This window comes from Macaca nemestrina, chromosome 7 (genome assembly GCF_043159975.1).
Source record: "Macaca nemestrina isolate mMacNem1 chromosome 7, mMacNem.hap1, whole genome shotgun sequence".
NCBI lineage: Eukaryota > Metazoa > Chordata > Mammalia > Primates > Cercopithecidae > Macaca > Macaca nemestrina.
The window spans coordinates 142,491,936-142,596,622 of record NC_092131.1 but is presented as its reverse complement, the minus strand read 5'-3'; the positions used below and the strand labels follow the sequence as shown (position 1 = coordinate 142,596,622).

The following is a 104,687-nucleotide window of genomic DNA, read 5'->3' as shown; positions in this document are numbered from 1 at the left end:
CTTGTGTAAAAAAGAGAACCAGGTTTTCTATTTTTGCTTCCTCTCTAGGGTGGCCTTCCACACTGTCATTTCCTCCTTTCTAGGGGGATGAGGGAGACTTAAGCCCCTTAATGGTAGCAGGAGTATTCCTTCTGCACGATGGAAGTGAGTTTGTGATCTGACTTAGGCTTAGAGTTAGTGCTCCTGACACAGTACTAGGAGCCAAAGGAACTTAGACAATTCTTTTTTTCATGACAAAGCCTGGCTTTTAAGACTATCATCTCTCTGTGCTGTCCAGGTATCTATTCTGAGTTTCAAAACTGAATGTGGACTGCATCCTCTTTGAATTCCTGTTGTAACAGTCCTAGCTCCCTCTTGGGCAAGTGGATGCCTCTGCAGAAAACGGGGCGAGTTGGGGGGAGGACAAGGAAATGCAAGGGACACCAGTAAATTAGTAAATTTCAAAACTATTGTTTCCATTAACTACACACGGGTGTCTTCTCCCTAAACTGTGACCTACTTGAAGGCAGGAGCACATTTTCCCTAATATTTAAAAAATGTCTATGAGAAGTCAGGTGCTAATTGTGAAAGGACTTGCAGGTTGACTAAGGTCTCAGGTGTCCTTACGTTGTCTCACATTATGACAGCTCTTGATAGTGCATCCACACCCATCAGAGCACTTAACAATAGTTCCAGATGGGCTAAAGTCTTTGATTAATGAGAAATAGAGGCTGGGTGTGGTGGCTTATGCCTGTAATCCCAGCACTTTGGGAGGGCGGATCACTTGAGGTCAGGAGTTCACAACCAACCTGGCCAACAGGGTGAAACCCCATCTCTACTAAAAATACAAAAATTAGCTGGGTGTGGCGGAGGGCGCTGGTAATCCTAGCTACTTGGCAGGCTGAGGCAGGAAAATTGTTTGAACCTGAGAGGTAGAGGGTGCAGTGATCAGGGATCGTGCCACTGCACTCTAGCCTGCGTGACAGAGAGAGAGACTGTTTCAAAAAAAAAAAAAAAGAAAAAAGAAAGAAATAGAATAAATTGATTAATCGATTAATGCATTGTTATTAACTAATCTTTGTAAAACGTCTACGTTTGGGGGTAAAACACCAAAAAAAAAAAAAAAAAGGGGGAAGCGGGGGCAGGGTGTAGTGGCTCATGCCGGTAATCCCAGCACTTTGGGAGGCTGAGGTGGGAGGATTGCTTGAGGTAGGAGACCAGGCTAGGCAGCAAAGTGAGACCCTGTCTCTAAAAAAAGAAAGAAAGAAAAAAATCTCTGAAAAAGGAAAACAAAGAAACAAAAGAAAGGTAAAAATATGGGGACCACTGAATTAATCATTTATTGAGAATGTCTCCATGCACATTTTTCTTCCACATATCGTTTCTGGGCAATGTGAAAGATAAATTTTGTTGCAGACCTCTTTTTAAACAGGTGTTTCAAAAGCTAGAAGGTCTAGATATGCCTGACTTCATAAAACTCAGGAAGCAGACATCATTTCTGTTTCACTTCATTTCAGCTTTTTCTAAAACTAATCCAAAACTATAGTCTATCACTAGATGGCGCACTAAGCTAAATTTTTGAGAACCTACTCCCCAGCACCCTCTCTGCCAACCTCCCATGTCTTAAATAATGATGACTTGATACATATACAGGACTTTGTAATTGATAGACCACTTTACCTCCCTTATACTAACCCTGTGTTATCATTATTATTCTCATTCTCAGATGAAGAAACTGAAGTTATGAATTTTAATTGAATATCTTTTATGTGTCAGACACTTTCCTACCCACTGAGTAAGAAATTACTGTTTCTTAGCAGCCATCTTAGACCTTAGGGAAACAAAAATAAATTAAAGAAGAAAAGAGAAATTATGGTTTCCATTTTACAAATAGGAAAATGAAATATCAAGAAAGTTTGGTCAAGGTCACATAGCCAGTGAAACAAGGCTAAGCACCCAGCTCCTTTGGCTCCGGGTCTAGTGAGTTTCCTAGCACAGCCTCACTCTAGTGCTAACATTTCTGGGAAGGAAGTCCTGTGTCAAACCTTTGCTTTCTTTGCATAATTCTCTTAGGTCTGCATTTCATAGACCTTTAGAGCTGCAAAGAAGAAAGACAGTAAGAAGAGAATGGGAGTTAATATTATTGCATTTGTGTGTAAAGTCATTCATTTCAGATCGGGCCCAGTGGCTCACACCTGTAATCCCAGCACTTTAGGAGGCTGATGCAGGTGGATCACTTGAGGTCAGAAATTCAAGATAGGCCTGGCCAACATGGTGAAGCCCCATCTCTACTAAAAATACAAAAATTAACTGGACATGGTGGTGTGCACCTGTAATCCCAGCTACTCAGTAGGCTGAGGCAGGAGAATCACTTGAACCCAGGAGGCAGAGGTTGCAGGGAGCTGAGATCGGGCTACTGCACTCCAACCTGCACAACAGAGCAAGACTCTGTCTCAAAACAACAAAATAAAAAAACAACAAAAAAAGTCTTTCATTTCAGCCTGAAAATCCCTCCTCTCTTTTATCACCCCTCCCGCCTTGTTTCTAAGGTGTCTTTGTGACGCTTTTTTCTAGTAAATCCCCTCTGCCCACTGCCCATTTTAGTTGGAGGTACCTTGGCCCTTTGGATCAAGACTCCTCATTATTTTCAGATTTTCCTCATTGAAAATGCTTGGTGGTGGTAAGAAGTTCCCTCTTTACAACGTGATTTCCCCCACTCTGGGTCCTTAATCCTTCTTGGAATATAAACTGTATTCTAATATCTAGAAAGAAACCAATAGTTAATAGGAAATTAATAAATATTGTTGAAAAAATATTATTACTGAAAATGTATTGAAACACAGGAGTAGGTGATATTGTTTCTATTTGAGGTATTGTTTCTATTGTTTCTCTGTCTTTCTTTCTTTTTTTTTGAGACAGAGTTTTGCTCTTGTTGCCCAGGCTGAAGTGAATGGCGCGATCTTGGGTCACTGCAACCTCCGCCTCCTGGGGTCATGTGATTCTTCTGCCTCAGCCTCCCGAGTAGCTGGATTACAGGCGTGTGCCACCATGCCCAGCTAATTTTGTATTTTTAGTAGAGACAGGGGTTTCATCATGTTGGTCAGGCTGGTCTTGAACTCCTGACCTCAGGTGATCTGCCTGCCTGGGCTTCCCAAAAGGCTGGGATTACAGGCGTAAGCTATGGTGCCCGGCTGAGGGTGTTGTTTCAACTTGAAGCATCAGTGAGTCTGCAAATGATATGAAACTATATGGAACGCTAGTTATTATAATAAAATGTACTTTCAGCAGTCTTCTGGGACTTGACCACCTTGGGGAGTGTACTATAAAAGTTAGGGATGGTGACTGCTCTGCCCGCCACTCTCAATGAAACTGTTCCCCCCACAGTCTCTGTTGCTCAGGTGGCCTATGTCCCTGGTCACAACCGAATGGACCAAGGCAGATGTGCTATCAAGGACAGCCAATCACAAGTGAGCAGTAATCTCCAATATGCTTTGGTTTGGTGCAAAAAGCTGAGCTGAGTCAACAGTTACTTAAATTCGTGTGCAGTCACTTCCATTTGCTGGGGGATGGACTGGTGGAGGAAGATTGACATAAATTACCTCATGTCTGGTTTAGCTGGATATTTATCCTACAGTTGCTTAAAATACATTTCAGGATTCTTTAGTGTGAAGCATGCGTTTTGGAAAGGACAGGGAGAGGAAATTTAAGAGGTGGAGAGAAATCCAAGGACCCTTCACCTTCCAGAAAAAGTGACGGGGCTTTCTGGTGTCAAGCAGGTGACAGGCTCTGCATGGCTTTGCCCCTGAGGGTTCGACAGACAAAAGCAAGGCAGCTGTCGCAAAGGGGAAGGAACACAAGGCAAAGAGTTTGAGTCTTCACTCTGCCGATTAAGAGATGTCTGCCATTGGACAAAAATGTGTGTGTGTGTGTGTGTGTGTGTGTGTGTGTGTGTTTTAATTTGTGGAGATGGGGTCTCACTGTGTTGGCTAGGCTGGTCTCAAACTCCTGGCCTCAGTCAAGTGATCTTCCTGCTCCAGCCTCCCAAAGCATGGGTATTACAGGTGTAAGCCACTGCACCTGGCCAAAAATAAAAGTTTTCAAAGAGCTGTCTAAATATCTTTGTCAATTAGCAATAAATTGATAATACTAGGTTGGCACAAAAGTAATGGCAAAAACTGCAACTACTTTGTACCAACCTAATAATACCTCTAGGTGTCTGTTTTTTATGTTTTATTGTACAGAATAATTCTTAAGGAGCTTGTTCCAAATGTAGGTTTTGTTTAGAATCTACCGCATGAAGATTCTGCTTCAGTGGTTCTGGACATTCAGCTAGTCCTGGGGTGAGCCTGACTCAGGTGGTCCTTGGACCACATCTTGAAAAATTCTGCTCTGGATGAAGAAACTAGAAACAGGAGACAAACTCCATCCCAATGAATGAGCTGCTTTCTGGCTGCTCAACTGGACCATGGCCACGCTGCGGGATGCTAGAAGGTCTGCAGATTTGGGAGCCCTAGTCGCTTAAAGAAGCAAATGCCAGAGTGGGTCTTCTCCAAGATGGCAGGATCATCCTCCTTTAAGGCAAGAACTGGGCAGTATCTTCTCACCTGCTCGTTCTTAGGTGTGAGAGCATGAACCTAGGAAGGAGGAAGTCAATCAAGCAGGAGCGGTGTTGGGTATTTCTTGAGAAAGCAGACATGGTTTCTTCTACATGGATGTGTTCTGGAGGCTAGTTTGGGGACTAAGCTGGCAAATGTGAGAAAGAGATTCAGGTGGCTGAAAGAGCAGCTGCTTAAAGTGCAAAGTGGCTGTTGAACCAGTCCCTGGGCAGATGCTGATTAGAGAAAGCCCTGTAATGAAAGTGGGATTGGGGCTGGGCGGGGTGACTCACGCCTGTAATCTCAGCACTTTGGGAGGCTGAGACGGGTGGGTCACAAAGTCAGGAGTTCAAGACCAGCCTGGCCCAAGATGCTGAAACTGTATCCCTACTGAAAATACAAAAATTAGACCTGGCGTGGTGGTACATGCCTATAATCCCAGCTATTCAGGAGACTGAGGCAGGAAAATCGCTTGAATCCGGGAGGCGGAGGTTGCAGTGAACTGAGATCACGCCACTGTACTCCAGCCTGGGTGACAGAGCAAGATTCTGTCTCAAAAAAAAAAAAAAGAAAAAGAAAAGAAAGAGGGATTAGGTTAGAGCTATGAAGAGAAGACTCCATTCTGTGTGTGTGTGTGTGGGAGGGGGGTTTAAGACAGAATCTCACTCTGTCACTGAGGCAGGAGTGTAGTGGCACGAACATGGCTCACTGCTGCCTTGACCTCCTGGGCTCAAGAGATCCTCCAACCTCAGCCTCCCAAGTAGCTGGACTCACAAGCGTGTGCCACCTCGCCCAACTAATTTTTAATTTTTTTGTAGACACAGCGTCTCTCTATGTTGCCCAGGCTGGTCTCTAACTTCTGGGCTCAGGAGATCCTCCTGCCTCAGCCTCCCCAGCTGGGACCACAGGTGCATGGCACCGCACCCAGTTAATTAAAAAAATTTTTTTTTGTAGAGACAGGGTCTCACTGTGTTGCCCAGGCTGGCCTCAAACTCTTGGCCTTCAGCAATCCTTCCACCTCTGCCTCCCAAAATGCTGGAATTACAGACATGAGCCACTGTGTCTGGCCGATAACAAGTTTTGATGAAGATGTGAAGAAATTTGGAAACCTCATATATTGCCAGTGAAAATGCAAACTGGTGCAGCCCCTTCAGTTTCATTTACTTATTTTTGAGATAAGGTCTCACTTTGTTGCTCAGGTTAGAGTGCAATGATATAGCTCACTGTAGCCTCAACCTCCCGGGCTCAAGTGGTCCTACCCACTCGGACTCCCAAGTAGCTAGGAGTACAAGTGCATGCCACCACACCCAGCTATATGTGTGTGTGTGTGTGTGTGTATATATATATATATATATATATATTTTTTTTTTTTTTCTTAGTAGAGGCAGAGTCTTACTATGTTGCTCACGCTGATCTTGAACTCCTGACCTCAAGTGATCCTCCTGCCTTGGTCTCCCAAGGTGATGGGATTATAGACATGAGCCACTGTGCCACACCCTGAAAAAGAGTGTGGTAAACAGGTAGTTCCTGAAAATGTTACGTATAGAGTTACCATATGACCCAGTAGTTTTACCGCTAAGTTTATACACCAAAGAATTGAAAACCTAGGTCCACATAAAGACAAGAATATTCATAACATGGCAAAAAGGAATTTGAGGAAATCTAAAAAAAAAAAAAGAATATTCACAGTTTTCACAGTAACATTTTCATAGTAGATAAAAGGTAGAAACAACACAAATATTCATCAACTGATGAATGGATAAATAAAATGTGGCACATAAATACCTGGATCACCTGATGTCAGGGGTTCGAGACCAGCCTGGCTAGCATGGCAAACCCCGTCTCTATTAAAAATACAAAAATTAGCCAGGCGTGGTGGTGCATGCCTGTAGTCCCAGTTACTCGGAAGGCTGAAGCCTCAGAATCATTTGAACCCAGGTGGCGGAGGTTTTAGTGAGCCAAGATTGTGTCACTACACTCTGGCCTGGGGGACAGATTCTATCTCAAAGTAATGACAGTTAAAAAAAACAACAGCCACTAACCATCACTAAGCACTGTGCAGACAGGGCTGCAGCACTGTTCTACACACTGTATATGCTTTTCCTAATTTAATTCAACCCTTTCAGTAACTTTAAGAGATACTACTGCATCCTTCCTCCATTTTCCACATGACGGAACTGAGGCACAGAGAAATGCGGTAAATTTTCTGAGGTGACACGGTTAATAAATGCTAGAATTAAGATTCAGATCGAGGTCTGACTCCAGAATAGAACTCCTAACTGCTATTCTGTAATGCCTCAAGCTGATAATGTGGATGGCTGCCCAGAGTGGTTAGGACTTAAGCCTATGACTAGAGAAGCTTGAAGGAATAGACCATGTCCTGTCTTTCTAAGACCATGGTTTCAAAGGTAGAGCCTGCATGTGAAGGCTCTGCCGCAGCGCTCTCAGCCCTGGTTGCACACTGGAGTCACCTGGAGAGCTTTACAAGGCTGCCGACGCCTAGACCACACTTGCTGATGTAATTGGCCTGGGGTGCTGGTGGGCCTTGGGATGGTTTCCAGTTTTCCAGGTGATTCTAATGTGCGGCCGTGGTTGCCAACCTCTGCTCTAATTTTTCAAACATTAAAGAGTATACGGTGCATCTGTGGATCTTGTTGAACTGCAGAATCTCATGCAGGTGGTCTGGGCTAGGGCTTCTAACAAGCTCCAGGAGATTCCAAGTAAAAGGGCGATCCGAAGCGGAAGCTTTGCTACTCAGTGGCAGCAGACCTGCAGCATCGGCCTCACCTGGGAGCTGTCAGAAACTCAGACTGCCAGGCCCCACCCCAGACCTGAGGAATCCAAAAGTGAGTACTGATGAGAGCCCAGGTGATTTGAAGGCATGTTAAAGCCCGAGAAGCAGTGTGAGCCCAGCACATGATTAGAGAGGAGTGAGTAAGATAGTGAGGGGATTGAATGCGGATGTGTCTGAGCAGAGGTGAGAGGAACTGGACATGGTTAGTCTGGAGGAGACAGGAAACAACACAGTAGCTATGCCCAAGTGCCTTAACCCTGGAAGGGCTGTGCCGAGGAAGAGGCAGGGGACTGACTGCGGTTCCAAGGGCAGGACAGGAAGGTAAGGAGGACTCATTTCCGTGCCCAGGAGCTGTGGTGGGGTCTCCCTGGGCTGCAAGAGCTTCACCTCCTTTCTAGTCAGAAAGGACAGACTCCACTAACGGCGGCAAAGGGGATTCAAGCATTGTGAGGATTCAATGACAGGTATGCTCCCTGATGACTCTGAAATTCTGAGGGTATAAGGCTGCAGGGGGAGGATGATGGGGCCACTGGGGACACCGTCAACGGCTATGGAGCTGAGTAAGATGAAATGCAGCTGAACTTGGGTTTGAGGTCAGGAAAAGTGCAGTGTCTAGAGTTGAAACTGATAAAAACTGAATGTCGAGGAGACGCCCATAGAGGAGAGTCAAGTACCTTTCACAAACGTGCATGGGAGGAGACTCTGGACACGCTGAAGTTCGGCATATGTGACCCAAAAGACCCCTCAGCCATTGTGCTGTTATCTGATATCTACGGTAATGACTGAGCAGAACACCTTTGGGGCATAATGAGTGTGAAAAGAGAAGCCAGGAGGCCAAGAACGGGGTGGGGTATTCATCCTGCACAGGCAGAGGAGGTCAGGTGGCCTGGTGTTGGTCCTTCAGACGGAAACTGGAAACGAGAGGGTGAACTCACCCAGGGCTTTCTTGGGTGGAAGGACTAGAGTCAAGTTATTTCAAGCAATGCAGGATCATTATGAGGGAACCTTGAGGAGAGGTCTGGGCCCCAGGTGCCTCTACTGATGTCAGCGGCCTGACTTAAACATCTTTTCTTTTCTTTTCTTTTCTTTTCTTTTAAATACAGACAAAGTCTTGCTCTGTTGCCCAGGCTGATCTCAAATTCCTGGCCTCAAGTATCCTCCCTCCTCGGTCTCCCAAAGTGCTGGGATAATAGGCATGAGCCACTGTGCCTGGACAACAGCCTGACTTTCTAGATCCTTCTTGGCTTTGTCTTTCGTGTGACTCAGTTTTTCTTTGTGGCTCTCTGATCTCTGTCAGTTGGTTCCCCAGCCTCTTTCCAACTTCCACAGCCCTGGGAGGTGGCTGGGAGAGAGTGGGGGAATCAGCAAAGGACCCCCACAGCAGTGTGTCAAAATCCTCTTCGTACGGGGAAAGTGACCTATTCCCAGCTCTCCCAAACTAGATGGAGACCCCGGGCAAGTCACATTCTTTAAACCCAGAGGAATTGCCTGCATGTTAAACACCCAGGACAATTGTTCTCTTCCACAGAGGAATTTCCTCTTTATTTTTCTTGAAACATGAAGCACTCTTGGGAAACCACGCACTTTATTTGGTGGAGAGAGAAATTGAGAGAACTTTTACTAAGTTTCCAGGCACCTGTGTCCTCATGAGAGCTCAGCCAGGCCTGGGCCTCTTTCTGGAGCTTTCTCTGCCCTCCTGCCATGGAGGCTTCTCCGGGCTTTCTCCTTGGTCGGGGGTGTATTTGGGCAAGGGCCGGGCACTGAGGGGCGTCGGGGGCACGGATGCAGCTGACTTTCCTTAGAAACAAGTGAATGGAGCCGTGGAGTAGGTTTCACTGGCCTTGTTCATGGACAGAGACATTTTGGACTTCCTCAGGCAGTACCTTTGGACTGACAGGCAAGTCAGAAAGCACAGCAGTCAAGTGTGCTGGAGAGATGGCAGGCTGCCCTTGGTCAACTCGTATGGAGCAGGGCAAAGGACAACATGAATTGAGTCCCCATTATAAACTGGGCTGTGTTCCTCACTTCATAATTTCATTGACTCCTCATAAAATCCTCAACTGAAGGCCAGGCACGGTGGCTCACGCCTGTAATCCCAGCCTTTGGGTGGCCAAGGTGGGTGGATCACCTGAGGTCAGGAGGTCGAGACCACGCTGGCCAACATGGTGAAACCCCGTCTCTACTAAAAATACAAAAAATTAGCTGGGTGTGGTGGCACGCACCTGTAATCCCAGCTATTTGGGAGGCTGAAGCAAGAGAATTGCTTGAACCTGGGAGGTGGAGGTTGCAGTGAGGTGGTGTCTCGTGCCATTGCGCTCCAGCCTGGGCAACAAAGCGAGACTCTATCTCCAAAGCAAAGTAAAACCCTCAATTGAGAGATGAGTAACTGTGACTCCTAGAGGAATGACTTGCCCTGGGTTACCCGCCCAGTGGGTAGCAGCGCTGGGGTGCCTGGGGCCCTCTTCCATTCTATACCAGTCCTTCTTAGAGACTTGGGCCACCTGTTGAGGGCACTGCCTGTACAGGTGCCCTAATTGCTGGGACGAGTGGAAACACTTTCGGGCCAGTAAAAAAGGGCTATTGTTCTCCAGGGTCCCCTGGCTCTTAACCATTTTTTCAGTGGATTATGATAATCACAGGAATTGGTTTAGTTACTTTCCGGTGACTTCTGGAAATAGCCTTGCAGCTAATTTATCTTGGAGGGCTTACGAGGAAGTGGTTGCGCTCAGAGCTGTGTGTTCGGTGCGCAGCTAAAAAGGAATGGGATGACAGTTCTATACCTGCTGCTTGCATGTCTTCCGGCCAACAGTTGCTGTAGCCCTGCTCAGGGAATGCCCTGTTCAGGTTTTATGTATTTTTCTTATGTTCATTGCAACACTCTTCATGCCTTTGTTTATGTTTTAGAGAGGGCTAGGGGAGGGGTGACTGTGTCCTCAGGCACCGGTCGTGGCGCCTTCCTGAGCAGAAGTAAGTTGTAAAAGATTCCAAACAGGCATGCTTTCGACATGCCCTCCTGGTGGATGAAAGTTCCAGGGCAACTCCTAGAGGGTGGAAGTTCGGAGGCCATCCCCACAAGGTGAAAGTTCTGAGGCCTGGTCCTGGAGTCGAAAGTTCCGTGGCAGGTCTGCCTTGGTGGTCTGCCCATGGACTATCAGCTCTCAAGGAGAGATCTGTCTTGGAGCACAAGGTTAGAATAACTTGCTGCATAGGGAATCTTTGGTGAGGCTAGAGGTGAAAGTTTATATTTGCATTTCTGAAGGGCTTAGGTGGGAGACAGGGAGCCAGGGAAGCAAAAGAAGAGAGAGAAGAATAAACCACCTCTTAGATAAATGGGGGTACTCGGTTACAGTTCCCCAACCCCAAGTTCCCTCCCATTTCTATGGGATCTGGATGCCATATTCATTCTGGCTGCTTTCTGCTGAAAGGAGGGTGTAGCCATTGGACATCAGAATGGAACTGATCTACTTGGAGTTGGGAATATTCACAAGTACATGAACTTACAGATGATACTGTTAGGAGCATTATGGTGTGAGGTCTAGAACAGCGGTCCTCAGCCCTTGGGTCACAGACCAGTACCAGTCTGTGGGCTGTTAGAAACCAGGCTGCACGGCAGGAGGTGAGTGGTGGGCTAGCGAGCATCACCGTCTGAGCTCTGCCTTCTGTCAGATCAGCTGCAACATTAGATTCTCGCAGGAGCACAAAACCTACTGTGAACTGCGCATCCGAGGGATCTAGGCTGTCTGTTCCTTGTGATAATCTAATGCCTGATCTGAGGTGGAACATTTTCAACTCAAAACCATCCTCCCCTCCCCTTCACCCCATCCTATGGAAAAATTGTCTTTCATGAAACCGGTCCCTGGTTCCAAAAAGGTTGGGGACTGCTGGTCTAGAAGGTCTCTGAAAGAGCTTGCCTTGTTTTCCCATATAGAGGATGCAACAGCAGTAAGCTCCACAATGGAGGGATATGCCGATCCTTGCAATTGGGGCCACTGTTACAAGTAGCTTTACCACCAGAATGGTCCTGTCCTGAGTCAGGATGCTAATCCTTGGTCTAGCGCCAATGTGGGGTCAGACATAACTTTAATTTGTTTGTACATGTCTTTCAGGGCTGTCGGAGGCATTTCCCAAATTCCTAGTTGTCAGGTATGTTCCCCACTGCCAATCATAACCAGATACGACAGGCTGGCTAAGTATATATGTTTAACAGGCTACAGAAGGAGCTATGAGTACTCATGAAGGTGGTCATAGCCCTGTCCAGTTTTTGAGAATGGATCAGCTTAAACAGTAATAGCTGTGTCTCATTCAGGAGGTGGCATTGCAGATGGGCTAGACTTTTGCCTGTGATAAGCCTCAGCACCCCAGGTCTAGTGGGATGGGTTCCTCTCACCTCTGCAAGTTGCCAGTCAAACTGAATTGTTTCCAGCCAGAGGGAGCAAGGGGTGCCTGCTGCCCAGAAGAGTAACACTGTAAGTGACTGATAGTGTAAGTAAAGCTGATAATGTGAAAGGAAAGTATCTTGGGCCCCTTCAAGCTGGGAACTGCTCCAGGCAAATCTGTCCTCCATTCTATTCGAAGTCATCCCTCTGCTCGCTGAGGTAGATGCATATTCTGATTGCCTTCTTTGGAAAGGCTTATCAGAAACTCAAAAAATGCAGCCATTTGTCACAGGGACCCGAGACCTGGAAGCCCCCTCCCTGCCTTTCTGGATGGAACCAATGTACTTCTTACATATATTGATTGATGCCTCACGTCTCCCTAAAATGTATAAAACCAAGCTGTGCCCCGACCATCCTGGGGACATGTTGTCAGGACTTCCTGAGGCTGTGTCATGGGCCTGTGTCCTAATCTTTGGCAAATAAATCTCCTAAAATGATTGAGACTTGTCTCATTTTTCTTGAATGGCAGTAATTAGAAGGGTGAAGTTGAAGATAGAAAAGAAATCGGGGCCCATACACAAAGCCATACATTCACACAAACAAATGGTGCACTTCAAAACAAAATCCCTGGCTGGGTGAGAGCCTGAATCCTCCAGTCCATTTCCAAAATGGCTCCATGGACATCTGAGTCCCATCTGAGCAGAGCTTCTATGGTGCTACATGATAGAGCAGGAGCATCACCATCTTGGACAAACACTGCCATTTTAAGTTCCCCTTGATTAAAAACCACCTAAATCGAGACCCCAAAAATCAACCTAATGGCTCATGCCGGCAAGATCATAAACCACAGATGATACCTCTGACCAGAAACATTCTAAACCCGAAATAAACCCCCCTAAAACTGGAAATATGCCAACCCTGCAATAAAACTTTCTTCCACCCAGAAACATTCTGAACCTGTGACAAGCTCTCCCTCACTAAACCCTTAAATACCCTTAGTCTGTAAGAGAACGCCCTGACCTACATTGGCCAGAAGCCCCTCTCAGGTTTATTCTCCATGATAAACCTGTCTTTGACTGTTGAGCCACTTTTTGTTTGTCTCCTTTCTTTAACCCTTACTCTGTATATACAAACAAAAATGTTCAAATGGTATCACTAGCAGCCAGGTCCTAAGCATGTCAGGGTTTCAGTGACATCCCAAAAGAGGCAGAGGGTGGTCGGGGGCACTCCTGACCGAAAAAGAGGCAGAGGGTGGTCGGGGGCACTCCTGACCGACTTAGTTCTGAAGTTTACCAGCTTTTTGTTTTTCTTTTTTGGAGTTCACTTGCTTTGTATCAGCAAAGTGTTGAAGGCAGCAAATATCATGCAGGGAGGCAATAAGGAGGTGCCCCCAAAACAAAAGCATTTTTGGTAGGTGCTGGGAAATTCCCTAATGTTCCCATCTTGGGGTTCACTAGCCACCAGCAGCTGGTACTCCCAGGTAACCTCATACCTTGCCCAGTAGCTCAGGAACAGGCCGACCTGTAGTGCACAGTGCTTCCCTGTACAGGCTACCAACATCATAACTGAAAGGTGGGTTAGTTGTAGACATGCAGAGTCCAGTTAACAAGAACGAGGCCTGATACAAAACAAATGAATTTATTCTGAAGCTACTATAGCTTGGGGGAAACGTACAGATGTCCTGCTCTGTGGCTTCACTTGTGGAGCAGAAAGCAGGCATTTTTAAAAGGTAAGGAAAGAAATGGGCAAGGGTGGGGTTTCCCTGCTAGCTTGGTGTTTTAGCCATGGGGCAGTTGAGTTGGCGCTTTCCTAGGCAGAAGTAAGTTGTAAAAGTGGCCACAGCAGATACGCTTTCAAATGCCTGCTTGGAGGGTGGAAGTTCCCTGGTGAGCATGCTTTGGTTTGCAAATCTGTCAGCTCTCCAGGAGAGATCTGTCTTGGAACATAAAGTTGGAAGAACTTGCCCTGTAGGGAATGTCTGGTGGGACAGGAGGTGAAAGGTTATATTTGTACTTCTGAAGTACTAATTAGGAAACAGGGAGCCAGAGAAAGGGTGGGGGAGGGGAAGTAATGAAAGCTTTGTGAACCATTGTGAAGTCAATGAGACAGATCTCAATTTAGCAAGTTTACTTTGTCAAGGTTAAAGATGTACTGTGACAGCCTCAGGAGATTCTGATGACAGGTGCCCAAGGTGGTCAGAGTACAGTTTGCTTTTACACATTTTAGGGAGACATAATACATCAGTCAATATGTGTAAGATCTACGCTGGCTGGATCCGAAAGGGTCATAGGTAGATTGGTAGTTGGTTGAAAGAGTTACCAGTAGAAAGGAATGTCTGGGTTCCTATGAGGGATTGTGAAGACCTAGGTTTTATGCAGATGAGCCTCTGAGTATCAGGCTTAGTGAGAATAGACTGTAAATGTTTCTTGTCAGACTTAAGGTCCGTGTTGGTGTTAATGCTGGAGGGATATAATGAGGCATATCCTGCCCCCTCTTCCATCATGGCCTGAACTAGATTTCCAGGTTAACTCTAGAATGCCTTTGGCTGAGAGGAAGGGTCCATTCAAATGTTTGGAGGGGGGCAGCCTTAGAATTTGTTTTTGGTTTATACTCTAGAAAAATGGGGGTACTTGGAGACAGGGCACAGTGACTAATGCCTATAATCCCAGCACTCTGGGAGGATCACCTGAGGTCAGGAGTTGAAAACCAGCCTGGCCAACATGGTAAAACCCTGTCTCTACTAACAATACAAAAATTAGCCGGGCATGGTGGCGTGCGCCTGTAATCCCAATGACTTGGGAGGCTGAGGCAGGAGAATCGCTTGAACCCAGGAGGCGGAGGTTGCAGTGAGCCAAGATCGTGCCATTGCACTGTAGCCTGGGCAACAGGAGGAAAACTCTGTCTCAAAAAAAAAAAAAAACAAACAAAGTGGGGGTGCTTGGTCACACTCTGAAGTACCTACAGTGACCCTATAGGGTCCATGTGATTTGTCTTGCCCGTCTACCATTTCCTCTTTCTCTTAGCACTTCACTCCTCCTTGCTGTTTTGCTCCGGGCAAGTTAACTCCTGTGCTGTTCTTCCAGCAAGGCAAACCACTCCTTACGCCAGCGCCTCTGCTCTTGCTCTTTCTTCAGATAGCTACAGTTCCCTGACCTTTCAGGTCATTACTCAAATGTGACCTCAGTGAGGACTTCACTGGCTCCATAAAAATTTCCTTCATCTAGCACTCTCTTGCCTTTTCTTGCTTTATTTTCTGTAATACTTACCGATCTGATATACCATATAATTTTACTTATCTATTGCCAGTTTCATTCCCCTAGAATTTAAGCTCCTGAAGTAGGATGTGTTGTTCGTTTATGTAGAAGAGTGCAATAAAAGGTGCTCAAAAATATCCGTTGAATAAATAGATGAGTGTCTCGGGTCTCCAGGGCAATGCCTTTAGGACCCAGTTATGTAACATTAATGTAGGAAGCCACAGTATTAAAAACAATAGAGGAGGAGGAATGGAGGCATGCTGACCCCTCCTAAGTGTATTGACTTTAAAATAACAGCAGTGGCAAAATTGCAAACACAGTCCCAGCTAAACAAACCTTGCCTATGAGTTACAAGTTTGCATAGGATATGCCAGAGCAGCAGATGTCTGGGGCCTGGACTTCCATAGAATTGCTGATGATAAATGGCTCTGGCAAGATGTGGTGCCTCATGCCTGTAATCCTAGCACTTTGGGAGGCCGAGGTGGGAAGATGACTTGAGCCGAGGAGTTCAAGCCCAGCCTGGGCAATAAAGTGAGACCCTATCTCTATAGAAAATAAAAAATTAGCCAGGCCTGGTGGCATGTGCCTGAAGACCCAGCTCTCCAGAGGCTGAGGCAGGAGGATCGTTTGAGGCCAGAAAGTTGAAGCTGCAGTGAGTTATGATCATCATGCCACTGTACTCCTGCCTGGGCAACAGAGCAAGACTCTGTCTCAAAATAAAAGGCTCTATGGAGGTAAGCCTATGGTTTTCCTTGAGGAATCTTCGAAGTTCTGTGACACCTGTCACTTTACCCATTCTAAAGACATTGTTAATTGTTGAGATATTGTTTATTTTATCTAAAAAAAAAATCTATCTTGGGTTGGCATCAGGTCACGTATGTGTTTCTCAGTTTTTTTAATCAGACCCTGAGATGTATGTTTTCATAGTTTTAAGCTACAAAATTTATAGTTCAATTTGTGGCCTGCTTTCTTAACCCATTTATGCTGGAGGTTGCGATTTTTTGAATTGCAGATGTGAAAAATCAGAGCTTGGTGGTGACCTTGAGCAGTAGGATATCAACAACTCCCACATGCTTAGTGTTCCAATAATGGAACACCAGGCATAGATGGGTTAAGGGAACACCACTTCTTGGTATGTGTTTTTGCATTAGCCACATTTTTTATTCTGTTTTGTATTCTGTCCCTGTTGATAAAAACTTCAGCTGAATTTAAAGGAGTTTAACTGATCAATGAACACTTCGTGAATCGAGCAGTCCCCGGAATCACAGCAGATTCACAGAGACCCCAGCGCTGCCACGTGGTGGAAGATTCATAGACAAAGAGAAATGGCGTACAGAAAGTGGAAGTGAGGTACAGAATGGCTGGATTGGTTACAGTTCGGCGTATGCCTTATTTGAACACATTTTGAACCCTCAGCAGCGTATGAATGGTTGAAGTATGGCCGCTTCTTGTCACACTTGGATTGGCCAAGACATAGCTATTGTTACAGGCTCAGACTCCTAAGTTAGGTTTTCAATTCTGTCTGTTAAGCTAGGTTACAGTTTATCCACAAGGACTCAAATATAGAAGTACGGTGTCCTTGGGCCATATTTAGTTTGCTTTAACACTTTTGTTCCTTTGTTTCATCTTTCCTCTGGGTTTTGTTGCCTTAGTGTATTTTATGTATATTTTAGTTAAATCTTCTTTTTAGATAAGCTTGGATGTAAGTAAATTAATTAACTAAATGAATACTAATTTGTTCAGACTCCAGAAATGGAAGACGCCCAGAGGAAATAGTTTCCTTCCTTCTTCTGCTTTCCCTCTCTTGCCCTACGTCCCTCCCTCCCTTCCCCCTCCTTCTCTTCTCTCTCTTTTAACTAATGTTTCCAACTCAAATGTGTCGCATGCTGTGATCGTCGCTGGAAATGGAGAGAGAATTAGAAGTGAGAGAGGAATATGACTGGACCTGAGAGGGAGGAGAGGAGATGGAAGAGGCCAAAGAGGAAGGGGTGGACATAATGGTGAGAAAGGGGGAATGCATGACAGATTTTTCTTTCTTTTTTTTTTTTTTTTTTTGAGTTGGAGTCTTGCTCTGTTGCTCAGGCTGGAGTGCAGAGTGCAATGGCGTGATCTTGGCTCACTGCAACCTCCACCTCCCAGGTTCAAGTGATTCTCCTTTCCCAGCCTCCCGAGTAGCTGGGATTACAGGCACCCACCACCACACCCAGCTAATTTTTGTATTTTTAGTGGAGGCGGGGTTTCGCAATGTTAGCCAGGCTGGTCTTGAACTCCTGACCTCAAGTGATTCATCCTTCTCGGCCTCCAAAAGTGTTGGGATTATAGGCGTGAGCCACCACACCTGGCCAGACACAGCTTTTTCCAAAGCAGACCCCAAGCAATACAAAAACTATTCCCACAGTGACCTGGCTGTGACCATAGGTGCCGTGTGCGCATGTGTTGAAGGAAGGGTAGCTTCCTATTGGGTTGTTTAGGAGTGTCTGATGTGCCTTTCCTCATAATGCACATGGGTGGGGGGCCTGCACAGTGGTGACCGACTACACCATTCCAGGAAGACACTCACTCATTAATGACTGCCATAGGCCCTCCCATTGTTCATTTCTCAGGAACTTCTCAGGGACTTCACTGGACTCCCATTGTTACTTTCTCAGGTACTTTATATTTGTGGTCAGAGCAGATTCAACTGTGTGTCCTGCCATGAGCTAGGCAAACAGAGTTGTGAAACTGAAGGCAACCCTGACACCAGGGATAGAGTCCAGTGGAGTTAACAGAGGAGAGGCAATAATTGCTCGTAATCTGTAATCTGTGTGTACACAGCAAAATCCCTAGTGTCTCCCCAACTTCTGTGCTCTGCTAATGCATGTATTGTGAGCACAAGGTAAATATTTAATCTTGCCTTCTTTATCCTCCTCTATATCTGTGTTTATTCTAATACCTATATTGATTCCGGGATGACTGAAATCAACAAATGTTCCTCCATTCACGGATTTAGCTCCTGAACTTTCCTGACAGCTGGAAGGCCCCTCCTCTTTTTTTTTTTTTTTTGAGACAGTGTCTTGCTTTGTCACCCAGGCTGGAGTGCAATGACGCGATCTCGGCTCACTGCAACCTCTGTCTCCCGGGTTTGAGCAATTCTCCTGCCTCAGCCTCCTGAGTAGCTGGCGCCACCACACCTGACTAATTTTTGTAGTTTTAGTAGAAACGGGGTTTCACCATGTTGGCCAGGCTGGTCACAAATTCCTGGCCTCAAGTGATCCACCTGCCTTGGCTTCCCAAAGTGCTGGGATCATAGGCATGAGCCACCACGCCAGGACGATTATAGGCGTGAGCCACGATGCCAGGCCTGGAAGCCCTTTTTCACACTTAGTGGCAATTGTCTGGCTCACATCTGCCTACAAACTCTTCTCAGCTTAGGTAAATGATTATATTACCTTTTCTGTCTAGTTTCTCTTCCTGTTTTCGTTAAACATGTGTGTGCGGACAAATGCACCCCTCTGATTTCAAACAGCAGCCCCCAAAGTGTGGTGTCACACCAACCTACTCAAGTTCTTACTCTCTTTCCTTTGTGCAGGTAGTTAAGTAAACTAGTTCAGTTATGTTATTCAATTTCCTTGTGGGTAGAATTTAGTTAAAAAAAATACTTTTTTTGAGACAGAGTCTCACACCGTCACCCAGGCTAGAGTGCAGTGGCACGATCATGGCTCACTGCAGCCTCAGTCTTCCAGGTTCAAGTGATTATCCCACCCCAGTCTCCCAAATATCTGGGATTAGAGGTGTGGGACCCCATCATCTGGCTATTTTTAAACATTTTTTTTTTTTTTTTAGTAGAGATGGGGTCTTGCTATGTTGCCCAGGCTGGTCTCGAACTTCTGACCTCAAGTGATCCTCCTGCTTCCATCTCCCAAAGTACTAGGATTACAGGGGAGTAATCTGCACCCAGCCCAGTAACAAATAATTGTCAAGTACCTACTATGTGCTACATACTGTTCTAGGGACTGGGGATACAGCAGCAAACAAAACCGACCATCCCTGCCCTCATGGAGCACATTTTGCAGTGAAGCAAGACAGGCAATAAACAAGGAAAATATAAGTGTTATGGAGGTAAATGGGGCAAAGGGGATAAGGGGTGTTTGTGTGTGTGTGTGTGTGTAGGGAGGTAATTTTAAAGTGAGTAATCAGGCGAGGCACAGTGGTTCACGCCTGTAATCCCAGAACTTTGGGAGGACAAGGTGGGTTGATCACTCTGAGCTCAAGAGTTCAAGACCAGCCTGGGCAATATAGCTAAACCCCGTCTCTACTAAAAACACGAAAAAATTACCTGGATGTGGTGGTGCACGCCTGCAATCCCAGCTATTTGAGTGGCTGAGGCACAAGAATAACTTGAAGTCAGGAGGCAGAGGTCACAATGAGTCAAGATTGTGCCACTGCACTCCTGGGTGACAGGGCTGGACTGTCTTATAAATAAACAAAATTACAGTGAGTAATCAGAGCTGGGTGTGGTGGTACAATGCACCAGTGGTCCCAGCTACTCTGAAGGCTGAGGTGGGAGGATTACTGGAGCCCGAGAGTTCAAGGCTGCAGGGAGCTGATCGTGCCATTGCGCTCTAGCCTGGGGAACAGAGCAAGACCCTATCTTAAAAACAACAAAAATGGTGAGTGGCTCAAGCCTGTGATTCCAGCACTTTGGGAGGCCGAGACGGGCGGATCACGAGGTCAGGAGATCGAGACCATCCTGGCTAACACAGTGAAACCCCATCTCTACTAAAAAATACAAAAAACTAGCCGGGCGAGGTGGCGGGCGCCTGTAGTCCCAGCTACTCGGGAGGCTGAGGCAGGAGAATGGCGTGAACCCGGGAGGCGGAGCTTGCAGCGAGCCAAGATCCGGCCACTGCACTCCAGCCTGGGCGACAGAGCGAGACTCTGTCTCAAAAAAAAAAAAAAAAAAAAAAAAAAAAAGGTGAGTGATCAGTGAAGGCTCTCCTGTGAAGGTGACATTTGAGTAATGATGTGAAGGAGCCATTTGATAACTGAGGAAGACTGTTCAGGTAATGGGAGCACTTGTGTGTGCAGAGGCCTGAAGAAGGTGCTGGTGTAGCAAGAATAGTCAAGAGACCCATCACTGGACCCAATAGGGAGAGGAATAGAAGAAAATGTCTGAGAATTGGAAGAGATGGAGGGCAGGTCATGTAGGGCAGGTCATGTAGGCCCTATAAACAATTTGACTTTGGCTGAGGTGGGAGCCATTAGAAGGTCCTGAGCAGAGGAGCAATGTGATCTGAGCTCTTTTAGCTTGTTCCCTGTAGCTGCCTTGTGGGGAACAGCCAGAGACAAGGCTAGAAGCAGGGAGCCCAGTTAAATGGTGGCAAGGCCTCAGGGCAGTGAGGTTTGATAGTAGTGGTAATATCTTCAGTGTCAAGAGAAGAAACTTGAATTTGACTTGGTCCAAAGGAATGAGAAGTCATGGAAGATGAGGGTTGGTTTGGAAATTTAAATAATCAGAAACACCTGTTCTGTTTCAGGTGGTAATGGGGGGTGTGTGTGTGTTTGCAAATTTGCCTTAATATTTTAGGATATTGCCTGAAAGGCACATAGAGCCCATGTTGTCCAACCCTTTAAGTTTGATAAGGAATCCAGAGCTGGGCGCAGTGGCTCATGCCTATAATCCCAGCACTTTGGGAGGCCGAGGTGGGTGGATCACCTGAGGTCAGGAGTTCAAGACCAGCCTGGCCAAAATGGTGAAACCCTGTCTGTACTAAAAGTACAAAAATTAGCCAGGAGTGATGGCAGACACCTGTAATCCCAGCTACTTGGGAAGCTAAGGCATAAGAATCGCTTGAACCTGGGAGGTGGAGGTTGTAGTGAGCCAAGATTATACCACTGTACTCCAGCCTGGGTGACAGAGCAAGACTGCCATCTAAAAAAAAAATGGAAACCAGGGCCCAGAGGGAGGAGAGGGACCTTCTTGCCTTAGGTTACATCGGTGGCACACAGAGCTGTGGACTGGACCTCTTGTCTGAGCCCAACTGGGGCATGGGCCATGCCATATCAGTGACTGTCTGAGCAATGCTCTTGCCTCACTGTCAGCTTCCCAATGGCCTCTAACATTGGAAAGCTGGGGAAGAGCAGTGAATTCTGCATCAGGAGGTCAGAGTTCTAATTCCATCCTGCCCCTGCCTGAGGCTCTCAGACTGGCAGTTTTCATATAGTGAAATGAAGACATTCGCTTAGAACCTTTGTGTTTCTCCCCTACCTTGACAATCTGACAATCTGAATCGTATTTTCGTATATTTTTGAAAAGCCCTCTTGTACATATTAACTCATTGAATCCTAAACAGTGAGTGTAGATGGATGAGATGTTCCTTGATGTTCTAGATAAGGGAACTCATTTGAAAAAGAATTGAGTGACTTTTTCTGGTGTGTTCAATGAGTAAAAAGCGGAACCCAAGTTTTCAAATTCTTCCAGTGCCTTTACACTATCCTATACCACTGAAAGAAAATGATTTCTCTTTAGCTGTCTGTTTATTAATTGAAAATTCTTCCAAATGAGATCCACCTACACCTGAATAGGGGTTAGCATGGGCTTGACCCATAGGAGGGACTCAGCAATGGGGTTAAATAAAAGAGGAAGTGAAAAATACCTTTTGGAGAAAATTAGCTACTTGGCTCTCTGGCTTTACGATTGATGTTCTTCCTGCGTTCCTTTCCAGTCTGTGCATCTGACCCTGTTTATGTGCCATTGTTTGTTACTCTGCTTGTGTCCATTAAATTCAATGGAAAAATATATTTGTAGTGTCGTCACAACCTTGTTTAATAATATGTCTCTCTCGTTGAAATACACTTTCATTGCCTTTGGATGGGGCAAAGTAATACAGTGGGGGAAAAATACAACACAAGAATAAACTGAAGGCTGGGTGCGGTGGCTCACGCCTGTAATCCCAGCACTTTGGGAGGCCGAGGCAGGTGGATCACCTGAGGTCAGGAGTTTGAGACCAGCCTGGCCAACATTGTGAAACCTGGTCTCTACTGAAAATACAGAAATTACCTGGGTGTGGTGGTGCGTGCCTGTAGTCCCAGCTACTCGGGAGGCTGAGGCAGGAGAATCGCTTGAACCCGGGAGGCAGAGGTTGCAGTGAGCCAAGATCATGCCACTGCCCTCCAGCCTGGGTGACAGAGTGAGACTCAGTTTCAAAAAAATAAATAAATAAATAAATTGAAAGTGTTATTAGGTATTACTTGCAAACCAACTTCTTGGTTCAACTAATTTTAGAATTTAGTGGAACTTCATAACCAGCACTTTTTGGTACAAGAAACATGCATCTTTAGTTGACTAATCTGAAAACCAAAGAACACAGTACTGACCTGGGGCCTCTTAGAGATTCGAGGCTGGTCTGTGACTTGGGTTACACATTTCCTGTTCTTCAGCAGAGGAATCAGGCTCTCCTTACTTTCACTGAGGGCAGAATGCATTGCAGAAAGAGAAATACTGTTTATCAGGACACAGAATGAGGTTAGCTTGAAATAATCTCCTCTGGGCAATAAATTATTAACCTTGCTGTTGGAAAATTCGAATTGAAATGCAAAGCAAAACTAGCAGGTAACCAACAAGAGACTATCAAATAAATGGTCAGGAAACTGGGTTATGCTCAGGGAGAGTATTAAGTTGGATCCACATCTTACGTTATTGACCAAGATAAATTCCAAATGGATTGATGATTTCAGTGTAAAAACTGAAGTTGTAAAAGTACTAGAAGACATGGGAGACTATCTTCCTCCCACTCCCCCTTCTTTCCTACAGAGTTACCTGCCAAGGGAGAATTCCTGTATATGCTTAGAATGGGGAAGACCTTTCTAGCTATGACTCAAAAGCTAGAATCTGAAAGTGAAAGTTTGTAAATTTGACCACATTGCAAAAAAAACCAAAATCCCTCCGCTTGGCAAAACAAAATATATACCATAAGGTAAAAAGCAAATGGCATAGCTGGGTACAGTGGCTCACACCTGTGATCCCAGCACTTTGGGAGGCTGTGGATTGCTTGAGACCAGGAGTTTGAGACCAGCCTGAGCAACATGGTGAGACCCCATTTCTACCAAAACAAAACAAAAGCAAATGGCATCCTGGGGAAAAATAGCTGTAACTCATCATAGAGTACGGAAGAAGAGCTAATCTTCCAAATACAGAAAAGAACTAGAAACAAGAAAAGAACCAAAACTCCAAAGAAAGATGTGCAAGTAATGTGAACAAGGCTAGGAATGGTGACTCATGCCTGTAGTCCCAGCACTTTGGGAGGCTGAGATGGGAAGATCGCTTGAGACCAGGCATTTAAGAGCAGCCTGGGTAGCATTATGAGACCTCGTCTCTACAAAAAAAAAAAAAAAAAAAAAAAAATTAGGTGCGGGACTGAAAAAATAATCCCAGCTACTCAAAAGGCTGAGGAGGGAGGATAGCTTGAGCCCAGGAGGTCAAGGCTGCAGTGAGCTATTATCAGAACACTATACTCCAGCCTGGCTGGCAGAGCGAGACCCTGGCCTCGAGCGATCCTCTTTCCGTGATCTGCCCGAGGTGCTAGGATTATAGGCATGAGACACTGTAGCTAGCTTGGTGTTGCCTTATTTGATCATGATTTGAACAATTGGCCATTTTTGATTAGCTGAAACTTGGTGATCGGCACAAGAGCAGGTTATAGTCTGTTTACACACCCAGTTAGGTTACAGTTCACTATGAAGGAGGCAGCTTTAAGCTAAACATTTTATTATTATTTTGAAACAAGATCTTGCTCTATCTCCCAGGCTGGAGTGCAGTGGCATGATCACAGCTCACTGCAACCTCCACCTCAGCCTCCTGAGTAGCTGAGACTACAGGCATGTGCCAGCACAACTGGCTAACTTTTGTATTATTTGTAGAGGTGAGGTCTCACCATGTTGCCCAAACTGGTCACTAATTCCCAGACTCAAGTGATCCTCCCACCTCGGCCTCCTAGGTAGCTGGGACTACGGTACGTGCCACCAAGCCTGGTAAATTTTTTGTATTTTTAGTAGAGATGGGGCTTCACTATGTTGTCCAGGCTGGTCTTGAACTCCTGGACTCAAGCAATCCGCCTGCCTCAGCCTCCCAGAGTGCTGGGATTACAGGCATGAGCCACTGCGCTCAGTCTGACAATATCTTACAAATGTACCCATGCTTTGTCACAGCAGTCTCATTTCTGGGGGCTTATTCTACTGATATATGTGCTTTCATATAAAATTATGTATATGAAAACTTACTGATTGTATCTTTGCAATAGTGCAAGAACAGATACAACCCAAATGTCCATTAATAGAAGAGGTCTAGCTATGGTAGATAAAATGGAAAACTATGCAACTGTAGATGTGTAAAGATCTCCAAGATCTATTGTTGACTAAAAGACAAACCAAAAAAACCCAACCAACCCTCAAAAAGGTAGAGAAAAACAATATCCTTATATCTTAGGTATAAGAAAAGATGCAGGGTGGCAGTGGTAAGAATATATTTGCTTGAGCCCAGGAGTTTGAGGTTATATAGTAAGCTATGATTGTGCCACTGTACTCCAGCCTGAATGACAGAGCAAGACCTGCAATTAATAATAAATAATTTAAAAAATATAAATATAGATAAGTACCTATGAATATAAAATTTAAAAAACATTGGCCTAGAGCAGTGACTCAAGCCTGTAATCCCAGCACTTTGGGAGGCCAAGGTGGGCTGTTCCCTTGAGATCAGGAGTTCAAGACCAGCCTGGCCAACATGGTGAAACCCTCCCTCTACTAAAAATACAAACATTAGCTGGGTGTGGTGGTGTATGCCTGTGATCCTAGCTACTTGGGAGGCTGAGGCAGGAGAATTGCTTGAACCCGGGAGGTGGAGGTTGCAATGAGTCGAGATCAGGCCATTGCACTCCAACCTGGGAGATAGAGGGAGACTCTGTCTCAATCAATCAATCAATCAATCCTTACGTGCATTTAAAACATTTTGGAAGGATAGATAGCAAACCAATAAAAGTGGTTTTATGTCAGGGAGGATGTAGGAAATGGATGGTAGGAGAAAAGGGTAAGGGGCAGCAGGATTTTTCACTGTATACCTTAATACAACACCTTTTGGTGAAATAGACGTGGGAAAGAATAGAACATATAGTGCTTTGCTAAATAAATTATTAAGTCAACACTATAAAGCCATTATCCAGATCAAGAAATAGAATGCTGCATGGCTGGGCATGGTGGCTCACGCCTGTAATCCCAGCACTTTTGGAAGGCCGAGGCAGGAGGATCACTTGAGGCCAGGATTTGATAATAGCCTGGGCAACACAGTGAGACCACATTTCTACATATTAACTTGGTGTGGTGGTGCCCAACTGTGCCTGTAGTCTCAGTTACTTGGGAGGCTAAAGTGGGAGGATTGCTTCAACCTGGAGTTGGAGGTTGCAGTGAGCTATGATCACACCACTGAAGTCTACGCTGTACTACAGAGTGAGACCCTGTCTCAAAAAATAAAAAAAGAACACCGTATCACCCCATAAATCATGTCCTCTCTATCACAACCTCTCCCCAAAGGTAAATTCTATCCTGATTTATGGTCATCGCCTCCTTGCTTTATAGTTCGGTCACCTAGATATGCAAATCCAAAGACCATTTTTTGCATGTCACGTTACTAGATTCATATTCCATGTCCTTTTGTAATGGTTTCTTTTTGTTTAATATTTTTTGGGTTAGATTCATCCATGTCGTGGATGAAATGTGTGTGCTTATTCTCCAAGATACATGTTTAAAAAAAAAAGTTTCAAGCGCCCTTATCATTAATAGCCCCAAACTAGAAACAACTGAAACGTTCATTAATAGTAGAACAAGGGCCAGGTGCGGTGGCTCATGCCTGTAACCCCAGCACTTTGGGAGGCCGAGGTGTGCGGATCACCTGAGGTCGGGAGTTCGATATCAGCCTGGCCAACATGGAGAAACCCCATCTCTACTAAAAACACAAAAATAGTAGTTCTCTCGTTTGTGTTGCTGGGTATACTCTTGTGTGACTATTCTGTAATTTATATATTTGTTCTGTTTTTGCTTTTCTTTTTGTTCTGTTTTGTTTTTGTTTTTGAGACAGAGTTTTGCTCTTGTTGCCCAGGCTGGAGTGCAATGGTGCAATCTTGGCTCACTGCAACCTCCACGTTGGGTTCAAGCAATTCTCCTGCCTCAGCCTCCCAAGTAGATGGGATTACAGGCATGCACCACCATGCCTGGCTGTTTTTGTGTTTTTAGTAGAGATGGGGTTTCTCCATGTTGGTCAGGCTGATCTCGAACTCCCCACCTCAGGTGATCCGCCCACCTTGCCCTCCCAAAGTGCTGGGATTACAGGCATGAGCCACCGCGCCTGGCTCTTGTTCTTCTATTGATGAACGTTTTGCTTGTTTCTAGTTTTGGGCTGTTAAGGATAAGGGCGCTTGAAACACTTATTTTTTACATGTATCTTGGAGAATAAGCATACATGTTTCTGGTGGTTATATACCTAGGAGTAGAATTGCTGGGTCTCAGAATGTGAATCTCTTTGATTTCAGTAGGTGCTGCCACCTGTTTTCAAAGTGGCTGTACTAGTTTATAATCACAGCAGCAGTGTGCTAGAGTTTCTATTACTACACATCCTCTCTAACACTTGGTTTTGTTGGTCTTTTGTACTTTTACCCCGGCTGACCTGTAATGGTATATCATGGTGGGAGGTTTTAATTTACATTTTCCCGATTACTAATGAGATTGAGCACATTTTTATGTTTATTGGGCATTTGAATTTTCTCTTGTAAATGTCTGTCTCTTTCCATATTTTTTTAGTTTCCCTTTTTGCATTGCAAAAGAGTGTTTCTTTTCCTCCCATGGAACTCTGCTTGATAAAGTGTTTTGTGATATGTGTTGCAAATATCATCTCTGCCTCTGACTAGTCTTTTCATTTTCATTATTTTACTCTCACTTTCTTTATCTAGTGACATATATATACTGTTCTTTTAAAATATATCCTGAAAATCTTTTCAGTATCTATACATAAAGAGCTCCTCCTGCCTTTTAAAAAATAGTTGCATTGCATGAATTTCCTATAATTTTAATTAACTTTCCCTATTGATGTATGTTGAAGTTTCTACTACTTTGCTATTGCAAACCATGCTTCAATAAATAATCCTTATACTAACATAGTTTTAAATACATTCAAGTACTTCTATAGGGAAAATTCCTAGAAATGGTATTGTAGGTCAGAGAGTAGGTACGTTTGTTATTTTGACAGCAAGGGTCATATTACTCTCCATGGATGCTCGCTCCTTGCCTGAGTACCTGTTTCTGCATAGTCACATCTGTGTGGCTCTGTCAGACTTTTCTTTTTTCTTTCTTTTGTTTTTTTCCTCCTTTTTTGGAGACAGAATCTCGCTCTGTTGCCCAGGGTGGAGTGCAGTGGTATGATCTTGGCTCACTGCAACCTCTGCTTCCCAGGTTCAAGTGATTCTGGTGCCTCAGCCTTTTGAGTAGCTGGGCTTACAGGCACCTGCCATCATGCTCAGCTAATTTTTGTATTTTTAGCGGAGGCAGGGTTTCACCATGTTGGCCAGGCTGATCTCAAACTCCTGACCTCAAGTGATCCACTGTCCTCAAGTGATCCACTTTCCTCGGGCTCCCAAAGTGCTGGGATTACAGGTGTGAGCCACCACATCCGGCCTAGGAGACTTAATTTTGATCAAGTCCAATTTATCTATTTTTTAATGTATTGTGTTTTTGATGCCATACTTAAATTTTTGCCCAACCCAAGGTCACATTCTTCTGTGATTTCTTCTAGATATGATAGTTTATATTTTCAGTTTAGTTCTATAGTTCATTTTGAATTAATTTGAGGTATGTGTCCAAGTTTTATTTTTCTTTTTTTTGCGTATGGAATTCCAGTTGTTCCACGATTGTTGAAAAGACTTGCCTTTTTCCAATGCACTGACTTGTGTTAACTGATGTGTATAAAAAACATCAGCTTCTCATATGTATATGGATTTATTTCTGGATGCCATTCTATTTCATTGATCTATTTGCCTATATTTATACTGATACTATGTTGTCTGGATTACTGTAACTTCATAACCTTGTAATCAGGTACTGTTAGCCCTTCAACTTTCTTTTTCAAAGTTGTTTTGGCTAATATGGGTCCTTTAAATACATTTTATCAATTTTAGAGTAAATTTCAGAATCAGCTTGAAAATTTCTACAGAAAAGGCAGCTGAGATTTGGATTCAGATTGATTGCATTGAATCTATGTATTAATTTGGAAAGCAAATTTTAATTGATGCTTTTATTCTTTTGCTGATAATCTTAGGATCTTAAAACACTTCGAGTTCATTTTATATCCCACTCAACTTATATGCTATTGTTGTCAAGCATTTTATTTTATTTATTTATTTTTTTAATTTTTATTTTTTTGAGACGGAGTCTTGCTCAGACGCCCAGGCTGGAGTGCGGTGGCACGATTTCGGCTCACTGCAAGCTCTGCCTCCCGGGTTTACGCCATTCTCCTGCCTCAGCCTCCCAAGTAGCTGGGGCTACAGGCGCCCACCACTGTGCCCGGCTAATCTTTTTGTATTTTTTTGGTAGAGACGGGGTTTCACCGTGTTAGCCAGGATGGTCTCGATCTCCTGACCTCGTGATCCTCCCACCTCGGCCTCCCAAAGTGCTGGGATTACAAGCGTGAGCCACCGCACCCGACCAAGTATTTTATTTCTATGTGCATTTTAAACACCACAAGACATTGCTATTGTTTGATATTCATTTAGATTTCTGCCTTTGTTTCTCTTTGTTCTTTCCTTTATTTCTGTACTTCTACCTGGGATCTACCTGGGATCAATTTTGCCTATCTGAATATTACTCTTTAGAGTGTCCTTTAGTACAGTTTGCCAATACCATTCCTTTAATTTTTGCCTAGAAATTATTTTACTTCCATTTTTGAAGGAAAATTTTATAAGTTATAGAATTCTAGTTTGGCAGCTATTTTCTTTCAGAAGTGTGATATTTCTCCATCATCTTCTAGTTTCTATCATTTAGGTTGAAATGTTAGCTCTTGGTCTAATTGTTTTGAAAGCAATACTTCTTTTTTTCCTCTGGTTGCTTCTAGATCTTAAGATTTTTCTCTTTGCCTTTGGTTTTCTGCAGTTTTCTTTTTTCCCTTTAGTTTTTATTTGTTTTATTTTTTGAGACAACACTTCGTTGTCCAGGTTGGAGTGCAGTGTCATGATGTTGGCTCACTGCACCCTCTGCCGCCTGGGTTCAAGTGATTCTATTGCTTCAGCCTCCCAAGTAGTTGGGATTACAGGTGTCTGCCACCACTTCTGGCTAATATTTGTATTTTTAGTAGAGAGGGGGGTTTTACCATGCTGTCCAGGCTGTTCTCAAACTCCTGACCTTAGGTGATCCACCTGCCTTGGCCTCCAATAGTGCTGGGATTACAGGCATTAGCCATTGTGCCCCAACTGCATTTCTGCAGTTTTCTTATGTATTTTGATAAAGGTCTCTATTCTGCTTGGAGTTTATAAGACTTCTCAAATCTGTAGATTAATATCTTTCATCAGTATTGGAGGATTTTAGGTAATACCGTTCTGAAGGTTGTTTCTCTTCCATTCTCTCTCTCCTCTCCTTCTGGGACTGCAATTAAACATGTGAGACCTTTTCACTGCATCCTTTATTTCTCTTACCTCTCATCTGCACTTTCTATCCTTTGACTCTCTGTGCTTCAATATAGATATTTTCTTCAGAACCAGTGGTGTTGTATAGCTTGATTACACAAGTTTGTGAGAGCCTATTACTAAATTTTTTATAAAGAAAATTTATGAGATCATTGTTAAACCATTGGTAACTTGAAATGGGGGCATGATAGGAGTATTTATACTATGGAAACTGGCAAATAGTATAAATTAGGGGTTCTACCCCTTAGAGCTGCTTTACCAGCAGCATACCATTACTTCAGACTAACTTCTGATGTACAAATTATCTCTTCAGCTATGCCTGATCTAATGGTGGATCTATTCATAAGTTCTTTTTTTTTTTTTTTTTTTGAGATGGAGTCTCACTTTGTTGCCCAGGCTGGAGTGCAGTGGTGCGATCTTGCCTCACTGCAACCTCTGCCTCTCCTGCCTCAGCCTTCCAGGTAGCTGGGATTACAGGCATGTGCAACTGAAAATTAGCCTGGCTAATTTTTTGTATTTTTAGTAGAGACAGGGTTTCACTGTGTTAGCCAGGATGGTCTTAATTTCCTGACCTCATAATCTGCCTGCCTTGGCCTCCGAAAGTGTTGGGATTACAGGCGTGAGCCACTGTGCCTGGCCCCATAAGTTCTTAATTTTAACTGTTACATTTAGAAATTAGAATTTCTAATTCTAATTTTTTCAATAACAGGTTTTTTTGTTTCAGTTTCCAGGTCTCTGCCAACATGTTTAATTTGTCTTTTATCTCCATGGTCAAGATAAGCAAAGCAACTTTATAGTCAGTATTTGATAGTTCCAATATTTGGAGTCCTTTGTACATCATTTTTAATTATTTGTAACTTCTGATAATTTTAAAAAAAATTTTTATTTTTGAGATGGGACCTAGCTATCTTGCCCAGGCTGGAGTGCTGTGGCTCTTCATAGGAGCAATTATAGTGCACTACAGTCTTGAACTCCTGACCTCAAATGATTCTCCCACCTCAGCCTCTTGAGTAATTGGGAATACAGGTGCATGCAACCATGCCTGGCTTCATCTTCTGCTACTTTTTGTGTACGTGTTCTTGGCTCCTTGTATGCCTGGTCATCTTTGATTGTGCCACTGGACTTTATTTGTTAAAACAACTTGAAGCCCAGGAAAATGTTATTTTTCCCAGGCAGAATTTTAATTTGCCTGAGTCATCTGCCTGGGGCTTTACCTTTATCCAGTTCCAGAGGATTTCATTATCTGGATCATTTAAATGACTCAAAGATAGCCTGCAATGTATGTGTTAACTCTTACAGTTAAGATGTAGCTCTGAAGGGCCACAACCAAAATCACATAAGAAATTTTGATCAGTCTCTACTTTTGTCATATTCTGTTCCCCTAGTCCTGAAAGTTTATCTCTGTGTCTCAGATTCTGCACATGCCACCTGGGTGGAAGCTGCCCCAAATGATAGGCTCACCTTGTAGGCTATTCATCCATTCCTGATTCCTAGTCCAGTAATTCTTCACTATGTCTTTAGCTATTAGATGTTTTAAGCAGATTGAAAAAAAATTTTGTTCATCTTTTCTAGTTGTTCTGAACAGAAGGGTTAGTTCAAATGGTCGAATTTGCCATTACCACATATGGAAGTCTTTGTAGGCTTTTTGTACTGTTAAAATTTTAAACTGCGTGTATTATTTTTTTAATTAAATTTTAAAATTCTTTAAAAAAGAAAACTAATTTTCTCAATGAATTCAGGTGTATTTCTCTGATTTATCAGCCTTCAGCAAAAGCTCTTGATTGCATTAAATGGCTGTTTCAAGTCCAGAAATTCTAAAGGGAATTAGTCATGTACTGCTTTATGATGGAGATACATTCTGAGAAATGTATTTTTAGGTGGTGTAATCATTGTGGAAACATCACAGCATGTACTTACACAAACTTAGATGGCATAGCCTACTACACAACTAGGCTTTATGGTATGGCCTATTGCTCACAGGCCTATTGATTCTGGTGGTACATACCTGTGGTTCCAGCTACTTGGAGGCTGAGGCAGGAGGATTGCTTGAGCCTAGGAGTTCAAGGCTACAGTGAACTAGGGTTGAGCCACTGTACTCCAGCGTAGGAGACAATGAGACCCTGTCTCAATTGAAAAAAAATTTGAAAATGGTACACCTGTATTACAGGGTACTTACCATAAATAGAGCTTGTAGGACTGGAAGTTCTTTTTTTTTTTAGAGATGGAGTCTTGCTCTGTCACCTAGGCTAGAGTGCAGTGGTGCGATCTCAGCCCACCCGGGTTCAAGCAATTCTCACGCCTAAACTTCCCGAGTAGCTGGGATTACAGGTGCTCGCCGCCACGCCCGGCTAATTTTTGTATATTTAGTAGAGAGAGGGTTTCACCATCTTGGCCAGGCTCGTGTTGAACTCCTGACCTCATGATCCACCCGCCTCGGCCTCCCAAAGTGCAGGGATTACAAGCGTGAGCCACCGCGCCTGGCCAGAACTGGAAGTTGTTTGGGTGAGTCAGTGTGCCAGTGCGTGGTGAGTGAATGTGAAGGTCTAGGACACTGCTGCACACCTACTGTAGGTTTTATAAACACTGTACACTGAGGTCACACTAAATTTGCACAATTTCTTTCATTAATTAACCTTAGCATACTCTAACTTTTTCCTTATAAACTTTCAAATAAAAAACTTTTTAGGCTGAGTGCGGTGGCTCACGCCTGTAATCCCAGCACTTTGGGAGACCGAGGTGGGCAGATCACCTGTGGTCAGGAGTTCAAGACCAGCCTGGCCAACGTGGTGAAACCCTGTCTCTACTAAAAGCACACACACACACACACACAAAGCTGGGAGTGGTAGTGTGTGCCCGTAGTCTCAGCTACTCTGGAGGCTGAGGCAGGAGAATTGCTCAAACCGGGGAGGCAGGGATTACAGTGAGCTGAGACTGCATCATTGCACTTCAGCCTGGGTAACAGAGCAAGACTCCGTCTCAAAAAAAAAAAACTTTTTGATTCTTTTGTAATAATACTTAGCTTAAAACACAAACACATTGTAAAAGTGTAAAAAAAAAAAAAAAAAAAAAGAGGTTTTTAAAATATCCTTTATAAGCTTTTTTCTATTTAATTTTTTTTCTTTTTAAACTGTTGTGTTAAAAACTAAGACACAAACACACATATTAACCTAGGCCTACACCGGGTCAGGATCATTAGTATCACTGTCTTCCACCTCCATATCTTGTCCCACTGGAAGGTCTTCAGGGGCAAAAACACGCATGGAGCTGTCCTCTCCTATGATAACAATGCCGCCTTCTGGAACACCTCCTGAAGGACCTGCCTGAGGCTGTTTTACAGTTGTTTTTTTTTTTTTTTTTAATAGAAGTACATGCTAACCTAACAATACTAAGTTTTTTCTTTTAAAGCAGGAATGCCACTAGGTCAGAACTCATTCAGTCCAATCTACAGTGTGTTTAGCTACAGTTTGTACAATGATAGTTGATGTTAATCATCAGGATTTTAACACATAAGATCAAAGAAAGAAGTATGTGCCATTTAATTATAATATAATGTCATTCTATTTTGATAGATTCATTGTTGAAAAATAAATTACCAATGTGTAGTGAACATAGGAAATCTCCATTAAATAGAATTTGTAGAAAACCAGGGCACATGTGGTTTTCTCAAATTTCTAAAAAATTTTAAACAGATTAGTGTATTAACAGTGTTAATGCACCAAGTAGAAATTAATAGATTGGTCCGGTGTGGTGGTTCACGCTTGTAATCCTAGCACTTTGGGAGGCCGAGGCAGGTGGATTGCCTGAGTTTAGGAGTTTGAGACCAGCCAGGGCAACACGGTGAAAACCTGTCTCTACTAAAAATTCAAAAATTAGCTGGGCGTTGCAGCCACGTGCCTGTAATCCCAGCTAGTTGGGAGGCTGAGGCAGGAGAATCGCTTGAACCTGGGAGGCGGAGATTGTAGTGAGCCAAGATTGTGCCACTGCACTCCAGCCTGGGTGACAGAGCGAGACTCCGTCTCCCAAAAAAAAAAAAAAAAAAAAAAAAAAAAGAATAGATCACCAAAAGACAACTGTAAGGGAAAGAAAAAAAGAACAATACTGGAAAGTCAACTATAATCCTGTGCCACACAACAATGCCTGAGTCAACAAGGGACTGCATCTACAGTGGTGGTCCCCTAAGATGATAATGGAGCTGAGAAGTTTGTATCACCTAGTGAGGTGATAGCTGTGGTAACATCATAGCACAATGCATTACACAGGTGTCTATGGTGACGCTGGTGTAAACAAACCTACTGCACTGCCAGTTACATAAAAGTATAGCACACATAATTATGGACAGTACATAAAACTTGATAATAAATGATATCATCAGTTTATATATTTACTATACTTTGTATTGTTAGTTTAGCATGTACTTCTATTAAAAAAAAAACAAAACTGTAAAACAGCCTCAGGCAGGTCCTTCAGGAGGTGTTCCAGAAGGCGGCATTGTTATCGTAGGAGAGGACAGCTCCATGAGTGTTTTTGTCCCTGAAGACCTTCCAGTGGGACAAGATATGGAGGTGGAAGACAGTGATACTGATCATCCTGACCCTGTGCAGGCCTAGGTTAATATGTGTGTTTGTGTCTTAGTTTTTAACACAACAGGTTAAAAAGAAAAAAAATTAAATAGAAAAAAAAGCTTATAGAATAAGGATATAAAGAAAAAACTTTTTTTAAAAATACTTTTACAATGTGTTTATGTTTTAAGCTAAGTATTATTACAAAAGAATCAAAAGGTTTTTTTTTTTTTTTTTTTTTTTTTTAGACGGAGTCTTGCTCTGTTACCCAGGCTGAAGTGCAATGGTGCAATCTCGGCTCACTGTAACCCCTACCTCCTGGGTTCTTGAGCAATTCTCCTGCCTCAGCCTCCAGAGTAGCTGAGACTGCGGGCACACACTACCACTCCCAGCTTTGTGTGTGTGTGTGTGTTTAGTAGAGAGGGGGTTTCACCACATTGGCCAGGCTGGTCTTGAACTCCTGACCACAGGTGATCTGCCCGCCTCGGCCTCCCAAAGTGCTGGGATTACAGGCGTGAGCCACCGCACTCAGCCTAAAAAGTTTTTTATTTAAAAGTTTATAAGGAAAAAGTTATAGTATGCTTAGGTTAATTAATGAAAGAAATTGTGCAAATTTAGTGTGACCTCAGTGTACAGTGTTTATAAAACCTACAGCAGTGTGCAGCAATGTCCTAGACCTTCACATTCACTCACCACGCACTGGCACACTGACTCACCCACAGAACTTCCAGTTCTGGCCAGGCGCGGTGGCTCACGCTTGTAATCCCAGCGACTCCCTCGCCCTACAGCCTCATAGTCCCTGCGCGCTGGAGTCAGAAGGATGGCATCGTCTCTTTGCTCTCCACATCTGCTTTCAGACAGTGGTTTGATCGCTTCCTCTTAAGCCACCGCCAGCCAGCCCTGTTGCCTGCTGTGTATACTTACTGCCACCGCCTCCAGGTCTCTTCCAGATGCCCTGAGCATATTGGTCCCTGGATCTCAGGCTTGCCTAGCACTCAGTCCCTGGCAGTCATCCGGAGCATCTCCAGTGTCCAGATGAGTGACTTATCCAGCATCTGGCCTTACGGTGTCTTGACCCTCCTCCCCGCTTTACATTAGTAACTCCTGGACAGGTCCTTTTGTAGAACCTAGAATTATAAACCCTGGAGTCTTCCTTTCTCCAACATTGACCTGAAATTACAAACCCTGAAGCTCCTTTCTCTGATGTTGACCTTTTATAGTTTCTGTATCCTTATTTCTACTAAACCTGCCTTGTGATAACATCTCAGCCTCTAGGTTCCAACCTTTCCTTATTCTCTCAGCGCCTTAGTGACCTCTGGCTTCATTTGTTTCCCTGTCTGGGTCAACCATTTCTCTGTCTCATAAACTTCCTCCTTTCTTCTCACCCTTGATTTTCTTTTCCAGAGCCAATCTTCAACCTCATGTAAACCTAGCTGCAAATTTCCTGTACATGTGTACCCAAGCTGTCTAAATAGTGCTAGCAACACAGTAACCAAAAAACAGAACCACGTTGCTTGACTTCATTACAAAATTGTGCGATCAACCTTTAGCTGGATCCTAAAGACTGCTTGATTATTTATTCATCCCTGGTCTCTCTGTTATTCTCTCTTGCTGTTTGGAATTATATTGATTTGCATCCTGATTCTTGTAACATGATTCTTTCGATCTCATTCTTCTTTGTGCCATTACTCTCACTCAGTGATCTAGCCTTCCACCTCTGTGAGAAGATTGTGGCATAAACTTTCCCATGGCTCATTGAAATGTCACCACACCTTCATGTATTCTTTACGAGCACCTCTGTATCTCAAATGAAGAAATAACCCTCTTGCCCAAGACTGTCCTGTTTACCCAAGCACTCGTTTATCCTACCTGTCCTCAGTAATCACCCCTTCTTTATCGTATCTTAAATTCACCCCCATTCCTCCAACTCTACCATAATTGAACCCAATCACCCTCATCTTTCTTTTCTTTTTTCTTTTGTTTTTTCCTTTTGAGACAGTCTCACTCTGTCTCCCAGGCTGGAGTGCAGTGGTGCCATCTTAGCTCACTGCAACCTCTGCCTCCTGAATTCAAGCGATTCTCTTGCCTCAGCCTCCCGAGTAGCTGGGATTACAGGCGCCCACCACTATACCTGGCTAATTTTTGTATTTTTTGTAGAGGCAGGTTTTGCCATATTGACCAGGCTGGTGTCGAACTCCTGAGCTCTCAAGCAATCTGCCTGCCTCAGCCTCCCAGTGTGCTGGGATTATAGGTGTGAGCCACTGTGCCTGGCCCATCTTCGTTCTTAAACACAAATAAAACTCTCTTTCTCTGTTCAATTTGCTTTTCCAGAGCACATTGCTTGGACTTTTATTTAGCATCTATTTTCACTCTGACTTTATTATAATAAGCTGATTTTGTTATCTGGATCCCCTATTATATTTTAGCTTCTTTTTTAAATTTTTTTTTTTTCCCCAGAGAGAGTCTTGCTCTGTTGCCCAGGCTGGAGTGCAGTGGTGTGATGTTGGCTCACTGCAGCCTCTGCCTCTTGGGTTCCAGCAATTCTCCTGCCTCAGCCTCCTGAGTAGCTGAGATTACAGGCCCATGCCACCATGCCCAGCTAATTTTTCTATTTTTAATAGATATGGGGGTTTCACCATGTTGTCTAGGCTGGTCTCGAACTTCTGACCTCAGGTGATCCACCTGCCTCGGCCTTCCAAAGTGCTGGGATTATAGGCATGAACCACCATGCCTGGTCATGTTTTAACTTCTTGAGTACAAAGATTTTATCAATTTTGTGTATTTACCATCTCCCTACCTCAGACTAGATCATGGGAATATCATTTATATTTTCCATGAAGTGCTGGTGCTCTGAGTGTGGCCTTGATATAAAACAATCCAAGGTCACCATGCTGCACTGGAAGCTGCTGAGGTTTGTCTTGAGACCTAACTGTTGTGTGACAGCAAGTCTTACGGGGAGAGAGGCAGTAAAGCTTATTCTTCGGAGGACATTATTGCAAAAAACAGCAGTGAAGTACCATTTTTATCCTGGAATCATCATGGAACAGGAATGCTAACAAGGGACTTGATAACAGTTTTCAAATATTTAAAATTACTGAGTTTCTATACTGGCTACTTTTTTTTTTTTTTTTGAGATGAAGTTTTGCCCTTATTACGTAGGCTGGAGTGCAATGGTGTAATCTCGGCTCAATGCAACCTCTACCTCCAGGGTTCAAGTGATTCTCCTGCTTCAGACTCCCGAGTAGCTAGGACTACAGGCACCCGCCACCATGCCCGGCTAAGTTTTTGTATTTTTAGTAGAGACGGGTTTCACCGTGTTAGCCAGGATGGTCTCGATCTCCTGACCTTGTGATCTGCCCACCTTGGCCTCCCAAAGTGCTATGATTACAGGCGCGAGCAACCGTGCCTGGCCTAATTTTGTATTTTTAGTAGAGATGGGGTTTCTCCATGTTGGTCAGGCTGGTCTCGAACTCTTGACCTCAGGTGATCTGCCCACCTCAGCCTCCCAGAGTGTTGGAATTACGGACATGAGCTACCTTGCCCGGCCTACTTTTTATCCTCAAGCAGAGGAAAGAATGGGTCATATCGCAGTGGGATTCACTGCAGACATATGCTTCACAAGGGGCGATGTATGTATGTATGTATGTATGTATGTGTGTTTGTTTGACAGAGTCTTGCTCTGTTGCCCACACTGGAGTGTAGTGGTGCTATCATAGCTCACTGCAGCCCCAAACTCCTGGGCTCAAGTGGTTCTCCCATGTTGACCTCTCAAAGTTCTGGGGCCAGACAGCAAGGATTGTTTATTTAGACAGAGGAATCTCAGTAGTGAGAATAATTCACATTAGCACATTTGGAAAGGATGGACTTTTAAATGCTTCACGGAGGCAGCTGTGTTGAGCTGGAGGGATGTAAGAAAATGCAATAGGTTATGTATTCTGTTCGATGAAGAAATGTAAATATCTGGCCGGGCATGATGGCTCGCGCCTGTAATCCCAGCACTTTGGGAGGCCAAGGCAGGCGGATCATCTGAGGTCAGGAGTTCGAGACCAGCCTGGCCAAAATGGTGAAACCCCATCTCTACTGAAGGAAAAAAAAAAAAAAAAACCGGGCATGGTGGCAGACACCTGTAATCCCGGCTACTCAGGAGGCTGAGGCAGGAGAATCAGTTGAACCCGGAGGCAGAAGTTGCAGTGAGCTGAGATTGTGCCATCACACTCCAGCCTGGGGGACAAGAGCGAGACTTCATCTCCAAAAAAAATAAAAAAAATAAAAAAAAATCAAGTAAATATCCTTAATAAACAGGTCTTTTTATTGTGAGGATCAAATTACATGAAGTAGGCTGAGCATGGTGGCTGACACCTGTAATTTCAGCACTTTGGGAGACTGAAGCAGGGAGGATTCATTGAGGCAAGGAGTTCAAGACCATTCTGGGCAACACAGCGAGACTCTGTCTCTACAAAAAATATAAAAATTAGGTGCAGTGGCACATGTCTGCATTCCTAGCCACTCAGAAAGCTGAGGAGGCAGTGGGATCACTTGAGCCCCAGCGATCAAGGCTGCAGTGAGCTATGATTGTGCCATTGTCCTCCAGCCTGGGTAACAGGGGAAGACCTTGACTCAGAAGCAAAACAGATCACATGAAGCAATTGATTAATAAATGAATCCTATGATTCAACAAGATTTTGAGTTCCTATTATAGACAGGGCTCTGCTCTAGGCATTAGGGACACAGCAGAATCAAAACAGAGTCCCTGACCATAAGGCCTGGGTGCAGAGGGGGCGTTTGTTGACAGACCTCAGTGAAATGGGGAATCAAGCAAAAGGGTATGTGGGGCAAGAGCATCCAAAGGAAGGAAACTGCATGTGCAAAGGTCCTGAGGCAGAAGATGTTAGTTTTTGAGTAGCAAGGAGACTAATGAGCGAGGAAGAGGAAGAGGGTCACTGGAGACGTAGTTGGAGATGTGCGGGGGCAGCCAGGCCTGCAGGCCAGCCTGAGCATGTCATATGTGTGAAAGCACTTTGTAAGTCCCAGTTGCTGCTAAAGGGATTCAAATAGAATTAAGTTGTTCAGTCATTAATTAAAATCAAACTGATTTATTCTGTTTATCTTATACATCCACTCAATGACTTTCTCACAACCCTGGTACCCATATAACCCCTGTACCCATCTGAAGACAACAGTATAAGCAGTTGTCTTGAGACATATCCCTGTAAGTTTCAGCAGGGCATGACAAGCTCTAATTGTCATACAGAAGTTCTGTTTATTATGAACAGTAAGTGAACATTTTCTCCCTGGGTTACTGTTTATCATTTGAATCTACTTGGGTTGTCTTTTGCCATATTGAAACGTCTAATTTTTATACTGTCAAATCTCAGGGTTTATTTTGTGTTTACAGCATCTGTGTGTCTTGTCTTGCTTTATTTTTATTCTTATTTTCTTTAAGCTTATAGCACCCAGTATTCCCAGGCAGTATCCCACCGAAGTACTAACCGGGCTCGATTCTGCCTAGTTTCTGAGATGAGACAGAGATTGAGTGCGTTCAGGGTGGTATGGCTGTAGGATCTTGTCTTGCTTTGAAAGATCACCTAAACCCTTAAGCAATGTAAACATTCTCCATTTTCCCTAACATTTTCATAACAAAACTATAGTAGATTCTAAATTTATTTTGACCATGGCTTGAGGTGGGGACCTAACTTTAATTTCTTCAAGAAAAACTATTTATTTGGTAAATAAATAGCTATTTATTAGACAAGTCTCTTGCTGGATATATCAATATGTATTATTTAAAAAGAAAAAAATGATAACGTTTCGGTTTACTTAAAGGCCAGGCTAACCACACGCTAATAATCACTCCAAAAATACTTTTGAGAACCTTCTGTTATTTTTAAGTTTTATTTATTTTGAGACAGAGTCTCACTCTGTTGCTCAGGCTGGAGTGCTTGGCTCAACTGCAGCTTCTGCCTCCTGGGTTCAAGCGATTCTCCTGTCTCAGCCTCCTGAGTACTTGGGACTACAGGCATGCGCCACTGCACCCAGCTAATTTTTTGTATCTGTAGTGGAGACGGGGTTTCACTGTGTTGGCCAGGCTGGTCATGAACTCCTGACCTCAAGTGATCCGACTGCACCCCTCCTCAGCCTCCCAGAGTGTTGGGATTACAGGTGTGAGCCACTGCACCCGGCTGAGAGCCTTCTAGATGTAAGCCTCTGTGAATGATACAGTTGTCTTCCTTTATCCACCAGGGGCTACGTTTCAGATCCCCCCATCCGCCGCCCACTGCCCAGTGGATGCCTGAAACTGCAGTTAGTTCTGAGCCGTATATTTAAAAATATATGCTATGTTTTTCCTTGACCTGTGGTCAAGTTTAATTTACAAATTAGGTACAGCAAGATATCAACAACAATAACTAATAATAGAAGAACTATAACGATGTGCTATAATAGAAGCTGTGTGAGTGTGGGCTCGCTCTCATGCGCTCTCTCTTACAACATCTTATTGTACTGATTCACCTATTTTCGGACCTCAATTGACCAAGTGTAACTGAAATCATAGTGAGACCATGGATGAGCTGTGCCTCCCTGTGCTAAGGAACTTTGCCTGTCATTGGAAATGGGGCATGCATTTAAATGGCTCATCCTTGCCTCTTTTGCTGGACCCTCAACTATTGGGTCCAGGGATTCCTTTCTCGGCTTTTGTACTTTAGAAACTCTGTGGACCGTTAATCATGGCCTCTATTCCCCATCTCTGCAGATAAAACCCCAAACCATTCCTTCCCCAGGCCCACCTGCATGTTCCACTTCAGACTCCAGGGAGCACATCACCTACCCTCCTCTCCTCACTGCCTCCCTCCTGCCTGTTAATCCTCTTGTATTTCCTTATGTCTTAGCCCATTTGGACTGTCAAAATACCATAGACTGAGTAGCTTATACAAGAAATTTCTTTTTTCTTTTTTATTCTAAAGAGCCAGTCAGATTTAGCAGTGGGGGGTTGTATAGCAATTTCAGTGACACTAATATTAATATGTTCTGATAACCCATTACCAGTAGACCAGGCAAGAAATGTATTTCTCATAGCTCAGGAGGCTGGGAAGTCCAAGATCAAGGTGCCAGCAGACTCAGTATCTGGTGAGAGCCCAGTCTCTGGTTCCTAGATGGCACCTTCTTATTGTGTCCTCACGTGGGGGAGTGGATGAGCTAACTCGCTGAGACCTTTGATAAGGTTATTGACCCTAATCATGATGGTTGCACCTCATGACCTAATCACCCTCCAAAGGCCCAACCTCCTAATACTATCTCCTTGAGGTTGGGGTTCCAACATGTGAACCAAATTTGGATTTATATAGATTATATGTGCCTTATTTCTCTACCAAACATCCGAGTAGTTAATACTGGACTTGGTCTATCCAACGTGATTAAATTCAATCCTTACCAGAACTGTGAGTTACAGATAGTCCCACATTGAAATAAAAAGGGGGAGGTAAAAATTTCTTGCATTTTTTTCTTACCTATTCGCATGGGCCCCATGTGTCAGTCTCTCAAGCAAGTGCTTAACACACAGTACTTAGACATCTGAACACTGAAGTTAGAAAACCAGAATTCAAATGCCAGGTCTGTACCATTTAATACTTCTAAACCTCCATTTTCTCGTCTGTAAAATGGGAATAAAAATAATAACTTCGTAATATTGCTATGGAGCTAAATGAGAAAAGCATTTAGCAGCAATGTTCAGTCCATACTAAGCATGCAGGAAGATTTAGTTAACACACAGATTTTTTTTTTTTATTTATTAGCAGGATAGGAGTCTATAGCCTGCTAATAGCCCCTCAGATTCTGAAAAAACTTGGTCAGCAATCAGAAATGATTTGTGAATGATCAAATGAATGGTGGTTTCTCTGGGATCACTAATTCTTCCCTAGCATCAGAAGTTTCTTTGAAGAGAAGAGTTGGCCGGGTACTGTGGCTCATGCCTGTAATCCCAGCACTTTGGGAGGCTGAGGCAGGAGGATCACTTGAGCCCAGGAGTTTGAGACCAGCCTGGGCAACACTGCAAGACCTCATCTCTACAAATTAAAAAAAGAAAAAAAAAATGAAGAGTTGAGTTAGACTTCAAAACAGTATCTGATTAATAAGGACCAACATTTATAGAGCTGTTACTTTTGTCCAGGGGCTGATTATATTACATACACATATTATTTAATTTTATTTTTGAGACACAGCCTTGCTCCATTGCATTGGCTGGAGTGCAGTGGCATGATCTCAGCTCACTGCAACCTCTGCCTCCTGGATTCAAGCGATTCTCCTGCCTCAGCCTCCTGAGCAGTAGGGATTACAGGTGCATGCTACTGCACCTGCCTAATTTTTGTATTTTTAGTAGAGACAGAGTTTCGCCACATTGGCCAGGCTGGTCTTGAACTCCTGACTTCAACTGATCCACCTACCTTGGCCTCTCAAACTACTGGGGTTACAGGCATAAGCCACTGTGCCTGGTCATATCTTTATTTTTTTATTATAACTCGGAAGTAAGAACTCATTCTTTTTTATTTTTAGACTTTGTTTTCAAATTGTTAAAATGTTTTGTAGAGATGGGATCTCACTATGTTGCCCAGGCTTGTCTTGAACTCCTGACTTCAAACTATCCTCCTGCCTCTACCTCTGGAAGTGTTAAGATTACAGGCATGAGACACCAGGCCCAGCAGGGAACTATTTTTTGTTTGTTTTGTTTTAAGATGGAGTCTTGCTCTGCTGCCCAGGCTGGAGTGTAGTGGCACCATCTCGGCTCACCACAAACGTCGCCTCCAGGGTTCAAGTGATTCTCTTGCCTCAGCCTCCTGAGTAGCTGGGATTACAGGTGTGTACCACCATGTCCAGCTAAATTTTGTATTTTTAGTAGAGATGGAGTTTCACCATGTTGGCCAAGGCTGGTCTCAAACTCCTGACCTTGTGATTTGCCTGCCTCAGCCTCCCAAAGTCCTGGGATTACAGGCGTGAGCCACTGGCCCGGCCTTGCTCTGTCATGAAGGCTGAAATGCCGTGGCAGCGTTACAGCTCACTGCAGCCTCAACCTCCTAGACTCAAGTGATCCTTCTGCCTCAGCCTCCCAAGTAGCTGGGACCACTGGCAAGTACCACCACACCCAGCTAATTATCTTTAGTAGAGATGAGACCTCACGATGTTGTCCAGGTTGTTCTCAAACTCCTGAGCTCAAGCAATCCTCCTGCCTTGGCCTCCAAGATGCTGGGATTATAGGCATGAGCTACTGTACCTGGCAGAATTCATTCTTGGTAAGGAAATTGAGGTACAGAGAAGTTAAGTCGCTCATCGAATTAAGTTATACTGCTAAGAAGTAGCAAAGTTGGGATTTGAGCCCAGGGCCTATGGTCCCCTGTGCCTGCGACACCACATTGCATTGAATAAGGCTGCAGTGTCCCCACTGTGGCCAGGGCTCTGAATCTCCAGAAGGTGCTGCATCAGAAATGATGATTTGGCTGGGTGCAGTGGCTCACACCTGTAATCCCAACACTTTGGGAGGCTGAAGTGGGTGGATCATGAGGTCAGGAGTTCGAGACCAGCCTGACCAACATGGTGAAACCCAGTCTCTGCTACAAATATAAAAATTAGCTGGGCATGGTGGCATGTGCCTGTAATCCTGGCTACTCGGGAGACTGAGGCAGGAGAATCACTTGAACCTGGGAGGCAGAGATCGCACCACTGCACTCCAGCCTGGGCAACAGAGAGAGACTCCATCTTTAAAAAAAAAAAAATTCAGATGTCATTTTGGACTGGGGAAACTCCATTGGAAAGGCTTAAACTGGACTTGAAGGAAGTACACAGTGTGGGGAGTCAGTGAGGGAAGGAGGGACAGCTGAGTTCGCCCCCAGCCTGGTGCTGGGATCATCTGTTGGACTGACTGAGAATGGAATAAGCAACATTTTGTTTTGGGTGGGGGAGGTGAGGAGCAAGGCGATGAGGAAGAATTCCTACAGCATTATGGGAGGGTGAGATCTGAATGGTTGTATTTATAATTTCTTATCTGACTGGGAGATGCCCTGATTAGCCGTCAACCACGGAACATTAAGCCTGTCAACGTATTTGCTCAAGGCTGGGAAGTGCAACACCTTAGTTTGTCCAAAATTCTCACCCAGGCCAAACCCATGGTCTAAAAGGAAATAAAAACAATTATTGACTCTTCTGAGAAACCTGGAAATAGAATAGAGAAATTATAATCCTTGAGTAGTCAAACTTATCTTTTTCTGCTGGTTGTTTTTTCTGTATTAGTGCAGTAAAATTCAAGACCAGCTATCAAAAGGAATAAAGGAATTGTACTGTTCAGAGGATGAGGTCCTCATTCCTCTTAACTCCAACTCCTGGCCCCTGCCTGACTATGCAAACAAGCATGTAGTAAGGAAATACTGTCCAAGAGTGGATCTGTGGATGAGTCCTGTGGGCCATAGGATATCTTTGGACTGGAATCCTCATGTTTCCATTCAAATGATGTTTACAAGGGACTCTTCATGGCACGAGTAATTGCCTAGCATGTATTACAAAGTGAAAAGAACAGGCCACATAGTAATATACATAGTATGACTTCTATTTTTTATTATTATACTTTAAGTTCTAGGGTACACGTACAGAATATGCAGTTTTGTTACATAGGTTTATACATGCCATGGTGGTTTGCTGCACCCATCAACCTATCACCTACATTAGGTATTTCTCTTAATGTTATCCCTCTCCTAGCCCCCCAACAGGCCCCGGTGTGTGATGTTCCCCTCCCTGTGTCCATGTGTTCTCATTGTTCGACTCCCACTTATGAGTGAGAACATGTGGTGTTTGGTTTTCTGTTCTTGTGATAGTTTGCTGGGAATGATGATTTCTAGCTTCATCCATGTCCCTGCAAAGGACATGAACTCATCTTTTTTTATGGCTGCATAGTATTCCATGGTGTATATGTACCACATTTTCTTTATCCAGTCTATCATCGATGGACATTTGGGTTGGTTCGAAGTCTTTGCTATTGTGAATAGTGCTGCAGTAAACATAGTGTGCATATGTCTTTATAATAGAATAATTTGTAATCCTTTGGGTATGACTTCTTTTTATTTTATTTTTTTTGAGATGGAGTCTCGCTCTGTCACCCCGGCTGGAGTACAGTGGCGCGATCTCTGCTCACTGCGAGCTTGGCTCACTGTGAGCTCCGCCTCCCAAGTTGACGCCATTCTCCTGCCTCAGCCTCCCGAGTAGCTGGGACTACAGGTGCCCACCACCACGCCCAACTAATTTTTTTGTGTATTTTTAGTAGAGACGGGGTTTCACCGTGTTAGCCAGAATGGTCTTGATCTCCTGACCTCGTGATCCGCCCGTCTCAGCCTCCCAAAGTGCTGGGATTACAGGTGTGAGCCACCGTGCCCGGCTGGGTATGACTTCTTATGCATTAAAGATTGAAGCCTGTCTGTAGTCCCAGCACTTTGGGAGGCCAGCAGTGGGACTATAAGCAGGACCCAGTGGGAGAATTGCTTGAGCTTAGGTGTTTGAAACCAGCATGGGCAGCATAGACCCCCATCTCTATCATTTTAAAAACAAGACTGGAAGGAGACCAAGTATGATTTTGAGTTATGAAAAAATGGGTGAAAATTTTCTATTCCTTTGTCCTGAATTCCAAGTTTTTACAATAAGATCATCCATGAACCTTTCAAGCTCTTTCTTCTGTGAACTTCTAGCAGCATTGGCCACTCCTTTTTCTTGAAATGCCTTCTCTAGGCTTCCATGACATCACATTCCCTTGACTTTTTATTTTTATTTAGTTTTTTTGAGACAGGGTCTTGCTCTATCGCCTAGGCTGGAGTGCAGTGGCACAATCTCAGTTCACCGCAATCTCTACTTCCTAGGCTCAAGTGATCCTCTAACCTCAGCCTCCAGAGCAGTTGGGACTACAGACATGAGCCACCATGCCTGGCTAATTTTTTGTATTTATTTTTTTGTTGTAGAGATGGGGTTTTGCCACATTGCCTAGGCTGGTCTTGAACTCTTGAGCTCAAAGTGACCCACCCGCCTTGGCCTCCCAAAGTGCTAGAATGACAGGCATGAGCCACCATGCCTGGCTTACATTTTCTTGACTTATAAGAAAATCTTCTCAAAAGCGTCTTTTAAAGTTCTCCCTAGAGTCCTCTTTGTCTGCCCTTCTTCAAAATAGCTAATGCTATTCTCCGTCTCTTTCCCATGCCCTCCATGAGCATTCTTACCCAGTGGCTCTTATTTCTATAACTCCTGTCAAGGCCTGTCTCCTGGGCTCCAAAACTGTACATTCAACCCCTTACTGAGCATCTCTACTTGGATTTTCTTTTTTTTTTTTTTTTTTGGAGATGGAGTCTCACTCTGTCACCCAGGCTGGAGTGCAGTGGTGCGATCTCCGCTCACTGCAAGCTCCGCTGCCTCCCGGATTCACGCCATTCTCCTGCCTCAGCCTCACTAGAAGCTGGGACTACAGGCGCCCACCACCATGCGTGGCTAATTGTTTTGTATTTTTAGTAGAGACGTAGTTTCACCATGTTCGCCAGGATGGTCTCGATCTCCTGACCTCATGATCCGCCCGCCTCGGCCTCGGCCTCCGCCTCCCAAAGTGCTGGGATTACAGGCGTGAGCCACCGCGCCTGGCCTCTACTTGGATTTTCTACTGTCCTCTCAAACTCAGCAAGTTCAAAACTCTGCTCGTCGTTTTGTCCACACAGACACTAACCATCTTCTGTGTACCTTTGCTCAGTGAAAGGCATTGTCATCCATCCAGTTTCCCAAGCTGGATATTTAGGAGTCATTCTTTGTTCTTCTCGCCGTCATACCCAATCAAGCACAAAGTCCTGTGGGTTCTGCCTCATAACTATCTTCAGAATCTGTTGTCCATTTTTCTACCTTCAGGAAAGGACATATAATGGTTAAGAGTGCAGTGAGTGAATGTGACTCTGTCCTCACTGCTGTGTGACCTCAGGCAAATTGTTTAACTTCCCTCTGCCTCACACGTAGAATGTCATAATGCCTTTCTCATGGGTGTCTTTTTTTTGAGACAGAGGTTTGCTCTGTCGCCCGGGCTGGAGTGCAGAGGTGTGATCGCGGCCCACTGCAACCTCTGCCCACTAGGTTCAAGCAGGTCTCCTGCCTCAGCGTCCCGGGTAGCTGGGGTTATAGGCAACTGCCACCACGCGTGGCTAATTTTTGTAGTTTTAGTAGAGATGCAGTTTCATCATGTTGGCCAGGCTTCTCTCAAACTCCTGACCTCAGGTGATCCACCGGCTCTGGCCTCCCAAAGTGCTAGGATTACAGGCATGAACTACCATGCCCGGCTCCTCACAAGCTTCTGTGAGGGTGAATGATCAATACATGTAAAGTGCTTAGAACTGTGCCTGCCTATGCAAGTGTAAGTGTTAGGCAAATGCTGATCGTGTTACTCTCGCAGGTGGTTTTATTTCAGTGTGAGCTAGCTCACTACACGACCACTTGGTCTCCTTGCTTCTAGTCTTACCCCAGTCTATACCCAACCCAGCAAATGGGTGGATCATTCTAAAGCTTGTATTCTGTCCTCTCCTGCTAACTGCAGTCTGGGAAAAAATGTCCAAATTCCCTAGCTTATAAAGGTTTTTTGTACACTGACCACCTATTCACCTTTTCACCCTTATCCCTTGCTATTGTCCCAACTTGAAGTCTGTACTCTATAATCTACTGGAGTGCAGTGGCGCGATCTTGGCTCATTGCAACCTCTGCCCCGTAGGTTCAAGCAAGTCTCCTGCCTCAGCCTCCCGAGTAGCTGGGATTATAGGTGCCCGATTGCGCCACTGTACTCTACTGTAACCTACAATCTGTCCTATTTGAAGCTTCCATCTCTCCTTTCACCTTCAAAGCTTTCTATATGCTCTCCCTTTATCTAGAAAATTCTTTTTTTTTCCCCATTTGAAACAAGGTCTTGCTCTGTCACTTAAGCTGGAGTGCAGCAGTGCAATCTTGGCACACTGCAGCTTTGACCTCCTGGGCTCAAGTGATCCTCCTGCCTCAGCCTCCTGAGTAGCTGGGACTACAGGCATAGGCCATCACACCTAGTTAATTCATTTTTATTTTTAGTAGAGATGAGGTCTCACCATATTACTCAGGCTGGTCTTGAACACCTGGCTTCAAGCAGTCCTCCCATCTTGGCCCCCCGAAGTGCTGGGATTACAGGTGTGAACCACTGCACCCATGATTCTTTCCTCCTCTACTCAGTCAATGCCCCCTTTCCCTGGAATGCTTCAGTTCTCAGTTTATGTCATTTTCCTGGGAAGACTTTCCAGGTTCCCACCTCCTTACTCCCTCCTACCTCCTTTCTTCCAAATAAAACTTAGCATGCTTACAAAGTGTCTGTGAGGAACACAGAATCCTTGTGTGTCCAGGAAAGTGCCACCCTCTAACCCCCAGCCCATGCTGCACCTGAAGGGGTGATAATAGGACAGGTATACCTTGTGGGGAGAGCTACTTTAGGGATTTTGACCTCCATACTCTTTGTTTTTTTTTCTTATAGAACTCCTCAGTGGGGCCATGCTATTTCTCTGTGACTAACTGGACATTCCTTGGACACCCACTCTGTTATGTGAGGCATTTTGGGGTTCCCTTCCAGCCAGATACACAGCAGTGCAGCACAAATCTTGGTCTTGTACTGCTGCAGGAGACCCATTCTGTAACTAGCCTGGTGATCCAATCTGGGGCAGGAGTTCAGATAATTTGGGGTTGTCTCTTCCTTCTGCCAGTTTCTTGAGCCCAAATTCGGCTTGGTCTAGGGGTTGACCTAGTCCAGCTCTTCCCAAATATAGGGGCAGATCTGCTCACATGTAGATTCCCTTCTTCATTCCTGAGTTAGAGATTGTGTATGTAGATCCATTGATAGAAGCCAGGCAGGGGAAAACTAAGGGCACCGACTGTGCATATCAAACCCACGAGCTATAATGGGGCCCATGCCACCCTCTGTCTAGATAACCCAGAACCATGGCTTGAAGTTGGTGTTCAGTCCCTGACTTAGGCACTGGGAAGGGCCAAGGTTGAGCGTTGGAAGCAGCATGGACGCAATGTCCCTGAGTCTCTGCTTGTCCTGAGGGAAGCACTCCCAGGTCCCACTGGGCACTTTTATTATAGTCATTGCAGAAAATAGCACCAGAGCACAGAACTGCTGATACCCAGGAGCATGAAGTATATCTCCTGGCCTGGTCTTTTCTACCTGAGGGTTGGCCAGTACCCACTGAGGTTCTGGCTGGCACCTGCAAGCACTGCAGACAGGTCTTAGAGACATTTCCCGGGTAAGAGAAGGGGCCAGAGTCAGGGCCCAGTCTTACTCCCTGCCCATCTCACTGCTATCCTCATCTTCAATCAAGTAGCCATATTCAGTAAAAAATTAAAAATGTGATTGCTTTGCAGAATAATGTCTGCATTTATTATATTGCCATGTATTTTAGAGTATAATTTATGGCTACTAAACAGTGTAAAGTTTGGCTATAAGTTACTTAATTGACTATCAAAATGGCTATTTAGTTATTGATAATATTCCTGAATATACCATCCATGTCCTTGCAGAGGACATGCTCTTGTTCCTTTTTATGACTGCATTAGTATTCATGGTGTGTATGTACCACATTTTCTTTATCTGGTCTATCACTGATGGGCATTTGGGTTGGTTCCATGTCTTTGCTATAGTGAATAGTGCTACAGGGAACATTTGCCTGCATGTGTCTTTATGGTAGAATGATTTTATAGTCCTCTGGGTATATACCCAGTAATGGGATTTCTGGGTTGAATGGTAGTTCTGTTTTTAGTTCTTTGAGGAATCGCTATACTGCTTTCCATAATGGTTGAACTAATTTACACTCCCACCAACAGTGTGTGTTTCTTTTACTCTACAACCTCACCAGCATCTGTTGTTTTTTGGCTTTTTAATAGCCATTCTGACTAGTGTGAGATTATATCTAATCATGGTTTTGATTTGCATTTCTCTAATGATCAGTGGTATTGAGCTTTTTTTCATATGCCTGTTGGTCCAATGTATGTCTTGGAACTTTTTAAGAACCTCAGATTAGACTTTGAAGAAGCCTCTTGAAGGCCAGGCACGGTGGTTCATGCCTATAATCCCAGCACTTTGGGAGGCTGAGGCGGGTGGATCAGTTGAGGTCAGTTGGAGTTCGAGACCAGCCTAGCTAACATGGTGAAACCCCGTCTCTACTAAAAATACAAAAATTAGCCAGGCTTAGTGGCCCTCACCTGTAATCCCAGCTACTCAGGAGGCTGAGGAGGAAAAATCGCATGAATCCAGGAGGCACGGAGGTTGCGGTGAACTGAGATAGAGCCACTACACTCCAGCTGGGTGACAGAGTGAGACAACATCTTCAAAACAAAACAAAACAAAACCTCTTGAGGCTTAGGAACCAAGGAACCAAGTCAAGAACGTGCAATCAGATTGTGCCTGTAATGCCTGTATGGATTGAGTGATTTTCTCTCTTTCCAAGGTCCCCCAAATATCTTGAGTTTCATGGGTATTTGAGAAAGTGATATTATTTACTTACCACAAGGCCAGGAACACTGTAAGGTAGACATGTGGACAAGATATAAGGCCAGTTTCTCCAAGGCCTTCTATAGGCTTTATAAAATCAACCTCTGTTCCTTATAATTTTCTGGTCGTGGTCTGGGCATGATGGTTCATGCCAGTAATCTCAGCACTTTGGAAGGCCAAGGTGGTAGAGTCACTTGAGGCCAGGAGTTTGAGACCAACCTGGGTAACATAGTGAGGCTCCATCTATACCAGAATTTTTAAAAATTAGCTGGGCGTGGTGACAAATGCCTGTAGTCCCAGTCTCTTGGGAGGCTGAGGTGGGAGGATGGCTTGGGCCCTGATGGTTGAGGTTTCAGGGAGCTATGATTGTACTATTGCCCTGCAGCCTGGAAGACAGAGTGAGACTCTGTCTCAAAAAATTGTCTGGTTATATTCAAAGATATGACATTTCAGGGAAAGTCTTGATAATATAACTAGTGTTCTCAATTTCTTCTACAGGAACAGATTCTCATGGAATGTATGGAGATAACTATAATGCCATAAAAAGAGAATAATCATGAATAGTTTCCAAATTGTGTAGGAATCAGGTAGGGAGAAAAGCAAATATCAAAAATATACTTCAAATTGCTGTAAGCTATAGATAGCTTAAAAGAAAAAAAACACATAACAATCAGCAGTATTTCAAATAAAAAGTCAAAAGATCATCATCTTTCCTTAGTTTAGTCCCATGTAATGAATTCTTATCTTGCTTAATGTCATGTTAGCATTTTTGAGTCCAGATTTTATTAGAGTTCTGGAAGTTCAGGCCGATGGTATGAACTCAAAATTACTAGAAACCTGTTATTTGTCAGAGTTCTTTTTGTTCTTTTTACATATCTTCTGAAGACATAACACTTTAGGATTTGTAAAGGGCTTTCAGGAACGAAAGCATCAGAATGAAGTAATTGTGGACATGCTGATTTAAAATGACCATGTTTAAAGATCTGATGAGAGCTCATCATAATAACATAATTGACAAGGATATTTGGTTATTTTTGTGGCCTGTAACAATTTAACATAACCAGAAGTATGATCTATAACATATACCAAGACATAAAAGATTTCTAGGCATCTCAGTTTTGGAACACTTATGTTAACATTTCCATACAAATATAACTCAAAAAAAGTTAAACCTCATCTTTTATTTGACAGTGTTTCCTACATAATTTTAACATATCAAATATGCCTATTGGTTTAATGTCCTCCTTTTGCACTTTTAGGGGTCCTTCTGGAATGTTTAAAAAGTTAGCTTGAAGTCAAAAAGACGATTTTGATTCTGGGAAGTTTGTCAGAAATAAAGGTTTAAAACACTGTATCAAAAATAGGATCACAGATCATTATGAAATAATCATTTAACTGAAGTGATAATTAAAAGAATTTAATAGCAAATCTGGGAAGCTACACAGTTGTAGAAACACCTTTATTCTTCTAATATTTAGCTGCCCTAAGTAATCAAAGACCCAATAAAGAAAACATAGGCTGGGTGCAGTAACTCATGCCTGTAACCCCAGCACTTTGGGAGGCCAAGGTAGGAGGATCACTTGAGTCCAGGAGTTTGAGAACAGACTGGACAATGTAGCGAGACTCTGTCTCTACAAAAAATAAGAAGAAAGAAAAAAAGCCAGGTGTGGTGGTACACAACCTTAGTTCTAGATACTTGGGAGGCCAAGGTGGGAGGACTGCTTGAACCCAGGAATTGAAGGCTGCAGTAAGCTGTGATCCTGCCACTGCCCTCCAGCTTGGGAGACAGAGGAACACCCCATCTCAGAAAGAAAAAATAGGAAGCACAGGAAGCAATCTTGATAAATATACTCTTTCTCTGTGTAGTTTACTCAGAAGGTGAACAAAATTCTTTTACTTACCCATACTGCACAAACATCTTATTTTTTTATTTTAAAACTTTATTTTTAGGTAGTAGACAGGGGAAGTAGAATATACAATTAGCAGGGACTCAAGAAAAGGGATTCAGTGTACTGGGACGTTCCCTGTGGGAGAAGCACATCCAAGAGAGAAATACAGAGGTCTTTTTGAAAAAGCACAGGGTTTCTTTCTCTCTCTCTCTCTTTCTTTCTTTCTCTCTCTTTCTTTCTTTCTTTCAAATATACCTATTGGTTTTTTAATATATGTAGTATATAGTATATATTTATATACTATTTAGTATACATACACGAAATATATATAGTATACTAAATATATCAATATATAGTATAGTTATATATACTAAATTATAAGTATACATAGTGTATATATATAGTATATAGTGTATATAGGTGTGTATTTATATATATATAGAGAGCGTGCACGCGCGCACTTTGGGAGAGACAGAGGATTGAGAGATGGGTTCAGAGAGACCTTGAGGCTGCTGCTTTAGTTCAACATGTCAAAATGTCAAATTTCTGAGCCCCAGCAGGTACCATTCCCATCATCCATCTCCACAACTTTGTCATCATCCTGCCTGGTACAGGTAGGAGGAAATGATGACTCACCAGAATGATCAGGACACTTGTGGTTGAGACTTCTTTGTTTTGCACAGGTACAAATCAATATCCAAACTCGCTCTGGAACATTTTTATGGGCTTTTCCTGCAATGTGATTAACAAGGTTAAATACCTAGCCCTTGATAATTTCTACCACGCAAGAGAGTTTTACTCTCATATATCAATAAATGCTTATTGCTTCCCGGTTCATTTCTGAGATTGATGCACAGCACTTGAGGGAAGATGATGGGTTCAGATTGCATCAGCTGGGCCTGTCATTGGCACCTGTCTTCTCCCTGCTGTCCTCCCTGTAACCTGTACCTCTGCCCCTCCTGCCAGCTTTCCCTAATTATATATGAACTACTTAAAAATTTTTTTTTTGTTTGTTTTGACTATCCTTGTTTTGAAGAAATCTATGGGCACTACCACACTTCCTGGAAAAATTGCAGCCTTTGAGTAACTACTGCTGTAAGAGCTCAATAAGGTAGACTTCCCAGGAAATGGGGGTGGTTGTCTTGCTGAATCGATTTTTTTCTGATGTCCTTCGGATTAGGCAGAAAACCTTTTAAAAAATAATCAGGTGAGGGCTGAGGGGATGGTGGCTCACTCCTGTAATCTTTGCAGTTTGAGTGGCTGAGGTAGGCAGATCACTTGAAGTCAGGAATTTGAGACCAGCCTGGCCAACATGGTGAAACCCCATTTCTTCCAAAAAATACAAAAATTAGCCAGGTGAAAAAATTAGCTGGGCATGGTGGCACATGCCTGTAGTCTCAGCTACTCAGGAGGCTGAGGTGGCAGAATCTCTTGAGCCTGGGAGGAGGTGGAGATTGCAGTGAGCTGAGATCCTGCCCCTGCACTCCATCCAGCCTGGGCAACAGAGTGAGATCCTGTCTCAAAAAACAAACTAACAAAACAAAACCAAACAAAACCCCAAACAAACAAAAAACAAATAAAAACTCAGGTGAAATATTTGTGAAAGGGAGATATCTACTTTCCTTGGAAAACAGATGGTTGAACATTACCATTAAGAAAAATTATTTAAAAGCCGGAAATAAGAAAGCTGGGCAGCATAGCCTAGTCTTGCAACATCATGTAAGGGCATCTAAGGATTTTTTTTTTTTTTTTTTTTTTTTTTTTTTTTTTTTTTTTTTTTTGGGACAGAGTCTCCCTCTGTTGCCCAGGCTAGAGTGCAGTGGTGTGATCTCAGCTCACTGCAAGCTTCACCTACCGGTTCAAGTGATTTTCCTGCTTCAGCCTCCTGAATAGCTGGGTTTACAGGCATGCGCCACCACACCTGGCTAATCTTCTTATTTTTGGTAGAGATGGGGTTTCACCATGTTGATCAAGCTTGTCTCCAACTCCTGACCTCGTGATCCACCCGCCTGGATCTCCCAAAGTGCTGGGATTACAGGCGCACGACCATTATTATTATTATTTTTTAAGATGGAGTCTTGCTCTGTCACCTAGGCTGGAGTGCAGTAGTGCACTCTTGGCTCCCTGCAACCTTTGCCTCCCAGGTTCAAGCGATTCTACTGCCTCAACCTCCCAAGTAGCTGAGATTACAGACACTTGGCGTGATGTTGGGCTAATTTTTGTATTTTTAGTAAAGATGGGGTTTTGCCATGTTGGCAGGCTGATCTTGAACTCCTGACCTCAAGTGATCCACCCACCTTGGCCTCCCAAAGTACTGGGTTTACAGGCGTGAGCCACTGTGCCTGGCCCTAAGGATGTTTTAATTATCTAGAGCGAAGCTTCTCAGTCTTCACACCAGTAACCTTTTGAGCTGGATAATTCTTTGTTGTAAAGAGCTATCCTCTTCATTGTAGGATGTGCAGCAGCATCTATGGCCTTCACCCACAATATGCCAGCAGATACCACCTCCTACCCTGAGCTGTGACCACAAATGTCTCCAGACAATGTCAAATGTACCCTAGGGAGGCAAAATCACTGCTGGTTGAGAACCATTGATCAGGGAGAACGCACCTTTGACTTTGCTATTTGTTAATAAGAAACATGTTAAATGGCCAGAAAGCACTGTGTCTAGCTTAAAAAGCTAGCTCAAACTCAGTAAAATACATGTGAACTTGCAGATCTTGTTTGGTAGAGATACAAATCTTGTATACCCAGTAGAAGAGAAGTGCTCAAATGTTACGATTTTGTCTTGCCCTATAAGGCATTAGCCAGTTCTATGTCTAAGCTAGGAACTATATTCCAATGTTCTTTAATAATTGACTACAAATACTTCGTTTCTCAAGGTGCCCTTTGAATCAGCTTTACTATCTTACTGCTTCCCTCATTAATTAGTAAGTTGAGTAAGTTTTTGACATCTTCAATGTATATTTGTAAAGAGTCAAGTTTTAAACTTTTGTGAAAATTATAATTTAACATGATTGACTTCTCTCTGGGCTGACATGAGCTGGGGCTCCCAGTCATAATATTTGCGCATTTCTCTTCTGGGCATACATTATTTGTATCTCTCCCAAACAAGATCTTCAAGCTAACATGTAATGTTGCTGAGTTTGAGCTGACTAAAGCTGGACACAGTGCTTTCTGGCCGTTTAGCATGTTTACTAACAGCAAACAGCAAAACCAAAGGCACATTCTCCTTGATTAATGTTTCTCAACCAGGGGTGGTTTTGCCTCACTAGGGTACATTTGACATTGTCTGGAGACATTTGTGGTCACAGCTCGGGGTAGGAGGTGATATCTGCTGGCATATTGTGGGTGGAGGCCATAGAAGCCGCTGCACATCCTACAATGAACAGGATAGCTCTTTACAACTAAGAATTATCCAGCTCAAAATGTCATTGTTGGCCAGGCACAGTGGCTCCCAGAACTTTGGGAGGCCAAGGCTGGCAGATCACTTGAGATCAGGAGTTCGAGACCAGCCTGGCCAACATGGTGAAATTCCACAAAAATTAGCTGGGCGTGGTGGCGTGTGCCTGTAATCTTAGCTACTCAGGAGGCTAAGGCAAGAGAATGACTTGAAGCCTGGAGACAGAGGTTGCAGTGAGCCGAGATCACGCTATTGCCCTCCAGCCTGGGTCACAGAGCCAAACAAGAAAAAAAAAGTCATTGTGAAAGTTGGATCACAAGGCTCGTACCTTTCAGATTTGGCTTTCAATTTTTCTCAAATCTGTGTGGTGCTTTTATATTCTTCTTGTCTGTCACAGCCCTCTCAGCTCATCCCTAGCATCACTGGTCTGGTAGGGTCCTTATCATTTCTACCTGGACTATTGCAGTATCTCCCCAACTGGCCTGTTCACTTCCTGCCTTTATTTATTTTTTTTTTTGAGATGGAGTCTCGCCCTGTCACCCAGATTGGAGTGCAGTGGGGCTATCTCGGCTCACTGCATCCTCCGCCTCCTGGGTTCAAGCAATTCTCCTGTCTTAGCCTCCCAAGTAGCTGAGACTACAGGCGTGTGCTACCATGCCCGGCTAATTTTTATATTTTTAGTAGAGATGGGGTCTCAGCGTGGTGGCTCATGCCTGTAATCCTAGCACTTTGGGAGGCCAAAGCAGGTGGATCACGAGGTCAAGAATTTGAGACCAGCCTGGCCAATATGGGTGATACCCCGTCTCTACTAAAGATACAAAAAATTAGCCAGGCATGTGAAAGCCTATCTCTACTAAGGATACAAAAAATTAGCCAGGCGTGGTGGCATGTGCCTATAATCCCAGCTACTGGGGAGGCTGAGGCAGGAGAATCACTGGAACTTGGAAGGCGGAGGTTGCAGTGAGCCAAGATCGCGCCATTGCACTCCAGCCTGGGCGACAGAGCGAGACTCTGTCTCAAAAAAAAAAAAAAAAAAGATGGGGTTTCACCATTTTGGTCAGGCTGGTCTTGAACTCCTGACCTCAGGTGTGGTCTACCTGCCTGGGCCTCCCTAAGTGCTGGGATTACAGGTGTGAGCCACCACACCCAGCCACTTCCTGCCTTTTGTGCCATTCTTTCATCCCAGCTGAGCTCTGCTACCAACTAAGGATTCTCAAACCATGGTTCTGACATGTTGCTCCCAGACAAAGATGCCAGGCAGCAGCATCACAGAATTTCTGATCTGAAAGAGCTAATCTTTTAGATTTAGGGTTAGGAGTTCCAGTTTCTACGCCCTGAGGAATCTGAGACCCAGAGAAGACAAGTAGCTGATTAAAGTCACACAGGGAAGAATATTGTATAGTCAGGTTGAAAGTGCCCTAGACAGTCCTAGAAATTGACATTGTGCATAAATCCCAGATGTTATTCTGCTCCCCATTCATTTTGGTTGGAAAGTACAAGGCAGAAAATGTTTCCACTAAAGGAGTGTGGAGAAAGGGGTGCCAACCAATTAAGGCTTTTCTGGTTTCAATCAACACCTCCTAGATAAGTTTTATTATGAAAAACCACACACTGCTTAATCTGTCTTCCTTTGGCCTTAGGATCCTGCCTGCTTTAACCTCAACAAGCTCTGAGTTCCTTATTCTGCCACTCATTTGATTGTGCAGTTGGTTTTTCCTGATACTCCCATAATTAATTCTGTTTGCTTTTCATTGTATGTTCCTTCTTTCTTCCAGCTCTCTGGCCTCCCAGTCTACTTCCGTCTTTCTGTACTAACAATGCCTGCTAACCTCTGCTTTTTTGGGTTTTCCCACAAAGAACTAACAAGTTAAGTCCCTTAATTACTTAATTAACATTTTAAAAATCTACATATATAATTGACTCAGCTTGGTATTAGATGCACTTTATTTTTGCACAGTTGCACAGACTGTAATAAGTATCCCATTGGATTGCTGGGGAACAGGAAGCTGACTGGAGCCCACAAGCGTATCTTATGTAAATAGCACCCAAAGTATGTGGACTCTGCCACTCAGAATGTGGCCAAGATTAGATGTTTCCCATTCGAGGTCATAAAATTCTATGTATACATCAATTAAGATTGGGTGGTTTATAAATGAATTAGATGATTTTTTCCCCTACAAAATCACTGGCAGCGTGTGGTTATTCAAAATCAATGACTGGTGTTTTACATTATCCAAAAACAAATGTGTTTTTGGAACCTAGTGGCATGTCAGGGCAGCTCTGTTTCCTTAGGTCTGCATCCCTCTCTCCACTATTGGTATTTGGCATTTTCTGGAAGTGCCAAGCTAAAAGGCCAAAAGCTTTATTTCTTTTTCTTTTTTCTTTGCTTCTTTCTCTCTCTTTTTTTTTTATTATTATTATTTATTTTTATTTATTTATTTTTATTTATTTATTATTATTATACTTTAAGTTCTAGGGTACACTTTCTCTCTCTTTTTTTTTTTTTTTTTTTTTTACAAGGTCAATATTAAGTGAAATTTATTAAAAGTAGACTAAATATCCCAAATGGATTTAAATATGAAAACAAGGCACATGGCATATATTAACATATACTGAATTGCTTCTGAGATTGATATTCTGTTTTTTTTTTTATGATTATACTTTAAGTTCTAGGGTACATGTGTACAACGTGCAGGTTTGTTACATATGTATACATGTGCCATGTTGGTGTGCTGCACCCATTAACTCATCATTTATATTAGGTATATCTCCTAATGCTATCCCTCCCCACTACCCTCTCCCCACAATAGGACCAGGTGTGTGATGCTCCCCTTCCTGTGTCCAAGTGATCTCATTGTTCAATTCCCACCTGTGAGTGAGAACATGCGGTATTTGGTTCTCTGTTCTTGCGATATTTTGCTGAGAATGATGGTGTCCAGCTGCATCCATGTCCCTACAAAGGACATGAACTCATCCTTTTTTATGGCTGCATAGTATTCCATGATGTATATGTGCCACATTTTCTTAATCCAGTCTGTCACTGATGGACATTTGGGTTGATTCCAAGTCTTTGCTATTGTGAATAGTGCCACAATAAACATATGTGTGCATGTGTCTTTATAGCAGCACGACTTATAATCCTTTGGGTGTATCCCCAGTAGTGGGATGACTGGGTCAAATGGTATTTCTAGTTCTAGATCCTTGAGGAATCACCACACTGTTTTCCACAATGGTTGAACTAGTTTACAGTCCCACCAGTAGTGTAAAAGTGTTCCTATTTCTCCACATCCTCTCCAGCACCTGTTGTTTCCTGATTTTTTAATGATTGCCATTTTAACTGGTGTGAGATGGTATCTCATTGTGGTTTTGATTTGCATTTCTGTGATGGCGAGCGATGATGAGCATTTTTTCATGTGTCTGTTGGCTGTATGAATGTCTTCTTTTGAGAAGTGTCTGTTCATGTCCTTTGCCCACTTTTTGATGGGGTTGTTTTTTTTTTCTTGTAAATTTGTTTGAGTTATTTGTAGGTTCTAGATACTAGCCCTTTGTCAGATAAGTAGATTGCAAAATTTTTCTCCTGTTCTGTAGGTTGCCTGTTCACTCTGATGGTAGTTTGTTTTGCTGTGCAGAAGATTTTTAGTTTAATTAGATCCCATTTGTCAATTCTGGCTTTTGTTGTCATTGCTTTTGGTGTTTTAGACATGAAATCCTTGCCCATGCCTATGTCCTAAATGGTATTACCTAGGTTTTCTTCTAGGGTTTTTATGGTTTTAGGTCCTTACTCCTTATACGAAAATTAATTCAAGATGGATTAGAGACTTAAATGTTAGATCTCTTTCTTACTTTCTCTCTCTCTCTCCCTCCCTCCTTCCCCCTCCCCCCACTTTCCTTCCTTCCTTCCTTCCTTCCTTCCTTCCTTCCTTCCTTCCTTCCTTCCTTCCTTCCTTCCTTCCTTTTTTTTTGAGATAGAGTCTCGCACTGTTGCCCAGGCAGGAATGCACTGGCACAACTCCGCTCACTGCAACCTCTGCCTCCTGGATTCCAGCGATTCTCCTGTCTCAGCCTCTGGAGTAGCTGGGATTACAAGCGCATGCCACCATGCCCGGCTAATTTTTTGTATTTTTAGTAGAGACAGGGTTTCACTGTGTTGGCCAGGCTGGTCTCGAATGCCTGACCTCATGATCCTCCCGCCTTGCCTCCCAAAGTGCTGGGATTACAGGCGTGAGCCACCATGCCCGGTCTCTTTCTTTTTTCTTTCTTTCTTTTTTTTTTTTTTCAAATGAGACAAGGTCTCAGTCTGTCACCCAGACTGGAGTGCAGTGGCATAATCACAGCTCACTGCAACCTTGACCTCTCAGGCTCAAGTGATCCTCCTACCTCAGCCTCCCAAATAGTCAGGACTATAGGCATATGCCACCCTACCTGGCTAATTTTTTAGTTTTTTTTTTTTTTTTTTGTAGAGACAGGTTTTTACCATGTTGCTCGGGCTGGTCTCAAACTCCTGGCCTCAAAGGGTCCACCCACCTCAGCCTCCCAAAGTGCTAAGATTACTAGCATGAGCCACCGCACCCTGCCCCAAAGCTTTATTTCAAAGCATAGCTGTTTTGTTCTAGCATAATCATTGCCTTTCCTACTTCATTTCATACATCAAAATATACTCTGGGTGGATCCAAAATTTCAGTATTAGAACATCATAAAAATTGTTAAAAGAAAATGTGAGTGAATACGTGTATGACTCTGGAATGGAAACGGGTTTTCTAAGCATTATATTGAAGCTCAGAAGCCAAAAGGAAAGTATGGATAAATTTGACTACATAAAATCAGTGCAATCTTCTATATATTAATTGTTGCCCCTAGGAAAGAACCCCATAAAACATAGTCAAAGTTGAACAGTACACTAGGATACAATGTCTACAAAACCAGAACAAAGAGGGAATAGCCATGAAACTGAAAGAACTCTCACAAATTAATAAAAAACAGCTAACAATCCAATAGAAAAATATGTAGTAAAAAGTCAATAGTAAAGAAATTTAAGAGGCAAAGGTGGAAGGATTGCTTGAAGCCAAGAGTTCTAGACCATCCTGGGCAACATAGCAAGACCTCGCCTTTACATATTTTTTTTTTTTTTAATTAACTGGGTGTGGTGGTATCCACCTGTAGTCCCAGGTACTCAGGAGGCTGAGGTGGAAGGATGGCTTGCGCCCAGGAGGTCGAGGCTGCAGTGAGCTGTGATCTTGCCACTGCACTCCAGCCTGAGAGACACAGTGAGACCCTGTCTCCGAAAAGAAAAAAATAAGAAATGCAAATGGTCCCCCAAATTATGAAAAAATGCTCAAGCTTACTACTAATCAAAGAAACATAGATTAAAACTACAACGAGATATCATTTTTTAATTTATTGATTGTGGAAAGACAAAAGTACAAGATGATACCAGAGGATGACAAGGGGTAAATAGGTAGTTTATTTTTATTTATTTATTAAATATAATTTTTTTTTTTTTGAGAGAGAGGGTCTCATTCTGTCACCCAGGCTGGAGTGCAGTGATACAATCTCAGCTCACTGCAGCCTTGACCTCCTGGGCTCAAGTGATCTTCCCGCCTCAGCTCCCCGAAGTAGCTGGGATTACAGTTGCATGCCACCACGCCTACCTCTGCCTCCCACAGTGCTAGGATTACAGGTGTGAGCCACCATGCCCGACTAACAGGTACTTTTGTATTAAGTGGATAAAACCTTCTGAGAAATATCAAACATTTTTAAAGCTGTGACCCAGAAATTATACTTCTAATAATTCTATAGAAGCTGCACAAATATATATACACATGTATTTTATAAAATTTAAATGTTGACACAGCTTTCAATATATGTGTATATTTTAATACAGCTATTTTTGTAATTAGAAATGCACTGTAAATAACTACTTTTTATTAAAAACAGGATTATTTAAATACACTGTAACTCAAGCATAACCAAAGGGATAATCTGTGGCCATTAAAAGCAAGGTAGTTTTAGTGTGTTGTCCAGCATCTTGAAAAAATGACAAAAGAAAAAAAGAAAAATGTAGCTTTCAGTGTACTACCATGGAATGACTTTCAGTATATTGTAAAGAGAAAAAGTTTCAAAAAAGCAGGTAAAACACTGAGTTTTTGTAAAATGGTATGTTGGCTGTTGTTGACGTGCTTTTTTCTGTAAGTTTCTTCACAAGGAGAGCGTGAGTCACTAGGATACTGAATGAAATGTGTCTTAGAATTCAGTGATCCTTCCTCCTTCAGAAGCTGGGCAGGCTCATCCATCCAACCACTTCCTCACACATTCCACAAACAGTTACATGTTCCCCAGGCAATGAGTGTGAGGCTAAGCAAACTGACCTTGAATCCGGAGTTCCTGAGCATGAATTCATCATTGTTACTTTGGGCAAGTTACTTTGTCCCTTAGACAGGATCCACTTTATCTATCTTTATGGTTGAAGAAACAGGCCCAGAGAAGAAGAAAGATTATATCCAAGGGAAGTTCCCCAGCCAGAGCCTGATCTAGAATTGTACTAGGAGTTGGCCAGCCTGACGAGGAATTATTTTACTTGTAGTGTGGGCAGCTGGAGTGGAGTGGAGAAATGGGTAGGCCTAGCGCTTATCTGCCAGGGTATAAATTCTGGCCCTGCCACCTACCGGTTGTTATAACCTTGAATAAGTTACTCAGTGTCTCTGTGCCTTATAGGATTTGTTATGAGAACTAAATGTTAGGTGCTTGGAACACCATTTGGTGCATACTCAGCCTCAGCATATCTTAGTTGTTATTTGTAAGATACTAGGGATTAAAAAGTGAAAAAGGAAGCATAATCCTTGTACTGGAGGAACTGACAACATAGCCAAGAATAGAGTGTGGGTAATACTATGATGAGGAAGCATTTCAGGATGTTATGAGAGCCAGGAAGAGGGGTCGGGCATGGTGGCTCAGGTCTGCAGTCCTAGCACTTTGGGAGGCTGAGGCGGGTGGATCGCTTGAGCTCAGGAGTTTGAGACCAGCCTGGGCAACATGGTGAAAGCCCATCTCTACAAATAAAACAATTATCTGGGCATAGTGGCACACACCTGTACTCCCAGCTACTTGAGGGGCTGAGGCAGGAGGATGCTTGAGCCCAGGAGGTGTGGAGATCGCTGTGAGCTGAGATCATGCCGTTTCATTGCACTCCAGCTGAGTGACAGTGAGACCCTGTCTCAAAAAAAAAAAAAAAAAAAAAAAAAAAAAAAGAGATGCCTCCAACCTCCAACCCAGGAGAGGGTCATGGGAGGCTGCCCAGAAGAAGTTGCAGGCAAGCTGAAGCGGCAGAGGGAACAGCCTGAATCAAAGTCCGGAGATGATGAAGAGCCTGGTTATTTTCAGAAGCTGAAAGGAAGGCGAGCACACATTGAGACAAGGCCAGGCATTGTGACTCGAGGCTGAGGCCATTGTGTTGGACCTTCAGCTCACTGGTTCCTGCTTCTCCTGCTATTTGTCTGGCTGATCTCTGCTCACCCATCAGGTATTAGCCTAAATGCCACTTCCTCCAGGATGTCTTCCAGGAATCCAACCTTCCCACAGGGCTTTATGTCTTTCTGCTGCAGGAATCATTGGTACTTTTGGTGCTTTTTGTACTTTACTGTTTATTGCTTGATTGTTGCTCTTCCCCTCTACGAATGCCTACACAAGTGTGTTTCATAGCACTTGTTTACTAACACATACCCATTAGTATTCTCAAGTCATAAGTGAGATAATAGAGGCAGAGGGAGAATCTAGGAGTTTCCCAGGGACAGGATTTTCCATAACCGTTCTAACAAGGGCTCTAGTCCACAACCAGGCCAGACTCCAGCTGCTGTTCTAGAGCCGCCTGGGCAGGGCCATGGCAGGAAACACTGCTCAAAGACAAAGCTCATCTCTGATGAGCTGAAACTATATTATTTGACAGCTGGAAGGTACTGAGAACTAAATCAGTCTGTTCGACCTCCCACCTGTGCAGTCTTACCCTGTGCCTCCCCGGCAGGGAGAGAAGAGAAGTAGGCCCATGATTGGCCCCTATAGGTCTGCCCTCTTCCTCCTCACCTTCTTCTCCTCTGTTCCCCACCTAGAAAGGTAGACTGTCTGCCCATGCCCAGCACAAGGTCTTGATCCATGCCTGAAGGATGGCAATGACCACAACCACACATATGCACCTTTCCAGGGATCCAGAGTGAGCAGTTGATACGACATTACAGGTTGGGGAGCACTTTTCTTGTTTGATACTGTAGGGGCCTTGGGAAAGGTTTCCTTCCACCCACTAAAGGTTTGTGGACAGTGAGCTGACAAAAGGTAGATTAATAGGAGAAAAAGGCACATAAAACATTTAATGTGTATATGGACATAGAAGCCATACACAATGTATGAGACTCAAAAAGGGGCCAGATAGTTGAGGCTTAAGTAATGTCTTCGTAGGGGAAAGACGTATGGACCCAAGAGGAGATATTTTATGAATGATTCTCTTTGGGAGCTGATTGAGACAAGTTAGGGGAAGGTGAGGGGTGGAACTGCAGAGGAACAGAGGTTGTCTTACTATGCAGATGAAGTCCCCCAGGTGACAGCTGGAAGGTACTGAGAACCAAATCAGCCTGTTCGACCTGCCACCTGTGCAGTCTTACCCTGTGCCTCCCTGACAGGTAGAGAAAAGAAGTCTTCCACTGGAGGACTTTTTTCTTTTTCTATTTTATTGTATCATATTTTTAAATTTCAATAGGTTTTTGGGGAACAGATGGTGTTTGGTTACATGAATAAGTTCTTTAGTGGTGATTTCTGAGATTTCAGTGCACCCATCATATGAGCAGTGTACCGTGTACCCAATGTGTTGTCTTTTGTCTCTCACCCACCTTCTACCCTTTCCCAAGTGCCCAAAGTCCATTGTATTATTCTTCTGCCTTTGTGTCCTCATAGCTTAGCTCCTACTTATAAGTGAGAACATACGATGTTTTGTTTTCCATTTTTGAGTTACTTCACTTAGAATAATGTTCTCCAAGTACATCCAGGTTGCTGCAAATGCTATTATTTCTTTTTTTTTTTTTTTTTTTTGTGATACATTCTCCCTCTGTCACCCATGCTGGAGTGCAGTGGCACAATCTCAGCTCGCTGCAACCCCTGCCTCCTGGGTTCAAGCAGTTCTCCTATTCAGCCTCCCCAGTAGCTAAAACTACAGGCACATGCCACCACACCTGGCTAATTTTTGCATTTTTAGTAGACACGGGGTTTCACCATATTGGTCAGGCTGGTCTCAAACTCCTGACCTCGGGTGATCCACCTGCCTTGGCCTCCCAAAGTGCTGGGATTACAGGCAAGAGTCGCTGCACCCAGCCCATTTCATTCCTTTTTAATGGCTGAGTAACATATATACACACACATACACACATACATATCTATATATACATATATACACATACATATATACATACACATACATATATATACATATATACACACACGTTTTCTTTATTCACTTATTGATTGATGGGCATTTGGGTGGTTACATGTTTTTGCAATTGTGAATTGTGCTGCTATAAACATGCATGTGCAAGTATCTTTTTCATATAATGACTTTTTTCCCTCTGGGTAGATACCTAGGAGTGAGATTGCTGGATCAAATGGTAGATCTACTTTCGGTTCTTCAAGGAATCTCCATACTGTTTTCCATAGTGGTTGTAATATTTTACATTCCCACCAGCCAAGGTAAAAATATTCCCTTTTTACCACATCCATGCCAACATCTATTTTTTGATTTTTTTTTTTTATTATGGCCATTCTTGCAGGAGTATCGCATTGTGGTTTTGATTTGCATTTTCCTGATAATTAGTAATATTGAGCATTTTTTCCATATATTTATTGGCCATTTGTATATGTTCTTTTGGAATTGTCTAGTCATGCCCTTAGCCCACTTTCTGATGGGATGTTTTTTTCTTGCTGATTTATTTGAGTTCCTTGTGTATTCTGGATATGAGTCCTTAGTTGGATGTATAGATTGCAAAGATTTTCTCCCACTCTGTGGGTTGTCTGTTAACTGTGCTGATTATTTCTTTTGCTGTGCAGAAGCTTTTTTTTGTTTAGTTAGATGAAAAGTCTATGTGGGTGTGGCAACAACTCCCAATGTCTTCTCCCCTGGTTGATTTTTTTTTTTTTTTCTTGGTTATTTGATGAGATTCCTGGGATGGGGATCTTAAGACAACTGGATTTCTTTTGGGCAGAACATTTTTCTTTCCTTTTATTTTGTTTTCTTTTTTTTTTTTTTGAGACAGAGTCTCGCTCTGTCACCCAAGCTGGAGTGCAGTGGCGCGATCTCGACTCACTGCAAGCTCCACCTCCCGGGGTCACGCCATTCTCCTGCCTCAGCCTCCCGAGTAGCTGGGACTACAGGCGCCCGCCCCCACGCCCGGCTAATTTTTTGTATTTTTAGTAGAGACGGGGTTTCACCGTGGTCTCGATCTCCTGACCTTGTGATCTGCCTGCCTCGGCCTCCCAAAGTGCTGGGATTACAGGCGTGAGCCACCGCGCCCGGCCTTGTTTTCTTTTTTTAAGATAGAGTCTCCATATGTCACCAGGCTAGAGTATGGTGGCATGATCATAGCTCACTGCAGCCTCCAATTCCTGAGCTCTCAAGAGATCCTTCCTCCTCAGCCTCCAGAGTGGTTGGGACTATAGGTGTGCACCACTGAGTGCTCAGCTAATTTTTAAAATTTTTAGTTGAGATAAGGTCTTGCTTTGTTGCTCAGGCTGGTCTTGAACTCCTGGCTTCAAGTAATCCTCCTGCCTAGATCTCTCAAAGTACTGGGATTACAGGTTTGAGCCACCACAGCCAGCCTGGAAAGATTTTTTTTGGTTTGTTTTTTGAGGCGGAGTCTCGCTCTGTCACCCAGGCTGGGGTGCAGTGGTGCGATCTCGGCTCACTGCAAGCTCCGCCTCCCGGGTTCACGCCATTCTCCTGCCTCAGCCTCCCGAGTAGCTGGGACTACAGGCGCCCACCACCTCGCCCGGCTAGTTTTTTGTATTTTTAGTAGAGACGGGGTTTCACCGTGTTAGCCAGGATGGTCTGGATCTCCTGACGTCGTGATCTGCCTGTCTCGGCCTCCCAAAGTGCTGGGATTACAGGCGTGAGCCACGGTGCCCGGCCGGAAAGATGATTTTAGATAAGGAAATTGCAGAGAGAGAGCGCGTTCCTCTCAGTGCTTCAGGAAGGAGAATCAGAAAGACAGGGAGGCAGGGAAGGTCAGAGGGAGACCTTTGTTCTGGGACTTATATATCAATTTTCAAAGCACTCAGTATGTCAAGGGGCAATAGTTTGGGGAATCATTTTCTGTGCCCCAACACTACCAAAACGGATGGCATGAAGAGCCAGTATCTGTTACTTGTTTTAATATCAATAAAACTAATATGGTGTCACATGTTATTTCATTCAATGCATTTTTATATTTTTATATAATGGTTGGCTTGGTGATCATTTTCCCTTAAAAAAAGACAATATCCTTTTTTTTTGAGATGGAGTCTCACTCTGTCACCCAAGCTGGGGGTGCAGTGGCACCATCTTGGCTCACTGCAACCTCTGCCTCCCGGGTTCAAGTAATCCTGCCTCAGGCTGTGGAGTAGCTGGAATTACAGGTGTGCGCCACCACACACAGCTGATTTTTTTGTTTTTAGTAGAGACAGGCTTTTGCCATGTTGGTCAGGCTAGTCTCAAACTCCTGACCTGAAGTGATCCACTCACCTTGGCCTCCCAAAGTGCTGGGATTACAGGCGCGACCCACTGCACCTGGCTCAATATCCTTTTGATAAGATGAGTGAATGAAGTGGCAATTTGTGAGTGCTAGGTGACGCAAATGTTTGAATTGCATTAAGTTGCTATCATTATAAAAACACTTGATTTTTTACATTCATAAAAATCACCTTTGCAACTGCTAGAGTAACTGCCCAATGGGTTCTTCTTGCCTAGAAACAGCTGATTTATCAAGACAGGGAAATTGCAACAGAGAAAGAATAATTCATGTAAAGACGGCTATACAGGAGACTTCAGTTCAAAGTCAGTCTCCCTGAAAACTTGATGATCTGGGTTTTTAAGGATAATTTGGTGGGTAGGGGCCAGTGAGTCAGGAGTGCTGATTGGTTGGGTTGGAGATGAAATCATAGGCAGTTGAAGCTGTCATTTTGTGTTGAGTCAGTTTCTGAGTGTGGGGGAGGGGGAGCAGGGGAGCACACCAGGAGACCAGATGAACCAGTTTATCAGTCTATGTGGTGCCAGCTGATCTATCAAGGGCGGGGGTTACAAAATATCTCAAGTAATTATCTTAGATTTTACAATAGTGACAGTATTCCCAGGAGAAATTTGAGAAGAGTCAGAATCTTATAGCCTCCCAGCTGCATGACTCCTAAACTATAGTTCCTAATCTTGTGACTAATTTGGTAGGTCTACAAAGGCAATCTAGTCCTCAGGCAGGAAGGGGGTTTGTTTTGCGAAAGGGCTGTTACTATCTTTGTTTCAAAGTTAAACTATAAGTTCGTCCCACAGTTTGGCCTCCACCCAGGAATGAACAAGGACAGCTTAGAGATTAGAAGCAAGATGGAGTGAGTTAGGTCAGATCTCTTTCACTGTAATAATTTTCTGAGTTACAATTTTGCAACAGCAGTTTCACTAGTATCCAGTTAGATATAAATACACTCATACACACTGTGGGGGCCATAGGCCCTTGGTCCCCTAAAGGTTCACTGAAAAATTACTGATGAGGCAGATTGATTAGAAGGAGAAAAAGGCATACAAGTTTGCTTAACATGTATACATGGGAACCTTCAGACTGAAGATCCAACCTTTTAATAAACCACAGAAGCTTATATACCATCTTGAGGTTACAGAAGGAATAGGGGCTTGAATCCTGGTAAAAAAGATTATGGGACAGGGGAGAAGAGGAATTCTAGGGAGGGTCAAGGATGAATGGATTTGGAACAGAGTTTAACTTGTAGTTTTCCTTGGAGGCTGGGTGTGGTGGCTCACACCTGTAATCCCAGCACTTTGGGATGCCAAGGCAGGTGAGTCACCTGAGGTCAGGAGTTGAAGACCAGCCTGGCCAACATAGTGAAACCCCGTATCTACTAAAAATACAAAAAATTAGCTGGGCATGGTAACAGGCACCTGTAATCCCTGCTACTTGGAAGGCTGAGGCGGGAGAATTTCTTGAACCTAGGAGATGGAGATTGCGGTGAGCTAAGATTGCACCATTGTACTCCAGCCTGGGTAACAAAAGCAAAACTCTGTCTGAAAAAAAAAAAAAAAAAAAAAAAAAAATATATATATATATATATATATATATATATATATAGTTTTCCTTGGAATTTAAATGATCCTTGGATACAGTCATTATACTTTTAAAAGGGTATGCTCATTTGTGGTCACATCTAGAGAAAAAAATGTATGTACATTCTAGATAAGTTGTCCAGTGGATTTATTTTTACCTGCTGCCCAGATACAGCCAATTTATCAAGACAGGGGAATTGCAATAGAGAAAGAGTAAAGTGTGTGATGCACATAGAGCCAGTTAAACAGGAGACTGGTGTTTTATTACTCAAATCAACCTCCCTGAAGCAGAGGCTAGGGTTTTTCAAGGATGGTTTGCAGGGCAGGGAGGTTAGGGGAATGGGTGCTGTTGATAGATTGAGGATGCAATCATAGGGGTGTGGAGAATGGCCCTTGTTGCTGAGTCCACTGCTGGGTATCAGCCAGAGGAGCAGTTAAATCAAGATTCTTGGGTCTTTTGTGAAACCAAAAGACAATCTTTGGTTTTATAATACTGATGTTATACTGCAGGAGTAATTGGGGCAGTTGCAAATCTTGTGACCTCTTGAATAATGGCTGGTAATCATTTACACCTACATCTTAGCAGAATCCAGTCTCCTTTCATCCTGCTAACCTGGTATCTTTCATTAGTTTTACAAAGCTGGTTTAGTTTTGGGAAAGGGCTGTTATAATTTAAACTATAATCCAAATTTCTCTGAAAGTTAGCTTGGCCCAAGCCTAGGAATGACCAAGGGCAGTTTGGAGAGTAAAGGCAAGCTGGGGGTTGGTTAGATCAGAGCTATTTCACTGTCATCATTTTCTCATTGTTATAATTTTTGCGAAGGTGGTTTCAAAAATATTTTGGGGGTACTAGTTTCTGAGCTCCAACACACACACACATCCACTTACACACAATTCTTTCTTTAATAAAGACTAGATGTGTTTGCATAGGCCTGTGAAGAGATTTAAGAAAAAAAAGTTGACTCCTGTAATCAAAGTACTATTTTGTATTTTCTAAAATGATTTTAAAATAACTTAAACATAATGCTAAATGATGATGTAGGGCTAGAGAACAAAAAGCATGTGCATTCTAGATAAGTTGCAAAACTGATGAAACAGGCAGTAATCACAGAAGTCAGTGATTAATGTTTTGACGCATTACTTTCTGGACTTTTTCCTGAAATGTGTTCTTAAAAATAAGAAACAAAAGATGGTTGTAGTGAAACTGCCTTTGCAAAAATTACAAGTAGTAAGGGAAAACAAACATAATTTACTCCATCTTGCTTCTACCAGGCTAAATTGCTTTTGCTCATTTTTTGTGGAGCCATAATAGTCCTTTCCTTAAACTTATCCCCTCTTGGTTGAAAGATTGAAATCGTATTAGTAAAGACTAATAAAAGGCCACAAGATTAGAATTATGGTGTTATAGGAAAGGGCTCCCAATCCAGACCCCAAGAGAGTGTTCTTGGATGTCATGGAAGAAAGAATTCAGGCGGAGTCCACAGTGCAGAGCGAAAGCAAATTTATTAAGAAAGTAAAGAAATGAAAGAATGGCTACTCTATAGACAGAGCAACCCCGAGGGCTGCTAGTTCCCCATTTTGATGGTCGTTTTGTGATGATATGCTAAACAAGGGGTGGATTATTCATGCCTCCCCGTTTTAGACCATATAGGGTAACTTCCTGATGTTGCCATGGCATTTGTAAACTGTCAGCACTGGTGGGATTGTAGCAGTGAGGATGACCCGACCAGAGGTCACACTCATTGCCATCTTGGTTTTGGTGGGTTTTGGCTGCCTTCCTTACTGCAACCTGTTTTATTAGCAAGGTCTTGATGACCTGTATCTTGTGCTGACCTCCTATCTCATCTTGTGACTTAGAATGCCTTAACCGTCTGGGAATACAGCCCAGTAGGTTTCAGACTCATTTTACTCAGCTCCTATTCAAGCTGGAGTTGCTCTGGTTCATATGCCTCTGACAATGGTAGGGCCTGAACTTTGCTAAAAAATAGGAATGGTTAAACAATGCCCATTAATTGTTGCTTAGCTTTCTTTTCTATAGCTGCCTGCTGTCCCAGAGTCATAAACCAGAGGTCACAAGATTGTGACTTCCCAAACTGCTCCTATAGATAACATCACTATTTTGAGACCTAAAGGGCTGGTCTTTGAGATATTTTTCAGATTTAGTATTTTGGTAGACCAAGAGATATCACCTGGACCTGTGACCAAGAAATTAACTCAGCTGGTTTTGTGACCTACAGCTGGGAATTGACTCAGCTGTAGCTTTGATACCCCTATAATTTCATCCTTAACCCATCAATTGTTTCAGTTCCCCATCCCCCTACCCACCAAAATACCTTCAAAAACCCTGTGATAGGGTTTGGCTTTGTCCCCACCCAAATCTCATCTTGAATTCTCATGTGTTTTGGAGGGACCCAGTGGGAGAAGATTGAATTATGAGGATGGATTTTTCCTGCACTGTTCTCATGATACTGAATAAGTCTCATGAGATCTGATGGGTTAAAAAGGGAAGTTTTCCTGCACAAGCTCTATTCTCTTGTCTGCCACCATGTGAGACTTGCCCTTCATCTTCTGCCATGATTGCGAGGGCTCCCCAGCCACACAGAACTGTAAGTCCAGTAAACCTCTTTGTTTTATAAATTGCCTGGTCTTGGGTATGTCTTTATCAACAGCATGAAAACAGACTAATACAACCTACCTCTGAATTTTTGGGGAGATGGATTTGAGAAATATCTCCTGTCCTCGTGTGGCTGCCCTGCAATTGTTAAACTCTTTCTCTATCTCAATACTTGCTGTTTTTGGTGTGTTGACTTTTTCAGAGTAGTAGGCAAAAGCAACCCATTGGGCTGTAATAGTGGTGTAGAGTGGAGGAAGTAGTGGTAGAGAGAATGAGAACTAGAGTCTATGTTCTATACTCCATAGGCCTCACTCTAGGTACTCTTTACTCCTCTGAAACGTAATCACCCAATGGCTTATTCCTGCCTACTGTACAGACAAGACCAATTCACTGAGACCATGGCACTGCAGTAAGGGAAGCATTTAATTGACACAAGGCTGGCCATGCCATGCAGGAGACACAGTTATTGCTCAAATCAACCTCCCTGAAGGCTTGGAGGTTAGGGTTTTTCAAGGATAGTTTGGTAGGCAGGGGGCTAGGGAATGGGGAATGTTGATAGGTTGAGGATGCCATCATAGGGTGTGGAAAATGGTCCTCATGCGCTGAGTCATGAGTTGTGGGTCTAGGTGGGGAGTCAGCCAGTCATCAGAAATGCAGAAGTCAAAAAAGACATTTCAAAAGGCCAATCGTGGGTTCTATGATAGTCATGTTATCTACAGGCATAATTGGAGAAGTTACAGATCTTGTGACCTACAAACAATGGCTTGTTAAGTACACCTACTTTTTAGCAGAATTCGGGCCCCTTTCATAATCCTAACCTTGTGGGCTTTCGTTAGTTTTACAAAGGTGGTTTAGTTTTTGTAAGAGCTGCTGTCCTTACTTTAAGGTTAAACTATAAACCAAATTACTCCCATGATTAGCTTGGGCTACACCCAGGAATGGGCGAAGACAGCTTGTGAGGCTAGGTGCAAGATGGAGTCAGTCATATTTCATTTCTTTGCAAAAGCCGTTTCAGAAACATGTGCTTTTTTTTTTTTTCATACTTGTGATTCGAAATGTCCCTGCATTAGGACATGGCATCTCTATGATTTAGGTACTTATGAATGACTGCTCATGTCAGAGACCTGACAATGTAATGGTTCCATCAGGGAGTATTAGGTTTAGCCTAAAACTGCCTTCTTACATGGTTAAGTTTACCCTGAAGGTTTCTCTGTACATAGTGAACTGTAACCTAACTGAATGTGTAAACAGACTATAACTTACTGTTGTACCCATCACTGAGTTGTGGCCAACTGTTCAAACCGTATTCAAATAAGGCAAATGCCAAGCGGTAACCAATCTGACTCTTTCTGTAGCTCACTTCCGTTTTCTGTAAGTCACTTTGTTTTCACTGTCCGTAAGTCTTCAATGATACAACAGCGCTGGCGTCTCTCGAAGTCTACTCTGGTTCAGGAAGCTGCCTGATTCGTGAATTGTTCTTTGCTCAGTTAAACTGTTAAATTTGTCTAAGGTCTTTATTTTAACAGTAAGAATTGTTTCTCTCTTACCCAAATAAAGCCTAGGAGGAGGCAGTTCAGAACTGGTGAAGTGGCTCTATGGCATTACTATCTTTTAGCTCATGGCTTCTTTTTTTTTTGAGGTGGAGTCTTACTCTGTTGCCCAGGTTAGAGTGCAGTGGCGCAATCTTGGCTCAATGCAACCTCTGCCTTCCAGGTTCAAGCAGTTCTCCTGCCTCAGCCTCCTGAGTAGCTGGGATTACAGGCACCTGCCACCATGCCTGGCTAATTTTTTTTGTATTTCTAGTAGACATAGAGTTTCACCATGTTGGCGAGGCTGGTCTCGAACTCTTGACCTCAGGTGATCCATCCACCTTGGCCTCCCAAAGTGCTGGGATTACAGGCATGAGCCACTGTGCCCGGCCATGGCTTCTATTCTTAATGTTGCCTCATGGTCCTAGATAGCTGCTGGAGTTCAACCATAACGTCTGCATTCATGGTAATGAAAGAAGGAGGGAAAAAGAACTTAGCCTCTCGCTTTTAAGGAGCTGTCCCAGAAGTCCCACTGTATACTTTTACTTTCAACTATATTTTGTTTCATGATTTCTAAACAGTTAAATGTCTCTCTCTCTCTCTCTTTTTTTTTTTTTTGAAACAAGGTCTCGGTTGGTTGCCCAGGCTGGAGTGTAGTGGCAAGAACATGGCTCACTGCAGCCTCGACCTCCTGGGCTCTAATAATCCTCCTGCCTCAGCTTCCTGAGTAGCTGGGACCACAGGCGCATACTACCACCTGTGGCTAAAATTTAAATTTTTAGTAGAGACAAGGTCTCACTATCTTGCTCAGGCTGGTCTCAAACTCCTGGGCTCAAGCAATCTTCCCACCTTGGCCTCCCAAAGTGCTGGTATTACAGGCACAGGCCACCATGCCTGGCCTTCTCTTTTGTTTATAACTTTCTGATCTTGGTATAATACTAAAAGGACCTTCCCAACTTGGGTATCATAAAACTATTCTATACATTTTACATTTTCTTTTTTTTTTTTTTGGAGACAGAGTTTCACTCTTGTTGCCTAGGCTGGAGTGCAGTGGCATGATTTTGACTCATTGCAAGCTCCACCTCCCAGGTTCAAGTGATTCTCCTGCCTCAACCTCCCAAGTAGCTGGGATTACAGGCATGCGTCACCACACCCGGCTAATTTTTGTATTTTTAGTAGAGACAGGGTTTCACCATGTTGACCAGGCTGGATCTTGAACTCCTTACCTCAGGTGATCCACCTCAATTGGCGTCCCAAAGTGCTGGGATTACAGGTGTGAGCCACCATGCCCGGCCTATTATATACATTTTCTAGAAATTTCAGAACTGTGTTTTTAGATTTAAACCTGAAACTTATTTATGTTTATAGTGTGGGGTAAGGATACAACCTTCTTTTTCCAAATGGCTGCCCCAAGCGGGTATTTTCTTAACCTCTTATAGCTACTAGCCAGAACTTTTCCCTAGAAAATGCAGGAGGCACCTGCATTTAAGTCTTACTCTTTCTAGACTTCACAAAGACCTACGTTCATTTGTTTGCACTATTTTTTTTTTTTTTTTTTTTTTTTTGAGACGGAGTCTTGCTCTGCCGCCCAGGCTGGAGTGCAGTGGCCGGATCTCAGCTCACTGCAAGCTCCGCCCCCCGGGTTCCCGCCATTCTCCTGCCTCAGCCTCCCGAGTAGCTGGGACTACAGGCGCCCGCCACCGCGCCCGGCTAGTTTTTTTGTATTTTTTTAGTAGAGACGGGGTTTCACCGTGTTAGCCAGGATGGTCTCGATCTCCCGACCTCGTGATCCGCCCGTCTCGGCCTCCCAAAGTGCTGGGATTACAGGCTTGAGCCACCGCGCCCGGCCAAGTTTGCACTATTTTTTAATGATTCCCTCTGGGCTTTCAGTATATTCAATGCATCTCTCTTTGCATTTGTAAGTGGCATCATAAACACAGGTGGCAGCTGGGTGTGGTGGCTCACACCTGTAATCCCAGCACTTTGGGAGGCTGAGGTGAGTGGATCACTTGAGGTCAGAAGTTCTAGACCAGCCTGGGTGATATAGCAAAACCCTGTCTCTTAAAAATTTAAAAACTAGCTGGGCATGGTGGGGGGTGCCTATAATCCTAGCTACTGGGGTGGCTGAGGCAGGAGAATTGCTTGAATCTGGGAGGCAGAAGTTGCAGTGAGCTGAGATCATGCCATTGCACTCCAGCTTCGGTGACAGAGCGCGACACTCTGTCTCAAAAAATAAAAATAAATAAATAAAATATAGGTGGCATCATAATGACCTTTTTGCAAATATCTTTTTCCACACAAGGCTGTCAACTGCTTGAGAGTAGGAACTGCCTCTATTAACTTTGTATCTCTGGTATTTACTATTTAGTAGTTTCCTCAATAAACAATTGTGTGTTTTGTTTGTTTTTGAGATGGAGTGTTACTCTGTTGCCCAGGCTGGTGTGCAGTGGTGTAATCTCAGCTCACTGCAACCTCTGCCTCCCAGGTTCAAGTAGCTGGGACTACAGGCTCCTACCACTATGCCCAGCTAATTTTTATATTTTTAGTAGAGATGAGGTTTCACCATGTTGGCCAGACTGGTCTCAAACTCCTGACCTCAGGTGATCTACCAGCCTCAGCCTCCCAAAGTGCTGGGATTACAGGTGCGAGCTACCGCACCTGGCTAATAAATAATTGTTAAATGGAATTTATAAATTAATAAAACATGGCGCCATCTTACGTACCATTTGTTATTGGTTGCATTTAGAAGTTGATTCCTAATGACACAACAGGAGGCATCTTTTTAAACAAAATTTGTTCTATTTTAAAAGATAGGAGTCTTGGTATGTTGCCCAGGCTGGTCTCAAACTCCTGGCCTCAAGTAATCCTCCCACCTCAGCCTCCCAAAGTGCTGGGATTACAGGGGTGAGCCACCACACCCAGTCATCATGAGGCATCTTAATTTCATTAGCATGTCTGTAAATCCCATCTCAAACTGAGAATGGTTCCTAAACAAAATTAATCCCTTTAAAAATGTTGTTTGGGGGCCAGGCACGGTGGTTCATGCCTATAATCCCAGCACCTTGGGAGGCTGAGGTGGGTGGATCACCTGAGGTCGGGAGTTCGAAAGCAGCCTGACCCACACGCAGAAACCTGTTCTCTACTAAAAATACAAAATTAGCCGGGCGTGGTGGCACAAGCCTGTAATCCCAGCTACTGGGGAGGCTGAGGCAGGAGAATTGCTTGAACCCGGGAGGCAGAGGTTGCCGTGAGCCGAGATCACGCCATTGCATTTCAGCCTTGGCAACAAGAGCAAAACCTCTGTCTCCAAAAGAAAAAAAAAAAAGTTGTTTGGGTTTCTATTAGCTTCAGCTCTGTAGCATCACATTTTTGCATATAGTTTACTTTAGGGAACTTCTATCCATTAATTCTAGTAGCTTCTGTGAAGGCCAAGGGAAAGCTCCCTATCCTTTGAGGGTTCACTGCAAAATCATCTCACAGCTCACAAAAGGCAGGTTCATTGGGGCCTGCAAATGGTATTAACTCACACCTGGGGAGAATCACAGAGTGGTTAGCACCCTGCAAGGAGATTCTGAAGATTATATGCCACCCTGCCAACATAGGTTATGGGAGGCGAGAGGAGAAGAAGAATTCTGTTGAGGGGTTTACTAGAGAGAATGAATGGATCAGGGAACAGAGATTAACTTGAGCGTTATCGTGTGAACATGTCTGTTCAGGTGTGGTTACACCCTTGGTCTTCAGGGAGGGGAAGAGAAAAACAATTGTTCTTGGTGTGCCTGGATTTTTGGCAGATAATAGAAATTCAGCTTCAGAGATGGTGGGAGGGTTGGAAATTGAGGCTCCTTCAGTAGGTCAGTGTGTCATTTTTGGAACATCAGCTTCTGACCCCCAACATTACCAACAAGCCATATTTCCACGATTCCAACACAGTAGTCCCCGCTTATTCTATTTCACTTACCATGGTTTCAGTTATCCGCAGTCAACAATGGTCCAAAAACACACACATAACTTTTACTACAATATACTGTTACAATTGTTTTATTAGTTATTGTTAATCTCTTGCTGTGCATAATTTATAAAGCTTTATGACAGGTATGTATGTGTCAGGCTGTTCTTGCATTGCTATAAAGAAATACCAGAGACTGGGTAATTTATAAAGAAAAGAGGTTTAATCGGCTCATGGTTCTGCAGGTTGTGCAAGTGTGGAGCTGGCATCTGCTTAGCTTCTGAGGAGGTCTTAGGGAGGTTTTACTTATGGCAGAAGGCAAAGAGGGAGCAGGCTTCTAACATAGCAAGAACAGGAGCTTATGTATTACGTGGAAAAAGCAGGAATGAGCGAGAGAGGTAGAGAGGTGGGGTAGGTGCCATGTACTTTTTAACAACCAGATCCAATGAGAACTCACTCACTATTGAGAGGATAGTGCCAAGCCATCACGGAGTAACCCTCCTGACCCAAACATCTCCCACCAGACCCCAACTCCAACGTTGGGGATTGCAATTCAACAATAATTTGGCAGAAACATATGTTCAAACTATGTCAGTATGTATAGGAAAAAAACAGTATACATAGGGTGTGGTACTAGCTGCTGTTTCAGGTATCCAACTGGGTGTCTTTCAGTGTATCCCCCGTGGATAAGGGGAACTTCTGACTTAGACGACCTTCCCAAGGACAGTGAGGTAGCTTTCTTCCCTCCTCTTTCCCTCCCTCCCTCCTTCCCTCTTTTCCTCTCTCCCTCTCTCCCTCTCTCCCCTCTCCCCCTCTTTCCCCTCTCTCCCCTCTCTCCCTCCTTCTCTCTCCCCCCTTCTCTCTCTCCCCCCTTCTCTCTCTCCCCCCTCCTTCCCTCTCTCCCTCCTCCTTCCCTCCCTCCCTCCCACTTCCCTCCCCCTTCCCTCCCTCCCTCCTCCCTCCCCCTTCCCTCCCTCCTCCCTCCCCCTTCCCTCCTTCCCTCTCTCCCTCCCTCTTCCCTCCTTCCCTCTCTCCCTCCCTCCTTCCCTCTCTCCTTCCTTCCCTCTCTCCCTCCTTCCCTCCTTCCCTCTCTCCCTCCCTCCTTCCCTCTCTCCTTCCTTCCCTGTCTCCCTCCTTCCCTCTCTCCCTTCTCCTTCCCTCTCTCCCTCCTCCTTCCCTCTCTCCTCCTTCCCTCCTTCCCTCCCTTCTTCCTTCCTTCTCTCCTTTCTTTTGTTTTCTTTCTTTTTTCTCTCCCCCCTCCCCTCTCCCTCCCCTCTCCCTCCCGTCTCCCTCCCCTCTCCCTCCCCTCTCCCTCCCCTCTCCCTCCCCGCTCCCTCCCCTTCTCCCTCCCCGCTCCCTCCCCTCCCTCCCCTTCTCCCTCCCCTCTCCCTCCCCCTCTCCGTCTCCCTCCCCTTCCCCTCCCCCTCCCCTCCCCTCCCCCTCCCCTCCACTCCCCTCCCCCTCCCCCTCCCCCTCTCCCTCTCCCTCCCCCTCCCCCTCTCCCTCCCCCTCCCGCTTCCCCTCCCGCTTCCCCCCCTTTCTTCTTTAGTGCCTTCAGTCTTTTTCAAACTCTAGCTCCAGCCTAATCAGTGACACATTAACTGGGTTTTCCTGTTTATCCTCTCTCATTGCTTCTCTGAGTCAGAGCCTCTTCTCTATAAGTCACTGGAACTGCCCTTGTACTTGTGACCTGCCCTGTACTCAACAGTTTTTGTTCTGGGAAGCCCTGGGATTCTGCTAATACCGATCACTGTAGTTGCTGAATGGAAACAGATAAAGAACATGACCTCAAGGAGCTTCTTGTCAATGAGAAGACCAAGCTGATGCCTGGCAAAGGTAAATGCCACCATCACAAAATAAGTAAAAGCATGCATTAGCTAATTTGTAAATTCAGCTTAAGATGAATCCTACCTCTTGGGCCCTTCTCTGATGCTGGTGTTGGGACTGTAGAGTTCCTTGAGCCTCCATCAAGGTCAACATCAAATCCCACTGGCTTCTGTCAGCACCACCTTGATGACCCTAGCTTAATTTCTCTCTTTCCCGTGACTGGAACTCTTAGACCGTTCCACAGACGTACAAGGATTTATCATTCAAAGCTAAAGGGATGAAGTTAAAGCTATTGGCCCATAGGAAGCCTGAACTCATGGTTAGGAGAAAAAGATTGAGGAGTCTGAGTGGGAAGAGTTTGCTATTTCAAAGACAGCATCATAGTACTAGTCATTGTGGGAAAACTCAGGACTGGGTTGGACTTACTTATACTATGTTACTTTTATATTTTGGTTACTGAGGGAGGTGAAGGTCATCTTTTCAGTTCTTGGGATGTCTAAATAGCTTCATGACTCCTGGGCTCTTGGATAAATTTGCTTTCAGCATCATCTGGCTGTACTTTTTGTCCTTAGCAGGGGTAAAAGGAACCCTTTGAAAAGCCACATACCCCAGGTTTAAGTTTTTGCCTTGAAATGTGCCTGGCATCCCAGGCAGTTTGGGACTGCGCCCTTCCTCCCTCTTGCCAAGTGTCCTGTATGTTCTTCAGGGCTAGCATGGAATTAAGGTGTGGAAGCTGCTGGCCATCTTTCTGAATGCTTGCCTGATCTCTGCAGGTTGCCTCACCCCCGATCTTCCTGTGCCCTTCTGCAGCCATTCTGTCCCTTCTCCTGTACCTCCCTGGGGTCAGCTGCAGCTCATCCCTGGTCTTGTTCTCCCTGAGGTGCTGATGGTGACAACTTACAATAGGGTCTCTCCATAGAGCACAGAGATGGAGGGCAATTCTTAGGCCTTTCCCTCACTACATCATAAGCATTAACACTTCTGCTTGGTCCAGAGCTCAGGAATGCTACTTGTAACCACCTTGAGTAATTTTGTCAGTAAAATAGGTCTTTGTGGGCTAGCACTGGATCTATTTAATGATAACCTTCACTGAGGGGCTGCCAAGTACCAGGCTACATTTGTCTGGTCCTTCATATGTATCTTCTTTAATCTTTTCAATAGTCCTACAAAACCAGTGTTAGTATTAGCCTCTATTATGCAAAGGAAGTCACTAAAATACAGATTGATGAATGAATTTGCTGCAGATCATTCAGGTTGAATGCGGCAGAGCCAGGATTCAGACCTAGCTTTTTCAGGCTGAGTCCCACACTGGGCTTTACGACTAGGTACTTGGCATTACTGTAAGGTAGATCATCTCAACAAAATAGAGCCACGATTTGTTAATGTGATATTAACAAATATTTAACACATAAGCAACTTATTTTGGTTACCTTAAAAATAAAATATTTGACTGGGCATGGTGGCTATTGCCTGTAATCCTAGCATTTGGGAGGCTGAGGCAGGGAGATTGCCTGAGCTCCTGAGTTCAAGACCAGCCAGGGGAACAGTGAATCCCATCCCTACAATCAACCAACCAACCAATCAATAAACAAGCAAGCAAGCAAAACACAGCTCTTCAGGAGGCTGAGGTAGGAAGACCGCTTGAGCCCAGGAGGCAGAGGTTACTGTACTCCAGGCTGGGCTGTACAGCCAGACCTTGTCTCAAATGACAACAAAAATAGGTCCAGCGCAGTGGCTCACATTTGTAATCCCAGCACTTTGGAAGCCCAGGAGCTTGAGCCCAGCCTGTGCAACACAGTGAAACCCCGTCTCTACAAAAAATAAAAATTAGCCAGGCATGATGGCGTGTGCCTGTAGTCCCAGCTACTTGGGAGGCTAAGGTGGGAGGATGGCTTGAACCCGGAGTTTGAGGCTGCTGTGAGCTATGATCTGCCACTGCACTCCAGCCTGGGTGACAGCGAGACTCTGTCTCTAAAAACAAAAACACATACACAAACAAAAGCCCTCAAGTATTCAAAGTGTTTTCTCTTACTGAGAGACTCTGTAACGCAGTTTTTATAGACAAGGTGAGACTTGAGGGGGTCACCAAAGAAAAGTAAGATACGAAGAAAGTGGAGGGGTTGTCTAGATTTGAATACTGAAGCAAGTGCTTATCCCATAATCATTCTTGTCCCAGAGATTTTACACTCAACAATGGAAAGTCACTGAGAATCCCAGTACTGCAGAAAACAGCCTGTGGAGCAGGGCCCAAGTAGGGGTGCAGATGACTGTTACCAGAAAAGGGTCCCGATCCAGATCCCAAGAGAGGGTTCTTGGGTCTTGCACAAGAAAGAATTCAGCGCGAGTCTGTAAAGTGAAAGCAAGTTTATTCAGAAAGTAAAGGAATAAGAGAATAGATACTCCATAGACATAGCATCCCTGAGGGGGCTACTGGTTGCCCATTTTAATGGTTATTTCTTGATGATATGTTAAACAAGGAGTGAGTTATTCATGCCTCCCCCTTTTAGACCATATAGGGTAACTTCCTGTTGTTACCATGGGATTTGTAAACTGTCGTGGCACTGGTGGGACTGTAGCAGTGAGGACAGGAGGTCACTCTTGTCACCATCTTGGTTTTGGTGGGTTTTAGCCAGCTTCTTTACTATAATCTGTTTTATCAGCAAGATCGTTATGACCTGTATCTTGGGCCGATCTCCTCTATCTCATCCTGTGACTTAGAATGCCTTAACCATCTGGGAATGCAGCCCAGTAGGTCTCAGCCTCATTTTACCCAGCCCTTGTTCAAGATGGAGTTGCTCTGGTTCAAGCACCTCTGGCAACCCTACATGACTTTCTTGTCTTTGCTGTGGCTTCATCTACAGTCAGAGGCCAGGGGGAAGAGGACCAAAAAAGAAAATACCTAAATTCTCTGCACTGAAAGTCTTGGAGGTGAATGCGTGTAAACAGTTCATGCACCAAGAAGGCAATTCTGACTCGTCTCCATTATTGCCTCATTATCTTCAGAAGAAACCCACCCTTCTCAACTCTACTTTGTAATGCTGGAGATTATTCATGCCTCTTGCAAACCACGTTTCTGCTTAAACTCCGCCGATAAAGGGCAGTAGGGAGACAGCTGGCTGGAGGAGGGACTTCCTGTTTGCTTCCTATCTACTTCCTGCTTCTGTGACCGTCATCATGTCAACGCCTATTTACCTCTCAGTGGCTGTTTCTTTGTGTAGCTGCACTACATTCAGTTTACAGTAGCTATCAGCAGAGATAACATTTGCCTCCTGAGAGGTCTGGATCTCAGCCCAGAGGGCCCTCCTCTGAGCTCAGAGACCTCAACATTAGTTGAGTGGTCCCCACTCTTCAGAGCTATGAGTTTTAGCTACTTTGGTGTCCCTCCACCCAAAATTTCAATTTAATAATTTCCAATTCCTCCCTTAATTTCCTCAATCTAGGAGTGGTAGCTACCTCCAACAATTGCTAGTACCTTAATAGAGCCCGCCTTCCCCAACAGTGTATACCTTAACTTTATACCTAGTTAAGTTCTTTATATTAAATTTGCTCTGTTCAGGCTGGGCGTGGTGGCTCACTCCTGTAATCCCAGCACTTTGGGAGGCCAAGGTGCGAGGATCACTTGAGCCCAGGAATTTGAGACCAGCCTGGGCAACATAGCAAGACCTCATCTCTACTAAAAATAATTTTTAAAAAATTATCTCTGCGTGGTGGTGTGTGCTGTGGTCCCAGCTACTCGGGGTGCTGGGGCAGGGGGATGGCTCGAGCTCAGGAGGTCAAGGCTGCGTTGAGCCGAGATCGCGCCGCTGCACTCCAGCCTGGGTGACAGAGCCAGACGCTTTGCAAAAACAACAAAAAACTTGTTCTGTTCAGATATTTGGCTAGGAATGTTGATTTTTAGGAGGAGCAGTTGGGGACTGGGTGGGGGAGAGACTAGCAATGTCAGCAGCTTTGAGGAAGGCACTTTGTAGTCTATAACATGGCCAAAACTACCCCATGGGGCTCGCACTGAAGTCCAGCAGCCCATAGTGTAATCCATTCCTTAGACTGCCAACAGGTCTAGACTCACAGACGTTAGTGAGCAAGCTCTACAAACTGGAACCCTGTGGGTATTTCTACAACCTACAGATTATTAATAGTCATGCAAAGACAGGCAAATGGATGTTTTCTGGCGGGGGGCCAGGAGGGAGCAGTTGCATTTGAAGAATGAACTATGGTTTTCATTGATTTTCTTTTTTTTAAGAAAAGTAAAATAACAAAAGAAAAATCCTTGAAGGGTATTTTTATTCCCACCTCCTGTAATGTTCAGGGAACATGAGTGACATTTGGACTCCCAAACAAAAGAAGGCAGGGGCATATCTCTGTGTTTCTATGGTTCCTTGTTGAGGGAAAAAGGCTTTCAAGTCTTACGTGAGCACTGACAGGCTTTTATGAGTAGTTCATGATACAGGTACAAACTGGGCTGGTCTGGCTGAAATACAGCTTGCCTTCTCGGATATTGCCAGCATTCTTTGCTGCCTCACTCACCTCCCTGAATGACTTGGGCTTGAGAATGTTTCTGCATGATTTATCTAGGCTTGCTGTCTTATCTGAGAGCAGGAAGTCAAAAGGTGAGTGATGGAGCCACCTGCTGCTCTCTACTTTATAGATATTAAAGAGGAGCCTGAAACGGTTCCTTGGACATCTTATGAATGTCAGAAAATACCTTTTGGAGGGTTAGAAGATCAGGGGACGTGGTGGTTCACATTTGCTGCCATGGAATACGGCCAGTCTTCACTTGGAAACAGAATCACACCTTGTGGAGAGATCATCCCTAAGCAGGAGAGAAGCTATTAAGGTGAGATTTTTCTTCATTTTTCATTTTCCTTCCTCTTAGATTCCCATAAAGGCTATTACTAAAGAGAATACAATCTTGTGTTTAGAAAGAGCTACAACAAGGGAAAATAATCATTGCTTGAAGGATGTGGCACATTTTGTTCCTCTCCTTTTAGGGATTATTTTCTATAATATCTGGTTTTCTTTACTGGTATTCAGTACCCTTTGTTGTATTTCTTTTTTCTTTTTTGTTTTTTTTTTTCCCCATATTCATCTTAGGATTTCATTGTACAATGTTTTTTCTTTTCTTTATTCTCTTTTTTTTTTTTTTTTTTTTTAAAGGGGCTTCCTGGTCTTCATCGGACAGTGAAATTTGTTTGGGTGTCCAAACAAAATATGAAAGAGCTGTAATACTTCCTGTAGTGTATTTCAAAGGTAGGTGTGGTTTGCTGCAACAAGCATTAGGCTTGTAGACAGAAACACTGGGGGAGAAGAGAGAGTGGAGAGGAATCCTGGATTTGCTTCTTAAAACATGTGTGTATGTGGCAAGTTATTTAGCTTCTGTTTTCCTATCTCTAAAAGAGGCTTAACAATACGTTTCAGATTGGTTGTGAAGGTTATTAAATGGGACAATGGAAATAAATATTTCTCAAGAAAAGAAATATTTCTCACCCACTAAAGGTCCTCATTAAATATTGCATGTACACAGCTTGTGTGCAAGTATATTTTAAATTTGGATGGATACTCTGAATGATTTCAATGCAATTTTTGGATGATATCCAGTTATTTTTACTTCTTTAAGAACATTTTTTAAAAAGTGTGGCTAGATGTCACATCTGACCAGTATATATGGTGAAAAGCATTCTAATGCTATATAAATTGCCACAATAGAAGCAAGAAATGTTTTAAAAGGACCTTTAGGTTTCTAGAACCGATGCCAAGAGTCTGAATTTTATGAATTTTTCTCTCCAGATCTATCAGAAATTCCAGACCCCAGAGAAGAGCTACATTCTAGGGTGGTAAGGCATGAGAAGAAGAATGAGGAATGAAGGGTGGGTGGGGACTTGCTCTTACTAATGACACTCCATGGCAGCAGGGGCTCAGTTCTTTCTTTTCTCCTGGGGTGGAGGTGGAGCCAGATCCAGACCTTAGTGTGGTCAGCTAGTTTGTAGGGTCAGGTTACAGATCTCCATCAACGAACCAGATGTAAGGGGTTTCTAGGCAGGTCTTTACTAAGGATACTTGTCCAGGTAAGAACTATTTTTTGCCATCAGTTTGGAATTGAACTTGATGTTTCTGGGAATGATGAGTTTGTAACTGGAGTCATTTTGTTCTGTCCAAGGATTGTGTCCTCCTCTTCCTTCCCTGTGGTCAATCTCCACCTGTCTACCCTTCGGTGACAATGGTTCAATGGAAGAGACTCTGCCGGCAGCATTACTTGTGGGCCCTGGGCTGCTATATGCTGCTGGCCATTGTGGCTCTGAAACTTTCTTTAAGGTTGAAGTGTGACTCTGACCACTTGGGTCTGGAGTCCAGGGAATTTCAAAGCCAGTACTGTAGGAATATCTTGTATAATTCCCTGAAACTGCCAGCAAAGAGGTCTATCAACTGTTCAGGGATCACCCGAGGGGACCCAGAAGCCGTGTTTCAGGCTATTCTGAATAACCTGGAGGTCAAGAAGAAGCGGGAGCCTTTTACAGACACCCACTATCTCTCCCTCACCAGAGACTGTGAACGCTTCAAGGCGGAAAGGAAGTTCATACAGTTCCCACTGAGCAAAGAAGAGGTGGAGTTCCCTATTGCGTACTCGATGGTGATTCATGAGAAGATTGAAAACTTTGAAAGGCTACTGCGAGCTGTGTATGCCCCTCAGAACATATACTGCATCCACGTGGATGAGAAGTCCCCAGAAACTTTCAAAGAGGCAGTCAAAGCAATTATTTCATGCTTCCCAAATGTCTTCATAGCCAGTAAGCTGGTTCGGGTGATTTACGCCTCCTGGTCCAGGGTGCAAGCTGACCTCAACTGCATGGAAGACTTGCTCCAGAGCTCAGTGCCATGGAAATACTTCCTGAATACATGCGGGACGGACTTTCCTCTAAAGAGCAATGCCGAGATGGTCCAGGCTCTCAAGATGTTGAATGGGAGGAATAGCATGGAGACAGAGGTACCTCCCAAGCACAAACAAACCCGCTGGGAATATCACTTTGAGGTAGTGGGGGACACATTACACCTAACCAACAAGAAGAAGGATCCTCCCCCTTATAATTTAACTATGTTTACAGGGAATGCGTATATTGTGGCTTCCCGAGATTTTGTCCAACATGTTTTGAAGAACCCTAAATCCCAACAACTGATTGAATGGGTAAAAGACACCTATAGCCCTGATGAACACCTCTGGGCCACCCTTCAGCGTGCACGGTGGATGCCTGGCTCTGTTCCCAACCACCCCAAGTACGACATCTCAGACATGACTTCTATTGCCAGGCTGGTCAAGTGGCAGGATCATGAGGGAGACATCGATAAGGGTGCTCCTTATGCCCCTTGCTCTGGAATCCACCAGCGGGCTGTCTGTGTTTATGGGGCTGGGGACTTGCACTGGATGCTTCAAAACCATCACCTGTTGGCCAACAAGTTTGACCCAAAGGTAGATGATAATGCTCTTCAGTGCTTAGAAGAGTACCTACGTTATAAGGCCATCTATGGGACTGAACTTTGAGACACACTATGGGAGCATTGCTACCTGTGGGGCAAGAGCATGTACAAACATGCTCAGAACTTGCTGGGACAGTGCGGGTGGGAGACCAGGGCTTTGCAATTCGTGGCATCCCTTAGGATAAGGGGTCTGCTATTAGAGTGTGGGTAAGGAGATCTGTTGCCTTAAATTGCTGCCTGGGTGAATGCTGCTTTTTCTGTCACCCCTAACACTAGCAGTTCCTTCATTAACTTTCTCACTGAGTGAGAATGAGAACTGCTGTGATTGCAAGAGTGAGGGAGGGATGTGTGGTAGGGGACTTGATTTCAGTTGAATGCCTGCTGGTAGCTTTTCCATTCTGTGGAGCTGCTGTTTCTAATAATTCTAGGTTTGGTAGCGTGGAGGAGAACTTTGATGGAAAGAGAGCCTTCCCTTCTGTACTGTTAACTTAAAAATAAATAGCTCCTGATTCAAAGTAATTTTTTGCCTAGTATTTTTTTTTTTTTTGCCTAGTATGTCAGAAATAATATAAATATAAGCAGATAAAGTGTGTGAGACTTTTTCTCATAACTATTGGTGACATTTAAAATCCCTAGGGGCTGGCAAGAGTTCTCATTATTCTGAAACGGTCCTGACAAGCTGCATGAGTAGCAATTTTTTTTTTTTTTTTTTTTTTTTTGAGACAGAGTCTTGCTCTGTCTCCCAGGCTGGAGTGCAGTGGCACAATCTCAACTCACTGCAACCTCCGCCTCCCGGGTTCAAGCGATTCTCCCACCTCAGTCTCCTGAGTAGCTGGGACTATAGGCATGCAGCACCATGTCTGGCCAATTTTTGTATTTTTAGTAGAGACCAGGTTTCACCATATTGGCCAGGCTGGTCTCGAACTCCTGACCCTGTGATTCGCCCACCTCGGCTTCCGAAAGTGCTGGGATTACAGGTGGGAGCTACTGCGCCTAGCCTATGAATAGCAAATTCTAATGAAGACAGGGGAACAGGGCTGGTTCTTTCATTGTTGAGAGCCATCCTCATTTTGTTTATATTGCCATGTTCGTGACTTTTCTGTAAAGGAAAGGCAGGGCGATTTAACCAGTTTGACCACCTGTATTCTTATAGGAAAATTGCAGCACTAATTCTAATTTTGTCCGCTTCACAGCCAAAGCTTAACTAATGTTCCATAAAGGAGACAATAGCCATTCAGGTAAGGTAATGTGTAATTTATTATTCAAAGTGGAACATGTTTTTGTAGGGGGAGAGTCTGCACTATTAATAATTATATTGAGAAATAAAAATAAACTAGGACTATTTGGCTAAGCCAGGATGTCTTGTTATTCCATGTTTAGGCCTATTGAGTCAAAACTGGTTTTTTTTTTTTTTTTTTTTTTTTTTTTTTGAGACAGATTCTCACTCTGTTGCCCAGGCTGGAGTGCAGTGGCATGATCTCGGCTCACTGAAGCCTCCGCCTCCTGGGTTCAAGTGATTCTCCCACCCCAGCCTTGCAAGTAGCTGGGATTACAGATGTGAGCCACCATACCCAGCTAATTTTTGTGTATTTTTAGTAAAGATGGGGTTTCGCCATGTTGGCCAGATTGGTCTCGAACTCCTGGCCTCAAGTGATCCACCTGCCCCAGCCTCCCAAAGTGCTGGGATTACAGGTGTGAGCCACCACGACTGGCCCCCTCTTGAATCAAAACTCTTATTTCATAATGTGAATGGGAGGATCACTATTTGCGATTCTGCAGATTACACATTTCCTTGTGGGGAGATAATAAGGTATGTGTAAATACATATACATAAGTATATGTGTGTATATGTATACACACATACAGCACGCTACCTCCCACGTGTTACCTAGCAAAACAGTTTCCTTTCTGAAGCTCCAGAGATAGTTGTTGGCTAAGTTATACTCTTCTGTGATGGGCAGGGGATGCTATAAAAATATAGGCAGTGCCCTTTGAATATAGTACAGCTCATCTCCTGCATATAATATACCTTGGAAAAGAGATTTATATGCAAGTTAATTTGTGTAATCTGAAGGATGTTCCCATTAATATGTCATGATATCATTAATATGTTTCTTCCTTTCTGATTTTTTTTTTTTTTTCCACCCAGGCTGGAATGCAACTAATGGCGTGATTTCAGCTCATTGCAACTTCTGCCTCCCAGGTCCAAGCGATTCTCCTGTCTCAGCCTCCCGAGTAGCTGGGATTACAGGCGTGTGCCATCATGCCTGGCTAATTTTTTTATACTTTTTTAGTAGAAACAGGGTTTCGCCATGTTGGTCAGGCTGGTCTTGAACTCCTGACCTCAAGTGATCCACCTGCCTCGGCCTCCCAAAGTGCTGGGATTACAGGCGTGAGCCACTGCACCCAGCCCTTTCTGATTGTTGTCATTTAATTCATCAAGTTTTCTCTCATGATCAACTTTCTCTGTGCAAACCCAGTAACTCTGAGAGTTATCACTGTGTCTGACACAGTGAGTTTTTAATTTATAAGTTAGTTACTTTTGGCCAGGTGTGGTGGCTCATGCCTGTAATCCCAGCACTTTGGGAGGCCAAGGTAGGGAGATGACTTGAGGTCAGGAGTTCAAGATTAGCCTGGCCAATGTGGTGAAACCCCATCTCTACTAAAAATACAAAAATTAGCCAGGCATGGTGGCGGGTGCCTGTAATCCCAGCTACTTGGAAGGCTGAGGCAGGAGAATTGCTTGAACCCAGGAGGCAGAGGTTGCAGTGAGCTGAGATCGTACCACTGCACTCCAGCCTGGGCAATATAGCGACACTGAGTCTCAAAAAAAAAAAAAAAAAAAAGTTACTTGTTTTTGGTTAGGTTGTACTTCTTAGGTAATGGGCATTGTCACTACCAACTTGCCTGCATTGTAATAGAGTCCTATTTGCTTTGCTCCCAGCCCCACCACGGAGATGACTGATGACTAGTTATATACATGGTGGATGTGCACTGAGAGGTCTGTTGCCAGCAGTGGTGATCGAGGCTGAGGTGGGAGGATTATTTGAGTGCAGGAGTTTGAGGATGCAGTGAGCCACGATTGTGCTACTGCACTCCAAACTGGGCATGACAGCAAGATTCTGACTCTTAAAAAAAAAAAAAAAAAAAAAAAGGAAGATTGGGAATGATACTAAGAGGAGTTAAAAAAAAAAAAAAAAAGATAGAATAATTAAATACCTTGCCTGCTAGTCTGCTTTAAGCACCTTACCTTACCCAAAGATCTGTTTTTCTTTTTTCTTTTCTTTTTTTTTTTTTTTTTTTTAAATTCTTCTTACTTTTTAAAGATGAGATCTCACTATGTTGCCTAGCCTGGTTTCGAACTCCTGGGCTCAAGCAATCCTCTTTCCTCAGCCTCCTGTGTAGCTGGGATTACAGGCAGGTGCCACTGCACCTTTCCCCAGGAATCTGATCTTACTGCTTTCATTTAGTTTTTTTTTTTCTTTGAGATGGAGTTTTGCTCTTCTTGCCCAGGCTGGAGTACAATGGCATGGTCTTGACTCACCGCAGCCTCCAACTCTGGGGTTCAAGTGATTCTCTTGTCTCAGCCTCCCAAGTAGCTGGGATTACAGGTGCCCGCCACCATGCCTGGCTAATTTTTGTATTTTTAGTAGAGACAGGGTTTCACCATGTTGGCCAGGCTGATCTCGAACTCCTGACCTCAGGCGATCCACCTTCCTTGGCTTCCCAAAGTGCTGGGATTACAGGTGTGAGCCACCGCACCCGGTCCATTTAGTCTTTTATTACAAAGATGAATAAGATATGGTTCCTGCGTTTACAAAGCTTGAATGTACTGGCAACCAATGAGATAACTTCTTCATTCCAGAACTATTGAGCTCTTACTGTTTACCAGGAATTGTTCTTGGCACTGAGGATACATCAGTCAAAACACAGACAAAAATTCCAACACTTGTGTGCATACTAGTGGGAAACTGTATTATTATTATAAGGAAGCAAATGATAGAGGTCAAAGGAAATGATGGAGAACTTGTGAGGATGATGGAGTAGAAAGGGAAGATACTTAAAATTTCAAATTGGGTGGTCTGGGCTGGGTGTGGAAGCTCATGTCTGTAATCCCAGCACTTTGGAAGGCTGAGGCAGGAGGAAAGCTTGAGCTGTGGAGTTAGAGGCTGTAGTGAACTGTGATCATTGCGCCACTGCATTCCAGCTTGAGCGACAGGGTGAGACCTTGTCTCAAAAACAACACACGCACACACACACACACGCACACACACACACACACACACACACACACGGATGGACAGGGAATGTGTGTGTATATATATGTAATATATAGTATATATACTATATATACTATATAATATATAATTATATATTATATATGACATATACAATATATCATATATAATATATATATTATATGTTATATATCATATATTGTATATTATGTTATATATAATATATTGTGTATATATTATATATTACAATATATAAAATATATAGTATATTATATATATAATATAGATATGTAATGAAAAGGTGATGTTCAAGTAAACATCTGAAGGAATGTCAGGCATGGTGGCTCACGCCTGTAATCCCAGCACTTCAGGAAGCCAGGGAGGAAGGATTGCTTGTGCCCAGGTGTTTGAGACCAGCCTAGGCAACATGGCAAAACCCTATCTCCACAAAACATAGAAATATTAGCCTGGTGTGGTGGTGCACACCTGTAGTTCCAGCTACTTGGTAGACTGAGGCAGGAGGATTACTTGGGCCCAGGAGTCGAGGATGGAGTGAGCAATGATTATACCACTCACTATACTTCAGCCTAGGTGACAGAGCAAGACCCCATCTCAAGGAAAAATAAAAACATGTAAGGAGATGAAGGAATGATCCATGAGGATTAAGGGGGAAGAGCACATTCTAAGCCAAGAGGAAAGACTTGCAAGGCCCTGAAGCAGGAATCCACCTGCCATGTTTCAGGAACAGCAAGGAAGCTGTTATAAGTGGATTAAAGGAGGAGAAGAACAGGAGTTAAGAGGGGCATACAGAAGATGCCAGAGAGGCTTTTGTAAGCTGTTGTTGGAGTTTTTCTCCTTTGAGTGAAATAGGCCATTGTGGGGGGTTCTGAGCAGAGATCTCACATTTTAATGGGATGACTCTAGCCTGCTGCATTGAGAACAGACTGGCTTAGGGGCGAGGGTAGAGCAGGGAGGCCAGTTAGGAAACTATAGCAATAATCCAGGCACTATGCAGTAGTGGCTTGGACCAAAGCAGTAGTAGTAGAAGTGGTGACAGTGGCCAGATTCTGGATTTTTTTTTTTTTTTTTAATACAGGTTGGAGTGCAGTGGCATGATCTCAGGTCACCACAGCCTCGACCTCCTGGGCTCAAGTGATCCTCCTACCTAATCCCCCCAAGTGGCTGGGACTACAGGTGTGTGCCACCATGCCCGGCTAACTTTGGTATGTTTTGTAAAGATGGGGTTTCACCATGTTGCCTTGAACTCCTGGACTCAAGCAATCCCCGCATCTCAGCCTACTAAAGTGGTGGGATTACAGACATGAGCCATCACATCCAGCCTGAAAGTATTTTGAAGGTTCAGTGTGAGGAGTTGCTGACAGATTGAGTTTGAGAGAAATAAAGGAGTACATCACTGCAAGGGTTTTATCTTGTTAGAAGGATGGTGTTGCCACTAACTAAGATGGGAAGCCTGTGAAAGACTGGTTTTTCAGGCATTACAGGCATGAGTCACCATGCCTGGCCTTCCTTCAGAACTTTACTTTTCAGGACTTTGTGAACATATACAACTGCAGATGGCTGTTAGATATCCAAGTAGAGATGTTGAAGGGATGAATGTATATAGAAGTCTGAATTCGGGAGAGAGATCTGAATCAGAGATACTTACCTGGTGTTTAACAGCTTATAGATTGTGTAAAGTCATGAAATGGATAAGAGCCTTAAAAGAGAGAAAATGGAATAGAGGCTACTAAATGAGTTCCAGGTTCCAAAATGCAGAGGGCAGGGAGACAAGGAGAAACCAGCAAAAGAGAGTAGGAAAGAAGCAACTAGTGTGGCAGAAGGAAAGTGGGGTGAGTGTGAGGTTCTGGAAGTCATCAGGAAAACGTGTTTCAGGAAAGAGCTGATGATTACACCAAAAGCTGCTGAGACTCGCATATGATGAGGATGAAGAAGTCACTATTGGATTTAACAGCGTGGAGGTGACCTTGATAAGGTCAGTTTTTGTGGAGTGTGGAGGTGAGCACTTGATTGGAGGTGGTTTAGGGAGAATGTTGGAACAAAAGTGGAGGCTAACACGGTGAAACCCCGTCTCTACTAAGAAATACAAAAAATTAGCCGGGCGAGGTGGCGGGCGCCTGTAGTCCCAGCTACTCGGGAGGCTGAGGCAGGAGAATGGCATAAACCCGGGAGGCGGAGCTTGTAGTGAGCTGAGATCCGACCTATGCATTCCAGCCTGGGCGACAGAGCGAGACTCCATCTCAAAAAAAAAAAAAAAAAAAAAAGTGGATTCAGCAAGTATAGATAAATCTTTTGGGGGGTTTTACTTTAAGCCAAGAGAAGCAGGGAAAAAGTACAGTAACTGGTTAAGAGAAGGTTATCTTGAAAATGTATGAAGTGATAACCCATTTGTATATTGATGGGAAAGATCTAGTCAAGAGGAAAAGATGTAGGAACGAGTTGGGAGGCTTGCCAGAATGACATCTTTGGAAAGAAAAGAGGGATGATTATTTAAGGGCACAAGAAGGAAGGCTTGTCTTTGATGCATGTGTGAACAGTTCACCCACAGTAACAGGAGTGAAGGCAGCGTGGATGGACTCAGCTGTAGTAGATGGGTGGATGTTGTGGGATTTGTGGGATTCTCTCATGTGTTGCCTAGACTGGAGTACAGTGGCATGATCAGGGCTCACTGCAGCCTTAATCTCCTGGGCTCAAGTGATCCTCCCACTTCAGCCTGTCAAGTAGGTAGGACTACTGACATGCACTATGATGCCTTGCTAATTTTAAAAATTGTTTGTGGAGATGTGGTTTTGCCATGTTGCCCAGGCTAGTCTTGAACTCCTGGCCTCAAGCAATCCTCCTGCCTCAGCCTCCCCAAGTGCTGGGATTACAGGTGTGAACCACCGTATCCAGCCTCTTTTTTTCAACTAACATCTGAGGTATAATAACCATGTACAAAAATACAAAAATTCCAAATATCTAACTCAAGAATTTTTACAAAGTGAGCACACCTGTGTAACTAGAACCCCGGTCAAGAAAGAGAACATTCCCAGCTACCTAGAGTATCTCTTACATTCCTTTCCAATGACTTTCCAAAAATAACCATTGTTCTCACTTCTAACATCCCAGATTATTTTGCCTGGTTTTGAATTTTATATAAGTACTATGTTCTCTTTTGTTTATGGCTCCTTAAACTCGACATTATATTTACAAGATTCGTCTATGTTGTATGTAGCAGTTCAGTGATTGGGGAAACTCAATATGTTGACAAGATTCATCTATGTTGTTTGTAGCAGTTCAGTGATTCTCACTGCTGTGTAATATTCCATTGTATGAATATACCATAGTTGATCCATTCTATTGATGGATATTTGGGTTGTTTCCAACTTTTGTCCATTATAAGTTGTGCTCCTATGGACCTTCTTGAACATGTTTTGTAGTAAACATATGTATATAGGCATATCTCAGAGTTATTGTGAATTTGATTCCAGGCCAATGAGTAAAGCAAATTTTGCAATACAGCAAGTCAGACAAATTTTTGGATTTCCCAGTGTACATCAAAGTTATGTTTACACTGTATCTGTGCAATGGCATTATGTCTAAAAACACAATGTACATACATTATTTTAAAAACACTATTGGGCAACCAGTGCAAAAAAAATACTTTATTGCTAAAAAATTCTTAATAATCTGAGCCTTCAGTGAGTCATAATCCTTTTGCTGATGTAGATCTTGTCTCAATGTTGATGGCTGCTGACTGGTCAAGGGTGGTGGTTTCTGAAGGTAGATCGCTGTGGCAATTAAAAAAAATAAGACGGCAATGAAGTTTGCCACATTGATTGACTCTTCCTTTGATGAAAGATTTCTCTATAGCGTGCCATGCTATTTGATAACATTTTACTCAAGGAGAAGTTCCAAAATTAGAGTCAATTCTATCATACCCTAGTGCTACTTTATCAACTAAGTTTATGTAATATTCTAAATCCTTTGTTGTCATTTCAACAAATGTTCATAGCATCTTCGCCATGAGTGGATTTCATCTCAAGAAACTCTTTCTTTCTCTCTTTTTTTGAGGCAAAGTCTTGATTTGTCGCCCAAGCTGGAGGGCAGTGGCATGATCTTGGCTCACTGTAACCTCGGCCTCCTGCATTCAGGTGATTCTTCTACCTCAGGCTCGTGAGTAGCTGGAATTACAGGTGCACGCCACCACACCTGACTAATTTTTGTATTTTTAGTAGAGATGGGGTTTCGCCATGTTGGCCAGTCTGGTCTCGAACTCCTAAACTCAAGTGATCCACCTGCCTTGGCCTCCCAAACTGCTGGGATTACAGGCATGAGCCACCATGCCTGGCCAAGAAACCGCTTTCTTTGTTCATCTGTAAGAAGCAACTCTTCATTTGTTCCAATTTATCATGAGATAAAATTCTAGTTCTCTTGCTATTTCTACCACATCTGCAGTTACTTCCTCCACTGAAGTTTTTTTTTTTTTTTTTTTGAGATGGAGTCTCATTCTGTCACCCAGGCTGGAGTGCAGTGGTGTGATCTTGGCCCACTGTAACCTCCACCTCCCGGGTTCAAGCAATTCTGTCTCAGCCTCCCGAGTAGCTGGTACTATGGGTGCACGCCACCATGCCCTGCTAATTTTTGTATTTTCAGTAGAGATGGGGTTTCACCATATTGGTCAGGCTGGTCTTGAACTCCTGACCTCAGGCGATCCACCTGCCTCGGCCTCCGAAAGTGCTGGGATTACAGGTGTGAGTCATGCGCCTGGCCTACACTGAAGTCTTGAACCCCAAAAAGTCATCTATGAGAACTGGAATCAACTTCCTCCAAACTCCTGTTAATGTTGATATTTTGGCCTCCACACCATGCGTCACAAATGTTCTGAAAGGCGTTTAAAATAGTGAATCCTTTCCAGAAGGTTTTTCTTTTTTTTTTTTTTTTTCTTTCTTTTTTAATTTTTTTGAGACGGATTCCCTGTCACCCAGGCTGGAGGGCAGTGGTACGATCTCGGGTCACTGTAACCTCTGCCTCCCGGGCTCAAGCAATTCTCCTGTTTCAGCCTCCCGAGTAGCTGGGACTATAGACACACACCACTATGCCTGGCTAATTTTTGTATTTTCAGTAGAGATGAGGTTTCACCATACTGGCCAGGCTGGTCTAGAACTCCAGACCTCAGGCGATCCACCTGTCTCGGTCTCCCAAAGTGCTGGGATTGCAGGCGTGAGCCACTGCGACCAGCCTCCAGAAGGTTTTTCTTTTTCCTTTTTTTTTTTTTTGAGACAGAGTCTTGCTCTGTCACCCAGGCTGGAGTGTAATGGCGTGATCTCGGCTCACTGCAACCTCTGCCTCTTGGGTTCAAGCGATTCTCCTGACTTAGCCTACCAAGTAGCTGGGATTACAGGCATGAGCCACCATGCCCGGCTACTTTTTTGTATTTTAGTAGAGACGGGGTTTCACCATGTTGGTCAGGCTGGTCTCCAACTCTTCAGCTCAGGTGATCCACCTGCCTTGACCTCCCAAAGTGCTGGGATTACATGTGTGAGCCACCGTGCCTGACCCAGATTTTTCAGTGGACTTTGCTCAGATTCATCAGAGGAATCACTATGACAGTTACAGCCTTATGGAATGTTATTCTTAAATAATAAGACTTGAAAGTACAAATTACTCCTTGACACATGGGCTGCAGAATGGATGTTGTCTTAGCAGCCATGAAAACAACGTGAATCTCCTTGTACATTTCTATCAGAGCTCGAGTGACTAGGTATATTATCAACAAGCAGTCATATTTTTAAAAATCTTTTTTTTTTTTTTCCTGAGTAGTAATTCTCAACAGTGGGCTTAAAATATTTAGTTATCCATGCTGTGAACAGATGTGCTGTCATCCAGGCTGCATTCTTAAGGGTCCTAGGATTTTCAGTGTGGTCAATGAACACTGGCTTCAACTTAAAGTCACTAGCTGCATTAGCCCCTAGTCAGCCTGTGCTTTGAAGCCAGGCATGGACTTGTCCTCTGTAGTTACAGAAGTCCTAGAAGGCATCTTCCAATGGAAGGATGTTTGGTCTACAAGGAAAATCTGTGGTTGAGTATAGCCATCTCCACCAATGATCTTAGCTGGATCTTCTGGACAACTCGTTGGAGCTTCTACCTCAACACTTACTGCTCCATCTTGCATTTTTATGTTCTGAAGATGGCATCTTTCCTTAAACCTCACAAATCAATCTCTCCTAGCTGCAGACTTTTCTTCTGCAGCTTCCTCACCTCTCTCAGCCTTTGAAGAATTGAAGAACGTTAGGACCTTGCCTGGATTAGGCTTTGGTTTAAGGGAATGTTGTGGCTGATTGGATTACGCTTTGGTTTAAGGGAATGTTGTGGCTGGTTTGATCTGTCCAGAGCCTTCAAACTTTCTCCATATCGGCAAAAAGGCTATTTCACTTTCTTACTCATACGTTCACTGAAGTAGCACATTTTTTTGTTGGGGGGTGGGGGGGATTCTGCAAATGGAGTAAGAAGTAGCACTTTTACTTTTCTTCAAGATTTTTTCCATTGTGTTTATGACTTTGCTGACTTTGACACAAGAGGCCTAGCTTTTGACGTGCCTTACTCTCTAAGCTTGATCATTTCTAATTTTTGTTGTTGTTGTTGTTTGTTTGTTTTTAAAGATAGTATTTTTAGTCTGTCATCCAGGCTGGAGTGCACTGGTGCCATCATGGCTTTCTGCAGCCTTGACCTCCAGAGTTCGGATGATCTTCCCACCTCAGCTTCCCGAGTAGCTAGGACTACAGGTGCCTGCCACCATGCTCAGCTAATTTTTTATATGATTATTATTTTTTAATAGAGATAGGGTTTTGCCATGTTGCCCAGGCTGGTCTTGAACTCTTGGGCTCAAGGGATCCTCCTGTCTCGGCCTTCCAAAGTGTTGGAATTACAGGCATGAGCCATTGCACCTGGCCAGTGCTTTCAGTTCTTTTACGTATGTACCCAAAAGTGGAATTGCTGGATAATTTGGTAAATATATATATATATATATATATATATTTTTTTTTTTTTTTTTTTTTGAGATGGAGTCTTGCCCCATTGCCCAGGCTGGAGTGCAGTGGCACAGGTATAGCTCACTATAGCCTCGAACTCCTGGGCTCAGGCAACTCCTGGGCTCAGGCAATCCTGCCTTGGCCACCCAAGTAGCTGGGACTGCAGGTGCATGTCACCACACCTGGCTAATATTTTTGGTGCAGACAGGAGTCTCTATGTTGCCCAGGCTGGTCTCTAACTAGTGGCCTCAAGCAATCCTCCCGCCTCAGCCTCCCAAAGTGCTGGAATTACAAGTGTGACCTGACATGCCTGGCTGGTAATTCTATTTTAATTTTTTGGGGACCGTCATACTGTTTTCCTTAGTTGTGCGAGTTTTCTCACCAATACTGTACAAGAATTCCAGTATGTCTATATTCTTATTAACACTTGTTATTTTTTTTCCCTGCTAGTAGCCATCCTTGTGGATGTGAGGTGACCCTCAGTATTCTTAAGGTTTTATTTCATTGTCTTCTAGCTGCATAGCTGTTAACAAGTAGTCTTTGGAAATCACTATGTTTGTTTTTGTAGGTATAAAGTGTCTCTTACATCTGACTGCTTTTAAATTTTCTCTTTATCACTGTTTTTCAGCAATTAGATTTTGATGTACTATGGTTATCCTGCTTGGAATTAAGCTTATTCGTTGTTGGTTTGTAGTTTTTATCAAATTTGGAAAAACGTGGCCATGGTCTCCTCAATTTCATTTTTCTGCTCTCCCTTCCGTATATAGCCACTCGATATTATTCCAAAAACCTCTGAGGTTTGGTTCCTTTTTTTCTGTAGTTATATTCTCTTTGTGCTGCATTTTAGATAAAATTTGTTTTTTTCAATTTCACTGATCTTGTTTAGTATCTAGTCTGCTATTCAGTTAAATTTTCTTTTCATATATTGTATCTTTCATCTGTAGAAGTTCTGCTTTTTAAAAAAATATTTCATTTTTCCCATTAAGTACTTGTATTAATATAAAAACATCTGTTTTAACATCCTTGTCTGCTAGCTCTATCACCCCTGTCATTTCTGTGTCTGTTCCTGTTCACTATTTTTTGTCCTCATTATGGTCACATTTTCCTGCTGCTTAGCATGTCTAGTAATTTTTCTGTTAGATGCAGGACATTGCAACTCTTAAGTTATTGAGGATCTGGACTTTGTTTACTTGTGTTGGGCTTCATTTTGGCAACTATTTGTGGAACAGTGTGATCCCCTTGAGTCTGTTTTCAGCTTTGCTAGGGTGAATTTAAGTTAAGCAGCCTTCATTCAAGGGATATTGATGCCTGCTACCAAGGCATGACCCCACTGGGGTCTCTAATGTCTTGGGAGATTACAGAGGACTCTTCCCTCTGTCATGCCCCAGTGTGAGCTTCGGGAATTGCTGTTTCCAACTCCCCACTCTTAGCTTGGCCTAGTGGAGTGTCACTGCTTCTATGCAGCCAGGCACTCAGTAAGGACTCGAGGGGACTACGGTATAGATTCCTGGATGTATTTTTTCCCCTCCACAGTGGTCTCCTTTCTAGAAATCTGCTTGCAGCTTCAACTATCTCACCTTCCCTCAACTCTGCGAGGCTGCCAGCTTCTGTTTGGGTTTCCTTTCCCTGTGCCTGCAGCTTGGATATTGCCTCCATGAAGAGAGCTGGGATGATTACAGGGTTCATCCAATTTTTTTCCTTTCTCAGGGATTACAGTCCTGTCACAGCTGCCTGTGGTCCAATATATGGAAAACATTTGTTTCATATACTTAATCTACTTTTCTAGTTGTTTATAGAAGTTAAGTCTCATCCTTCTTACTCTGGCATGACTAAATGCGGAAGTCTGCAGATAGAGTATTCATATCAGGGACTAGAGGGAGTAGAAGCAGGAAAGAGAAATGCACAAAGCTTCTGTGTCCATCCCTTAACTTGGCCGAGGAATCAGTGTGACCCATACGTCTCCAGAAGTAGAAAGAACACCTTCACATCTCTGCCTCCAGGCAAAAGAACCAGTTTTGAAGCCTATTTCTCTTGGAATAGAATTTCAGGAAGTTCACGGAATTAGATAATAAGAGTTGGGATATTCAACAGAAAATTCCGTTGACCCTATTTCTACACAATGCTCTTTTGAGCTCATTCCCACTAAATACTTTACTGCGTGTTGCCAAGTTCCTGTACCTCTTATTAGGTAAAATGCTTTGCCCTAAACCTCTTGCAGATTCTGCCTCCCTATGTACTAGAAAAATAAGATCCCATTCTTACTACAGCATGCAAAAAATAGATGGATGAATATTCATCAAATTAGAGAACATTTTAGGATGGATTGACAAAACAAAAGCTACAAATTAATTCTGGAGGCTCTGTAAGGAGAGGGCAAGTAATCATCCAGAGCAGCTGAAACTGTTATGAGACTTCACTATCCATGTTGTCCTACTATGATGGCATGTACAGGACCTACATGCCATGATAGTTAAGACAACATGGACAAAGAAAACAAGCCTCAAATATAATATTTTAGGCTAAGTGCTGCACATTGTGGGAATTGATTTAAAAAAATCTCAGAATTGACCGGGCATGGCGGCTCACGCCTTTAATCCCAGCACTTTGGGGGGCCGAGGCAGGCGGATCATCTGAGGTCAGGGGTTCAAGACCAGCCTGACCAACATGGTGAAACCCCGTCTCTGCTAAAAATAACAAAATTAGCTGGGTGTGGTGGCGCTTGCCTGTAATCCCAGCTACTTGGGAGGCTGAGGCAGGAGAATTGCTTGAACCTGGGAGGCAGAGGTTGCACTGAGCTGAGATTGTACCATTGCACTCCAGCCTGTGCGACAGAGTGAAATTCCTGTCTCAAAAAAAAAAAAAAACCTTTGAATTTTATTTTTTTTTGAGATGGGAGTCTTGCTCTGTCACCCAGGCTGAAGTGCAGTGGTGCCATCTTGGCTCACTGGAACCTCTGCCTCTTGGGTTCAAGGGATTTTTGTGCGTCAGCCTCCTGAGTAGCTGGGATTATAGGTGCCCATCCAGCCAATTTTCATATTTTTAGTAGAGACAGGGTTTCTCCATGTTGGCCAGGCTGGTCTTGAGCTCCTGACCTCAAGTGATCCACCCGCCTTGGCCTCCCAAAGTGCTGAGATTACAGACATGAGCTACTGTGCCCGGCTGAAAATTTTAAACATATATTCAAATAACAATATGGGTATAATGAATTTCATTTACCTATTAACTGAGCTTCAACAACTATCAATGCATGGTCCATTTTGTATTACTGAAATCCATCTTTCTGCCTAATTATTTTTGAAGTGCTAAATGCCATTTCATTAAAAATTTTAGTAGTAAGCATTGATTTTTTAATCTTTTGTGTTCTCATTTAACTGCATATAGTGTGCATGTAGATGAGTAGTAGCAGGAACTTATTTATTTTATTACTTTTTGAGATGGAGTCTTGCTCTGTCACTCAGGCTGGAGTACAGTGGCGCGATCTCAGTTCCCTGCAACCTCCGCCTCGTGGGTTCAAGCCATTCTCTTGCCTTAGCCTCCTGAGTAGCTGGGATTACAGGTGCATGCCACCACGCCCAGTTAATTTTTGTATTTTTAGTAGAGATGGGGTTTCACCATGTTGGTCAGGCTGGTCTCGAACTCCTGACCTCGGGATCCACCCCCCCTCAGCCTCCCAAAGTGCTGGTATTACAGGAGTGAGCCACTGTGCTCGGCTAGCAGGGACTTATTTAAAGGTGCTTAAATAACTAACTGCTATAAATGACAGCTTTTATTTTCATGTAGTCTAGTTTTATAATTTGGGAGGTTTTATACTCAGTTTTCCTCCTGATTGGACTTTTGGTCCTGGAAAGGTGAATCCGTGTCTGGGTCTTAATTTTCTTGTGTGCTGAAAGAGGAGGTTGAAGTCACTGGATCATCTTTGAGGTTCCATTCAGCTTTGAAAGGTTCTGATCTCTGATCATGGGTTAGCATCTTGGCCAGTAAATTCTGACAAATGTTCATATGTATGTTAACCTGAACTCCAGGCTCCAGTTTTCATTGGAATTTGAATTTCCCTGATCTGGGCTTTCTCATTCCCATAATTACATCCCTAAACCAGTCTGATTTTAACTTCTGCCTGGATACTCCTATCTTTCCTGCATGTTTCAGCTTTGTTTCATGTATCTCCCATCCTCAAAGACCTCGAAAGGCCTTTTGATAATTTCCTTGCCCAGCTTTCAAGGTCTCCTGTAATCTGCTCTCATACTAACAAATCAACTGTATTTTCCACTTGAATCCAAATTTCATAACTAATGTTACAAATTGCTTCCCCAGTTGATCCAGATATATCATTTTAAACATATGTACCTTTAAAATGTTCAGAATTTTACAATTAGTATAAATTCGTGATCCAGTCAAAACTGAAGGCAACAAATCAGTGTGTTGTGAGTGACGGATCATCTACCGAGAGGAAACACTTTCTTTCTCCCCATGTAAATGTGAATCATAATAAGCCAATCAGTCATCAGTCTGGCATGAAGCCCAAGGAAGAGGCTATTCTTTGTTCACTCTTTGGGTGTTAAAATAGCAAATAGCTGTGAACCTAGAGGACTGACTACACTATCAGAAAAAGCTCAGCTTTCTTTTCACTCGTAATCTTGAAATAAGTGAATTAATGGATTTCTTCCTCTTCCACATTAATAGACAACTAAGATTCCTTTTTTAAATTTTGCGGTACATGTGCAGGATGTACAGGTTTGTTACATAGGTAAACGTATGCCATGGTGGTTTGCCATACCTATCAACCCACCACCTAGGAATTCAGCCCAGCATGCATTAGCTATTTTTCCTAATATGCTCCCTCCTGCTATGCCACCCCCCGACATGCCCCAGTGTGTGTTGTTACCCTCCCTGTATTCATTGTTCAGCTCCCACAAGTGAGAGAACATGTGGTGTTTGGTTTTCTTTGCGTTAGCTTGCTGAGGATAATGGCTTCCAGGTCCATCCATGTCCCTTCAAAGGACATAATCTTGTTCCTTTTTATGGTTGCATGGTATTCCATGGTGTGTATATACCACATTTTCTTTATCCAGTCTATCATTGATGGGCATTTGGGTTGATTCCATGTCTTTGCTATTGTGAATAGTGCTGCAGTGATGAACATACGTGCATGTATGTGTACTAAAATGATTTATATTCCTTTGGGTATATGCCCAGTAATGGGATTGCTGGGTCAAATGGTATTTCTGGTTCTAGATCTTTGAGGAATCAACAGGCAACTAAGATTCTATCACTGAAACCTGTGGCCAGCTGGGACAACCTGATACATGCACTTGCTGTGACCCTTTTAATTCCAGTGGTTTGAGTAACACTATGGTAAGATTGGAAGACACACCACAGTGCACGTGTCAGTCATGTGATGTGTAAGTGATAATTAGAAGTGACAGGAGGAAATGCCAGGCTTTGACTTCTGCTCCTCTGCCCAGGCAAAAGTGGAAGCGTATTTATGTATGATGTCTACGCTAAATATGAAAACTGGTTTCAATGGATGAAATGTAAAAATCCTAGGTGTATTCCATACAGGTTACCTAAATGAGTACTGTAACATTATAACTGACTCAACTTCGGTCAGCCTGAAACAAATACCTGTCCCATCACAGAGATGGTCTCCCACTAAATAATGCTGAGCAAAGCTCTAGATACAGAGCACTTCATAATACAGAGCTAAGTTTAAAGTCTGGGCTCGGTGCGGTGGCTTATGCCTGTAATCCCAGCACTTTGGGAGGCCGAGGTGGGTGGATTACCTGAGCTCAGTTCTAGACCAGCCTGGGCAACATGGTGAAACCCCGTCTCTACTAAAATAAATTAGTCAGGCATGGCGGCATGTGGCTGTAATCCCAGCTACTCAAGAGGCTGAGACAGGAGAATCTCTTGAACCTAGGAGGTGGAGGTTGCAGTGAGCCAACATCGTGCCACTGCACTCCAGCCCAGGTGACAGAATGAGACTCCTCTCAAAAAAAAAAAAAAAAAAAAAGGGAAAAGTCTGGATTGAACTCCATATTCTACTCCAATAGCAGTTTTCTAGTCTGTGTGCCTGGCATATTTGGGTTTAGTAAGCATTTGTGAGAATACTATTCAAAGGTTAGCTGTAATACAAAATAAACATATCTGAATGATTATCCTGCCCTCCTCTGGGAGAAGCATGTATTACTGTCTCTGTTCTCAAAAAGGTTTATATTCTGTCCTTTATTGTTTTTTCATGAATTTTTGAGACAGAGTCTCACTGTCACCCAGGCTGAAGGGCAGTGGCATGATCTTGGCTCACTGCAACATTCGTCTCCCTGACTCAAGTGTTGATGCTCCCACCTCAGCCTCCCAAGTAGCTGGAACCACAGGCATGCACCATCATGCCTGGCTTTTTTTTGTTTTTTCTTGTAATCTTTAGTAGAGAGGGATCTCATCATATTGGTCAGGGTGGTTTTGAACTGCTGAGCTCAAGCAATCCACCTGCCTTGGCCCCCTAATGTGCTGGGATTACAGGCGTGAGCCACCGTGCCCAGCCTTTTCACGTATTTAAATCACTCATTTGTAAGAGGTCAGAAAGGAAGAAATACAGATTACACTCAAGATACAACTGGGTTTAAGTTGTG

At 43.6% G+C, this 104,687-nt stretch overlaps 1 protein-coding gene across 6 annotated transcripts; it reads left to right on the top strand.

Moving 5' to 3' along the window:
• Nucleotides 1-16,324: 16,324 nt before the first annotated feature.
• On the top strand, nt 16,325-87,314 carry LOC105489403 (glucosaminyl (N-acetyl) transferase 3, mucin type). 6 transcript variants are annotated; one of them, XM_024795146.2, is made up of 5 exons: nt 78,133-78,232; nt 79,258-79,337; nt 83,974-84,162; nt 84,483-84,575; nt 85,113-87,314. In XM_024795146.2, the coding sequence occupies exon 5, from the start codon at nt 85,543-85,545 to the stop codon at nt 86,857-86,859; it is 1,317 nt and encodes a 438-aa protein (XP_024650914.2). In that variant the 5' UTR covers nt 78,133-78,232; nt 79,258-79,337; nt 83,974-84,162; nt 84,483-84,575; nt 85,113-85,542; the 3' UTR covers nt 86,860-87,314. The 6 variants fall into 6 exon arrangements, with proteins under 6 accessions (XP_070922869.1, XP_070922867.1, XP_024650914.2 ...); XM_011754208.2 differs by lacking the exon at nt 78,133-78,232 and having other exon boundaries at nt 79,146-79,337; nt 85,113-85,159; nt 85,483-87,314; XM_011754197.2 differs by lacking the exon at nt 78,133-78,232 and having other exon boundaries at nt 79,146-79,337; nt 85,113-85,390; nt 85,483-87,314.
• Nucleotides 87,315-104,687: the final 17,373 nt, after the last annotated feature.

What these genes read in the sequence shown, in the direction of transcription:
- LOC105489403 (XM_071066768.1), top strand. Translation starts at nt 85,543, where the DNA reads ATGGTTCAATGGAAGAGACTCTGCCGGCAGCATTACTTGTGGGCCCTG.